The sequence below is a fragment of the Taudactylus pleione genome, unplaced genomic scaffold, assembly GCF_031769625.1.
Source record: "Taudactylus pleione unplaced genomic scaffold, aTauple2 ptg000032l, whole genome shotgun sequence".
Lineage (NCBI taxonomy): Eukaryota > Metazoa > Chordata > Amphibia > Anura > Myobatrachidae > Taudactylus > Taudactylus pleione.
The window spans coordinates 24320972-24465150 of record NW_028284434.1 but is presented as its reverse complement, the minus strand read 5'-3'; positions in this window follow the sequence as shown (position 1 = coordinate 24465150).

Below are 144179 nucleotides of genomic sequence, written 5' to 3'. Positions count from 1 at the left end.
AAGCAATATTCATTTATGAATTATTCACCCGTAATTTCACCTCAGGACAACTGTGAAGCTGTCTTTACCACAAAACATTTACTCAAGATAGGGTGAAGTAAAATATTTATGTTAGGTATGGACATTTTACTTAGGCAAAACTACCTGTATATGTGCATGTATAATGTATAGCAGGAACATATTATCACACCTCTAACTTTTTCCAGGTGGGCCTTCTCCAATGAACAAAATGTGAGGTCAACAGCCAAGCATACTACATTGCTGGACTATTAGAAGGTCACCTTCAGTCCAAACGTCTACTTGGGACAACTGTGAGGTCATCTTTACCACAAAACATATACTAAAGAAACAAGTTGAGTCACCTGCCTCTGCTGACACCACAGGAGCAAAGCTTGGACCTGGAGGAGAAGCACAAGATAAGAAAACACAGGACAGGTAATTAATTATTATTAATTACTGGTAACTCCCAGGCTGGACCCTTGTTCTAGGCCTGCAGAGGTGTGATAATATGTTCCTGCTATACATTCATACTGTTAGGGCTCACCTAGGAAACCACATGAATTCCTAGAATCAAGCTAGAGAGGTCTTCACCTATAGCAGCTGCCATTTCCATAGAGTTTTATATTCTCACAAGTACTTAGATGCCCCCCAAGACATAAGCTCAAGATAGTAGGAGCTTAAGTAAGAAACGAGGTGGCTGCAGAGAGTTAAGCTGGAGTAGCAACGGGCAGTAAAGTAACCTGAGGCAGATAATTGTACAGGTAGTTATAGACCAGAGACTGAGACAGACTGAGTAAAGGTATGCCAGGAACACATGTTAAACTATCACCTGAGTGTAGTTATGCAGCAGCAGTCTGGCTGAGGGCATCAGAATCAGAAGACAACTGGTGTATCTGTGTAACTGTATATATGTGTTTATGTAACAGTTTATATGTATCTGTAACTGTAGTTATGTGTCTGTAACAATATGTATGTCTGAGTTACTGTATATATATATATATATATAAATATGTCTGTATATATGTATCACTGTAACTATATGTGTCTGTAACTGTATACATGTGTCTGTGTAACTATATGCTCTGTGTACCTGTATATGTCTTTGTAACTGTATATGTCTGTCTGTGTATAAGTTTCCGTGTCACTATGTATATTATAAGGGCACAGTCGTGCCCTTATATTAAGGCTGAATTTAAAAAAACTGAATTCTCCCATAGAGAACTCCCGAGGAAGGGCATGGTGTTTAAGGGGCTACACCTCCAACGTTATCGGAGGTACTGTGCTGAAATTTAGCATGGGCGGGTAGAACTGTCGCTCGTGCTGCATTCCAAATTTCATGGAAAAAACATAAATAAATAGGTTTTGGAAGTAATCTGAATTTCCAAATGTCAGTTTTTTCTGACACTCTCAATTAGGACCACTTTTCAGCTGTTCTCTATATTGGATTTTTGGGAAGGCAGAACTGAGGGTAGTGGATGAATTTAGACTTGGGTTGGTTTTATTAGGTTGCTTTTGTTCCAAGATAGGTACTTTTGGGGTTTAGGTTACTGAGAAAGTTACCGTATTACCTCACATATCCGCCATTGTAGAGATAGGTAGTTCCAACTTGTTGCGCAGCATCAGTAGGAGCAGATGTATTCACTGTGGCTTCACTTGGGTGCACCAAGATGGCTGGCCAGTGCAGGCGGTAGTGGCGCTGGGCTCTTTCTAGAGGGGGCTAATGCAACAGCCAGGGGAGCCCTTTGGCAGCACAGAAGACCTGCCAAAGAAAGAAGACACCGGGAAAGTCCTGGATGGGCGGCGGCCATAAAGAAGAGCTTAAAGGCCGCCGCCCTCCAGGTGAAGACACCGGAGAAGTCCTGGGCAAGTGGCAGCCATGCAAAAGAGCTTAAAGGCTGCCAACCCCCAGGTGATGGTACAGGAAAAATAAAATTTTAAAACAATCGGTGTCTGTGTTTTTTCTATAAATTTCTTTTACAGGGATACTATAGGTATCAGCGGAGCTCTTTATGCCGTGCTTGTTGGTACTTGTGGTTCTCTAAGTACCAGCATGTGGGGAAGACTTGCTGGGGCCTGTAGTGCTTGTGTAAAAGACAATAAATTATATCTTTCTCATGCACTAAACATTACATAATCAACCCGGCACCCACCAGCCTGGGCTTGGGGTGCCCTGGAGAGGGGGAACCCTTTATTGGAGGAAGTCCCCAGACATTCCCGGCCTGGGGGCTGACTAGCGGTCATTGTTGATGCTTCGGCCGGGGGTCCCAGTAAAAGCACTTTCCTTGCTGTGGGATTAGCCCCCGCTAGAAAAAGTTTGGTGCTATCTCTGGTAAATACATATGGACCCTTCGCATATTTTTCACCTGTATTTCCAGGACCGACTCAAAGCCCATTTCTGGTTACGCTGAATACGGGGGCCCCCTACATCTTTTGTCCTCCTGTATTTTGGCAACCAGGACTGGTTCTAAAAAGCCTGGTGCTGGTTGTGCTTAATATGGAGGACCCTATGTCGTTTGTCCCATGTATTTAGCAATACCAGTACTGGGTGTCCAAAGCCCGCTGCTAGTTGTTGTTTTTTTGGGGGGGCCATACCCTGAATAATAGCTACCGAATAAAACAAACCCCAAGTCTAAATTCGCAACATAGACGGCATGTGTGTATTCCAATAAGCACACAATTTTGTGAATTAGCATTTACACCATTTTGTGAGTGACAGCAATTTCACTCTGTGAGAGTACTGAATCTGCAGTTAACCACAGGGTGTGATGGCATACCATATTTTTTTGCGCAAGGAACACTTCCATTAAGGTGATCGGAATTTCATTTTTTTTTTAGTTTAAGTGGCACAAATTCAGTAGGTTTTGTGAAATTTCAGAACATGTCTAAGAATCCTTAATGGGACATGTGAAACCGTAAGGTTTTTTGTCTAAGGAATATATATATACAGTATATATATATATATATATATATATATATATATATATCTGTGTATGTGCCTGTGTCACTGGATAAATGTTTCTGTGTACCTACAGTATATATGTGTCTGTGTAACTGTAAATATCTGTCTGTATATGTTTTTGTGTAACTGTATACTGTTTATGTGTTTGTACATGTTTTTATGTAACTGTATATGCTGTATGTCTGTACCTATATTTGTTTCAGTGTAACTGTATAAATGTGTATGTGTGTATAGGTTTCTGAAACTGTATATTTGTGTCTGTGTATATGTCTGCATAATTACATATGTGTGTAACTTTCTTTTTTAAAAAACACCATGTTTTTTCTAGTGGGCTGCAGTGATTTGCCTTTATTTTTTAGTGCCATTAGTTCCTTTCTGTCTCTTTTCTGTGCAGGATATTTATTGGGTTCACTCTACCTGTTTTTATGTAGATATTGGGCTTCGGTGTCAAAGTCCTAAACTGCATTGCACTCACATTTCCCAAACATGAGACCTGTGGGTGTTTAAAGACACTTTTGGATTGAGGTGGGAAATGTGACTATTTGTGATTTGGCGTTTTGTCCCCAATCTTATACTACAAAATCTCTTTTGCCTAATTCCAGTATCGGTGTTAAATCAACCTGCAAACAGAGAGAGGTGTAATGTGATATATATGCATTTTACTGCATCACTGGAACATTATTAAAACTCTAGGTTTGTCCAAGTGGGACCATTCCATCCAACAATATGTGAGGTCAACAGCCAAGCAATATTCATTTATGAATTATTCACCCGTAATTTCACCTCAGGACAACTGTGAAGTTGTCTTTACCACAAAACATTTACTCAAGATAGGGTGAAGTAAAATATTTATGTTAGGTATGGACATTTTACTTAGGCAAAACTACCTGTATATGTGCATGTATAATGTATAGCAGGAACATATTATCACACCTCTAACTTTTTCCAGGTGGGCCTTCTCCAATGAACAAAATGTGAGGTCAACAGCCAAGCATACTACATTGCTGGACTATTAGAAGGTCACCTTCAGTCCAAACATCTACTTGGGACAACTGTGAGGTCATCTTTACCACAAAACATATACTAAAGAAACAAGTTGAGTCACCTGCCTCTGCTGACACCACAGGAGCAAAGCTTGGACCTTGAGGAGAAGCACAAGATAAGAAAACACAGGACAGGTAATTAATTATTATTAATTACTGGTAACTCCCAGGCTGGACCCTTGTTCTAGGCCTGCAGAGGTGTGATAATATGTTCCTGCTATACATTCATACTGTTAGGGCTCACCTAGGAAACCACATGAATTCCTAGAATCAAGCTAGAGAGGTCTTCACCTATAGCAGCTGCCATTTCCATAGAGTTTTATATTCTCACAAGTACTTAGATGCCCCCCAAGACATAAGCTCAAGATAGTAGGAGCTTAAGTAAGAAACGAGGTGGCTGCAGAGAGTTAAGCTGGAGTAGCAACGGGCAGTAAAGTAACCTGAGGCAGATAATTGTACAGGTAGTTATAGACCAGAGACTGAGACAGACTGAGTAAAGGTATGCCAGGAACACATGTTAAACTATCACCTGAGTGTAGTTATGCAGCAGCAGTCTGGCTGAGGGCATCAGAATCAGAAGACAACTGGTGTATCTGTGTAACTGTATATATGTGTTTATGTAACAGTTTATATGTATCTGTAACTGTAGTTATGTGTCTGTAACAATATGTATGTCTGAGTTACTGTATATATATATATATATAAATATGTCTGTATATATGTATCACTGTAACTATATGTGTCTGTAACTGTATACATGTGTCTGTGTAACTATATGCTCTGTGTACCTGTATATGTCTTTGTAACTGTATATGTCTGTCTGTGTATAAGTTTCCGTGTCACTATGTATATTATAAGGGCACAGTCGTGCCCTTATATTAAGGCTGAATTTAAAAAAACTGAATTCTCCCATAGAGAACTCCCGAGGAAGGGCATGGTGTTTAAGGGGCTACACCTCCAACGTTATCGGAGGTACTGTGCTGAAATTTAGCATGGGCGGGTAGAACTGTCGCTCGTGCTGCATTCCAAATTTCATGGAAAAAACATAAATAAATAGGTTTTGGAAGTAATCTGAATTTCCAAATGTCAGTTTTTTCTGACACTCTCAATTAGGACCACTTTTCAGCTGTTCTCTATATTGGATTTTTGGGAAGGCAGAACTGAGGGTAGTGGATGAATTTCGACTTGGGTTTGTTTTATTAGGTTGCTTTTGTTCCTAGATAGGTACTTTTGGGGTTTAGGTTACTGAGAAAGTTACCGTATTACCTCACAAATCCGCCATTGTAGAGATAGGTAGTTCCAACTTGTTGCACAGCATCAGTAGGAGCAGATGTACTCACTGTGGCTTCACTTGGGTGCACCAAGATGGCTGGCCAGTGCAGGCGGTAGTGGCGCTGGGCTCTTTCTAGAGGGGGCTAATGCAACAGCCAGGGGAGCCCTTTGGCAGCACAGAAGACCTGCCAAAGAAAGAAGACACCGGGAAAGTCCTGGATGGGTGGCGGCCATAAAGAAGAGCTTAAAGGCCGCCGCCCTCCAGGTGAAGACACTGGAGAAGTCCTGGGGAAGTGGCAGCCATGCAAAAGAGCTTAAAGGCTGCCATCCCCCAGGTGATGGTACAGAAAAATAAAATTTTAAAACAATCGGTGTCTGTGTTTTTTCTATAAATTTCTTTTACAGGGGTACTATAGGTATCAGCGGAGCTCTTTATGCCGTGCTTGTTGGTACTTGTGGTTCTCTAAGTACCAGCATGTGGGGAAGGCTTGCTGGGGCCTGTAGTGCTTCTGTAAAAGACAATAAATTATATCTTTCTTATGCACTAAACATTACATAATCAACCCGGCACCCACCAGCCTGGGCTTGGGGTGCCCTGGAGAGGGGGAACCCTTTATTGGAGGAAGTCCCCAGGCATTCCCAGCCTGGGGGCTGACTAGCGGTCATTGTTGATGCTTCGGCCAGGGGTCCCAGTAAAAGCGCTTTCCTTGCTGTGGAATTAGCCCCCGCTAGAAAAAGTTTGGTGCTATCTCTGGTAAATACATTTGATTCCTTCGCATATTTTTCACCTGTATTTCCAGGACCGACTCAAAGCCCATTGCTGGTTACGCTGAATACGGGGGCCCCCTACATCTTTTGTCCTCCTGTATTTTGGCAACCAGGACTGGTTCTAAATAGCCTGGTGCTGGTTGTGCTTAATATGGAGGACCCTATGTCGTTTGTCCCATGTATTTAGCACAACCAGTACTGGGTGTCCAAAGCCTGCTGCTAGTTGTTGTTTTTTTGGGGGGCCATACCCTGAATAATAGCTACCGAATAAAACAAACCCCAAGTCTAAATTCGCTACATAGACTGCATGTGTGTATTCCTATAAGCACACAATTTTGTGAATTAGCATTTACACCATTTTGTGAGTGACAGCAATTTCACTCTGTGAGAGTACTGAATCTGCAGTTAACCACAGGGTGTGATGGCATACCATATTTTTTTGCGCAAGGAACACTTCCATTAAGGTGATCGGAATTTCATTTTTTTTTTAGTTTAAGTGGCACAAATTCAGTAGGTTTTGTGAAATTTCAGATCATGTCTAAGAATCCTTAATGGGACATGTGAAACTGTAAGGTTTTTTGTCTAAGGAATATATATATATTCAGTATATATATATATATATATATATATATATATATATTTATATATATATATATATATATATATATATATCTGTGTATGTGCCTGTGTCACTGGATAAATGTTTCTGTGTACCTACAGTATTTATGTGTCTGTGTAACTGTAAATATCTGTCTGTATATGTTTTTGTGTAACTGTATACTGTTTATGTGTTTGTACATGTTTTTATGTAACTGTATATGCTGTATGTCTGTACCTATATTTGTTTCAGTGTAACTGTATAAATGTGTATGTGTGTATAGGTTTCTGAAACTGTATATTTGTGTCTGTGTATATGTCTGCATAATTACATATGTGTGTAACTTTCTTTTTTAAAAAACACCATGTTTTTTCTAGTGGGCTGCAGTGATTTGCCTTTATTTTTTAGTGCCATTAGTTCCTTTCTGTCTCTTTTCTGTGCAGGATATTTATTGGGTTCACTCTCCCTGTTTTTATGTAGATATTGGGCTTCGGTGTCAAAGTCCTAAACTGCATTGCACTCACATTTCCCAAACATGAGACCTGTGGGTGTTTAAAGACACTTTTGGATTGAGGTGGGAAATGTGACTATTTGTGATTTGGCATTTTGTCCCCAATCTTATACTACAAAATCTCTTTTGCCTAATTCCAGTATCGGTGTTAAATCAACCTGCAAACAGAGAGAGGTGTAATGTGATATATATGCATTTTACTGCATCACTGGAACATTATTAAAACTCTAGGTTTGTCCAAGTGGGACCATTCCATCCAACAATATGTGAGGTCAACAGCCAAGCAATATTCATTTATGAATTATTCACCCGTAATTTCACCTCAGGACAACTGTGAAGTTGTCTTTACCACAAAACATTTACTCAAGATAGGGTGAAGTAAAATATTTATGTTAGGTATGGACATTTTACTTAGGCAAAACTACCTGTATATGTGCATGTATAATGTATAGCAGGAACATATTATCACACCTAACTTTTTCCAGGTGGGCCTTCTCCAATGAACAAAATGTGAGGTCAACAGCCAAGCATACTACATTGCTGGACTATTAGAAGGTCACCTTCAGTCCAAACGTCTACTTGGGACAACTGTGAGGTCATCTTTACCACAAAACATATACTAAAGAAACAAGTTGAGTCACCTGCCTCTGCTGACACCACAGGAGCAAAGCTTGGACCTTGAGGAGAAGCACAAGATAAGAAAACACAGGACAGGTAATTTATTATTATTAATTACTGGTAACTCCCAGGCTGGACCCTTGTTCTAGGCCTGCAGAGGTGTGATAATATGTTCCTGCTATACATTCATACTGTTAGGGCTCACCTAGGAAACCACATGAATTCCTAGAATCAAGCTAGAGAGGTCTTCACCTATAGCAGCTGCCATTTCCATAGAGTTTTATATTCTCACAAGTACTTAGATGCCCCCCAAGACATAAGCTCAAGATAGTAGGAGCTTAAGTAAGAAACGAGGTGGCTGCAGAGAGTTAAGCTGGAGTAGCAACGGGCAGTAAAGTAACCTGAGGCAGATAATTGTACAGGTAGTTATAGACCAGAGACTGAGACAGACTGAGTAAAGGTATGCCAGGAACACATGTTAAACTATCACCTGAGTGTAGTTATGCAGCAGCAGTCTGGCTGAGGGCATCAGAATCAGAAGACAACTGGTGTATCTGTGTAACTGTATATATGTGTTTATGTAACAGTTTATATGTATCTGTAACTGTAGTTATGTGTCTGTAACAATATGTATGTCTGAGTTACTGTATATATATATATATATAAATATGTCTGTATATATGTATCACTGTAACTATATGTGTCTGTAACTGTATACATGTGTCTGTGTAACTATATGCTCTGTGTACCTGTATATGTCTTTGTAACTGTATATGTCTGTCTGTGTATAAGTTTCCGTGTCACTATGTATATTATAAGGGCACAGTCGTGCCCTTATATTAAGGCTGAATTTAAAAAAACTGAATTCTCCCATAGAGAACTCCCGAGGAAGGGCATGGTGTTTAAGGGGCTACACCTCCAACGTTATCGGAGGTACTGTGCTGAAATTTAGCATGGGCGGGTAGAACTGTCGCTCGTGCTGCATTCCAAATTTCATGGAAAAAACATAAATAAATAGGTTTTGGAAGTAATCTGAATTTCCAAATGTCAGTTTTTTCTGACACTCTCAATTAGGACCACTTTTCAGCTGTTCTCTATATTGGATTTTTGGGAAGGCAGAACTGAGGGTAGTGGATGAATTTAGACTTGGGTTGGTTTTATTAGGTTGCTTTTGTTCCAAGATAGGTACTTTTGGGGTTTAGGTTACTGAGAAAGTTACCGTATTACCTCACAAATCCGCCATTGTAGAGATAGGTAGTTCCAACTTGTTGCGCAGCATCAGTAGGAGCAGATGTATTCACTGTGGCTTCACTTGGGTGCACCAAGATGGCTGGCCAGTGCAGGCGGTAGTGGCGCTGGGCTCTTTCTAGAGGGGGCTAATGCAACAGCCAGGGGAGCCCTTTGGCAGCACAGAAGACCTGCCAAAGAAAGAAGACACCGGGAAAGTCCTGGATGGGTGGCGGCCATAAAGAAGAGCTTAAAGGCCGCCGCCCTCCAGGTGAAGACACCGGAGAAGTCCTGGGCAAGTGGCAGCCATGCAAAAGAGCTTAAAGGCTGCCAACCCCCAGGTGATGGTACAGGAAAAATAAAATTTTAAAACAATCGGTGTCTGTGTTTTTTCTATAAATTTCTTTTACAGGGATACTATAGGTATCAGCGGAGCTCTTTATGCCGTGCTTGTTGGTACTTGTGGTTCTCTAAGTACCAGCATGTGGGGAAGACTTGCTGGGGCCTGTAGTGCTTGTGTAAAAGACAATAAATTATATCTTTCTCATGCACTAAACATTACATAATCAACCCGGCACCCACCAGCCTGGGCTTGGGGTGCCCTGGAGAGGGGGAACCCTTTATTGGAGGAAGTCCCCAGACATTCCCGGCCTGGGGGCTGACTAGCGGTCATTGTTGATGCTTCGGCCGGGGGTCCCAGTAAAAGCGCTTTCCTTGCTGTGGAATTAGCCCCCGCTAGAAAAAGTTTGGTGCTATCTCTGGTAAATACATATGGACCCTTCGCATATTTTTCACCTGTATTTCCAGGACCGACTCAAAGCCCATTTCTGGTTACGCTGAATACGGGGGCCCCCTACATCTTTTGTCCTCCTGTATTTTGGCAACCAGGACTGGTTCTAAAAAGCCTGGTGCTGGTTGTGCTTAATATGGAGGACCCTATGTCGTTTGTCCCATGTATTTAGCACAACCAGTACTGGATGTCCAAAGCCCGCTGCTAGTTGTTGTTTTTTTGGGGGGGCCATACCCTGAATAATAGCTACCGAATAAAACAAACCCCAAGTCTAAATTCGCAACATAGACGGCATGTGTGTATTCCAATAAGCACACAATTTTGTGAATTAGCATTTACACCATTTTGTGAGTGACAGCAATTTCACTCTGTGAGAGTACTGAATCTGCAGTTAACCACAGGGTGTGATGGCATACCATATTGTTTTGCGCAAGGAACACTTCCATTAAGGTGATCGGAATTTCATTTTTTTTTTAGTTTAAGTGGCACAAATTCAGTAGGTTTTGTGAAATTTCAGAACATGTCTAAGAATCCTTAATGGGACATGTGAAACCGTAAGGTTTTTTGTCTAAGGAATATATATATACAGTATATATATATATATATATATATATATATATATCTGTGTATGTGCCTGTGTCACTGGATAAATGTTTCTGTGTACCTACAGTATATATGTGTCTGTGTAACTGTAAATATCTGTCTGTATATGTTTTTGTGTAACTGTATACTGTTTATGTGTTTGTACATGTTTTTATGTAACTGTATATGCTGTATGTCTGTACCTATATTTGTTTCAGTGTAACTGTATAAATGTGTATGTGTGTATAGGTTTCTGAAACTGTATATTTGTGTCTGTGTATATGTCTGCATAATTACATATGTGTGTAACTTTCTTTTTTAAAAAACACCATGTTTTTTCTAGTGGGCTGCAGTGATTTGCCTTTATTTTTTAGTGCCATTAGTTCCTTTCTGTCTCTTTTCTGTGCAGGATATTTATTGGGTTCACTCTCCCTGTTTTTATGTAGATATTGGGCTTCGGTGTCAAAGTCCTAAACAGCATTGCACTCACATTTCCCAAACATGAGACCTGTGGGTGTTTAAAGACACTTTTGGATTGAGGTGGGAAATGTGACTATTTGTGATTTGGCGTTTTGTCCCCAATCTTATACTACAAAATCTCTTTTGCCTAATTCCAGTATCGGTGTTAAATCAACCTGCAAACAGAGAGAGGTGTAATGTGATATATATGCATTTTACTGCATCACTGGAACATTATTAAAACTCTAGGTTTGTCCAAGTGGGACCATTCCATCCAACAATATGTGAGGTCAACAGCCAAGCAATATTCATTTATGAATTATTCACCCGTAATTTCACCTCAGGACAACTGTGAAGTTGTCTTTACCACAAAACATTTACTCAAGATAGGGTGAAGTAAAATATTTATGTTAGGTATGGACATTTTACTTAGGCAAAACTACCTGTATATGTGCATGTATAATGTATAGCAGGAACATATTATCACACCTCTAACTTTTTCCAGGTGGGCCTTCTCCAATGAACAAAATGTGAGGTCAACAGCCAAGCATACTACATTGCTGGACTATTAGAAGGTCACCTTCAGTCCAAACGTCTACTTGGGACAACTGTGAGGTCATCTTTACCACAAAACATATACTGAAGAAACAAGTTGAGTCACCTGCCTCTGCTGACACCACAGGAGCAAAGCTTGGACCTGGAGGAGAAGCACAAGATAAGAAAACACAGGACAGGTAATTAATTATTATTAATTACTGGTAACTCCCAGGCTGGACCCTTGTTCTAGGCCTGCAGAGGTGTGATAATATGTTCCTGCTATACATTCATACTGTTAGGGCTCACCTAGGAAACCACATGAATTCCTAGAATCAAGCTAGAGAGGTCTTCACCTATAGCAGCTGCCATTTCCATAGAGTTTTATATTCTCACAAGTACTTAGATGCCCCCCAAGACATAAGCTCAAGATAGTAGGAGCTTAAGTAAGAAACGAGGTGGCTGCAGAGAGTTAAGCTGGAGTAGCAACGGGCAGTAAAGTAACCTGAGGCAGATAATTGTACAGGTAGTTATAGACCAGAGACTGAGACAGACTGAGTAAAGGTATGCCAGGAACACATGTTAAACTATCACCTGAGTGTAGTTATGCAGCAGCAGTCTGGCTGAGGGCATCAGAATCAGAAGACAACTGGTGTATCTGTGTAACTGTATATATGTGTCTATGTAACAGTTTATATGTATCTGTAACTGTAGTTATGTGTCAGTAACAATATGTATGTCTGAGTTACTGTATATATATATAAATATGTCTGTATATATGTATCACTGTAACTATATGTGTCTGTAACTGTATACATGTGTCTGTGTAACTATATGTTCTGTGTACATGTATATGTCTTTGTAACTGTATATGTCTGTCTGTGTATAAGTTTCCGTGTCACTATGTATATTATAAGGGCACAGTCGTGCCCTTATATTAAGGCTGAATTTAAAAAAACTGAATTCTCCGATAGAGAACTCCCGAGGAAGGGCATGGTGTTTAAGGGGCTACACCTCCAAAGTTATCGGAGGTACTGTGCTGAAATTTAGCATGGGCGGGTAGAACTGTCGCTCGTGCTGCATTCCAAATTTCATGGAAAAAACTTAAATAAATAGGTTTTGGAAGTAATCTGAATTTCCAAATGTCAGTTTTTTCTGACACTCTCAATTAGGACCACTTTTCAGCTGTTCTCTATATTGGATTTTTGGGAAGGCATAACTGAGGGTAGTGGATGAATTTAGACTTGGGTTGGTTTTATTAGGTTGCTTTTGTTCCTAGATAGGTACTTTTGGGGTTTAGGTTACTGAGAAAGTTACCGTATTACCTCACAAATCCGCCATTGTAGAGATAGGTAGTTCCAACTTGTTGCGCAGCATCAGTAGGAGCAGATGTACTCACTGTGGCTTCACTTGGGTGCACCAAGATGGCTGGCCAGTGCAGGCGGTAGTGGCGCTGGGCTCTTTCTAGAGGGGGCTAATGCAACAGCCAGGGGAGCCCTTTGGCAGCACAGAAGACCTGCCAAAGAAAGAAGACACCGGGAAAGTCCTGGATGGGTGGCGGCCATAAAGAAGATCTTAAAGGCCGCCGCCCTCCAGGTGAAGACACTGGAGAAGTCCTGGGGAAGTGGCAGCCATGCAAAAGAGCTTAAAGGCTGCCATCCCCCAGGTGATGGTACAGAAAAATAAAATTTTAAAACAATCGGTGTCTGTGTTTTTTCTATAAATTTCTTTTACAGGGGTACTATAGGTATCAGCGGAGCTCTTTATGCTGTGCTTGTTGGTACTTGTGGTTCTCCAAGTACCAGCATGTGGGGAAGGCTTGCTGGGGCCTGTAGTGCTTCTGTAAAAGACAATAAATTATATCTTTCTTATGCACTAAACATTACATAATCAACCCGGCACCCACCAGCCTGGGCTTGGGGTGCCCTGGAGAGGGGGAACCCTTTATTGGAGGAAGTCCCCAGACATTCCTGGCCTGGGGGCTGACTAGCGGTCATTGTTGATGCTTCGGACGGGGGTCCCAGTAAAAGCGCTTTCCTTGCTGTGGAATTAGCCCCCGCTAGAAAAAGTTTGGTGCTATCTCTGGTAAATACATATGGACCCTTCGCATATTTTTCACCTGTATTTCCAGGACCGACTCAAAGCCCATTTCTGGTTACGCTGAATACGGGGGCCCCCTACATCTTTTGTCCTCCTGTATTTTGGCAACCAGGACTGGTTCTAAAAAGCCTGGTGCTGGTTGTGCTTAATATGGAGGACCCTATGTCGTTTGTCCCATGTATTTAGCACAACCAGTACTGGGTGTCCAAAGCCCGCTGCTAGTTGTTGTTTTTTTGGGGGGGCCATACCCTGAATAATAGCTACCGAATAAAACAAACCCCAAGTCTAAATTCGCTACATAGACGGCATGTGTGTATTCCAATAAGCACACAATTTTGTGAATTAGCATTTACACCATTTTGTGAGTGACAGCAATTTCACTCTGTGAGAGTACTGAATCTGCAGTTAACCACAGGGTGTGATGGCATACCATATTTTTTTGCGCAAGGAACACTTCCATTAAGGTGATCGGAATTTCATTTTTTTTTTAGTTTAAGTGGCACAAATTCAGTAGGTTTTGTGAAATTTCAGATCATGTCTAAGAATCCTTAATGGGACATGTGAAACCGTAAGGTTTTTGTCTAAGGAATATATATATACAGTATATATATATATATATATATATATATATATATATATATATCTGTGTATGTGCCTGTGTCACTGGATAAATGTTTCTGTGTACCTACAGTATATATGTGTCTGTGTAACTGTAAATATCTGTCTGTATATGTTTTTGTGTAACTGTATACTGTTTATGTGTTTGTACATGTTTTTATGTAACTGTATATGCTGTATGTCTGTACCTATATTTGTTTCAGTGTAACTGTATAAATGTGTATGTGTATATAGGTTTCTGAAACTGTATATTTGTGTCTGTGTATATGACTGCATAATTACATATGTGTGTAACTTTCTTTTTTAAAAAACACCATTTTTTTTCTAGTGGGCTGCAGTGATTTGCCTTTATTTTTTAGTGCCATTAGTTCCTTTCTGTCTCTTTTCTGTGCAGGACATTTATTGGGTTCACTCTCCCTGTTTTTATGTAGATATTGGGCTTCGGTGTCAAAGTCCTAAACAGCATTGCACTCACATTTCCCAAACATGAGACCTGTGGGTGTTTAAAGACACTTTTGGATTGAAGTGGGAAATGTGACTATTTGTGATTTGGCGTTTTGTCCCCAATCTTATACTACAAAATCTCTTTTGCCTAATTCCAGTATCGGTGTTAAATCAACCTGCAAACAGAGAGAGGTGTAATGTGATATATATGCATTTTACTGCATCACTGGAACATTATTAAAACTCTAGGTTTGTCCAAGTGGGACCATTCCATCCAACAATATGTGAGGTCAACAGCCAAGCAATATTCATTTATGAATTATTCACCCGTAATTTCACCTCAGGACAACTGTGAAGTTGTCTTTACCACAAAACATTTACTCAAGATAGGGTGAAGTAAAATATTTATGTTAGGTATGGACATTTTACTTAGGCAAAACTACCTGTATATGTGCATGTATAATGTATAGCAGGAACATATTATCACACCTCTAACTTTTTCCAGGTGGGCCTTCTCCAATGAACAAAATGTGAGGTCAACAGCCAAGCATACTACATTGCTGGACTATTAGAAGGTCACCTTCAGTCCAAACGTCTACTTGGGACAACTGTGAGGTCATCTTTACCACAAAACATATACTAAAGAAACAAGTTGAGTCACCTGCCTCTGCTGACACCACAGGAGCAAAGCTTGGACCTGGAGGAGAAGCACAAGATAAGAAAACACAGGACAGGTAATTAATTATTATTAATTACTGGTAACTCCCAGGCTGGACCCTTGTTCTAGGCCTGCAGAGGTGTGATAATATGTTCCTGCTATACATTCATACTGTTAGGGCTCACCTAGGAAACCACATGAATTCCTAGAATCAAGCTAGAGAGGTCTTCACCTATAGCAGCTGCCATTTCCATAGAGTTTTATATTCTCACAAGTACTTAGATGCCCCCCAAGACATAAGCTCAAGATAGTAGGAGCTTAAGTAAGAAACGAGGTGGCTGCAGAGAGTTAAGCTGGAGTAGCAACGGGCAGTAAAGTAACCTGAGGCAGATAATTGTACAGGTAGTTATAGACCAGAGACTGAGACAGACTGAGTAAAGGTATGCCAGGAACACATGTTAAACTATCACCTGAGTGTAGTTATGCAGCAGCAGTCTGGCTGAGGGCATCAGAATCAGAAGACAACTGGTGTATCTGTGTAACTGTTTTTATGTGTCTATGTAACAGTTTATATGTATCTGTAACTGTAGTTATGTGTCTGTAACAATATGTATGTCTGAGTTACTGTATATATATATAAATATGTCTGTATATATGTATCACTGTAACTATATGTGTCTGTAACTGTATACATGTGTCTGTGTAACTATATGTTCTGTGTACCTGTATATGTCTTTGTAACTGTATATGTCTGTCTGTGTATAAGTTTCCGTGTCACTATGTATATTATAAGGGCACAGTCGTGCCCTTATATTAAGGCTGAATTTAAAAAAACTGAATTCTCCCATAGAGAACTCCCGAGGAAGGGCATGGTGTTTAAGGGGCTACACCTCCAAAGTTATCGGAGGTACTGTGCTGAAATTTAGCATGGGCGGGTAGAACTGTCGCTCGTGCTGCATTCCAAATTTCATGGAAAAAACTTAAATAAATAGGTTTTGGAAGTAATCTGAATTTCCAAATGTTAGTTTTTTCTGACACTCTCAATTAGGACCACTTTTCAGCTGTTCTCTATATTGGATTTTTGGGAAGGCATAACTGAGGGTAGTGGATGAATTTAGACTTGGGTTGGTTTTATTAGGTTGCTTTTGTTCCTAGATAGGTACTTTTGGGGTTTAGGTTACTGAGAAAGTTACCGTATTACCTCACAAATCCGCCATTGTAGAGATAGGTAGTTCCAACTTGTTGCGCAGCATCAGTAGGAGCAGATGTACTCACTGTGGCTTCACTTGGGTGCACCAAGATGGCTGGCCAGTGCAGGCGGTAGTGGCGCTGGGCTCTTTCTAGAGGGGGCTAATGCAACAGCCAGGGGAGCCCTTTGGCAGCACAGAAGACCTGCCAAAGAAAGAAGACACCGGGAAAGTCCTGGATGGGTGGCGGCCATAAAGAAGAGCTTAAAGGCCGCCGCCCTCCAGGTAAAGACACTGGAGAAGTCCTGGGGACGTGGCAGCCATGCAAAAGAGCTTAAAGGCTGCCTTCCCCCAGGTGATGGTACAGAAAAATAAAATTTTAAAACAATCGGTGTCTGTGTTTTTTCTATAAATTTCTTTTACAGGGGTACTATAGGTATCAGCGGAGCTCTTTATGCTGTGCTTGTTGGTTCTTGTGGTTCTCTAAGTACCAGCATGTGGGGAAGGCTTGCTGGGGCCTGTAGTGCTTCTGTAAAAGACAATAAATTATATCTTTCTTATGCACTAAACATTACATAATCAACCCGGCACCCACCAGCCTGGGCTTGGGGTGCCCTGGAGAGGGGGAACCCTTTATTGGAGGAAGTCCCCATGCATTCCCGGCCTGGGGGCTGACTAGCGGTCATTGTTGATGCTTCGGCCGGGGGTCCCAGTAAAAGCGCTTTCCTTGCTGTGGAATTAGCCCCCGCTAGAAAAAGTTTGGTGCTATCTCTGGTAAATACATATGGATCCTTCGCATATTTTTCACCTGTATTTCCAGGACCGACTCAAAGCCCATTGCTGGTTACGCTGAATACGGGGGCCCCCTACATCTTTTGTCCTCCTGTATTTTGGCAACCAGGACTGGTTCTAAAAAGCCTGGTGCTGGTTGTGCTTAATATGGAGGACCCTATGTCGTTTGTCCCATGTATTTAGCACAACCAGTACTGGGTGTCCAAAGCCCGCTGCTAGTTGTTGTTTTTTTGGGGGGCCATACCCTGAATAATAGCTACCGAATAAAACAAACCCCAAGTCTAAATTCGCTACATAGACTGCATGTGTGTATTCCAATAAGCACACAATTTTGTGAATTAGCATTTACACCATTTTGTGAGTGACAGCAATTTCACTCTGTGAGAGTACTGAATCTGCAGTTAACCACAGGGTGTGATGGCATACCATATTTTTTTGCGCAAGGAACACTTCCATTAAGGTGATCGGAATTTCATTTTTTTTTTAGTTTAAGTGGCACAAATTCAGTAGGTTTTGTGAAATTTCAGATCATGTCTAAGAATCCTTAATGGGACATGTGAAACCGTAAGGTTTTTTGTCTAAGGAATATATATATATTCAGTATATATATATATATATATATATATATATATCTCTGTGTATGTGCCTGTGTCACTGGATAAATGTTTCTGTGTACCTACAGTATTTATGTGTCTGTGTAACTGTAAATATCTGTCTGTATATGTTTTTGTTTAACTGTATACTGTTTATGTGTTTGTACATGTTTTTATGTAACTGTATATGCTGTATGTCTGTACCTATATTTGTTTCAGTGTAACTGTATAAATGTGTATGTGTATATAGGTTTCTGAAACTGTATATTTGTGTCTGTGTATATGTCTGCATAATTACATATGTGTGTAACTTTCTTTTTTAAAAAACACCATGTTTTTTCTAGTGGGCTGCAGTGATTTGCCTTTATTTTTTAGTGCCATTAGTTCCTTTCTGTCTCTTTTCTGTGCAGGATATTTATTGGGTTCACTCTCCCTGTTTTTATGTAGATATTGGGCTTCGGTGTCAAAGTCCTAAACAGCATTGCACTCACATTTCCCAAACATGAGACCTGTGGGTGTTTAAAGACACTTTTGGATTGAGGTGGGAAATGTGACTATTTGTGATTTGGCGTTTTGTCCCCAATCTTATACTACAAAATCTCTTTTGCCTAATTCCACTATCGGTGTTAAATCAACCTGCAAACAGAGAGAGGTGTAATGTGATATATATGCATTTTACTGCATCACTGGAACATTATTAAAACTCTTGGTTTGTCCAAGTGGGACCATTCCATCCAACAATATGTGAGGTCAACAGCCAAGCAATATTCATTTATGAATTATTCACCCGTAATTTCACCTCAGGACAACTGTGAAGTTGTCTTTACCACAAAACATTTACTCAAGATAGGGTGAAGTAAAATATTTATGTTAGGTATGGACATTTTACTTAGGCAAAACTACCTGTATATGTGCATGTATAATGTATAGCAGGAACATATTATCACACCTCTAACTTTTTCCAGGTGGGCCTTCTCCAATGAACAAAATGTGAGGTCAACAGCCAAGCATACTACATTGCTGGACTATTAGAAGGTCACCTTCAGTCCAAACGTCTACTTGGGACAACTGTGAGGTCATCTTTACCACAAAACATATACTAAAGAAACAAGTTGAGTCACCTGCCTCTGCTGACACCAAAGGAGCAAAGCTTGGACCTGGAGGAGAAGCACAAGATAAGAAAACACAGGACAGGTAATTAATTATTATTAATTACTGGTAACTCCCAGGCTGGACCCTTGTTCTAGGCCTGCAGAGGTGTGATAATATGTTCCTGCTATACATTCATACTGTTAGGGCTCACCTAGGAAACCACATGAATTCCTAGAATCTAGCTAGAGAGGTCTTCACCTATAGCAGCTGCCATTTCCATAGAGTTTTATATTCTCACAAGTACTTAGATGCCCCCCAAGACATAAGCTCAAGATAGTAGGAGCTTAAGTAAGAAACGAGGTGGCTGCAGAGAGTTAAGCGTGAGTAGCAACGGGCAGTAAAGTAACCTGAGGCAGATAATTGTACAGGTAGTTATAGACCAGAGACTGAGACAGACTGAGTAAAGGTATGCCAGGAACACATGTTAAACTATCAACTGAGTGTAGTTATGCAGCAGCAGTCTGGCTGAGGGCATCAGAATCAGAAGACAACTGGTGTATCTGTGTAACTGTATATATGTGTCTATGTAACAGTTTATATGTATCTGTAACTGTAGTTATGTGTCTGTAACAATATGTATGTCTGAGTTACTCTGTATATATATAAATATGTCTGTATATATGTATCACTGTAACTATATGTGTCTGTAACTGTATACTGTATATGTCTGTCTGTGTATAAGTTTCTGTGTCACTATGTATATTATAAGGGCACAGTCGTACCCTTATATTAAGGCTGAATTTAAAAAAACTGAATTCTCCCATAGAGAACTCCCGAGGAAGGGCATGGTGTTTAAGGGGCTACACCTCCAAAGTTATCGGAGGTACTGTGCTGAAATTTAGCATGGGCGGGTAGAACTGTCGCTCGTGCTGCATTCCAAATTTCATGGAAAAAACATAAATAAATAGGTTTTGGAAGTAATCTGAATTTCCAAATGTCAGTTTTTTCTGACACTCTCAATTAGGACCACTTTTCTGCTGTTCTCTATAATGGATTTTTGGGAAGGCATAACTCAGGGTAGTGGATGAATTTAGACTTGGGTTTGTTTTATTAGGTTGCTTTTGTTCCAAGATAGGTACTTTTGGGGTTTAGGTTACTGAGAAAGTTACCGTATTACCTCACAAATCCTCCATTGTAGAGATAGGTAGTTCCAACTTGTTGTGCAGCATCAGTAGGAGCAGATGTACTCACTGTGGCTTCACTTGGGTGCACCAAGATGGCTGGCCAGTGCAGGCAGTAGTGGCGCTGGGCTCTTTCTAGAGGGGGCTAATGCAACAGCCAGGGGAGCCCTTTGGCAGCACAGAAGACCTGCCAAAGAAAGAAGACACCGGGAAAGTCCTGGATGGGTGGCGGCCATAAAGAAGAGCTTAAGGGCCGCCGCCCTCCAGGTGAAGACACCGGAGAAGTCCTGGGGAAGTGGCAGCCATGCAAAAGAGCTTAAAGGCTGCCATCCCCCAGGTGATGGTACAGAAAAATAAAATTTTAAAACAATCGGTGTCTGTGTTTTTTCTATAAATTTCTTTTACAGGGATACTATAGGTATCAGCGGAGCTCTTTATGCCCTGCTTGTTGGTACTTGTGGTTCTCTAAGTACCAGCATGTGGGGAAGACTTGCTGGGGCCTGTAGTGCTTCTGTAAAAGACAATAAATTATATCTTTCTTATGCACTAAACATTACATAATCAACCCGGCACCCACCAGCCTGGGCTTGGGGTGCCCTGGAGAGGGGGAACCCTTTATTGGAGGAAGTCCCCAGGCATTCCCGGCCTGGGGGCTGACTAGCGGTCATTGTTGATGCTTCGGCCGGGGGTCCCAGTAAAAGCACTTTCCTTGCTGTTGAATTAGCCCCCGCTAGAAAAAGTTTGGTGCTATCTCTGGTAAATACATATGGACCCTTCGCATATTTTTCACCTGTATTTCCAGGACCGACTCAAAGCCCATTTCTGGTTACGCTGAATACGGGGGCCCCCTACATCTTTTGTCCTCCTGTATTTTGGCAACCAGGACTGGTTCTAAAAAGCCTGGTGCTGGTTGTGCTTAATATGGAGGACCCTATGTCGTTTGTCCCATGTATTTAGCACAACCAGTACTGGGTGTCCAAAGCCCGCTGCTAGTTGTTGTTTTTTTGGGGGGGCCATACCCTGAATAATAGCTACCGAATAAAACAAACCTCAAGTCTAAATTCGCTACATAGACTGCATGTGTGTATTCCAATAAGCACACAATTTTGTGAATTAGCATTTACACCATTTTGTGAGTGACAGCAATTTCACTCTGTGAGAGTACTGAATCTGCAGTTAACCACAGGGTGTGATGGCATACCATATTTTTTTGCGCAAGGAACACTTACATTAAGGTGATCGGAATTTCATTTTTTTTTTAGTTTAAGTGGCACAAATTCAGTAGGTTTTGTGAAATTTCAGATCATGTCTAAGAATCCTTAATGGGACATGTGAAACTGTAAGGTTTTTTGTCTAAGGAATATGTATATACAGTATATATATATATATATATATATATATATATATATCTGTGTATGTGCCTGTGTCACTGGATAAATGTTTCTGTGTACCTACAGTATATATGTGTCTGTGTAACTGTAAATATCTATCTGTATATGTTTTTTTGTAACTGTATACTGTTTATGTGTTTGTACATGTTTTTATGTAACTGTATATGCTGTATGTCTGTACCTATATTTGTTTCAGTGTAACTGTATAAATGTGTATGTGTATATAGGTTTCTGAAACTGTATATTTGTGTCTGTGTATATGTCTGCATAATTACATATGTGTGTAACTTTCTTTTTTAAAAAACACCATGTTTTTTCTAGTGGGCTGCAGTGATTTGCCTTTATTTTTTAGTGCCATTAGTTCCTTTCTGTCTCTTTTCTGTGCAGGAAATTTATTGGGTTCACTCTCCCTGTTTTTATGTAGATATTGGGCTTCGGTGTCAAAGTCCTAAACAGCATTGCACTCACATTTCCCAAACATGAGACCTGTGGGTGTTTAAAGACACTTTTGGATTGAGGTGGGAAATGTGACTATTTGTGATTTAGCGTTTTGTCCCCAATCTTATACTACAAAATCTCTTTTGCCTAATTCCAGTATCGGTGTTAAATCAACCTGCAAACAGAGAGAGGTGTAATGTGATATATATGCATTTTACTGCATCACTGGAACATTATTAAAACTCTAGGTTTGTCCAAGTGGGACCATTCCATCCAACAATATGTGAGGTCAACAGCCAAGCAATATTCATTTATGAATTATTCACCTGTAATTTCACCTCAGGACAACTGTGAAGTTGTCTTTACCACAAAACATTTACTCAAGATAGGGTGAAGTAAAATATTTATGTTAGGTATGGACATTTTACTTAGGCAAAACTACCTGTATATGTGCATGTATAATGTATAGCAGGAACATATTATCACACCTCTAACTTTTTCCAGGTGGGCCTTCTCCAATGAACAAAATGTGAGGTCAACAGCCAAGCATACTACATTGCTGGACTATTAGAAGGTCACCTTCAGTCCAAACGTCTACTTGGGACAACTGTGAGGTCATCTTTACCACAAAACATATACTGAAGAAACAAGTTGAGTCACCTGCCTCTGCAGACACCACAGGAGCAAAGCTTGGACCTGGAGGAGAAGCACAAGATAAGAAAACACAGGACAGGTAATTAATTATTATTAATTACTGGTAACTCCCAGGCTGGACCCTTGTTCTAGGCCTGCAGAGGTGTGATAATATGTTCCTGCTATACATTCATACTGTTAGGGCTCACCTAGGAAACCACATGAATTCCTAGAATCAAGCTAGAGAGGTCTTCACCTATAGCAGCTGCCATTTCCATAGAGTTTTATATTCTCACAAGTACTTAGATGCCCCCCAAGACATAAGCTCAAGATAGTAGGAGCTTAAGTAAGAAACGAGGTGGCTGCAGAGAGTTAAGCTGGAGTAGCAACGGGCAGTAAAGTAACCTGAGGCAGATAATTGTACAGGTAGTTATAGACCAGAGACTGAGACAGACTGAGTAAAGGTATGCCAGGAACACATGTTAAACTATCACCTGAGTGTAGTTATGCAGCAGCAGTCTGGCTGAGGGCATCAGAATCAGAAGACAACTGGTGTATCTGTGTAACTGTATATATGTGTCTATGTAACAGTTTATATGTATCTGTAACTGTAGTTATGTGTCTGTAACAATATGTATGTCTGAATTACTGTATATATATATAAATATGTCTGTATATATGTATCACTGTAACTGTATGTGTCTGTAACTGTATACATGTGTCTGTGTAACTATATGTTCTGTGTACCTGTATATGTCTTTGTAACTGTATATGTCTGTCTGTGTATAAGTTTCCGTGTCACTATGTATATTATAAGGGCACAGTCGTGCCGTTATATTAAGGCTGAATTAAAAAAAACTGAATTCTCCCATAGAGAACTCCCGAGGAAGGGCATGGTGTTTAAGGGGCTACACCTCCAAAGTTATCGGAGGTACTGTGCTGAAATTTAGCATGGGCGGGTAGAACTGTCGCTCGTGCTGCATTCCAAATTTCATGGAAAAAACATAAATAAATAGGTTTTGGAAGTAATCTGAATTTCCAAATGTCAGTTTTTTCTGACACTCTCAATTAGGACCACTTTTCAGCTGTTCTCTATAATGGATTTTTGGGAAGGCATAACTCAGGGTAGTGGATGAATTTAGACTTGGGTTTGTTTTATTAGGTTGCTTTTGTTCCTAGATAGGTACTTTTGGGGTTTAGGTTACTGAGAAAGTTACCGTATTACCTCACAAATCCTCCATTGTAGAGATAGGTAGTTCCAACTTGTTGCGCAGCATCAGTAGGAGCAGATGTACTCACTGTGGCTTCACTGGGGTGCACCAAGATGGCTGGCCAGTGCAGGCGGTAGTGGCGCTGGGCTCTTTCTAGAGGGGGCTAATGCAACAGCCAGGGGAGCCCTTTGGCAGCACAGAAGACCTGCCAAAGAAAGAAGACACCGGGAATGTCCTGGATGGGTGGCGGCCATAAAGAAGAGCTTAAAGGCCGCCGCCCTCCAGGTGAAGACACCGGAGAAGTCCTGGGGAAGTGGCAGCCATGCAAAAGAGCTTAAAGGCTGCCATCCCCCTGGTGATAGTACAGAAAAATCAAATTTTAAAACAATCGGTGTCTGTGTTTTTTCTATAAATTTCTTTTACAGGGATACTATAGGTATCAGCGGAGCTCTTTATGCCGTGCTTGTTGGTACTTGTGGTTCTCTAAGTACCAGCATGTGGGGAAGACTTGCTGGGGCCTGTAGTGCTTCTGTAAAAGACAATAAATTATATCTTTCTTATGCACTAAACATTACATAATCAACCCGGCACCCACCAGCCTGGGCTTGGGGTGCCCTGGAGAGGGGGAACCCGTTATTGGAGGAAGTCCCCAGGCATTCCCGGCCTGGGGGCTGACTAGCGGTCATTGTTGATGCTTCGGCCGGGGGTCCCAGTAAAAGCGCTTTCCTTGCTGTGGAATTAGCCCCCGCTAGAAAAAGTTTGGTGCTATCTCTGGTAAATACATATGGACCCTTCGCATATTTTTCACCTGTATTTCCAGGACCGACTCAAAGCCCATTTCTGGTTACGCTGAATACGGGGGCCCCCTACATCTTTTGTCCTCCTGTATTTTGGCAACCAGGACTGGTTCTAAAAAGCCTGGTGCTGGTTGTGCTTAACATGGAGGACCCTATGTCATTTGTCCCATGTATTTAGCACAACCAGTACTGGGTGTCCAAAGCCCGCTGCTAGTTGTTGTTTTTTTGGGGGGCCATACCCTGAATAATAGCTACCGAATAAAACAAACCCCAAGTCTAAATTCGCTACATAGACTGCATGTGTGTATTCCAATAAGCACACAATTTTCTGAATTAGCATTTACACCATTTTGTGAGTGACAGCAATTTCACTCTGTGAGAGTACTGAATCTGCAGTTAACCACAGGGTGTGATGGCATACCATATTTTTTTGCGCAAGGAACACTTCCATTAAGGTGATCGGAATTTCATTTTTTTTTAGTTTAAGTGGCACAAATTCAGTAGGTTTTGTGAAATTTCAGATCATGTCTAAGAATCCTTAATGGGACATGTGAAACCGTAAGGTTTTTTGTCTAAGGAATATATATATATACAGAATATATATATATATTTATACATATATATATATATATATATATATATATCTGTGTATGTGCCTGTGTCACTGGATAAATGTTTCTGTGTACCTACAGTATATATGTGTCTGTGTAACTGTAAATATCTGTCTGTATATGTTTTTGTGTAACTGTATACTGTTTATGTGTTCGTACATGTTTTTATGTAACTGTATATGCTGTATGTCTACCTATATTTGTTTCAGTGTAACTGTATAAATGTGTATGTGTATATAGGTTTCTGAAACTGTATATTTGTGTCTGTGTATATGTCTGCATAATTACATATGTGTGTAACTTTCTTTTTAAAAAAACACCATGTTTTTTCTAGTGGGCTGCAGTGATTTGCCTTTATTTTTTAGTGCCATTAGTTCCTTTCTGTCTCTTTTCTGTGCAGGATATTTATTGGGTTCACTCTCCCTGTTTTTATGTAGATATTGGGCTTCGGTGTCAAAGTCCTAAACAGCATTGCACTCACATTTCCCAAACATGAGACCTGTGGGTGTTTAAAGACACTTTTGGATTGAGGTGGGAAATGTGACTATTTGTGATTTGGCGTTTTGTCCCCAATCTTATACTACAAAATCTCTTTTGCCTAATTCCAGTATCGGTGTTAAATCAACCTGCAAACAGAGAGAGGTGTAATGTGATATATATGCATTTTACTGCATCACTGGAACATTATTAAAACTCTAGGTTTGTCCAAATGGGACCATTCCATCCAACAATATGTGAGGTCAACAGCCAAGCAATATTCATTTATGAATTATTCACCCGTAATTTCACCTCAGGACAACTGTGAAGTTGTCTTTACCACAAAACATTTACTCAAGATAGGGTGAAGTAAAATATTTATGTTAGGTATGGACATTTTACTTAGGCAAAACTACCTGTATATGTGCATGTATAATGTATAGCAGGAACATATTATCACACCTCTAACTTTTTCCAGGTGGGCCTTCTCCAATAAACAAAATGTGAGGTCAACAGCCAAGCATACTACATTGCTGGACTATTAGAAGGTCACCTTCAGTCCAAACGTCTACTTGGGACAACTGTGAGGTCATCTTTACCTCAAAACATATACTAAAGAAACAAGTTGAGTCACCTGCCTCTGCTGACACCACAGGAGCAAAGCTTGGACCTGGAGGAGAAGCACAATATAAGAAAACACAGGACAGGTAATTAATTATTATTAATTACTGGTAACTCCCAGGCTGGACCCTTGTTCTAGGCCTGCAGAGGTGTGATAATATGTTCCTGCTATACATTCATACTGTTAGGGCTCACCTAGGAAACCACATGAATTCCTAGAATCAAGCTAGAGAAGTCTTCACCTATAGCAGCTGCCATTTCCATAGAGTTTTATATTCTCACAAGTACTTAGATGCCCCCCAAGACATAAGCTCAAGATAGTAGGAGCTTAAGTAAGAAACGAGGTGGCTGCAGAGAGTTAAGCGTGAGTAGCAACGGGCAGTAAAGTAACCTGAGGCAGATGATTGTACAGGTAGTTATAGACCAGAGACTGAGACAGACTGAGTAAAGGTATGCCAGGAACACATGTTAAACTATCAACTGAGTGTAGTTATGCAGCAGCAGTCTGGCTGAGGGCATCAGAATCAGAAGACAACTGGTGTATCTGTGTAACTGTATATATGTGTCTATGTAACAGTTTATATGTATCTGTAACTGTAGTTATGTGTCTGTAACAATATGTATGTCTGAGTTACTGTATATATATATAAATATGTCTGTATATATGTATCACTGTAACTATATGTTTCTGTAACTGTATACATGTGTTTGTGTAACTATATGTTCTGTGTACCTGTATATGTCTTTGTAACTGTATATGTCTGTCTGTGTATAAGTTTCCGTGTCACTATGTATATTATAAGGGCACAGTCGTGCCCTTATATTAAGGCTGAATTTAAAAAAACTGAATTCTCCCATAGAGAACTCCCGAGGAAGGGCATGGTGTTTAAGGGGCTACACCTCCAAAGTTATCGGAGGTACTGTGCTGAAATTTAGCATGGGCGGGTAGAACTGTCGCTCATGCTGCATTCCAAATTTCATGGAAAAAACATAAATAAATAGGTTTTGGAAGTAATCTGAATTTCCAAATGTCAGTTTTTTCTGACACTCTCAATTAGGACCACTTTTCTGCTGTTCTCTATAATGGATTTTTGGGAAGGCATAACTCAGGGTAGTGGATGAATTTAGACTTGGGTTTGTTTTATTAGGTTGCTTTTGTTCCAAGATAGGTACTTTTGGGGTTTAGGTTACTGAGAAAGTTACCGTATTACCTCACAAATCCTCCATTGTAGAGATAGGTAGTTCCAACTTGTTGCGCAGCATCAGTAGGAGCAGATGTACTCACTGTGGCTTCACTGGGGTGCACCAAGATGGCTGGCCAGTGCAGGCGGTAGTGGCGCTGGGCTCTTTCTAGAGGGGGCTAATGCAACAGCCAGGGGAGCCCTTTGGCAGCACAGAAGACCTGCCAAAGAAAGAAGACACCGGGAATGTCCTGGATGGGTGGCGGCCATAAAGAAGAGCTTAAAGGCCGCCGCCCTCCAGGTGAAGACACCGGAGAAGTCCTGGGGAAGTGGCAGCCATGCAAAAGAGCTTAAAGGCTGCCATCCCCCAGGTGATGGTACAGAAAAATAAAATTTTAAAACAACCGGTGTCTGTGTTTTTTCTATAAATTTCTTTTACAGGGATACTATAGGTATCTGCGGAGCTCTTTATGCCGTGCTTGTTGGTACTTGTGGTTCTCTAAGTACCAGCATGTGGGGAAGACTTGCTGGGGCCTGTAGTGCTTCTGTAAAAGACAATAAATTATATCTTTCTTATGCACTAAACATTACATAATCAACCCGGCACCCACCAGCCTGGGCTTGGGGTGCCCTGGAGAGGGGGAACCCTTTATTGGAGGAAGTCCCCAGGCATTCCCGACCTGGGGGCTGACTAGCGGTCATTGTTGATGCTTCGGCCGGGGGTCCCAGAAAAAGCGCTTTCCTTGCTGTGGAATTAGCCCCCGCTAGAAAAAGTTTGGTGCTATCTCTGGTAAATACATATGGACCCTTCGCATATTTTTCACCTGTATTTCCAGGACCGACTCAAAGCCCATTTCTGGTTACGCTGAATACGGGGGCCCCCTACATCTTTTGTCCTCCTGTATTTTGGCAACCAGGACTGGTTCTAAAAAGCCTGGTGCTGGTTGTGCTTAACATGGAGGACCCTATGTCGTTTGTCCCATGTATTTAGCACAACCAGTACTGGGTGTCCAAAGCCCGCTGTTAGTTGTTGTTTTTTTGGGGGGGCCATACCCTGAATAATAGCTACCGAATAAAACAAACCCCAAGTCTAAATTCGCTACTTAAACTGCATGTGTGTATTCCAATAAGCACACAATTTTGTGAATTAGCATTTACACCATTTTGTGAGTGACAGCAATTTCACTCTGTGAGAGTACTGAATCTGCAGTTAACCACAGGGTGTGATGGCATACCATATTTTTTTGCGCAAGGAACACTTCCATTAAGGTGATCAGAATTTCATTTTTTTTTTAGTTTAAGTGGCAAAATTTCAGTAGGTTTTGTGAAATTTCAGATCATGTCTAAGAATCCTTAATGGGACATGTGAAACCGTAAGGTTTTTTGTCTAAGGAATATATATATATATATGTATATATATATATATATATATATATATATATATATCTGTGTATGTGCCTGTGTCACTGGATAAATGTTTCTGTGTACCTACAGTATATATGTGTCTGTGTAACTGTAAATATCTGTCTGTATATGTTTTTGTGTAACTGTATACTGTTTATGTGTTTGTACATGTTTTTATGTAACTGTATATGCTGTATGTCTGTACCTATATTTGTTTCAGTGTAACTGTATAAATGTGTATGTGTATATAGGTTTCTGAAACTGTATATTTGTGTCTGTGTATATGTCTGCATAATTACATATGTGTGTAACTTTCTTTTTTAAAAAACACCATGTTTTTTCTAGTGGGCTGCAGTGATTTGCCTTTATTTTTTAGTGCCATTAGTTCTTTTCTGTCTCTTTTCTGTGCAGGATATTTATTGGGTTCACTCTCCCTGATTTTATGTAGATATTGGGCTTCGGTGTCAAAGTCCTAAACAGCATTGCACTTACATTTCCCAAACATGAGACCTGTGGGTGTTTAAAGACACTTTTGGATTGAGGTGGGAAATGTGACTATTTGTGATTTGGCGTTTTGTCCCAATCTTATACTACAAAATCTCTTTTGCCTAATTCCAGTATTGGTGTTAAATCAACCTGCAAACAGAGAGAGGTGTAATGTGATATATATGCATTTTACTGCATCACTGGAACATTATTAAAACTCTAGGTTTGTCCAAGTGGGACCATTCCATCCAACAATATGTGAGGTCAACAGCCAAGCAATATTCATTTATGAATTATTCACCCGTAATTTCACCTCAGGACAACTGTGAAGTTGTCTTTACCACAAAACATTTACTCAAGATAGGGTGAAGTAAAATATTTATGTTAGGTATGGACATTTTACTTAGGCAAAACTACCTCTATATGTGCATGTATAATGTATAGCAGGAACATATTATCACACCTCTAACTTTTTCCAGGTGGGCCTTCTCCAATGAACAAAATGTGAGGTCAACAGCCAAGCATACTACATTGCTGGACTATTAGAAGGTCACCTTCAGTCCAAACGTCTACTTGGGACAACTGTGAGGTCATCTTTACCACAAAACATATACTAAAGAAACAAGTTGAGTCACCTGCCTCTGCTGACACCACAGGAGCAAAGCTTGGACCTGGAGGAGAAGCACAAGATAAGAAAACACAGGACAGGTAATTAATTATTATTAATTACTGGTAACTCCCAGGCTGGACCCTTGTTCTAGGCCTGCAGAGGTGTGATAATATGTTCCTGCTATACATTCATACTGTTAGGGCTCACCTAGGAAACCACATGAATTCCTAAAATCAAGCTAGAGAGGTCTTCACCTATAGCAGCTGCCAGTTCCATAGAGTTTTATATTCTCACAAGTACTTAGATGCCCCCCAAGACATAAGCTCAAGATAGTAGGAGCTTAAGTAAGAAACGAGGTGGCTGCAAAGAGTTAAGCTGGAGTAGCAACGGGCAGTAAAGTAACCTGAGGCAGATAATTGTACAGGTAGTTATAGACCAGAGACTGAGACAGACTGAGTAAAGGTATGCCAGGAACACATGTTAAACTATCACCTGAGTGTAGTTATGCAGCAGCAGTCTGGCTGAGGGCATCAAAATCAGAAGACAACTGGTGTATCTGTGTAACTGTATATATGTGTCTATGTAACAGTTTATATGTATCTGTAACTGTAGTTATGTGTCTGTAACAATATGTATGTCTGAGTTACTGTATATATATATATATATATATAAATATGTCTGTATATATGTATCACTGTAACTATATGTGTCTGTAACTGTATACATGTGTCTGTGTAACTATATGTTCTGTGTACCTGTATATGTCTTTGTAACTGTATATGTCTGTCTGTGTATAAGTTTCCGTGTCACTATGTATATTATAAGGGCACAGTCGTGCCATCATATTAAGGCTGAATTTAAAAAAACTGAATTCTCCCATAGAGAACTCCCGAGGAAGGGCATGGTGTTTAAGGGGCTACACCTCCAAAGTTATCGGTGGTACTGTGCTGAAATTTAGCATGGGCGGGTAGAACTGTCGCTCGTGCTGCATTCCAAATTTCATGGAAAAAACATAAATAAATAGGTTTTGGAAGTAATCTGAATTTCCAAATGTCAGTTTTTTCTGACACTCTCAATTAGGACCACTTTTCAGCTGTTCTCTATAATGTATTTTTCGGAAGGCATAACTGAGGGTAGTGGATGAATTTAGACTTGGGTTTGTTTTATTAGGTTGCTTTTGTTCCAAGATAGGTACTTTTGGGGTTTAGGTTACTGAGAAAGTTACCGTATCACCTCACAAATCCGCCATTGTAGAGATAGGTAGTTCCAACTTGTTGCGCAGCATCAGTAGGAGCAGATGTACTCACTGTTGCTTCACTTGGGTGCACCAAGATGGCTGGCCAGTGCAGGCGGTAGTGGCGCTGGGCTCTTTCTAGAGGGGGCTAATGCAACAGCCAGGGGAGCCCTTTGGCAGCACAGAAGACCTTCCAAAGAAAGAAGCCACCGGGAAAGTCCTGGATGGGTGGCGGCCATAAAGAAGAGCTTAATGGCCGCCACCCTCCAGGTGAAGACACCGGAGAAGTCCTGAGGAAGTGGCAGCCATGCAAAAGAGCTTAAAGGCTGCCATCCCCAGGTGATGGTACAGAAAAATAAAATTTTAAAACAATCGGTGTCTGTGTTTTTTCTATAAATTTCTTTTACAGGGATACTATAGGTATCAGCAGAGCTCTTTATGCCGTGCTTGTTGGTACTTGTGGTTCTCTAATTACCAGCATGTGGGGAAGACTTGCTGGGGCCTGTAGTGCTTCTGTAAAAGACAATAAATTATATCTTTTTTATGCACTAAACATTACATAATTAACCCGGCACCCACCAGCCTGGGCTTGGGGTGCCCTGGAGAGGGGGAACCCTTTATTGGAGGAAGTCCTCAGGCATTCCCAGCCTGGGGGCTGACTAGCGGTCATTGTTTATGCTTCGGCCGGGGGTCCCAGTAAAAGCGCTTTCCTTGCTGTGGAATTAGCCCCCGCTAGAAAAAGTTTGGTGCTATCTCTGGTAAATACATATGGACCCTTCGCATATTTTTCACCTGTATTTCCAGGACCGACTCAAAGCCCATTTCTGGTTACGCTGAAAACGGGGGCCCCCTACATCTTTTGTCCTCCTGTATTTTGGCAACCAGGACTGGTTCTAAAAAGCTTGGTGCTGGTTGTGCTTAATATGGAGGACCCTATGTCGTTTGTCCCATGTATTTAGCACAACCAGTACTGGGTGTCCAAAGCCCGCTGCTAGTTGTTGTTTTTTTGGGGGGCCATACCCTGAATAATAGCTACCGAATAAAACAAACCCCAAGTCTAAATTCGCTACATAGACTGCATGTGTGTATTCCAATAAGATCACTATTTTGTGAATTAGCATTTACACCATTTTGTGAGTGACAGCAATTTCACTCTGTGAGAGTACTGAATCTGCAGTTAACCACAGGGTGTGATGGCATACCATATTTTTTTGCGCAAGGAACACTTCCATTAAGGTGATCAGAATTTCATTTTTTTTTTAGTTTAAGTGGCAAAAATTCAGTAGGTTTTGTGAAATTTCAGATCATGTCTAAGAATCCTTAATGGGACATGTGAAACCGTAAGGTTTTTTGTCTAAGGAATATATATATACAGTATATATATATATATATATATATATATATATATATATATATCTGTGTATGTGCCTGTGTCACTGGATAAATGTTTCTGTGTACCTACAGTATATATGTGTCTGTGTAACTGTAAATATCTGTCTGTATATGTTTTTGTGTAACTGTATACTGTTTATGTGTCTGTACATGTTTTTATGTAACTGTATATGCTGTATGTCTGTACCTATATTTGTTTCAGTGTAACTGTATAAATGTGTATGTGTATATAGGTTTCTGAAACTGTATATTTGTGTCTGTGTATATGTCTGCATAATTACATATGTGTGTAACTTTCTTTTTTAAAAAACACCATGTTTTTTCTAGTGGGCTGCAGTGATTTGCCTTTATTTTTTAGTGCCATTAGTTCCTTTCTGTCTCTTTTCTGTGCAGGATATTTATTGGGTTCACTCTCCCTGTTTTTATGTAGATATTGGGCTTCGGTGTCAAAGTCCTAAACAGCATTGCACTTACATTTCCCAAAAATGAGACCTGTGGGTGTTTAAAGACACTTTTGGATTGAGGTGGGAAATGTGACTATTTGTGATTTGGCGTTTTGTCCCCAATCTTATACTACAAAATCTCTTTTGCCTAATTCCAGTATCGGTGTTAAATCAACCTGCAAACAGAGAGAGGTGTAATGTGATATATATGCATTTTACTGCATCGCAGGAACTTTATTAAAACTCTAGGTTTGTCCAAGTGGGACCATTCCATCCAACAATATGTGAGGTCAACAGCCAAGCAATATTCATTTATGAATTATTCACCCGTAATTTCACCTCAGGACAACTGTGAAGTTGTCTTTACCACAAAACATTTACTCAAGATAGGGTGAAGTAAAATATTTATGTTAGGTATGGACATTTTACTTAGGCAAAACTACCTCTATATGTGCATGTATAATGTATAGCAGGAACATATTATCACACCTCTAACTTTTTCCAGGTGGGCCTTCTCCAATGAACAAAATGTGAGGTCAACAGCCAAGCATACTACATTGCTGGACTATTAGAAGGTCACCTTCAGTCCAAACGTCTACTTGGGACAACTGTGAGGTCATCTTTACCACAAAACATATACTAAAGAAACAAGTTGAGTCACCTGCCTCTGCTGACACCACAGGAGCAAAGCTTGGACCTGGAGGAGAAGCACAAGATAAGAAAACACAGGACAGGTAATTAATTATTATTAATTACTGGTAACTCCCAGGCTGGACCCTTGTTCTAGGCCTGCAGAGGTGTGATAATATGTTCCTGCTATACATTCATACTGTTAGGGCTCACCTAGGAAACCACATGAATTCCTAAAATCAAGCTAGAGAGGTCTTCACCTATAGCAGCTGCCAGTTCCATAGAGTTTATATTCTCACAAGTACTTAGATGCCCCCCAAGACATAAGCTCAAGATAGTAGGAGCTTAAGTAAGAAACGAGGTGGCTGCAAAGAGTTAAGCTGGAGTAGCAACGGGCAGTAAAGTAACCTGAGGCAGATAATTGTACAGGTAGTTATAGACCAGAGACTGAGACAGACTGAGTAAAGGTATGCCAGGAACACATGTTAAACTATCACCTGAGTGTAGTTATGCAGCAGCAGTCTGGCTGAGGGCATCAAAATCAGAAGACAACTGGTGTATCTGTGTAACTGTATATATGTGTCTATGTAACAGTTTATATGTATCTGTAACTGTAGTTATGTGTCTGTAACAATATGTATGTCTGAGTTACTGTATATATATATATATATATATATATATATAAATATGTCTGTATATATGTATCACTGTAACTATATGTGTCTGTAACTGTATACATGTGTCTGTGTAACTATATGTTCTGTGTACCTGTATATGTCTTTGTAACTGTATATGTCTGTCTGTGTATAAGTTTCCGTGTCACTATGTATATTATAAGGGCACAGTCGTGCCATTATATTAAGGCTGAATTTAAAAAAACTGAATTCTCCCATAGAGAACTCCCGAGGAAGGGCATGGTGTTTAAGGGGCTACACCTCCAAAGTTATCGGTGGCACTGTGCTGAAATTTAGCATGGGCGGGTAGAACTGTCGCTCGTGCTGCATTCCAAATTTCATGGAAAAAACATAAATAAATAGGTTTTGGAAGTAATCTGAATTTCCAAATGTCAGTTTTTTCTGACACTCTCAATTAGGACCACTTTTCAGCTGTTCTCTATAATGTATTTTTCGGAAGGCATAACTGAGGGTAGTGGATGAATTTAGACTTGGGTTTGTTTTATTAGGTTGCTTTTGTTCCAAGATAGGTACTTTTGGGGTTTAGGTTACTGAGAAAGTTACCGTATCACCTCACAAATCCGCCATTGTAGAGATAGGTAGTTCCAACTTGTTGCGCAGCATCAGTAGGAGCAGATGTACTCACTGTTGCTTCACTTGGGTGCACCAAGATGGCTGGCCAGTGCAGGCGGTAGTGGCGCTGGGCTCTTTCTAGAGGGGGCTAATGCAACAGCCAGGGGAGCCCTTTGGCAGCACAGAAGACCTTCCAAAGAAAGAAGCCACCGGGAAAGTCCTGGATGGGTGGCGGCCATAAAGAAGAGCTTAATGGCCGCCACCCTCCAGGTGAAGACACCGGAGAAGTCCTGAGGAAGTGGCAGCCATGCAAAAGAGCTTAAAGGCTGCCATCCCCAGGTGATGGTACAGAAAAATAAAATTTTAAAACAATCGGTGTCTGTGTTTTTTCTATAAATTTCTTTTACAGGGATACTATAGGTATCAGCAGAGCTCTTTATGCCGTGCTTGTTGGTACTTGTGGTTCTCTAATTACCAGCATGTGGGGAAGACTTGCTGGGGCCTGTAGTGCTTCTGTAAAAGACAATAAATTATATCTTTTTTATGCACTAAACATTACATAATTAACCCGGCACCCACCAGCCTGGGCTTGGGGTGCCCTGGAGAGGGGGAACCCTTTATTGGAGGAAGTCCTCAGGCATTCCCGGCCTGGGGGCTGACTAGCGGTCATTGTTTATGCTTCGGCCGGGGGTCCCAGTAAAAGCGCTTTCCTTGCTGTGGAATTAGCCCCCGCTAGAAAAAGTTTGGTGCTATCTCTGGTAAATACATATGGACCCTTCGCATATTTTTCACCTGTATTTCCAGGACCGACTCAAAGCCCATTTCTGGTTACGCTGAATACGGGGGCCCCCTACATCTTTTGTCCTCCTGTATTTTGGCAACCAGGACTGGTTCTAAAAAGCTTGGTGCTGGTTGTGCTTAATATGGAGGACCCTATGTCGTTTGTCCCATGTATTTAGCACAACCAGTACTGGGTGTCCAAAGCCCGCTGCTAGTTGTTGTTTTTTTGGGGGGCCATACCCTGAATAATAGCTACCAAATAAAACAAACCCCAAGTCTAAATTCGCTACATAGACTGCATGTGTGTATTCCAATAAGCACACAATTTTGTGAATTAGCATTTACACCATTTTGTGAGTGACAGCAATTTCACTCTGTGAGAGTACTGAATCTGCAGTTAACCACAGGGTGTGATGGCATACCATATTTTTTTGCGCAAGGAACACTTCCATTAAGGTGATCAGAATTTCATTTTTTTTTTAGTTTAAGTGGCAAAAATTCAGTAGGTTTTGTGAAATTTCAGATCATGTCTAAGAATCCTTAATGGGACATGTGAAACCGTAAGGTTTTTTGTCTAAGGAATATATATATACAGTATATATATATATATATATATATATATATATCTGTGTATGTGCCTGTGTCACTGGATAAATGTTTCTGTGTACCTACAGTATATATGTGTCTGTGTAACTGTAAATATCTGTCTGTATATGTTTTTGTGTAACTGTATACTGTTTATGTGTCTGTACATGTTTTTATGTAACTGTATATGCTATATGTCTGTACCTATATTTGTTTCAGTGTAACTGTATAAATGTGTATGTGTATATAGGTTTCTGAAACTGTATATTTGTGTCTGTGTATATGTCTGCATAATTACATATGTGTGTAACTTTCTTTTTTAAAAAACACCATGTTTTTTCTAGTGGGCTGCAGTGATTTGCCTTTATTTTTTAGTGCCATTAGTTCCTTTCTGTCTCTTTTCTGTGCAGGATATTTATTGGGTTCACTCTCCCTGTTTTTATGTAGATATTGGGCTTCGGTGTCAAAGTCCTAAACAGCATTGCACTTACATTTCCCAAAAATGAGACCTGTGGGTGTTTAAAGACACTTTTGGATTGAGGTGGGAAATGTGACTATTTGTGATTTGGCGTTTTGTCCCCAATCTTATACTACAAAATCTCTTTTGCCTAATTCCAGTATCGGTGTTAAATCAACCTGCAAACAGAGAGAGGTGTAATGTGATATATATGCATTTTACTGCATCGCAGGAACATTATTAAAACTCTAGGTTTGTCCAAGTGGGACCATTCCATCCAACAATATGTGAGGTCAACAGCCAAGCAATATTCATTTATGAATTATTCACCCGTAATTTCACCTCAGGACAACTGTGAAGTTGTCTTTACCACAAAACATTTACTCAAGATAGGGTGAAGTAAAATATTTATGTTAGGTATGGACATTTTACTTAGGCAAAACTACCTGTATATGTGCATGTATAATGTATAGCAGGAACATATTATCACACCTCTAACTTTTTCCAGGTGGGCCTTCTCCAATGAACGAAATGTGAGGTCAACAGCCAAGCATACTACATTGCTGGACTATTAGAAGGTCACCTTCAGTCCAAACGTCTACTTGGGACAACTGTGAGGTCATCTTTACCACAAAACATATACTAAAGAAACAAGTTGAGTCACCTGCCTCTGCTGACACCACAGGAGCAAAGCTTGGACCTGGAGGAGAAGCACAAGATAAGAAAACACAGGACAGGTAATTAATTATTATTAATTACTGGTAACTCCCAGGCTGGACCCTTGTTCTAGGCCTGCAGAGGTGTGATAATATGTTCCTGCTATACATTCATACTGTTAGGGCTCACCTAGGAAACCACATGAATTCCTAGAATCAAACTAGAGAGGTCTTCACCTATAGCAGCTGCCAGTTCCATAGAGTTTTATATTCTCACAAGTACTTAGATGCCCCCCAAGACATAAGCTCAAGATAGTAGGAGCTTAAGTAAGAAACGAGGTGGCTGCAGAGAGTTAAGCTGGAGTAGCAACGGGCAGTAAAGTAACCTGAGGCAGATAATTGTACAGGTAGTTATAGACCAGAGACTGAGACAGACTGAGTAAAGGTATGCCAGGAACACATGTTAAACTATCACCTGAGTGTAGTTATGCAGCAGCAGTCTGGCTGAGGGCATCAGAATCAGAAGACAACTGGTGTATCTGTGTAACTGTATATATGTGTCTATGTAACAGTTTATATGTATCTGTAACTGTAGTTATGTGTCTGTAACAATATGTATGTCTGAGTTACTGTATATATATATATATATATAAATATGTCTGTATATATGTATCACTGTAACTAAATGTGTCTGTAACTGTATACATGTGTCTGTGTAACTATATGTTCTGTGTACCTGTATATGTCTTTGTAACTGTATATGTCTGTCTGTGTATAAGTTTCCGTGTCACTATGTATATTATAAGGGCACAGTCGTGCCCTTATATTAAGGCTGAATTTAAAAAAACTGAATTCTCCCATAGAGAACTCCCGAGGAAGGGCATGGTGTTTAAGGGGCTACACCTCCAAAGTTATCGGAGATACTGTGCTGAAATTTAGCATCGGCGGGTAGAACTGTCGCTCGTGCTGCATTCCAAATTTCATGGAAAAAACATAAATAAATAGGTTTTGGAAGTAATCTGAATTTCCAAATGTCAGTTTTTTCTGACACTCTCAATTAGGACCACTTTTCAGCTGTTCTCTATATTGGATTTTTGGGAAGGCATAACTGAGGGTAGTGGATGAATTTAGACTTGGGTTTGTTTTATTAGGTTGCTTTTGTTCCAAGATAGGTACTTTTGGGGTTTAGGTTACTGGGAAAGTTACCGTATTACCTCACAAATCCGCCATTGTAGAGATAGGTAGTTCCAACTTGTTGCGCAGCATCAGTAGGAGCAGATGTACTCACTGTGGCTTCACTTGGGTGCACCAAGATGGCTGGCCAGTGCAGGCGGTAGTGGCACTGGTCTCTTTCTAGAGGGGGTAATGCACCAGCCAGGGGAGCCCTTTGGCAGCACAGAAGACCTGCCAAAGAAAGAATACACCGGGAAAGTCCTGGATGGGTGGCGGCCATAAAGAAGAGCTTAAAGTCCGCCGCCCTCCAGGTGAAGACACCGGAGAAGTCCTGGGGAAGTGGCAGCCATGCAAAAGAGCTTAAAGGCTGCAATCCCCCAGGTGATGGTACAGAAAAATAAAATTTTAAAACAATCGGTGTCTGTGTTTTTTCTATAAACTTCTTTTACAAGGGTACTATAGGTATCAGCGGAGCTCTTTATGCCGTGCTTGTTGGTACTTGTGGTTCTCTAAATACCAGCATGTGGGGAAGGCTTGCTGGGGCCTGTAGTGCTTCTGTAAAAGACAATAAATTATATCTTTCTTATGCACTAAACATTACATAATCAACCCGGCACCCACCAGCCTGGGCTTGGGGTGCCCTGGAGAGGGGGAACCCTTTATTGGAGGAAGTCCCCTGGCATTCCCGGCCTGGGGGCTGACTAGTGGTCATTGTTGATGCTTCGGCCGGGGGTCCCTGTAAAAGCGCTTTCCATGCTGTGGAATTAGCCCCCGCTAGAAAAAGTTTGGTGCTATCTCTGGTAAATACATATGGATCCTTCACATATTTTTCACCTGTATTTCCAGGACCGACTCAAAGCCCATTGCTGGTTACGCTGAATACGGGGGCCCCCTACATCTTTTGTCCTCCTGTATTTTGGCAACCAGGACTGGTTCTAAAAAGCCTGGTGCTGGTTGTGCTTAATATGGAGGACCCTATGTCGTTTGTCCCATGTATTTAGCACAACCAGTACTGGGTGTCCAAAGCCCACTGGTAGTTGTTGTTTTTTTGGGGGGACCATATCCTGAATAATAGCTACCGAATAAAACAAACCCCAAGTCTAAATTCGCTACATAGACTGCATGTGTGTATTCCAATAAGCACACAATTTTGTGAATTAGCATTTCCACCATTTTGTGAGTGACAGCAATTTCACTCTGTGAGAGTACTGAATCTGCAGTTAACCACAGGGTGTGATGGCATACCATATTTTTTTGCGCAAGGAACACTTCCATTAATGTGCTCGGTATTTCATTTTTTTTTTAGTTTAAGTGGCAAAAATTCAGTAGGTTTTGTGAAATTTCAGATCATGTCTAAGAATCCTTAATGGGACATGTGAAACCGTAAGGTTTTTTGTCTAAGGAATATATATATACAGTATATATATATATATATATATATATATATATATATATCTGTGTATGTGCCTGTGTCACTGGATAAATGTTTCTGTGTACCTACAGTATATATGTGTCTGTGTAACTGTAAATATCTGTTTGTATATGTTTTTGTGTAACTGTATACTGTTTATGTGTTTGTACATGTTTTTATGTAACTGTATATGCTGTATGTCTGTACCTATATTTGTTTCAGTTTAACTGTATAAATGTGTATGTGTATATAGGTTTCTGAAACTGTATATTTGTGTCTGTGTATATGTCTGCATAATTACATATGTGTGTAACTTTCTTTTTTAAAAAACACCATGTTTTTTCTAGTGGGCTGCAGTGATTTGCCTTTATTTTTTAGTGCCATTAGTTCCTTTCTGTCTCTTTTCTGTGCAGGATATTTATTGGGTTCACTCTCCCTGTTTTTATGTAGATATTGGGCTTCGGTGTCAAAGTCCTAAACAGCATTGCACTCACATTTCCCAAACATGAGACCTGTGGGTGTTTAAAGACACTTTTGGATTGAGGTGGGAATTGTGACTATTTGTGATTTGGCGTTTTGTCCCCAATCTTATACTACAAAATCTCTTTTGCCTAATTCCAGTATCGGTGTTAAATCAACCTGCAAACAGAGAGAGGTGTAATGTGATATATATGCATTTTACTGCATCGCAGGAACATTATTAAAACTCTACGTTTGTCCAAGTGGGACCATTCCATCCAACAATATGTGAGGTCAACAGCCAAGCAATATTCATTTTTGAATTATTCACCCGTAATTTCACCTCAGGACAACTGTGAAGTTGTCTTTACCACAAAACATTTACTCAAGATAGGGTGAAGTAAAATATTTATGTTAGGTATGGACATTTTACTTAGGCAAAACTACCTGTATATGTGCATGTATAATGTATAGCAGGAACATATTATCACACCTCTAACTTTTTCCAGGTGGGCCTTCTCCAATGAACAAAATGTGAGGTCAACAGCCAAGCATACTACATTGCTGGACTATTAGAAGGTCACCTTCAGTCCAAACGTCTACTTGGGACAACTGTGAGGTCATCTTTACCACAAAACATATACTAAAGAAACAAGTTGAGTCACCTGCCTCTGCTGACACCACAGGAGCAAAGCTTGGACCTGGAGGAGAAGCACAAGATAAGAAAACACAGGACAGGTAATTAATTATTATTAATTACTGGTAACTCCCAGGCTGGACCCTTGTTCTAGGCCTGCAGAGGTGTGATAATATGTTCCTGCTATACATTCATACTGTTAGGGCTCACCTAGGAAACCACATGAATTCCTAGAATCAAACTAGAGAGGTCTTCACCTATAGCAGCTGCCATTTCCATAGAGTTTTATATTCTCACAAGTACTTAGATGCCCCCCAAGACATAAGCTCAAGATAGTAGGTGCTTAAGTAAGAAACGAGGTGGCTGCAGAGAGTTAAGCGTGAGTAGCAACGGGCAGTAAAGTAACCTGAGGCAGATAATTGTACAGGTAGTTATAGACCAGAGACTGAAACAGACTGAGTAAAGGTATGCCAGGAACACATGTTAAACTATCAACTGAGTGTAGTTATGCAGCAGCAGTCTGGCTGAGGGCATCAGAATCAGAAGACAACTGGTGTATCTGTGTAACTGTATATATGTGTCTATGTAACAGTTTATATGTATCTGTAACTGTAGTTATGTGTCTGTAACAATATGTATGTCCGAGTTACTGTATATATATATAAATATGTCTGTATATATGTATCACTGTAACTATATGTGTCTGTAACTGTATACATGTGTTTGTGTAACTATATGTTCGGTGTACCTGTATATGTCTTTGTAACTGTATATGTCTGTCAGTGTATAAGTTTCCGTGTCACTATGTATATTATAAGGGCACAGTCGTGCCCTTATATTAAGGCTGAATTTAAAAAAACTGAATTCTCCCATAGAGAACTCCCGAGGAAGGGCATGGTGTTTAAGGGGCTACACCTCCAAAGTTATCGGAGGTACTGTGCTGAAATTTAGCATGGGCGGGTAGAACTGTCGCTCATGCTGCATTCCAAATTTCATGGAAAAAACATAAATAAATAGGTTTTGGAAGTAATCTGAATTTCCAAATGTCAGTTTTTTCTGACACTCTCAATTAGGACCACTTTTCAGCTGTTCTCTATAATGGATTTTTGGGAAGGCATAACTGAGGGTAGTGGATGAATTTAGACTTGGGTTTGTTTTATTAGGTTGCTTTTGTTCCAAGATAGGTACCTTTGGGGTTTAGGTTACTGAGAAAGTTACCGTATTACCTCACAAATCCTCCATTGTAGAGATAGGTAGTTCCAACTTGTTGCACAACATCAGTAGGAGCAGATGTACTCACTGTGGCTTCACTTGGGTGCACCAAGATGGCTGGCCAGTGCAGGCGGTTGTGGCGATGGGCTCTTTCTAGAGGGGGCTAATGCAACAGCCAGGGGAGCCCTTTGGCAGCACAGAAGACCTGCCAAAGAAGGAAGACACCGGGAAAGTCCTGGATGGGTGGCGGCCATAAAGAAGAGCTTAAAGGCCGCTGCCCTCCAGGTGAAGACACCGGAGAAGTCCTGGGGAAGTGGCAGCCATGCAAAAGAGCTTAAAGGCTGCCATCCCCCAGGTGATGGTACAGAAAAATAAAATTTTAAAACAATCGGTGTCTGTGTTTTTTCTATAAATTTCTTTTACAGGGATACTATAGGTATCAGCGGAGCTCTTTATGCCGTGCTTGTTGGTACTTGTGGTTCTCTAATTACCAGCATGTGGGGAAGACTTGCTGGGGCCTGTAGTGCTTCTGTAAAAGACAATAAATTATATCTTTCTTATGCACTAAACATTACATAATCAACCCGGCACCCACCAGCCTGGGCTTGGGGTGCCCTGGAGAGGGGGAACCCTTTATTGGAGGAAGTCCCCAGGTATTCCCAGCCTGGGGGCTGACTAGCGGTCATTGTTGATGCTTCGGCCGGGGGTCCCAGTAAAAGCGCTTTCCTTGCTGTGGAATTAGCCCCCGCTAGAAAAGTTTGGTGCTATCTCTGGTAAATACATATGGACCCTTCGCATATTTTTCACCTGTACTTCCAGGACCAACTCAAAGCCCATTTCTGGTTACGCTGAATACGGGGGCCCCCTACATCTTTTGTCCTCCTGTATTTTGGCAACCAGGACTGGTTCTTAAAAGCCTGGTGCTGGTTGTGCTTAACATGGAGGACCCTATGTCATTTGTCCCATGTATTTAGCACAACCAGTACTGGGTGTCCAAAGCCCGCTGGTAGTTGTTGTTTTTTTGGGGGGCCATACCCTGAATAATAGCTACCGAATAAAACAAACCCCAAGTCTAAATTCGCTACATAGACTGCATGTGTGTATTCCAATAAGCACACAATTTTCTGAATTAGCATTTACACCATATTGTGAGTGACAGCAATTTCACTCTGTGAGAGTACTGAATCTGCAGTTAACCACAGGGTGTGATGGCATACCATATTTTTTTGCGCAAGGAACACTTCCATTAAGGTGATCGGAATTTCATTTTTTTTTTAGTTTAAGTGGCACAAATTCAGTAGGTTTTGTGAAATTTCAGATCATGTCTAAGAATCCTTAATGGGACATGTGAAACCGTAAGGTTTTTTGTCTAAGGAATATATATATACAGAATATATATATATATATATATATATATATATATCTGTGTATGTGCCTGTGTCACTGGATAAATGTTTCTGTGTACCTACAGTATATATGTGTCTGTGTAACTGTAAATATCTGTCTGTATATGTTTTTGTGTAACTGTATACTGTTTATGTGTTTGTACATGTTTTTATGTAACTGTATATGCTGTATGTCTGTACCTATATTTGTTTCAGTGTAACTGTATAAATGTGTATGTGTATATAGATTTCTGAAACTGTATATTTGTGTCTGTGTATATGTCTGCATAATTACATATGTGTGTAACTTTCTTTTTTAAAAAACACCATGTTTTTTCTAGTGGGCTGCAGTGATTTGCCTTTATTTTTTAGTGCCATTAGTTCCTTTCTGTCTCTTTTCTGTGCAGGATATTTATTGGGTTCACTCTCCCTGTTTTTATGTAGATATTGGGCTTCGGTGTCAAAGTCCTAAACAGCATTGCACTTACATTTCCCAAACATGAGACCTGTGGGTGTTTAAAGACACTTTTGGATTGAGGTGGGAAATGTGACTATTTGTGATTTGGCGTTTTGTCCCCAATCTTATACTACAAAATCTCTTTTGCCTAATTCCAGTATCGGTGTTAAATCAACCTGCAAACAGAGAGAGGTGTAATGTGATATATATGCATTTTACTGCATCGCAGGAACATTATTAAAACTCTAGGTTTGTCCAAGTGGGACCATTCCATCCAACAATATGTGAGGTCAACAGCCAAGCAATATTCATTTATGAATTATTCACCCGTAATTTCACCTCAGGACAACTGTGAAGTTGTCTTTACCACAAAACATTTACTCAAGATAGGGTGAAGTAAAATATTTATGTTAGGTATGGACATTTTACTTAGGCAAAACTACCTGTATATGTGCATGTATAATGTATAGCAGGAACATATTATCACACCTCTAACTTTTTCCAGGTGGGCCTTCTCCAATGAACAAAATGTGAGGTCAACAGCCAAGCATACTACATTGCTGGACTATTAGACCTTCAGTCCTAACGTCTACTTGGGACAACTGTGAGGTCATCTTTACAACAACACATATACCTAAGAAACAAGTTGAGTCACCTGCCTCTGCTGACACCACAGGAGCAAAGCTTGGACCTGGAGGAGAAGCACAAGATAAGAAAACACAGGACAGGTAATTAATTATTATTAATTACTGGTAACTCCCAGGCTGGACCCTTATTCTAGGCCTGCAGAGGTGTGATTATATGTTCCTGCTATACATTCATACTGTTAGGGCTCACCTAGGAAACCACATGAATTCCTAGAATCAAACTAGAGAGGTCTTCACCTATAGCAGCTGCCATTTCCATAGAGTTTTATATTCTCACAAGTACTTAGATGCCCCCAAAGACATAAGCTCAAGATAGTAGGAGCTTAAGTAAGAAACGAGGTGGCTGCAGAGAGTTAAGCTGGAGTAGCAACGGGCAGTAAAGTAACCTGAGGCAGATAATTGTACAGGTAGTTATAGACCAGAGACTGAGACAGACTGAGTAAAGGTATGCCAGGAACACATGTTAAACTATCACCTGAGTGCAGTTATGCAGCAGCAGTCTGGCTGAGGGCATCAGAATCAGAAGACAACTGGTGTATCTGTGTAACTGTATATATGTGTCTATGTAACAGTTTATATGTATCTGTAACTGTAGTTATGTGTCTGTAACAATATGTATGTCTGAGTTACTGTATATATATATATATATATATAAATATGTCTGTGTATATGTATCACTGTAACTATATGTGTCTGTAACTGTATACATGTGTCTGTGTAACTATATGTTCTGTGTACCTGTATATGTCTTTGTAACTGTATATGTCTGTTTGTGTATAAGTTTACGTGTCACTATGTATATTATAAGGGCACAGTCGTGCCCTTATATTAAGGCTGAATTTAAAAAAACTGAATTCTCCCATAGAGAACTCCCGAGGAAGGGCATGGTGTTTAAGGGGCTACACCTCCAAAGTTATCGGAGGTACTGTGCTGAAATTTAGCATGGGCGGGTAGAACTGTCGCTCATGCTGCATTCCAAATTTCATGGAAAAAACATAAATAAATAGGTTTTGGAAGTAATCTGAATTTCCAAATGTCAGTTTTTTCTGACACTCTCAATTAGGACCACTTTTCTGCTGTTCTCTATAATGGATTTTTGGGAAGGCATAACTGAGGGTAGTGGATGAATTTAGACTTGGGTTTGTTTATTAGGTTGCTTTTGTTCCAAGATAGGTACTTTTGGGGTTTAGGTTACTGAGAAAGTTACCGTATTACCTCACAAATCCGCCATTGTAGAGATAGGTAGTTCCAACTTGTTGCGCAGCATCAGTAGGAGCAGATGTACTCACTGTGGCTTCACTTGGGTGCACCAAGATGGCTGGCCAGTGCAGGCGGTAGTGGCGCTGGGCTCTTTCTAGAGGGGGCTAATGCAACAGCCAGGGGAGCCCTTTGGCAGCACAGAAGACCTGCCAAGAAAGAAGACACCGGGAAAGTCCTGGATGGGTGGCGGCCATAAAGAAGAGCTTAAAGGCCGCCGCCCTCCAGGTGAAGACACCGGAGAAGTCCTGGGGAAGTGGCAGCCATGCAAAAGAGCTTAAAGGCTGCCATCCCCCAGGTGATGGTACAGAAAAATAAAATTTTAAAACAATCGGTGTCTGTGTTTTTTCTATAAATTTCTTTTACAGGGATACTATAGGTATCAGCGGAGCTCTTTATGTCGTGCTTGTTGGTACTTGTGGTTCTCTAAGTACCAGCATGTGGGGAAGACTTGCTGGGGCCTGTAGTGCTTCTGTAAAAGACAATAAATTATATCTTTCTTATGCACTAAACATTACATAATCAACCCGGCACCCATCAGCCTGGGCTTGGGGTGCCCTGGAGAGGGGGAACCCTTTATTGGAGGAAGTCATCAGGCATTCCCGGCCTTGGGGCTGACTAGCGATCATTGTTGATGCTTCGGCCGGGGGTCCCAGTAAAAGCGCTTTCCTTGCTGTGGAATTAGCCCCCGCTAGAAAAAGTTTGGTGCTATCTCTGGTAAATACATATGGACCCTTCGCATATTTTTCACCTGTATTTCCAGGACCGACTCAAAGCCCATTTCTGGTTACGCTGAATACGGGGGCCCCCTACATCTTTTGTCCTCCTGTATTTTGGCAACCAGGACTGGTTCTAAAAAGCCTGGTGCTGGTTGTGCTTAATATGGAGGACCCTATGTCGTTTGTCCCATGTATTTAGCACAACCAGTACTGGGTGTCCAAAGCCCGCTGCTAGTTGTTTTTTTGGGGGGCCATACCCTGAATAATAGCTACCGAATAAAACAAACCCCAAGTCTAAATTCGCTACATAGACTGCATGTGTGTATTCCAATAAGCACACAATTTTGTGAATTAGCATTTACACCATTTTGTGAGTGACAGCAATTTCACTCTGTGAGAGTACTGAATCTGCAGTTAACCACAGGGTGTGATGGCATACCATATTTTTTTGCGCAAGGAACACTTCCATTAAGGTGATCAGAATTTCATTTTTTTTTAGTTTAAGTGGCAAAAATTCAGTAGGTTTTGTGAAATTTCAGATCATGTCTAAGAATCCTTAATGGGACATGTGAAACCGTAAGGTTTTTTGTCTAAGGAATATATATATAATATATATATATATATATATATATATATATATATATATATCTGTGTATGTGCCTGTGTCACTGGATAAATGTTTCTGTGTACCTACAGTATATATGTGTCTGTGTAACTGTAAATATCTGTCTGTATATGTTTTTGTGTAACTGTATACTGTTTATGTGTTTGTACATGTTTTTATGTAACTGTATATGCTGTATGTCTGTACCTATATTTGTTTCAGTGTAACTGTATAAATGTGTATGTGTATATAGGTTTCTGAAACTGTATATTTGTGTCTGTGTATATGTCTGCATAATTACATATGTGTGTAACTTTCTTTTTTAAAAAACACCATGTTTTTTCTAGTGGGCTGCAGTGATTTGCCTTCATTTTTTAGTGCCATTAGTTCCTTTCTGTCTCTTTTCTGTGCAGGATATTTATTGGGTTCACTCTCCCTGTTTTTATGTAGATATTGGGCTTCGGTGTCAAAGTCCTAAACAGCATTGCACTTACATTTCCCAAACATGAGACCTGTGGGTGTTTAAAGACACTTTTGGATTGAGGTGGGAAATGTGACTATTTGTGATTTGGCGTTTTGTCCCCAATCTTATACTACAAAATCTCTTTTGCCTAATTCCAGTATCGGTGTTAAATCAACCAGCAAACAGAGAGAGGTGTAATGTGATATATATGCATTTTACTGCATCGCAGGAACATTATTAAAACTCTAGGTTTGTCCAAGTGGGACCATTCCATCCAACAATATGTGAGGTCAACAGCCAAGCAATATTCATTTATGAATTATTCACCCGTAATTTCACCTCAGGACAACTGTGAAGTTGTCTTTACCACAAAACATTTACTCAAGATAGGGTGAAGTAAAATATTTATGTTAGGTATGGACATTTTACTTAGGCAAAACTACCTGTATATGTGCATGTATAATGTATAGCAGGAACATATTATCACACCTCTAACTTTTTCCAGGTGGGCCTTCTCCAATGAACAAAATGTGAGGTCAACAGCCAAGCATACTACATTGCTGGACTATTAGAAGGTCACCTTCAGTCCAAACGTCTACTTGGGACAACTGTGAGGTCATCTTTACCACAAAACATATACTAAAGAAACAAGTTGAGTCACCTGCCTCTGCTGACACCACAGGAGCAAAGCTTTGACCTGGAGGAGAAGCACAAGATAAGAAAACACAGGACAGGTAATTAATTATTATTAATTACTGGTAACTCCCAGGCTGGACCCTTGTTCTAGGCCTGCAGAGGTGTGATAATATGTTCCTGCTATACATTCATACTGTTAGGGCTCACCTAGGAAACCACATGAATTCCTAGAATCAAGCTAGAGAGGTCTTCACCTATAGCAGCTGCCAGTTCCATAGAGTTTTATATTCTCACAAGTACTTAGATGCCCCCCAAGACATAAGCTCAAGATAGTAGGAGCTTAAGTAAGAAACGAGGTGGCTGCAGAGAGTTAAGCTGGAGAAGCAATGGGCAGTAAAGTAACCTGAGGCAGATAATTGTACAGGTAGTTATAGACCAGAGACTGAGACAGACTGGGTAAAGGTATGCCAGGAACACATGTTAAACTATCACCTGAGTGTAGTTATGCAGCAGCAGTCTGGCTGAGGGCATCAAAATCAGAAGACAACTGGTGTATCTGTGTAACTGTATATATGTGTCTATGTAACAGTTTATATGTATCTGTAACTGTAGTTATGTGTCTGTAACAATATGTATGTCTGAGTTACTGTATATATATATATATATATATATAAATATGTCTGTATATATGTATCACTGTAACTATATGTGTCTGTAACTGTATACATGTGTCTGTGTAACTATATGTTCTGTGTACCTGTATATGTCTTTGTAACTGTATATGTCTGTCTGTGTATAAGTTTCCGTGTCACTATGTATATTATAAGGGCACAGTCGTGCCATTATATTAAGGCTGAATTTAAAAAAACTGAATTCTCCCATAGAGAACTCCCGAGGAAGGGCATGGTGTTTAAGGGGCTACACCTCCAAAGTTATCGGTGGTACTGTGCTGAAATTTAGCATGGACGGGTAGAACTGTCGCTCGTGCTGCATTCCAAATTTCATGGAAAAAACATAAATAAATAGGTTTTGGAAGTAATCTGAATTTCCAAATGTCAGTTTTTTCTGACACTCTCAATTAGGACCACTTTTCAGCTGTTCTCTATAATGTATTTTTCGGAAGGCATAACTGAGGGTAGTGGATGAATTTAGACTTGGGTTTGTTTTATTAGGTTGCTTTTGTTCCAAGATAGGTACTTTTGGGGTTTAGGTTACTGAGAAAGTTACCGTATCACCTCACAAATCCGCCATTGTAGAGATAGGTAGTTCCAACTTGTTGCGCAGCATCAGTAGGAGCAGATGTACTCACTGTTGCTTCACTTGGGTGCACCAAGATGGCTTGCCAGTGCAGGCGGTAGTGGCGCTGGGCTCTTTCTAGAGGGGGCTAATGCAACAGCCAGGGGAGCCCTTTGGCAGCACAGAAGACCTTCCAAAGAAAGAAGCCACCGGGAAAGTCCTGGATGGGTGGCGGCCATAAAGAAGAGCTTAAAGGCCGCCGCCCTCCAGGTGAAGACACCGGAGAAGTCCTGAGGAAGTGGCAGCCATGCAAAAGAGCTTAAAGGCTGCCATCCCCAGGTCATGGTACAGAAAAATAAAATTTTAAAACAATCGGTGTCTGTGTTTTTTCTATAAATTTCTTTTACAGGGATACTATAGGTATCAGCAGAGCTCTTTATGCCATGCTTGTTGGTACTTGTGGTTCTCTAATTACCAGCATGTGGGGAAGACTTGCTGGGGCCTGTAGTGCTTCTGTAAAAGACAATAAATTATATCTTTCTTATGCACTAAACATTACATAATTAACCCGGCACCCACCAGCCTGGGCTTGGGGTGCCCTGGAGAGGGGGAACCCTTTATTGGAGGAAGTCCTCAGGCATTCCCAGCCTGGGGGCTGACTAGCGGTCGTTGTTGATGCTTCGGCCGGGGGTCCCAGTAAAAGCGCTTTCCTTGCTGTGGAATTAGCCCCCGCTAGAAAAAGTTTGGTGCTATCTCTGGTAAATACATATGGACCCTTCGCATATTTTTCACCTGTATTTCCAGGACCGACTCAAAGCCCATTTCTGGTTACGCTGAATACGGGGGCCCCCTACATCTTTTGTCCTCCTGTATTTTGGCAACCAGGACTGGTTCTAAAAAGCCTGGTGCTGGTTGTGCTTAATATGGAGGACCCTATGTCGTTTGTCCCATGTATTTAGCACAACCAGTACTGGGTGTCCAAGGCCCGCTGCTAGTTGTTGTTTTTTTGGGGGGCCATACCCTGAATAATAGCTACCGAATAAAACAAACCCCAAGTCTAAATTCGCTACATAGACTGCATGTGTGTATTCCAATAAGCACACAATTTTGTGAATTAGCATTTACACCATTTTGTGAGTGACAGCAATTTCACTCTGTGAGAGTACTGAATCTGCAGTTAACCACAGGGTGTGATGGCATACCATATTTTTTTGCGCAAGGAACACTTCCATTAAGGTGATCAGAATTTCATTTTTTTTTTAGTTTAAGTGGCAAAAATTCAGTAGGTTTTGTGAAATTTCAGATCATGTCTAAGAATCCTTAATGGGACATGTGAAACCGTAAGGTTTTTTGTCTAAGGAATATATATATACAGTATATATATATATATATATATATATATCTGTGTATGTGCCTGTGTCACTGGATAAATGTTTCTGTGTACCTACAGTATATATGTGTCTGTGTAACTGTAAATATCTGTCTGTATATGTTTTTGTGTAACTGTATACTGTTTATGTGTCTGTACATGTTTTTATGTAACTGTATATGCTGTATGTCTGTACCTATATTTGTTTCAGTGTAACTGTATAAATGTGTATGTGTATATAGGTTTCTGAAACTGTATATTTGTGTCTGTGTATATGTCTGCATAATTACATAAGTGTGTAACTTTCTTTTTTAAAAAACACCATGTTTTTTCTAGTGGGCTGCAGTGATTTGCCTTTATTTTTTAGTGCCATTAGTTCCTTTCTGTCTCTTTTCTGTGCAGGATATTTATTGGGTTCACTCTCCCTGTTTTTATGTAGATATTGGGCTTCGGTGTCAAAGTCCTAAACAGCATTGCACTTACATTTCCCAAAAATGAGACCTGTGGGTGTTTAAAGACACTTTTGGATTGAGGTGGGAAATGTGACTATTTGTGATTTGGCGTTTTGTCCCCAATCTTATACTACAAAATCTCTTTTGCCTAATTCCAGTATCGGTGTTAAATCAACCTGCAAACAGAGAGAGGTGTAATGTGATATATATGCATTTTACTGCATCGCAGGAACATTATTAAAACTCTAGGTTTGTCCAAGTGGGACCATTCCATCCAACAATATGTGAGGTCAACAGCCAAGCAATATTCATTTATGAATTATTCACCCGTAATTTCACCTCAGGACAACTGTGAAGTTGTCTTTACCACAAAACATTTACTCAAGATAGGGTGAAGTAAAATATTTATGTTAGGTATGGACATTTTACTTAGGCAAAACTACCTGTATATGTGCATGAATAATGTATAGCAGGAACATATTATCACACCTCTAACTTTTTCCAGGTGGGCCTTCTCCAATGAACAAAATGTGAGGTCAACAGCCAAGCATACTACATTGCTGGACTATTAGAAGGTCACCTTCAGTCCAAACATCTACTTGGGACAACTGTGAGGTCATCTTTACCACAAAACATATACTAAAGAAACAAGTTGAGTCACCTGCCTCTGCTGACACCACAGGAGCAAAGCTTGGACCTGGAGGAGAAGCACAAGATAAGAAAACACAGGACAGGTAATTAATTATTATTAATTACTGGTAACTCCCAGGCTGGACCCTTGTTCTAGGCCTGCAGAGGTGTGATAATATGTTCCTGCTATACATTCATACTGTTAGGGCTCACCTAGGAAACCACATGAATTCCTAGAATCAAACTAGAGAGGTCTTCACCTATAGCAGCTGCCATTTCCATAGAGTTTTATATTCTCACAAGTACTTAGATGCCCCCCAAGACATAAGCTCAAGATAGTAGGAGCTTAAGTAAGAAATGAGGTGGCTGCAGAGAGTTAAGCTGGAGTAGCAACGGGCAGTAAAGTAACCTGAGGCAGATAATTGTACAGGTAGTTATAGACCAGAGACTGAGACCGACTGAGTAAAGGTATGCCAGGAACACATGTTAAACTATCACCTGAGTGTAGTTATGCAGCAGCAGTCTGGCTGAGGGCATCAGAATCAGAAGACAACTGGTGTATCTGTGTAACTGTATATATGTGTCTATGTAACAGTTTATATGTATCTGTAACTGTAGTTATGTGTCTGTAACAATATGTATGTCTGAGTTACTGTATATATATATATATATATATATATATAAAAATATGTCTGTATATATGTATCACTGTAACTATATGTATCTGTAACTGTATACATGTGTCTGTGTAACTATATGTTCTGTGTACCTGTATATGTCTTTGTAACTGTATATGTCTGTCTGTGTATAAGTTTCCGTGTCACTATGTATATTATAAGGGCACAGTCGTGCCCTTATATTAAGGCTGAATTTAAAAAAACTGAATTCTCCCATAAAGAACTCCCGAGGAAGGGCATGGTGTTTAAGGGGCTACACCTCCAAAGTTATCGGAGGTACTGTGCTGAAATTTAGCATGGGCGGGTAGAACTGTCGCTCGTGCTGCATTCCAAATTTCATGGAAAAAACATAAATAAATAGGTTTTGGAAGTAATCTGAATTTCCAAATGTCAGTTTTTTCTGACACTCTCAATTAGGACCACTTTTCAGCTGTTCTCTATAATGGATTTTTGGGAAGGCATAACTGAGGGTAGTGGATGAATTTAGACTTGGGTTTGTTTAATTAGGTTGCTTTTGTTCCAAGATAGGTACTTTTGGGGTTTAGGTTACTGGGAAAGTTACCGTATTACCTCACAAATCCGCCATTGTAGAGATAGGTAGTTCCAACTTGTTTCGCAGCATCAGTAGGAGCAGATGTACTCACTGTGGCTTCACTTGGGTGCACCAAGATGGCTGGCCAGTGCAGGCGGTAGTGGCGCTGGGCTCTTTCTAGAGGGGGCTAATGCACCAGCCAGGGGAGCCCTTTGGCAGCACAGAAGACCTGCCAAAGAAAGAAGACACCGGGAAAGTCCTGGATGGGTGGCGGCCATAAAGAAGAGCTTAAAGGCCGCCGCCCTCCAGGTGAAGACACCGGAGAAGTCCTGGGGAAGTGGCAGCCATGCAAAAGAGCTTAAAGGCTGCAATCCCCCAGGTGATGGTACAGAAAAATAAAATTTTAAAACAATCGGTGTCTGTGTTTTTTCTATAAATTTCTTTTACAAGGGTACTATAGGTATCAGCGGAGCTCTTTATGCCGTGCTTGTTGGTACTTGTGGTTCTCTAAGTACCAGCATGTGTGGAAGGCTTGCTGGGGCCTGTAGTGCTTCTGTAAAAGACATTAAATTATATCTTTCTTATGCACTAAACATTACATAATCAACCCGGCACCCACCAGCTTGGGCTTGGGGTGCCCTGGAGAGGGGGAACCCTTTATTGGAGGAAGTCCCCTGGCATTCCCGGCCTGGGGGCTGACTAGCGGTCATTGTTGATGCTTCGGCCGGGGGTCCCAGTAAAAGCGCTTTCCTTGCTGTGGAATTAGCCCCCGCTAGAAAAAGTTTGGTGCTATCTCTGGTAAATACATATGGACCCTTCGCATATTTTTCACCTGTATTTCCAGGACCGACTCAAAGCCCATTTCTGGTTACGCTGAATATGGGGGCCCCCTACATCTTTTGTCCTCCTGTATTTTGGCAACCAGGACTGGTTCTAAAAAGCCTGGTGCTGGTTGTGCTTAATATGGAGGACCCTATGTCGTTTGTCCCATGTATTTAGCACAACCAGTACTGGGTGTCCAAAGCCCGCTACTAGTTGTTGTTTTTTGGGGGGCCATACCCTGAATAATAGCTACCAAATAAAACAAACCCCAAGTCTAAATTCGCTACATAGACTGCATGTGTGTATTCCAATAAGCACACAATTTTGTGAATTAGCATTTACACCATTTTGTGAGTGACAGCAATTTCACTCTGTGAGAGTACTGAATCTGCAGTTAACCACAGGGTGTGATGGCATACCATATTTTTTTGCGCAAGGAACACTTCCATTAAGGTGATCAGAATTTCATTTTTTTTTTAGTTTAAGTGGCAAAAATTCAGTAGGTTTTGTGAAATTTCAGATCATGTCTAAGAATCCTTAATGGGACATGTGAAACCGTAAGGTTTTTTGTCTAAGGAATATATATATACAGTATATATATATATATATATATATATATATATATATCTGTGTATGTGCCTGTGTCACTGGGTAAATGTTTCTGTGTACCTACAGTATATATGTGTCTGTGTAACTGTAAATATCTGTCTGTATATGTTTTTGTGTAACTGTATACTGTTTATGTGTTTATACATGTTTTTATGTAACTGTATATGCTGTATGTCTGTACTTATATTTGTTTCAGTGTAACTGTATAAATGTGTATGTGTATATAGGTTTCTGAAACTGTATATTTGTGTCTCTGTATATGTCTGCATAATTACATATGTGTGTAACTTTCTTTTTTAAAAAACACCATGTTTTTTCTAGTTGGCTGCAGTGATTTGCCTTTATTTTTTAGTGCCATTAGTTCCTTTCTGTCTCTTTTCTGTGCAGGATATTTATTGGGTTCACTCTCCCTGTTTTTATGTAGATATTGGGCTTCGGTGTCAAAGTCCTAAACAGCATTGCACTTACATTTCCCAAACATGAGAGCTGTGGGTGTTTAAAGACACTTTTGGATTGAGGTGGAAAATGTGACTATTTGTGATTTGGCGTTTTGTCCCCAATCTTATACTACAAAATCTCTTTTGCCTAATTCCAGTATCGGTGTTAAATCAACCTGCAAACAGAGAGAGGTGTAATGTTATATATATGCATTTTACTGCATCACAGGAACATTATTAAAACTCTAGGTTTGTCCAAGTGGGACCATTCCATCCAACAATATGTGAGGTCAACAGCCAAGCAATATTCATTTATGAATTATTCACCCGTAATTTCACCTCAGGACAACTGTGAAGTTGTCTTTACCACAAAACATTTACCCAAGATAGGGTGATGTAAAATATTTATGTTAGGTGTGGACATTTTACTTAGGCAAAACTACCTGTATATGTGCATGTATAATGTATAGCAGGAACATATTATCACACCTCTAACTTTTTCCAGGTGGGCCTTCTCCAATGAACAAAATGTGAGGTCAACAGCCAAGCATACTACATTGCTGGACTATTAGAAGGTCACCTTCAGTCCAAACATCTACTTGGGACAACTGTGAAGTCATCTTTACCACAAAACATATACTAAAGAAACAAGTTGAGTCACCTGCCTCTGCTGACACCACAGGAGCAAAGCTTGGACCTGGAGGAGAAGCACAAGATAAGAAAACACAGGACAGGTAATTAATTATTATTAATTACTGGTAACTCCCAGGCTGGACCCTTGTTCTAGGCCTGCAGAGGTGTGATAATATGTTCCTGCTATACATTCATACTGTTAGGGCTCACCTAGGAAACCACATGAATTCCTAGAATCAAGCTAGAGAGGTCTTCACCTATAGCAGCTGCCATTTCCATAGAGTTTTATATTCTCACAAGTACTTAGATGCCCCCCAAGACATAAGCTCAAGATAGTAGGAGCTTAAGTAAGAAATGAGGTGGCTGCAGAGAGTTAAGCTGGAGTAGCAACGGGCAGTAAAGTAACCTGAGGCAGATAATTGTACAGGTAGTTATAGACCAGAGACTGAGATAGACTGAGTAAAGGTATGCCAGGAACACATGTTAAACTATCACCTGAGTGTAGTTATGCAGCAGCAGTCTGGCTGAGGGCATCAGAATCAGAAGACAACTGGTGTATCTGTGTAACTGTATATATGTGTCTATGTAACAGTTTATATGTATCTGTAACTGTAGTTATGTGTCTGTAACAATATGTATGTCTGAGTTACTGTATATATATATAAATATGTGTATATATGTATCACTGTAACTATATGTGTCTGTAACTGTATACATGTGTCTGTGTAACTATATGTTCTGTGTACCTGTATATGTCTTTGTAACTGTATATGTCTGTCTGTGTTTAAGTTTCCGTGTCACTATGTATATTATAAGTGCACAGTCGTGCCCTTATATTAAGGCTGAATTTTAAAAAACTGAATTCTCCCATAGAGAACTCCCGAGGAAGGGCATGGTGTTTAAGGGGCTACACCTCCAAAGTTATCGGAGGTACTGTGCTGAAATTTAGCATGGGCGGGTAGAACTGTCGCTCGTGCTGCATTCCAAATTTCATGGAAAAAACATAAATAAATAGGTTTTGGAAGTAATCTGAATTTCCAAATGTCAGTTTTTTCTGACACTCTCAATTAGGACCACTTTTCTGCTGTTCTCTATAATGGATTTTTGGGAAGGCATAACTGAGGGTAGTGGATGAATTTAGACTTGGGTTTGTTTTATTAGGTTGCTTTTGTTCCAAGATAGGTACTTTTGGGGTTTAGGTTACTGAGAAAGTTACCGTATTACCTCACAAATCCGCCATTGTAGAGATAGGTAGTTCCAACTTGTTGCGCAGCATCAGTAGGAGCAGATGTACTCACTGTGGCTTCACTTGGGTGCACCAAGATGGCTGGCCAGTGCAGGCGGTAGTGGCGCTGGGCTCTTTCTAGAGGGGGCTAATGCAACAGCCAGGGGAGCCCTTTGGCAGCACAGAAGACCTGCCAAAGAAAGAAGACACCGGGAAAGTCCTGGATGGGTGGCGGCCATAAAGAAGAGCTTAAAGGCCACCGCCCTCCAAGTGAAGACACCGGAGAAGTCCTGGGGAAGTGGCAGCCATGCAAAAGAGCTTAAAGGCTGCCATCCCCCAGGTGATGGTACAGAAAAATAAAATTTTAAAACAATCGGTGTCTGTGTTTTTTCTATAAATTTCTTTTACAGGGATACTATAGGTATCAGCGGAGCTCTTTATGCCGTGCTTGTTGGTACTTGTGGTTCTCTAATTACCAGCATGTGGGGAAGACTTGCTGGGGCCTGTAGTGCTTCTGTAAAAGACAATAAATTATATCTTTCTTATGCACTAAACATTACATAATTAACCCGGCACCCACCAGCCTGGGCTTGGGGTGCCCTGGAGAGGGGGAACCCTTTATTGGAGGAAGTCCTCAGGCATTCCCGGCCTGGGGGCTGACTAGCGGTCATTGTTGATGCTTCGGCCGGGGGTCCCAGTAAAAGCGCTTTCCTTGCTGTGGAATTAGCCCCGCTAGAAAAAGTTTGGTGCTATCTCTGGTAAATACATATGGACCCTTCGCATATTTTTCACCTGTATTTCCAGGACCGACTCAAAGCCCATTTCTGGTTACGCTGAATACGGGGGCCCCCTACATCTTTTGTCCTCCTGTATTTTGGCAACCAGGACTGGTTCTAAAAAGCCTGGTGCTGGTTGTGCTTAATATGGAGGACCCTATGTCATTTGTCCCATGTATTTAGCACAACCAGTACTGGGTGTCCAAAGCCCGCTGCTAGTTGTTGTTTTTTTGGGGGGCCATACCCTGAATAATAGCTACCGAATAAAACAAACCCCAAGTCTAAATTCGCTACATAGACTGCATGTGTGTATTCCAATAAGCACACAATTTTGTGAATTAGCATTTACACCATTTTGTGAGTGACAGCAATTTCACTCTGTGAGAGTACTGAATCTGCAGTTAACCACAGGGTGTGATGGCATACCATATTTTTTTGCGCAAGGAACACTTCCATTAAGGTGATCAGAATTTCATTTTTTTTTTAGTTTAAGTGGCAAAAATTCAGTAGGTTTTGTGAAATTTCAGATCATGTCTAAGAATCCTTAATGGGACATGTGAAACCGTAAGGTTTTTTGTCTAAGGAATATATATATACAGTATATATATATATATATATATATATATCTGTGTATGTGCCTGAGTCACTGGATAAATGTTTCTGTGTACCTACAGTATATATGTGTCTGTGTAACTAAATATCTGTCTGTATATGTTTTTGTGTAACTGTATACTGTTTATGTGTCTGTACATGTTTTTATGTAACTGTATATGCTGTATGTCTGTACCTATATTTGTTTCAGTGTAACTGTATAAATGTGTATGTGTATATAGGTTTCTGAAACTGTATATTTGTGTCTGTGTATATGTCTGCATAATTACATAAGTGTGTAACTTTCTTTTTTAAAAAACACCATGTTTTTTCTAGTGGGCTGCAGTGATTTGCCTTTATTTTTTAGTGCCATTAGTTCCTTTCTGTCTCTTTTCTGTGCAGGATATTTATTGGGTTCACTCTCCCTGTTTTTATGTAGATATTGGGCTTCGGTGTCAAAGTCCTAAACAGCATTGCACTTACATTTCCCAAAAATGAGACCTGTGGGTGTTTAAAGACACTTTTGGATTGAGGTGGGAAATGTGACTATTTGTGATTTGGCGTTTTGTCCCCAATCTTATACTACAAAATCTCTTTTGCCTAATTCCAGTATCGGTGTTAAATCAACCTGCAAACAGAGAGAGGTGTAATGTGATATATATGCATTTTACTGCATCGCAGGAACATTATTAAAACTCTAGGTTTGTCCAAGTCGGACCATTCCATCCAACAATATGTGAGGTCAACAGCCAAGCAATATTCATTTATGAATTATTCACCCGTAATTTCACCTCAGGACAACTGTGAAGTTGTCTTTACCACAAAACATTTACTCAAGATAGGGTGAAGTAAAATATTTATGTTAGGTATGGACATTTTACTTAGGCAAAACTACCTGTATATGTGCATGCATAATGTATAGCAGGAACATATTATCACACCTCTAACTTTTTCCAGGTGGGCCTTCTCCAATGAACAAAATGTGAGGTCAACAGCCAAGCATACTACATTGCTGGACTATTAGAAGGTCACCTTCAGTCCAAACATCTACTTGGGACAACTGTGAGGTCATCTTTACCACAAAACATATACTAAAGAAACAAGTTGAGTCACCTGCCTCTGCTGACACCACAGGAGCAAAGCTTGGACCTGGAGGAGAAGCACAAGATAAGAAAACACAGGACAGGTAATTAATTATTATTAATTACTGGTAACTCCCAGGCTGGACCCTTGTTCTAGGCCTGCAGAGGTGTGATAATATGTTCCTGCTATACATTCATACTGTTAGGGCTCACCTAGGAAACCACATGAATTCCTAGAATCAAACTAGAGAGGTCTTCACCTATAGCAGCTGCCATTTCCATAGAGTTTTATATTCTCACAAGTACTTAGATGCCCCCCAAGACATAAGCTCAAGATAGTAGGAGCTTAAGTAAGAAACGAGGTGGCTGCAGAGAGTTAAGCTGGAGTAGCAATGGGCAGTAAAGTAACCTGAGGCAGATAATTGTACAGGTAGTTATAGACCAGAGACTGAGACAGACTGAGTAAAGGTATGCCAGGAACACATGTTAAACTATCACCTGAGTGTAGTTATGCAGCAGCAGTCTGGCTGAGGGCATCAAAATCAGAAGACAACTGGTGTATCTGTGTAACTGTATATATGTGTCTATGTAACAGTTTATATGTATCTGTAACTGTAGTTATGTGTCTGTAACAATATGTATGTCTGAGTTACTGTATATATATATATATATAAATATGTCTGTATATATGTATCACTGTAACTATATGTGTCTGTAACTGTATACATGTGTCTGTGTAACTATATGTTCTGTGTACCTGTATATGTCTTTGTAACTGTATATGTCTGTCTGTGTATAAGTTTCCGTGTCACTATGTATATTATAAGGGCACAGTCGTGCCATTATATTAAGGCTGAATTTAAAAAAACTGAATTCTCCCATAGAGAACTCCCGAGGAAGGGCATGGTGTTTAAGGGGCTACACCTCCAAAGTTATCGGTGGTACTGTGCTGAAATTTAGCATGGACGGGTAGAACTGTCGCTCGTGCTGCATTCCAAATTTCATGGAAAAAACATAAATAAATAGGTTTTGGAAGTAATCTGAATTTCCAAATGTCAGTTTTTTCTGACACTCTCAATTAGGACCACTTTTCAGCTGTTCTCTATAATGTATTTTTCGGAAGGCATAACTGAGGGTAGTGGATGAATTTAGACTTGGGTTTGTTTTATTAGGTTGCTTTTGTTCCAAGATAGGTACTTTTGGGGTTTAGGTTACTGAGAAAGTTACCGTATCACCTCACAAATCCGCCATTGTAGAGATAGGTAGTTCCAACTTGTTGCGCAGCATCAGTAGGAGCAGATGTACTCACTGTTGCTTCACTTGGGTGCACCAAGATGGCTTGCCAGTGCAGGCGGTAGTGGCGCTGGGCTCTTTCTAGAGGGGGCTAATGCAACAGCCAGGGGAGCCCTTTGGCAGCACAGAAGACCTTCCAAAGAAAGAAGCCACCGGGAAAGTCCTGGATGGGTGGCGGCCATAAAGAAGAGCTTAAAGGCCGCCGCCCTCCAGGTGAAGACACCGGAGAAGTCCTGAGGAAGTGGCAGCCATGCAAAAGAGCTTAAAGGCTGCCATCCCCAGGTCATGGTACAGAAAAATAAAATTTTAAAACAATCGGTGTCTGTGTTTTTTCTATAAATTTCTTTTACAGGGATACTATAGGTATCAGCAGAGCTCTTTATGCCATGCTTGTTGGTACTTGTGGTTCTCTAATTACCAGCATGTGGGGAAGACTTGCTGGGGCCTGTAGTGCTTCTGTAAAAGACAATAAATTATATCTTTCTTATGCACTAAACATTACATAATTAACCCGGCACCCACCAGCCTGGGCTTGGGGTGCCCTGGAGAGGGGGAACCCTTTATTGGAGGAAGTCCTCAGGCATTCCCGGCCTGGGGGCTGACTAGCGGTCGTTGTTGATGCTTCGGCCGGGGGTCCCAGTAAAAGCGCTTTCCTTGCTATGGAATTAGCCCCCGCTAGAAAAAGTTTGGTGCTATCTCTGGTAAATACATATGGACCCTTCGCATATTTTTCACCTGTATTTCCAGGACCGACTCAAAGCCCATTTCTGGTTACGCTGAATACGGGGGCCCCCTACATCTTTTGTCCTCCTGTATTTTGGCAACCAGGACTGGTTCTAAAAAGCCTGGTGCTGGTTGTGCTTAATATGGAGGACCCTATGTCGTTTGTCCCATGTATTTAGCACAACCAGTACTGGGTGTCCAAAGCCCGCTGCTAGTTGTTTTTTTGGGGGGCCATACCCTGAATAATAGCTACCGAATAAAACAAACCCCAAGTCTAAATTCGCTACATAGACTGCATGTGTGTATTCCAATAAGCACACAATTTTGTGAATTAGCATTTACACCATTTTGTGAGTGACAGCAATTTCACTCTGTGAGAGTACTGAATCTGCAGTTAACCACAGGGTGTGATGGCATACCATATTTTTTTGCGCAAGGAACACTTCCATTAAGGTGATCAGAATTTCATTTTTTTTTTAGTTTAAGTGGCAAAAATTCAGTAGGTTTTGTGAAATTTCAGATCATGTCTAAGAATCCTTAATGGTACATGTGAAACCGTAAGGTTTTTTGTCTAAGGAATATATATATACAGTATATATATATATATATATATATATATATATCTGTGTATGTGCCTGTGTCACTGGATAAATGTTTCTGTGTACCTACAGTATATATGTGTCTGTGTAACTGTAAATATCTGTCTGTATATGTTTTTGTGTAACTGTATACTGTTTATGTGTCTGTACATGTTTTTATGTAACTGTATATGCTGTATGTCTGTACCTATATTTGTTTCAGTGTAACTGTATAAATGTGTATGTGTATATAGGTTTCTGAAACTGTATATTTGTGTCTGTGTATATGTCTGCATAATTACATAAGTGTGTAACTTTCTTTTTTAAAAAACACCATGTTTTTTCTAGTGGGCTGCAGTGATTTGCCTTTATTTTTTAGTGCCATTAGTTCCTTTCTGTCTCTTTTCTGTGCAGGATATTTATTGGGTTCACTCTCCCTGTTTTTATGTAGATATTGGGCTTCGGTGTCAAAGTCCTAAACAGCATTGCACTTACATTTCCCAAAAATGAGACCTGTGGGTGTTTAAAGACACTTTTGGATTGAGGTGGGAAATGTGACTATTTGTGATTTGGCGTTTTGTCCCCAATCTTATACTACAAAATCTCTTTTGCCTAATTCCAGTATCGGTGTTAAATCAACCTGCAAACAGAGAGAGGTGTAATGTGATATATATGCATTTTACTGCATCGCAGGAACATTATTAAAACTCTAGGTTTGTCCAAGTGGGACCATTCCATCCAACAATATGTGAGGTCAACAGCCAAGCAATATTCATTTATGAATTATTCACCCGTAATTTCACCTCAGGACAACTGTGAAGTTGTCTTTACCACAAAACATTTACTCAAGATAGGGTGAAGTAAAATATTTATGTTAGGTATGGACATTTTACTTAGGCAAAACTACCTGTATATGTGCATGAATAATGTATAGCAGGAACATATTATCACACCTCTAACTTTTTCCAGGTGGGCCTTCTCCAATGAACAAAATGTGAGGTCAACAGCCAAGCATACTACATTGCTGGACTATTAGAAGGTCACCTTCAGTCCAAACATCTACTTGGGACAACTGTGAGGTCATCTTTACCACAAAACATATACTAAAGAAACAAGTTGAGTCACCTGCCTCTGCTGACACCACAGGAGCAAAGCTTGGACCTGGAGGAGAAGCACAAGATAAGAAAACACAGGACAGGTAATTAATTATTATTAATTACTGGTAACTCCCAGGCTGGACCCTTGTTCTAGGCCTGCAGAGGTGTGATAATATGTTCCTGCTATACATTCATACTGTTAGGGCTCACCTAGGAAACCACATGAATTCCTAGAATCAAACTAGAGAGGTCTTCACCTATAGCAGCTGCCATTTCCATAGAGTTTTATATTCTCACAAGTACTTAGATGCCCCCCAAGACATAAGCTCAAGATAGTAGGAGCTTAAGTAAGAAATGAGGTGGCTGCAGAGAGTTAAGCTGGAGTAGCAACGGGCAGTAAAGTAACCTGAGGCAGATAATTGTACAGGTAGTTATAGACCAGAGACTGAGACCGACTGAGTAAAGGTATGCCAGGAACACATGTTAAACTATCACCTGAGTGTAGTTATGCAGCAGCAGTCTGGCTGAGGGCATCAGAATCAGAAGACAACTGGTGTATCTGTGTAACTGTATATATGTGTCTATGTAACAGTTTATATGTATCTGTAACTGTAGTTATGTGTCTGTAACAATATGTATGTCTGAGTTACTGTATATATATATATATATATATATATAAAAATATGTCTGTATATATGTATCACTGTAACTATATGTATCTGTAACTGTATACATGTGTCTGTGTAACTATATGTTCTGTGTACCTGTATATGTCTTTGTAACTGTATATGTCTGTCTGTGTATAAGTTTCCGTGTCACTATGTATATTATAAGGGCACAGTCGTGCCCTTATATTAAGGCTGAATTTAAAAAAACTGAATTCTCCCATAAAGAACTCCCGAGGAAGGGCATGGTGTTTAAGGGGCTACACCTCCAAAGTTATCGGAGGTACTGTGCTGAAATTTAGCATGGGCGGGTAGAACTGTCGCTCGTGCTGCATTCCAAATTTCATGGAAAAAACATAAATAAATAGGTTTTGGAAGTAATCTGAATTTCCAAATGTCAGTTTTTTCTGACACTCTCAATTAGGACCACTTTTCAGCTGTTCTCTATAATGGATTTTTGGGAAGGCATAACTGAGGGTAGTGGATGAATTTAGACTTGGGTTTGTTTAATTAGGTTGCTTTTGTTCCAAGATAGGTACTTTTGGGGTTTAGGTTACTTGGAAAGTTACCGTATTACCTCACAAATCCGCCATTGTAGAGATAGGTAGTTCCAACTTGTTTCGCAGCATCAGTAGGAGCAGATGTACTCACTGTGGCTTCACTTGGGTGCACCAAGATGGCTGGCCAGTGCAGGCGGTAGTGGCGCTGGGCTCTTTCTAGAGGGGGCTAATGCACCAGCCAGGGGAGCCCTTTGGCAGCACAGAAGACCTGCCAAAGAAAGAAGACACCGGGAAAGTCCTGGATGGGTGGCGGCCATAAAGAAGAGCTTAAAGGCCGCCGCCCTCCAGGTGAAGACACCGGAGAAGTCCTGGGGAAGTGGCAGCCATGCAAAAGAGCTTAAAGGCTGCAATCCCCCAGGTGATGGTACAGAAAAATAAAATTTTAAAACAATCGGTGTCTGTGTTTTTTCTATAAATTTCTTTACAAGGGTACTATAGGTATCAGCGGAGCTCTTTATGCCGTGCTTGTTGGTACTTGTGGTTCTCTAAGTACCAGCATGTGTGGAAGGCTTGCTGGGGCCTGTAGTGCTTCTGTAAAAGACATTAAATTATATCTTTCTTATGCACTAAACATTACATAATCAACCCAGCACCCACCAGCTTGGGCTTGGGGTGCCCTGGAGAGGGGGAACCCTTTATTGGAGGAAGTCCCCTGGCATTCCCGGCCTGGGGGCTGACTAGCGGTCATTGTTGATGCTTCGGCCGGGGGTCCCAGTAAAAGCGCTTTCCTTGCTGTGGAATTAGCCCCCGCTAGAAAAAGTTTGGTGCTATCTCTGGTAAATACATATGGACCCTTCGCATATTTTTCACCTGTATTTCCAGGACCGACTCAAAGCCCATTTCTGGTTACGCTGAATATGGGGGCCCCCTACATCTTTTGTCCTCCTGTATTTTGGCAACCAGGACTGGTTCTAAAAAGCCTGGTGCTGGTTGTGCTTAATATGGAGGACCCTATGTCGTTTGTCCCATGTATTTAGCACAACCAGTACTGGGTGTCCAAAGCCCGCTACTAGTTGTTGTTTTTTGGGGGGCCATACCCTGAATAATAGCTACCAAATAAAACAAACCCCAAGTCTAAATTCGCTACATAGACTGCATGTGTGTATTCCAATAAGCACACAATTTTGTGAATTAGCATTTACACCATTTTGTGAGTGACAGCAATTTCACTCTGTGAGAGTACTGAATCTGCAGTTAACCACAGGGTGTGATGGCATACCATATTTTTTTGCGCAAGGAACACTTCCATTAAGGTGATCAGAATTTCATTTTTTTTTTAGTTTAAGTGGCAAAAATTCAGTAGGTTTTGTGAAATTTCAGATCATGTCTAAGAATCCTTAATGGGACATGTGAAACCGTAAGGTTTTTTGTCTAAGGAATATATATATACAGTATATATATATATATATATATATATATCTGTGTATGTGCCTGTGTCACTGGGTAAATGTTTCTGTGTACCTACAGTATATATGTGTCTGTGTAACTGTAAATATCTGTCTGTATATGTTTTTGTGTAACTGTATACTGTTTATGTGTTTATACATGTTTTTATGTAACTGTATATGCTGTATGTCTGTACCTATATTTGTTTCAGTGTAACTGTATAAATGTGTATGTGTATATAGGTTTCTGAAACTGTATATTTGTGTCTCTGTATATGTCTGCATAATTACATATGTGTGTAACTTTCTTTTTTAAAAAACACCATGTTTTTTCTAGTTGGCTGCAGTGATTTGCCTTTATTTTTTAGTGCCATTAGTTCCTTTCTGTCTCTTTTCTGTGCAGGATATTTATTGGGTTCACTCTCCCTGTTTTTATGTAGATATTGGGCTTCGGTGTCAAAGTCCTAAACAGCATTGCACTTACATTTCCCAAACATGAGAGCTGTGGGTGTTTAAAGACACTTTTGGATTGAGGTGGAAAATGTGACTATTTGTGATTTGGCGTTTTGTCCCCAATCTTATACTACAAAATCTCTTTTGCCTAATTCCAGTATCGGTGTTAAATCAACCTGCAAACAGAGAGAGGTGTAATGTTATATATATGCATTTTACTGCATCGCAGGAACATTATTAAAACTCTAGGTTTGTCCAAGTGGGACCATTCCATCCAACAATATGTGAGGTCAACAGCCAAGCAATATTCATTTATGAATTATTCACCCGTAATTTCACCTCAGGACAACTGTGAAGTTGTCTTTACCACAAAACATTTACCCAAGATAGGGTGATGTAAAATATTTATGTTAGGTGTGGACATTTTACTTAGGCAAAACTACCTGTATATGTGCATGTATAATGTATAGCAGGAACATATTATCACACCTCTAACTTTTTCCAGGTGGGCCTTCTCCAATGAACAAAATGTGAGGTCAACAGCCAAGCATACTACATTGCTGGACTATTAGAAGGTCACCTTCAGTCCAAACATCTACTTGGGACAACTGTGAAGTCATCTTTACCACAAAACATATACTAAAGAAACAAGTTGAGTCACCTGCCTCTGCTGACACCACAGGAGCAAAGCTTGGACCTGGAGGAGAAGCACAAGATAAGAAAACACAGGACAGGTAATTAATTATTATTAATTACTGGTAACTCCCAGGCTGGACCCTTGTTCTAGGCCTGCAGAGGTGTGATAATATGTTCCTGCTATACATTCATACTGTTAGGGCTCACCTAGGAAACCACATGAATTCCTAGAATCAAGCTAGAGAGGTCTTCACCTATAGCAGCTGCCATTTCCATAGAGTTTTATATTCTCACAAGTACTTAGATGCCCCCCAAGACATAAGCTCAAGATAGTAGGAGCTTAAGTAAGAAATGAGGTGGCTGCAGAGAGTTAAGCTGGAGTAGCAACGGGCAGTAAAGTAACCTGAGGCAGATAATTGTACAGGTAGTTATAGACCAGAGACTGAGATAGACTGAGTAAAGGTATGCCAGGAACACATGTTAAACTATCACCTGAGTGTAGTTATGCAGCAGCAGTCTGGCTGAGGGCATCAGAATCAGAAGACAACTGGTGTATCTGTGTAACTGTATATATGTGTCTATGTAACAGTTTATATGTATCTGTAACTGTAGTTATGTGTCTGTAACAATATGTATGTCTGAGTTACTGTATATATATATAAATATGTGTATATATGTATCACTGTAACTATATGTGTCTGTAACTGTATACATGTGTCTGTGTAACTATATGTTCTGTGTACCTGTATATGTCTTTGTAACTGTATATGTCTGTCTGTGTTTAAGTTTCCGTGTCACTATGTATATTATAAGTGCACAGTCGTGCCCTTCTATTAAGGCTGAATTTTAAAAAACTGAATTCTCCCATAGAGAACTCCCGAGGAAGGGCATGGTGTTTAAGGGGCTACACCTCCAAAGTTATCGGAGGTACTGTGCTGAAATTTAGCATGGGCGGGTAGAACTGTCGCTCGTGCTGCATTCCAAATTTCATGGAAAAAACCTAAATAAATAGGTTTTGGAAGTAATCTGAATTTCCAAATGTCAGTTTTTTCTGACACTCTCAATTAGGACCACTTTTCTGCTGTTCTCTATAATGGATTTTTGGGAAGGCATAACTGAGGGTAGTGGATGAATTTAGACTTGGGTTTGTTTTATTAGGTTGCTTTTGTTCCAAGATAGGTACTTTTGGGGTTTAGGTTACTGAGAAAGTTACCGTATTACCTCACAAATCCGCCATTGTAGAGATAGGTAGTTCCAACTTGTTGCGCAGCATCAGTAGGAGCAGATGTACTCACTGTGGCTTCACTTGGGTGCACCAAGATGGCTGGCCAGTGCAGGCGGTAGTGGCGCTGGGCTCTTTCTAGAGGGGGCTAATGCAACAGCCAGGGGAGCCCTTTGGCAGCACAGAAGACCTGCCAAAGAAAGAAGACACCGGGAAAGTCCTGGATGGGTGGCGGCCATAAAGAAGAGCTTAAAGGCCACCGCCCTCCAAATGAAGACACCGGAGAAGTCCTGGGGAAGTGGCAGCCATGCAAAAGAGCTTAAAGGCTGCAATCCCCCAGGTGATGGTACAGAAAAATAAAATTTTAAAACAATCGGTGTCTGTGTTTTTTCTATAAATTTCTTTTACAAGGGTACTATAGGTATCAGCGGAGCTCTTTATGCCGTGCTTGTTGGTACTTGTGGTTCTCTAAGTACCAGCATGTGGGGAAGGCTTGCTGGGGCCTGTAGTGCTTCTGTAAAAGACATTAAATTATATCTTTCTTATGCACTAAACATTACATAATCAACCCGGCACCCACCAGCCTGAGCTTGGGGTGCCCTGGAGAGGGGGAACCCTTTATTGGAGGAAGTCCCCTGGCATTCCCGGCCTGGGGGCTGACTAGCGGTCATTGTTGATGCTTCGGCCGGGGGTCCCAGTAAAAGCGCTTTCCTTGCTGTGGAATTAGCCCCCGCTAGAAAAAGTTTGGTGCTATCTCTGGTAAATACATATGGACCCTTCGCATATTTTTCACCTGTATTTCCAGGACCGACTCAAAGCCCATTTCTGGTTACGCTGAATACGGGGGCCCCCTACATCTTTTGTCCTCCTGTATTTTGGCAACCAGGACTGGTTCTAAAAAGCCTGGTGCTGGTTGTGCTTAATATGGAGGACCCTATGTCGTTTGTCCCATGTATTTAGCACAACCAGTACTGGGTGTCCAAAGCCCGCTACTAGTTGTTGTTTTTTTGGGGGGGCCATACCCTGAATAATAGCTACCAAATAAAACAAACCCCAAGTCTAAATTCGCTACATAGACTGCATGTGTGTATTCCAATAAGCACACAATTTTGTGAATTAGCATTTACACCATTTTGTGAGTGACAGCAATTTCACTCTGTGAGAGTACTGAATCTGCAGTTAACCACAGGGTGTGATGGCATACCATATTTTTTTGCGCAAGGAACACTTCCATTAAGGTGATCAGAATTTCATTTTTTTTTTAGTTTAAGTGGCAAAAATTCAGTAGGTTTTGTGAAATTTCAGATCATGTCTAAGAATCCTTAATGGGACATGTGAAACCGTAAGGTTTTTTGTCTAAGGAATATATATATACAGTATATATATATATATATATATATATATATATATATATATATATATATATCTGTGTATGTGCCTGTGTCACTGGATAAATGTTTCTGTGTACCTACAGTATATATGTGTCTGTGTAACTGTAAATATCTGTCTGTATATGTTTTTGTGTAACTGTATACTGTTTATGTGTTTATACATGTTTTTATGTAACTGTATATGCTGTATGTCTGTACCTATATTTGTTTCAGTGTAACTGTATAAATGTGTATGTGTATATAGGTTTCTGAAACTGTATATTTGTGTCTCTGTATATGTCTGCATAATTACATATGTGTGTAACTTTCTTTTTTAAAAAACACCATGTTTTTTCTAGTTGGCTGCAGTGATTTGCCTTTATTTTTTAGTGCCATTAGTTCCTTTCTGTCTCTTTTCTGTGCAGGATATTTATTGGGTTCACTCTCCCTGTTTTTATGTAGATATTGGGCTTCGGTGTCAAAGTCCTAAACAGCATTGCACTTACATTTCCCAAACATGAGAGCTGTGGGTGTTTAAAGACACTTTTGGATTGAGGTGGGAAATGTGACTATTTGTGATTTGGCGTTTTGTCCCCAATCTTATACTACAAAATCTCTTTTGCCTAATTCCAGTATCGGTGTTAAATCAACCTGCAAACAGAGAGAGGTGTAATGTGATATGTATGCATTTTACTGCATCGCAGGAACATTATTAAAACTCTAGGTTTGTCCAAGTGGGACCATTCCATCCAACAATATGTGAGGTCAACAGCCAAGCAATATTCATTTATGAATTATTCACCCGTAATTTCACCTCAGGACAACTGTGAAGTTGTCTTTACCACAAAACATTTACTCAAGATAGGGTGATGTAAAATATTTATGTTAGGTGTGGACATTTTACTTAGGCAAAACTACCTGTATATGTGCATGTATAATGTATAGCAGGAACATATTATCACACCTCTAACTTTTTCCAGGTGGGCCTTCTCCAATGAACAAAATGTGAGGTTAACAGCCAAGCATACTACATTGCTGGACTATTAGAAGGTCACCTTCAGTCCAAACATCTACTTGGGACAACTGTGAAGTCATCTTTACCACAAAACATATACTAAAGAAACAAGTTGAGTCACCTGCCTCTGCTGACACCACAGGAGCAAAGCTTGGACCTGGAGGAGAAGCACAAGATAAGAAAACACAGGACAGGTAATTAATTATTATTAATTACTGGTAACTCCCAGGCTGGACCCTTGTTCTAGGCCTGCAGAGGTGTGATAATATGTTCCTGCTATACATTCATACTGTTAGGGCTCACCTAGGAAACCACATGAATTCCTAGAATCAAGCTAGAGAGGTCTTCACCTATAGCAGCTGCCATTTCCATAGAGTTTTATATTCTCACAAGTACTTAGATGCCCCCCAAGACATAAGCTCAAGATAGTAGGAGCTTAAGTAAGAAATGAGGTGGCTGCAGAGAGTTAAGCTGGAGTAGCAACGGGCAGTAAAGTAACCTGAGGCAGATAATTGTACAGGTAGTTATAGACCAGAGACTGAGATAGACTGAGTAAAGGTATGCCAGGAACACATGTTAAACTATCACCTGAGTGTAGTTATGCAGCAGCAGTCTGGCTGAGGGCATCAGAATCAGAAGACAACTGGTGTATCTGTGTAACTGTATATATGTGTCTATGTAACAGTTTATATGTATCTGTAACTGTAGTTATGTGTCTGTAACAATATGTATGTCTGAGTTACTGTATATATATATATAAATATGTGTATATATGTATCACTGTAACTATATGTGTCTGTAACTGTATACATGTGTCTGTGTAACTATATGTTCTGTGTACCTGTATATGTCTTTGTAACTGTATATGTATGTCTGTGTTTAAGTTTCCGTGTCACTATGTATATTATAAGTGCACAGTTGTGCCCTTATATTAAGGCTGAATTTTAAAAAACTGAATTCTCCCATAGAGAACTCCCGAGGAAGGGCATGGTGTTTAAGGGGCTACACCTCCAAAGTTATCGGAGGTACTGTGCTGAAATTTAGCATGGGCGGGTAGAACTGTCGCTCGTGCTGCATTCCAAATTTCATGGAAAAAACCTAAATAATTAGGTTTTGGAAGTAATCTGAATTTCCAAATGTCAGTTTTTTCTGACACTCTCAATTAGGACCACTTTTCTGCTGTTCTCTATAATGGATTTTTGGGAAGGCATAACTGAGGGTAGTGGATGAATTTAGACTTGGGTTTGTTTTATTAGGTTGCTTTTGTTCCAAGATAGGTACTTTTGGGGTTTAGGTTACTGAGAAAGTTACCGTATTACCTCACAAATCCGCCATTGTAGAGATAGGTAGTTCCAACTTGTTGCGCAGCATCAGTAGGAGCAGATGTACTCACTGTGGCTTCACTTGGGTGCACCAAGATGGCTGGCCAGTGCAGGCGGTAGTGGCGCTGGGCTCTTTCTAGAGGGGGCTAATGCAACAGCCAGGGGAGCCCTTTGGCAGCACAGAAGACCTGCCAAAGAAAGAAGACACCGGGAAAGTCCTGGATGGGTGGCGGCCATAAAGAAGAGCTTAAAGGCCACCGCCCTCCAAGTGAAGACACCGGAGAAGTCCTGGGGAAGTGGCAGCCATGCAAAAGAGCTTAAAGGCTGCCATCCCCCAGGTGATGGTACAGAAAAATAAAATTTTAAAACAATCGGTGTCTGTGTTTTTTCTATAAATTTCTTTTACAGGGATACTATAGGTATCAGCGGAGCTCTTTATGCCGTGCTTGTTGGTACTTGTGGTTCTCTAATTACCAGCATGTGGGGAAGACTTGCTGGGGCCTGTAGTGCTTCTGTAAAAGACAATAAATTATATCTTTCTTATGCACTAAACATTACATAATCAACCCGGCACCCACCAGCCTGGGCTTGGGGTGCCCTGGAGAGGGGGAACCCTTTATTGGAGGAAGTCCCCTGGCATTCCCGGCCTGGGGGCTGACTAGCGGTCATTGTTGATGCTTCGGCCAGGGGTCCCAGTAAAAGCGCTTTCCTTGCTGTGGAATTAGCCCCCGCTAGAAAAAGTTTGGTGCTATCTCTGGTAAATACATATGGACCCTTCGCATATTTTTCACCTGTATTTCCAGGACCGACTCAAAGCCCATTTCTGGTTACGCTGAATACGGGGGCCCCCTACATCTTTTGTCCTCCTGTATTTTGGCAACCAGGACTGGTTCTAAAAAGCCTGGTGCTGGTTGTGCTTAATATGGAGGACCCTATGTCGTTTGTCCCATGTATTTAGCACAACCAGTACTGGGTGTCCAAAGCCCGCTACTAGTTGTTGTTTTTTTGGGGGGGCCATACCCTGAATAATAGCTACCAAATAAAACAAACCCCAAGTCTAAATTCGCTACATAGACTGCATGTGTGTATTCCAATAAGCACACAATTTTGTGAATTAGCATTTACACCATTTTGTGAGTGACAGCAATTTCACTCTGTGAGAGTACTGAATCTGCAGTTAACCACAGGGTGTGATGGCATACCATATTTTTTTGCGCAAGGAACACTTCCATTAAGGTGATCAGAATTTCATTTTTTTTTTAGTTTAAGTGGCAAAAATTCAGTAGGTTTTGTGAAATTTCAGATCATGTCTAAGAATCCTTAATGGGACATGTGAAACCGTAAGGTTTTTTGTCTAAGGAATATATATATACAGTATATATATATATATATATCTGTGTATGTGCCTGTGTCACTGGATAAATGTTTCTGTGTACCTACAGTATATATGTGTCTGTGTAACTGTAAATATCTGTCTGTATATGTTTTTGTGTAACTGTATACTGTTTATGTGTTTGTACATGTTTTTATGTAACTGTATATGCTGTATGTCTGTACCTATATTTGTTTCAGTGTAACTGTATAAATGTGTATGTGTATATAGGTTTCTGAAACTGTATATTTGTGTCTCTGTATATGTCTGCATAATTACATATGTGTGTAACTTTCTTTTTTAAAAAACACCATGTTTTTTCTAGTTGGCTGCAGTGATTTGCCTTTATTTTTTAGTGCCATTAGTTCCTTTCTGTCTCTTTTCTGTGCAGGATATTTATTGGGTTCACTCTCCCTGTTTTTATGTAGATATTGGGCTTCGGTGTCAAAGTCCTAAACAGCATTGCACTTACATTTCCCAAACATGAGAGCTGTGGGTGTTTAAAGACACTTTTGGATTGAGGTGGGAAATGTGACTATTTGTGATTTGGCGTTTTGTCCCCAATCTTATACTACAAAATCTCTTTTGCCTAATTCCAGTATCGGTGTTAAATCAACCTGCAAACAGAGAGAGGTGTAATGTGATATATATGCATTTTACTGCATCGCAGGAACATTATTAAAACTCTAGGTTTGTCCAAGTGGGACCATTCCATCCAACAATATGTGAGGTCAACAGCCAAGCAATATTCATTTATGAATTATTCACCCGTAATTTCAACTCAGGACAACTGTGAAGTTGTCTTTACCACAAAACATTTACTCAAGATAGGGTGATGTAAAATATTTATGTTAGGTGTGGACATTTTACTTAGGCAAAACTACCTGTATATGTGCATGTATAATGTATAGCAGGAACATATTATCACACCTCTAACTTTTTCCAGGTGGGCCTTCTCCAATGAACAAAATGTGAGGTTAACAGCCAAGCATACTACATTGCTGGACTATTAGAAGGTCACCTTCAGTCCAAACATCTACTTGGGACAACTGTGAAGTCATCTTTACCACAAAACATATACTAAAGAAACAAGTTGAGTCACCTGCCTCTGCTGACACCACAGGAGCAAAGCTTGGACCTGGAGGAGAAGCACAAGATAAGAAAACACAGGACAGGTAATTAATTATTATTAATTACTGGTAACTCCCAGGCTGGACCCTTGTTCTAGGCCTGCAGAGGTGTGATAATATGTTCCTGCTATACATTCATACTGTTAGGGCTCACTTAGGAAACCACATGAATTCCTAGAATCAAGCTAGAGAGGTCTTCACCTATAGCAGCTGCCATTTCCATAGAGTTTTATATTCTCACAAGTACTTAGATGCCCCCCAAGAAATAAGCTCAAGATAGTAGGAGCTTAAGTAAGAAATGAGGTGGCTGCAGAGAGTTAAGCTGGAGTAGCAACGGGCAGTAAAGTAACCTGAGGCAGATAATTGTACAGGTAGTTATAGACCAGAGACTGAGATAGACTGAGTAAAGGTATGCCAGGAACACATGTTAAACTATCACCTGAGTGTAGTTATGCAGCAGCAGTCTGGCTGAGGGCATCAGAATCAGAAGACAACTGGTGTATCTGTGTAACTGTATATATGTGTCTATGTAACAGTTTATATGTATCTGTAACTGTAGTTATGTGTCTGTAACAATATGTATGTCTGAGTTACTGTATATATATATAAATATGTGTATATATGTATCACTGTAACTATATGTGTCTGTAACTGTATACATGTGTCTGTGTAACTATATGTTCTGTGTACCTGTATATGTCTTTGTAACTGTATATGTCTGTCTGTGTTTAAGTTTCCGTGTCACTATGTATATTATAAGTGCACAGTCGTGCCCTTATATTAAGGCTGAATTTTAAAAAACTGAATTCTCCCATAGAGAACTCCCGAGGAAGGGCATGGTGTTTAAGGGGCTACACCTCCAAAGTTATCGGAGGTACTGTGCTGAAATTTAGCATGGGCGGGTAGAACTGTCGCTCGTGCTGCATTCCAAATTTCATGGAAAAAACCTAAATAAATAGGTTTTGGAAGTAATCTGAATTTCCAAATGTCAGTTTTTTCTGACACTCTCAATTAGGACCACTTTTCTGCTGTTCTCTATAATGGATTTTTGGGAAGGCATAACTGAGGGTAGTGGATGAATTTAGACTTGGGTTTGTTTTATTAGGTTGCTTTTGTTCCAAGATAGGTACTGTTGGGGTTTAGGTTACTGAGAAAGTTACCGTATTACCTCACAAATCCGCCATTGTAGAGATAGGTAGTTCCAACTTGTTGCGCAGCATCAGTAGGAGCAGATGTACTCACTGTGGCTTCACTTGGGTGCACCAAGATGGCTGGCCAGTGCAGGCGGTAGTGGTGCTGGGCTCTTTCTAGAGGGGGCTAATGCAACAGCCAGGGGAGCCCTTTGGCAGCACAGAAGACCTGCCAAAGAAAGAAGACACCGGGAAAGTCCTGGATGGGTGGCGGCCATAAAGAAGAGCTTAAAGGCCACCGCCCTCCAAGTGAAGACACCGGAGAAGTCCTGGGGAAGTGGCAGCCATGCAAAAGAGCTTAAAGGCTGCCATCCCCCAGGTGATGGTACAGAAAAATAAAATTTTAAAACAATCGGTGTCTGTGTTTTTTCTATACATTTCTTTTACACGGATACTATAGGTATCAGCGGAGCTCTTTATGCCGTGCTTGTTGGTACTTGTGGTTCTCTAAGTACCAGCATGTGGGGAAGACTTTGCTGGGGCCTGTAGTGCTTCTGTAAAAGACAATAAATTATATCTTTCTTATGCACTAAACATTACATAATCAACCCGGCACCCACCAGGCTGGGCTTGGGGTGCCCTGGAGAGGGGGAACCCTTTATTGGAGGAAGTCCCCTGGCATTCCCGGCCTGGGGGCTGACTAGCGGTCATTGTTGATGCTTCGGCCGGGGGTCCCAGTAAAAGCGCTTTCCTTGCTGTGGAATTAGCCCCCGCTAGAAAAAGTTTGGTGCTATCTCTGGTAAATACATATGGACCCTTCGCATATTTTTCACCTGTATTTCCAGGACCGACTCAAAGCCCATTTCTGGTTACGCTGAATACGGGGGCCCCCTACATCTTTTGTCCTCCTGTATTTTGGCAACCAGGACTGGTTCTAAAAAGCCTGGTGCTGGTTGTGCTTAATATGGAGGACCCTATGTCGTTTGTCCCATGTATTTAGCACAACCAGTACTGGGTGTCCAAAGCCCGCTACTAGTTGTTGTTTTTTTGGGGGGGCCATACCCTGAATAATAGCTACCAAATAAAACAAACCCCAAGTCTAAATTCGCTACATAGACTGCATGTGTGTATTCCAATAAGCACACAATTTTGTGAATTAGCATTTACACCATTTTGTGAGTGACAGCAATTTCACTCTGTGAGAGTACTGAATCTGCAGTTAACCACAGGGTGTGATGGCATACCATATTTTTTTGCGCAAGGAACACTTCCATTAAGGTGATCAGAATTTCATTTTTTTTTTAGTTTAAGTGGCACAAATTCAGTAGGTTTTGTGAAATTTCAGATCATGTCTAAGAATCCTTAATGGGACATGTGAAACCGTAAGGTTTTTTGTCTAAGGAATATATATATACAGTATATATATATATATATATATATATATATATCTGTGTATGTGCCTGTGTCACTGGATAAATGTTTCTGTGTACCTACAGTATATATGTGTCTGTGTAACTGTAAATATCTGTCTGTATATGTTTTTGTGTAACTGTATACTGTTTATGTGTTTGTACATGTTTTTATGTAACTGTATATGCTGTATGTCTGTACCTATATTTGTTTCAGTGTAACTGTATAAATGTGTATGTGTATATAGGTTTCTGAAACTGTATATTTGTGTCTCTGTATATGTCTGCATAATTACATATGTGTGTAACTTTCTTTTTTAAAAAACACCATGTTTTTTCTAGTTGGCTGCAGTGATTTGCCTTTATTTTTTAGTGCCATTAGTTCCTTTCTGTCTCTTTTCTGTGCAGGATATTTATTGGGTTCACTCTCCCTGTTTTTATGTAGATATTGGGCTTCGGTGTCAAAGTCCTAAACAGCATTGCACTTACATTTCCCAAACATGAGAGCTGTGGGTGTTTAAAGACACTTTTGGATTGAGGTGGGAAATGTGACTATTTGTGATTTGGCGTTTTGTCCCCAATCTTATACTACAAAATCTCTTTTGCCTAATTCCAGTATCGGTGTTAAATCAACCTGCAAACAGAGAGAGGTGTAATGTGATATATATGCATTTTACTGCATCGCAGGAACATTATTAAAACTCTAGGTTTGTCCAAGTGGGACCATTCCATCCAACAATATGTGAGGTCAACAGCCAAGCAATATTCATTTATGAATTATTCACCCGTAATTTCACCTCAGGACAACTGTGAAGTTGTCTTTACCACAAAACATTTACTCAAGATAGGGTGATGTAAAATATTTATGTTAGGTGTGGACATTTTACTTAGGCAAAACTACCTGTATATGTGCATGTATAATGTATAGCAGGAACATATTATCACACCTCTAACTTTTTCCAGGTGGGCCTTCTCCAATGAACAAAATGTGAGGTTAACAGCCAAGCATACTACATTGCTGGACTATTAGAAGGTCACCTTCAGTCCAAACATCTACTTGGGACAACTGTGAAGTCATCTTTACCACAAAACATATACTAAAGAAACAAGTTGAGTCACCTGCCTCTGCTGACACCACAGGAGCAAAGCTTGGACCTGGAGGAGAAGCACAAGATAAGAAAACACAGGACAGGTAATTAATTATTATTAATTACTGGTAACTCCCAGGCTGGACCCTTGTTCTAGGCCTGCAGAGGTGTGATAATATGTTCCTGCTATACATTCATACTGTTAGGGCTCACCTAGGAAACCACATGAATTCCTAGAATCAAGCTAGAGAGGTCTTCACCTATAGCAGCTGCCATTTCCATAGAGTTTTATATTCTCACAAGTACTTAGATGCCCCCCAAGAAATAAGCTCAAGATAGTAGGAGCTTAAGTAAGAAATGAGGTGGCTGCAGAGAGTTAAGCTGGAGTAGCAACGGGCAGTAAAGTAACCTGAGGCAGATAATTGTACAGGTAGTTATAGACCAGAGACTGAGATAGACTGAGTAAAGGTATGCCAGGAACACATGTTAAACTATCACCTGAGTGTAGTTATGCAGCAGCAGTCTGGCTGAGGGCATCAGAATCAGAAGACAACTGGTGTATCTGTGTAACTGTATATATGTGTCTATGTAACAGTTTATATGTATCTGTAACTGTAGTTATGTGTCTGTAACAATATGTATGTCTGAGTTACTGTATATATATATAAATATGTGTATATATGTATCACTGTAACTATATGTGTCTGTAACTGTATACATGTGTCTGTGTAACTATATGTTCTGTGTACCTGTATATGTCTTTGTAACTGTATATGTCTGTCTGTGTTTAAGTTTCCGTGTCACTATGTATATTATAAGTGCACAGTCGTGCCCTTATATTAAGGCTGAATTTTAAAAAACTGAATTCTCCCATAGAGAACTCCCGAGGAAGGGCATGGTGTTTAAGGGGCTACACCTCCAAAGTTATCGGAGGTACTGTGCTGAAATTTAGCATGGGCGGGTAGAACTGTCGCTCGTGCTGCATTCCAAATTTCATGGAAAAAACCTAAATAAATAGGTTTTGGAAGTAATCTGAATTTCCAAATGTCAGTTTTTTCTGACACTCTCAATTAGGACCACTTTTCTGCTGTTCTCTATAATGGATTTTTGGGAAGGCATAACTGAGGGTAGTGGATGAATTTAGACTTGGGTTTGTTTTATTAGGTTGCTTTTGTTCCAAGATAGGTACTTTTGGGGTTTAGGTTACTGAGAAAGTTACCGTATTACCTCACAAATCCGCCATTGTAGAGATAGGTAGTTCCAACTTGTTGCGCAGCATCAGTAGGAGCAGATGTACTCACTGTGGCTTCACTTGGGTGCACCAAGATGGCTGGCCAGTGCAGGCGGTAGTGGCGCTGGGCTCTTTCTAGAGGGGGCTAATGCAACAGCCAGGGGAGCCCTTTGGCAGCACAGAAGACCTGCCAAAGAAAGAAGACACCGGGAAAGTCCTGGATGGGTGGCGGCCATAAAGAAGAGCTTAAAGGCCACCGCCCTCCAAGTGAAGACACCGGAGAAGTCCTGGGGAAGTGGCAGCCATGCAAAAGAGCTTAAAGGCTGCCATCCCCCAGGTGATGGTACAGAAAAATAAAATTTTAAAACAATCGGTGTCTGTGTTTTTTCTATACATTTCTTTTACAGGGATACTATAGGTATCAGCGGAGCTCTTTATGCCGTGCTTGTTGGTACTTGTGGTTCTCTAAGTACCAGCATGTGGGGAAGACTTTGCTGGGGCCTGTAGTGCTTCTGTAAAAGACAATAAATTATATCTTTCTTATGCACTAAACATTACATAATCAACCCGGCACCCACCAGGCTGGGCTTGGGGTGCCCTGGAGAGGGGGAACCCTTTATTGGAGGAAGTCCCCTGGCATTCCCGGCCTGGGGGCTGACTAGCGGTCATTGTTGATGCTTCGGCCGGGGGTCCCAGTAAAAGCGCTTTCCTTGCTGTGGAATTAGCCCCCGCTAGAAAAAGTTTGGTGCTATCTCTGGTAAATACATATGGACCCTTCGCATATTTTTCACCTGTATTTCCAGGACCGACTCAAAGCCCATTTCTGGTTACGCTGAATACGAGGGCCCCCTACATCTTTTGTCCTCCTGTATTTTGGCAACCAGGACTGGTTCTAAAAAGCCTGGTGCTGGTTGTGCTTAATATGGAGGACCCTATGTCGTTTGTCCCATGTATTTAGCACAACCAGTACTGGGTGTCCAAAGCCCGCTACTAGTTGTTGTTTTTTTGGGGGGGCCATACCCTGAATAATAGCTACCAAATAAAACAAACCCCAAGTCTAAATTCGCTACATAGACTGCATGTGTGTATTCCAATAAGCACACAATTTTGTGAATTAGCATTTACACCATTTTGTGAGTGACAGCAATTTCACTCTGTGAGAGTACTGAATCTGCAGTTAACCACAGGGTGTGATGGCATACCATATTTTTTTGCGCAAGGAACACTTCCATTAAGGTGATCAGAATTTCATTTTTTTTTTAGTTTAAGTGGCAAAAATTCAGTAGGTTTTGTGAAATTTCAGATCATGTCTAAGAATCCTTAATGGGACATGTGAAACCGTAAGGTTTTTTGTCTAAGGAATATATATATACAGTATATATATATATATATATATATGTATATATCTGTGTATGTGCCTGTGTCACTGGATAAATGTTTCTGTGTACCTACAGTATATATGTGTCTGTGTAACTGTAAATATCTGTCTGTATATGTTTTTGTGTAACTGTATACTGTTTATGTGTTTGTACATGTTTTTATGTAACTGTATATGCTGTATGTCTGTACCTATATTTGTTTCAGTGTAACTGTATAAATGTGTATGTGTATATAGGTTTCTGAAACTGTATATTTGTGTCTCTGTATATGTCTGCATAATTACATATGTGTGTAACTTTCTTTTTTAAAAAACACCATGTTTTTTCTAGTTGGCTGCAGTGATTTGCCTTTATTTTTTAGTGCCATTAGTTCCTTTCTGTCTCTTTTCTGTGCAGGATATTTATTGGGTTCACTCTCCCTGTTTTTATGTAGATATTGGGCTTCGGTGTCAAAGTCCTAAACAGCATTGCACTTACATTTCCCAAACATGAGAGCTGTGGGTGTTTAAAGACACTTTTGGATTGAGGTGGGAAATGTGACTATTTGTGATTTGGCGTTTTGTCCCCAATCTTATACTACAAAATCTCTTTTGCCTAATTCCAGTATCGGTGTTAAATCAACCTGCAAACAGAGAGAGGTGTAATGTGATATATATGCATTTTACTGCATCGCAGGAACATTATTAAAACTCTAGGTTTGTCCAAGTGGGACCATTCCATCCAACAATATGTGAGGTCAACAGCCAAGCAATATTCATTTATGAATTATTCACCCGTAATTTCACCTCAGGACAACTGTGAAGTTGTCTTTACCACAAAACATTTACTCAAGATAGGGTGATGTAAAATATTTATGTTAGGTGTGGACATTTTACTTAGGCAAAACTACCTGTATATGTGCATGTATAATGTATAGCAGGAACATATTATCACACCTCTAACTTTTTCCAGGTGGGCCTTCTCCAATGAACAAAATGTGAGGTTAACAGCCAAGCATACTACATTGCTGGACTATTAGAAGGTCACCTTCAGTCCAAACATCTACTTGGGACAACTGTGAAGTCATCTTTACCACAAAACATATACTAAAGAAACAAGTTGAGTCACCTGCCTCTGCTGACACCACAGGAGCAAAGCTTGGACCTGGAGGAGAAGCACAAGATAAGAAAACACAGGACAGGTAATTAATTATTATTAATTACTGGTAACTCCCAGGCTGGACCCTTGTTCTAGGCCTGCAGAGGTGTGATAATATGTTCCTGCTATACATTCATACTGTTAGGGCTCACCTAGGAAACCACATGAATTCCTAGAATCAAGCTAGAGAGGTCTTCACCTATAGCAGCTGCCATTTCCATAGAGTTTTATATTCTCACAAGTACTTAGATGCCCCCCAAGAAATAAGCTCAAGATAGTAGGAGCTTAAGTAAGAAATGAGGTGGCTTCAGAGAGTTAAGCTGGAGTAGCAACGGGCAGTAAAGTAACCTGAGGCAGATAATTGTACAGGTAGTTATAGACCAGAGACTGAGATAGACTGAGTAAAGGTATGCCAGGAACACATGTTAAACTATCACCTGAGTGTAGTTATGCAGCAGCAGTCTGGCTGAGGGCATCAGAATCAGAAGACAACTGGTGTATCTGTGTAACTGTATATATGTGTCTATGTAACAGTTTATATGTATCTGTAACTGTAGTTATGTGTCTGTAACAATATGTATGTCTGAGTTACTGTATATATATATAAATATGTGTATATATGTATCACTGTAACTATATGTGTCTGTAACTGTATACATGTGTCTGTGTAACTATATGTTCTGTGTACCTGTATATGTCTTTGTAACTGTATATGTCTGTCTGTGTTTAAGTTTCCGTGTCACTATGTATATTATAAGTGCACAGTCGTGCCCTTATATTAAGGCTGAATTTTAAAAAACTGAATTCTCCCATAGAGAACTCCCGAGGAAGGGCATGGTGTTTAAGGGGCTACACCTCCAAAGTTATCGGAGGTACTGTGCTGAAATTTAGCATGGGCGGGTAGAACTGTCGCTCGTGCTGCATTCCAAATTTCATGGAAAAAACCTAAATAAATAGGTTTTGGAAGTAATCTGAATTTCCAAATGTCAGTTTTTTCTGACACTCTCAATTAGGACCACTTTTCTGCTGTTCTCTATAATGGATTTTTGGGAAGGCATAACTGAGGGTAGTGGATGAATTTAGACTTGGGTTTGTTTTATTAGGTTGCTTTTGTTCCAAGATAGGTACTTTTGGGGTTTAGGTTACTGAGAAAGTTACCGTATTACCTCACAAATCCGCCATTGTAGAGATAGGTAGTTCCAACTTGTTGCGCAGCATCAGTAGGAGCAGATGTACTCACTGTGGCTTCACTTGGGTGCACCAAGATGGCTGGCCAGTGCAGGCGGTAGTGGCGCTGGGCTCTTTCTAGAGGGGGCTAATGCAACAGCCAGGGGAGCCCTTTGGCAGCACAGAAGACCTGCCAAAGAAAGAAGACACCGGGAAAGTCCTGGATGGGTGGCGGCCATAAAGAAGAGCTTAAAGGCCACCGCCCTCCAAGTGAAGACACCGGAGAAGTCCTGGGGAAGTGGCAGCCATGCAAAAGAGCTTAAAGGCTGCCATCCCCCAGGTGATGGTACAGAAAAATAAAATTTTAAAACAATCGGTGTCTGTGTTTTTTCTATACATTTCTTTTACAGGGATACTATAGGTATCAGCGGAGCTCTTTATGCCGTGCTTGTTGGTACTTGTGGTTCTCTAAGTACCAGCATGTGGGGAAGACTTTGCTGGGGCCTGTAGTGCTTCTGTAAAAGACAATAAATTATATCTTTCTTATGCACTAAACATTACATAATCAACCCGGCACCCACCAGGCTGGGCTTGGGGTGCCCTGGAGAGGGGGAACCCTTTATTGGAGGAAGTCCCCAGGCATTCCCGGCCTGGGGGCTGTCTAGCAGTCATTGTTGATGCTTCAGCCGGGGGTCCCAGTAAAAGGGCTTTCCTTGCTGTGGAATTATCCCCCACAAGAAAAAGTTTGGTGCTATCTCTGGTAAGTACATATGGACCCTTCACATATTTTTCACCTGTATTTCCAGGACCGACTCAAAGTCCATTTCTGGTTACGCTGAATATGGGGGCCCCCTACATCTTTTGTCCTCCTGTATTTTGGCAACCAGGACTGGTTCTAAAAAGCCTGGTGCTGGTTGAGCTTAATATGGAGGACCCTATGTCGTTTGTCCCATGTATTTAGCACAACCAGTACTGGGTGTCCAAAGCCCGCTGCTAGTTGTTGTTTTTTGGGGGGGGCCATACCCTGAATAATAGCTACCTAATAAAACAAACCCCAAGTCTAAATTCGCTACATAGACTGCATGTGTGTATTCCAATAAGCACACAATTTTGTGAATTAGCATTTACACCATTTTGTGAGTGACAGCAATTTCACTCTGTGAGAGTACTGAATCTGCAGTTAACCACAGGGTGTGATGGCATACCATATTTTTTTGCGCAAGGAACACTTCCATTAAGGTGATCAGAATTTCATTTTTTTTTTAGTTTAAGTGGCAAAAATTCAGTAGGTTTTGTGAAATTTCAGATCATGTCTAAGAATCCTTAATGGGACATGTGAAACCGTAAGGTTTTTTGTCTAAGGAATATATATATACAGTATATATATATATATATATATCTGTGTATGTGCCTGTGTCACTGGATAAATGTTTCTGTGTACCTACAGTATATATGTGTCTGTGTAACTGTAAATATCTGTCTGTATATGTTTTTGTGTAACTGTATACTGTTTATGTGTTTGTACATGTTATTATGTAACTGTATATGCTGTATGTCTGTACCTATATTTGTTTCAGTGTAACTGTATAAATGTGTATGTGTATATAGGTTTCTGAAACTGTATATTTGTGTCTGTGTATATGTCTGCATAATTACATATGTGTGTAACTTTCTTTTTTAAAAAACACCATGTTTTTTCTAGTGGGCTGCAGTGATTTGCCTTTATTTTTTAGTGCCATTAGTTCCTTTCTGTCTCTTTTCTGTGCAGGATATTTATTGGGTTCACTCTCCCTGTTTTTATGTAGATATTGGGCTTCGGTGTCAAAGTCCTAAACAGCATTGCACTTACATTTCCCAAACATGAGACCTGTGGGTGTTTAAAGACACTTGTGGATTGAGGTGGGAAATGTGACTATTTGTGATTTGGCGTTTTGTCCCCAATCTTATACTACAAAATCTCTTTTGCCTAATTCCAGTATCGGTGTTAAATCAACCTGCAAACAGAGAGTGGTGTAATGTGATATATATGCATTTTACTGCATCGCAGGAACATTATTAAAACTCTAGGTTTGTCCAAGTGGGACCATTCCATCCAACAATATGTGAGGTCAAAAGACAAGCAATATTCATTTATGAATTATTCACCCGTAATTTCACCTCAGGACAACTGTGAAGTTGTCTTTACCACAAAACATTTACTCAAGATAGGGTGAAGTAAAATATTTATGTTAGGTATGGACATTAGTACTTAGGCAAAACTACCTGTATATGTGCATGTATAATGTATAGCAGGAACATATTATCACACCTCTAACTTTTTCCAGGTGGGCCTTCTCCAATGAACAAAATGTGAGGTCAACAGCCAAGCATACTACATTGCTGGACTATTAGAAGGTCACCTTCAGTCCAAACTTCTACTTGGGACAACTGTGAGGTCATCTTTACCACAAAACATATACTAAAGAAACAAGTTGAGTCACCTGCCTCTGCTGACACCACAGGAGCAAAGCTTGGACCTGGAGGAGAAGCACAAGATAAGAAAACACTGGACAGGTAATTAATTATTATTAATTACTGGTAACTCCCAGACTGGACCCTTGTTCTATGCCTGCAGAGGTGTGATAATATGTTCCTGCTATACATTCATACTGTTAGGGCTCACCTAGGAAACCACATGAATTCCTAGAATCAAGCTAGAGAGGTCTTCACCTATAGCAGCTGCCATTTCCATAGAGTTTTATATTCTCACAAGTACTTAGATGCCCCCCAAGACATAAGCTCAAGATAGTAGGAGCTTAAGTAAGAAACGAGGTGGCTGCAGAGAGTTAAGCTGGAGTAGCAACGGGCAGTAAAGTAACCTGAGGCAGATAATTGTACAGGTAGTTATAGACCAGAGACTGAGACAGACTGAGTAAAGGTATGCCAGGAACACATGTTAAACTATCACCTGAGTGTAGTTATGCAGCAGCAGTCTGGCTGAGGGCATCAGAATCAGAAGACAACTGGTGTATCTGTGTAACTGTATATATGTGTCTATGTAACAGTTTATATGTATCTGTAACTGTAGTTATGTGTCTGTAACAATATGTATGTCTGAGTTACTGTATATATATATAAATATGTCTGTATATATGTATCACTGTAACTATATGTGTCTGTAACTGTATACATGTGTCTGTGTAACTATATGTTCTGTGTACCTGTATATGTCTTTGTAACTGTATATGTCTGTCTGTGTATAAGTTTCCGTGTCACTATGTATATTATAAGGGCACAGTCGTGCCCTTATATTAAGGCTGAATTTAAAAAAACTGAATTCTCCCATAGAGAACTCCTGAGGAAGGGCATGGTGTTTAAGGGGCTACACCTCCAAAGTTATCGGAGGTACTGTGCTGAAATTTAGCATGGGCGGGTAGAACTGTCGCTCGTGCTGCATTCCAAATTTCATGGAAAAAACCTAAATAAATAGGTTTTGGAAGTAATCTGAATTTCCAAATGTCAGTTTTTTCTGACACTCTCAATTAGGACCACTTTTCTGCTGTTCTCTATAATGGATTTTTGGGAAGGCATAACTGAGGGTAGTGGATGAATTTAGACTTGGGTTTGTTTTATTAGGTTGCTTTTGTTCCAAGATAGGTACTTTTGGGGTTTAGGTTACTGAGAAAGTTACCGTATTACCTCACAAATCCGCCATTGTAGAGATAGGTAGTTCCAACTTGTTGCGCAGCATCAGTAGGAGCAGATGTACTCACTGTGGCTTCACTTGGGTGCACCAAGATGGCTGGCCAGTGCAGGCGGTAGTGGCGCTGGGCTCTTTCTAGAGGGGGCTAATGCAACAGCCAGGGGAGCCCTTTGGCAGCACAGAAGACCTGCCAAAGAAAGAAGACACCGGGAAAGTCCTGGATGGGTGGCGGCCATAAAGAAGAGCTTAAAGGCCACCGCCCTCCAAATGAAGACACCGGAGAAGTCCTGGGGAAGTGGCAGCCATGCAAAAGAGCTTAAAAGCTGCCATCCCCCAGGTGATGGTACAGAAAAATAAAATTTAAAAAAAATCGGTGTCTGTTTTTTCTATAAATTTCTTTTACAGGGATACTATAGGTATCAGCGGAGCTCTTTATGCCGTGCTTGTTGGTACTTGTGGTTCTCTAAGTACCAGCATGTGGGGAAGACTTGCTGGGGCCTGTAGTGCTTCTGTAAAAGACAATAAATTATATCTTTCTTATGCACTAAACATTACATAATCAACCCGGCACCCACCAGCCTGGGCTTGGGGTGCCCTGGAGAGGGGGAACCCTTTATTGGAGGAAGTCCCCAGGCATTCCCGGCCTGGGGGCTGACTAGCGGTCATTGTTGATGCTTCGGCCGGGGGTCCCAGTAAAAGGGCTTTCCTTGCTGTGGAATTATCCCCCACAAGAAAAAGTTTGGTGCTATCTCTGGTAAGTACATATGGACCCTTCGCATATTTTTCACCTGTATTTCCAGGACCGACTCAAAGCCCATTTCTGGTTACGCTGAATACGGGGGCCCCCTACATCTTTTGTCCTCCTGTATTTTGGCAACCAGGACTGGTTCTAAAAAGCCTGGTGCTGGTTGTGCTTAATATGGAGGACCCTATGTCGTTTGTCCCATGTATTTAGCACAACCAGTACTGGGTGTCCAAAGCCCGCTACTAGTTGTTGTTTTTTTGGGGGGGCCATACCCTGAATAATAGCTACCTAATAAAACAAACCCCAAGTCTAAATTCGCTACATAGACTGAATGTGTGTATTCCAATGAGCTCACAATTTTGTGAATTAGCATTTCCATCATTTTGTGAGTGACAGCAATTTCACTCTGTGAGTGTACTGAATCTGCAGTTAACCACAGGGTGTGATGGCATACCATATTTTTTTGCGCAAGGAACACTTCCATTAAGGTGATCGGAATTTCATTGCTTTTTTTAGTTTAAGTGGCACAAATTCAGTAGGTTTTGTGAAATTTCAGATCATGTCTCAGAATCCTTAATGGGACATGTGAAACCGTAAGGTTTTTTGTCTAAGGAATATATATATACAGTATATATATATATATATATATATATATATAAATATCTGTGTGTGTGCCTGTGTCACTGGATAAATGTTTCTGTGTACCTACAGTATATATGTGTCTGTGTAACTGTAAATATCTGTCTGTATATGTTTTTGTGTAACTGTATACTGTTTATGTGTTTGTACATGTTTTATGTAACTGTATATGCTGTATGTCTGTACCTATATTTGTTTCAGTGTAACTGTATAAATGTGTATGTGTATATAGGTTTCTGAAACTGTATATTTGTGTCTGTGTATATGTCTGCATAATTACGTATGTGTGTAACTTTCTTTTTTTAAAAACACCATGTTGTTTCTAGTGGGCTGCAGTGATTTGCTTTAATTTTTTAGTCCCATTAGTTCCTTTCTGTCTCTTTTCTGTGCAGGATATTTATTGGGTTCACTCTCCCTGTTTTTATGTAGATATTGGGCTTTGGTGTCAAAGTCCTAAACAGCATTGCACTCACATTTCCCAAACATGAGACCTGTGGGTGTTTAAAGACACTTGTGGATTGAGGTGGGAAATGTGACTATTTGTGATTTGGCGTTTTGTCCCCAATCTTATACTACAAAATCTCTTTTGCCTAATTCTAGTATCGGTTTTAAATCAACCTGCAAACAGAGAGAGGTGTAATGTGATATATATGCATTTTACTGCATCGCAGGAACATTATTAAAACTCTAGGTTTGTCCAAGTGGGACCATTCCATCCAACAATATGTGAGGTCAACAGCCAAGCAATATTCATTTATGAATTATTCACCCGTAATTTCACCTCAGGACAACTGTGAAGTTGTCTTTACCACAAAACATTTACTCAAGATAGGGTGAAGTAAAATATTTATGTTAGGTATGGACATTTTACTTAGGCAAAACTACCTGTATATGTGCATGTATAATGTATAGCAGGAACATATTATCACACCTCTAACTTTTTCCAGGTGGGCCTTCTCCAATGAACAAAATGTGATTTCAACAGCCAAGCATACTACATTGCTGGACGATTAGAAGCTCACCTTCAGTCCAAACGTCTACTTGGGACAACTGTGAGGTCATCTTTACCACAAAACATATACTAAAGAAACAAGTTGAGTCACCTGCCTCTGCTGACACCACAGGAGCAAAGCTTGGACCTGGAGGAGAAGCACAAGATAATAAAACACAGGACAGGTAATTAATTATTATTAATTACTGGTAACTCCCAGGCTGGACCCTTGTTCTAGACCTGCAGAGGTGTGATAATATGTTCCTGCTATACATTCATACTGTTAGGGCTCACCTAGGAAACCACATGAATTCCTAGAATCAAGCTAGAGAGGTCTTCACCTATAGCAGCTGCCATTTCCATAGAGTTTTATATTCTCACAAGTACTTAGATGCCCCCCAAGACATAAGCTCAAAATAGTAGGAGCTTAAGTAAGAAATGAGGTGGCTGCAGAGAGTTAAGCTGGAGTAGCAACGGGCAGTAAAGTAACCTGAGGCAGATAATTGTACAGGTAGTTATAGACCAGAGACTGAGACAGACTGAGTAAAGGTATGCCAGGAACACATGTTAAATCATCACCTGAGTGTAGTTATGCAGCAGCAGTCTGGCTGAGGGCATCACAATCAGAAGAGAACTGGTGTATCTGTGTAACTGTATATATGTGTCTATGTAACTGTTTATATGTATCTGTAACTGTAGTTATGTGTCTGTAACAATATGTATGTCTGAGTTACTGTATATATATAAATATGTCAGTACATATGTATCACTGTAACTATATGTGTCTGTAACTGTATACATGTGTCTGTGTAACTATATGTTCTATTTACCTGTATATGTCTTTGTAACTGTATATATGTGTCTGTGTATAAGTTTCCGTGTCACTATGTATATTATAAGGGCACAGTCGTGCCCTTATATTAAGGCAGAATTTAAAAAAACTGAATTCTCCCATAGAGAACTCCCGAGGAAGGGCATGGTGTTTAAGGGGCTACACCTCCAAAGTTATCGGAGGTACTGTGCTGAAATTTAGCATGGGCGGGTAGAACTGTCGCTCGTGCTGCCTTCCAAATTTCATGGAAAAAACATAAATAAATAGGTTTTGGAAGTAATCTGAATTTCCAAATGTCAGTTTTTTCTGACACTCTCAATTAGGACCACTTTTCTGCTGTTCTCTATAATGGATTTTTGGGAAGGCATAACTCAGGGTAGTGGATGAATTTAGACTTGGGTTTGTTTTATTAGGTTGCTTTTGTTCCAAGATAGGTAATTTTGGGGTTTAGGTTTCTGAGAAAGTTACCGTATTACCTCACAAATACGCCATTGTAGAGATAGGTAGTTCCAACTTGTTGCGCAGCATCAGTAGGAGCAGATGTACTCACAGTGGCTTCACTTGGGTGCACCAAGATGGCTGGCCAGTGCAGGCGGTAGTAGCGCTGGGCTCTTTCTAGAGGGGGCTAATGCAACAGCCATGGGAACCCTTTGGCAGGACAGAAGACCTGCCAAAGAAAGAAGACACTGGGAAAGTCCTGGATGGGTGGCGGCCATAAAGAAGAGCTTAAAGGCCGCCGCCCTCCAGGTGAAGACACTGGAGAAGTCCTGGGGAAGTGGCAGCCATGCAAAAGAGCTTAAAGGCTGCCGTCCCCCAGGTGATGGAACAGAAAAATAAAATTTTAAAACAATCGGTGTCTGTGTTTTTCTATAAATTTCTTTTACAGGGGTACTATAGGTTTCAGCGGAGCTCTTTATGCCGTGCTTGTTGGTACTTGTGGTTCTCTAAGTACCAGCATGTGGGGAAGGCTTGCTGGGGCCTGTAGTGCTTCTGTAAAAGACAATAAATTATATCTTTCTTATGCACTAAACATTACATAATCAACCCGGCACCCACCAGCCTGGGCTTGGGGTGCCCTGGAGAGGGGGAACCCTTTATTGGAGGAAGTCCCCAGGCATTCCCGGCCTGGGGGCTGACTAGCGGTCATTGTTGATGCTTCGGCCGGGGGTCCCAGTAAAAAGGCTTTCCTTGCTGTGGAATTATCCCCCACAAGAAAAAGTTTGGTGCTATCTCTGGTAAGTACATATGGACCCTTCGCATATTTTTCACCTGTATTTCCAGGACCGACTCAAAGCTCAGTGCTGGTTACGCTGAATACGGGGGCCCCCTACATCTTTTGTCCTCCTGTATTTTGGCAACAAGGACTGGTTCTATAAAGTCATTTGCTGGTTGTGCTTAATATTGGGGACCCTATGTCGTTTGTCCCATGTATTTAGCACAACCAGTACTGGGTGTCCAAAGCCTGCTGCTAGTTGTTGTTTTTTTGGGGGGGGGCCATACCCTGAATAATAGCTACCTAATAAAACAAACCCCAAGTCTAAATTCACTACATAGACTGCATGTGTGTATTCCAATGAGCTCACAATTTTGTGAATTAGCATTTACACCATTTTGTGAGTGACAGCAATTTCACTCTGTGAGTGTACTGAATCTGCAGTTAACCACAGGGTGTGATGGCATACCATATTTTTTTGTGCAAGGAACACTTCCATTAAGGTGATCAGAATTTCATTGCTTTTTTTAGTTTAAGTGGCACAAATTCAGTAGGTTTTGTGAAATTTCAGATCATGTCTCAGAATCCTTAATGGGACATGTGAAACCGTAAGGTTTTTTGTCTAAGGAATATATATATACAGTATATATATATATATATATATATATATATATATATAAATATCTGTGTGTGTGCCTGTGTCACTGGATAAATGTTTCTGTGTACCTACAGTATATATGTGTCTGTGTAACTGTAAATATCTGTCTGTATATGTTTTTGTGTAACTGTATACTGTTTATGTGTTTGTACATGTTTTTATGTAACTGTATATGCTGTATGTCTGTACCTATATTTGTTTCAGTGTAACTGTATAAATGTGTATGTGTATATAGGTTTCTGAAACTGTATATTTGTGTCTGTGTATATGTCTGCATAATTACGTATGTGTGTAACTTTCTTTTTTTAAAAACACCATGTTGTTTCTAGTGGGCTGCAGTGATTTGCTTTAATTTTTTAGTCCCTTTAGTTCCTTTCTGTCTCTTTTCTGTGCAGGATATTTATTGGGTTCACTCTCCCTGTTTTTATGTAGATATTGGGCTTTGGTGTCAAAGTCCTAAACAGCATTGCACTCACATTTCCCAAACATGAGACCTGTTGGTGTTTAAAGACACTTGTGGATTGAGGTGGGAAATGTGACTATTTGTGATTTGGCGTTTTGTCCCCAATCTTATACTACAAAATCTCTTTTGCCTAATTCCAGTATCGGTTTTAAATCAACCTGCAAACAGAGAGAGGTGTAATGTGATATATATGCATTTTACTGCATCGCAGGAACATTATTAAAACTCTAGGTTTGTCCAAGTGGGACCATTCCATCCAACAATATGTGAGGTCAACAGCCAAGCAATATTCATTTATGAATTATTCACCCGTAATTTCACCTCAGGACAACTGTGAAGTTGTCTTTACCACAAAACATTTACTCAAGATAGGGTGAAGTAAAATATTTATGTTAGGTATGGACATTAGTACTTAGGCAAAACTACCTGTATATGTGCATGTATAATGTATAGCAGGAACATATTATCACACCTCTAACTTTTTCCAGGTGGGCCTTCTCCAATGAACAAAATGTGAGTTCAACAGCCAAGCATACTACATTGCTGGACGATTAGAAGCTCACCTTCAGTCCAAACGTCTACTTGGGACAACTGTGAGGTCATCTTTACCACAAAACATATACTAAAGAAACAAGTTGAGTCACCTGCCTCTGCTGACACCACAGGAGCAAAGCTTGGACCTGGAGGAGAAGAACAAGATAATAAAACACAGGACAGGTAATTAATTATTATTAATTACTGGTAACTCCCAGGCTGGACTCTTGTTCTAGACCTGCAGAGGTGTGATAATATGTTCCTGCTATACATTCATACTGTTAGGGCTCACCTAGGAAACCACATGAATTCCTAGAATCAAGCTAGAGAGGTCTTCACCTATAGCAGCTGCCATTTCCATAGAGTTTTATATTCTCACAAGTACTTAGATGCCCCCCAAGACTTAAGCTCAAGATAGTAGGAGCTTAAGTAAGAAATGAGGTGGCTGCAGAGAGTTAAGCTGGAGTAGCAACGGGCAGTAAAGTAACATGAGGCAGATAATTGTACAGGTAGTTATAGACCAGAGACTGAGACAGACTGAGTAAAGGTATGCCAGGAACACATGTTAAACCATCACCTGAGTGTAGTTATGCAGCAGCAGTCTGGCTGAGGGCATCAGAATCAGAAGAGAACTGGTGTATCTGTGTAACTGTATATATGTGTCTATGTAACTGTTTATATGTATCTGTAACTGTAGTTATGTGTCTGTAACAATATGTATGTCTGAGTTACTGTATATATATAAATATGTCAGTACATATGTTTCACTGTAACTATATGTGTCTGTAACTGTATACATGTGTCTGTGTAACTATATGTTCTATTTACCTGTATATGTCTTTGTAACTGTATATATGTGTCTGTGTATAAGTTTCCGTGTCACTATGTATATTATAAGGGCACAGTCGTGCCCTTATATTAAGGCAGAATTTAAAAAAACTGAATTCTCCCATAGAGAACTCCCGAGGAAGGGCATGGTGTTTAAGGGGCTACACCTCCAAAGTTATCGGAGGTACTGTGCTGAAATTTAGCATGGGCGGGTAGAACTGTCGCTCGTGCTGCCTTCCAAATTTCATGGAAAAAACATAAATAAATAGGTTTTGGAAGTAATCTGAATTTCCAAATGTCAGTTTTTTCTGACACTCTCAATTAGGACCACTTTTCTGCTATTCTCTATAATGGATTTTTGGGAAGGCATAACTCAGGGTAGTGGATAAATTTAGACTTGGGTTTGTTTTATTAGGTTGCTTTTGTTCCAAGATAGGTACTTTTGGGGTTTAGGTTTCTGAGAAAGTTACCGTATTACCTCACAAATACGCCATTGTAGAGATAGGTAGTTCCAACTTGTTGCGCAGCATCAGTAGGAGCAGATGTACTCACAGTGGCTTCACTTGGGTGCACCAAGATGGCTGGCCAGTGCAGGCGGTAGTAGCGCTGGGCTCTTTCTAGAGGGGGCTAATGCAACAGCCATGGGAACCCTTTGGCAGGACAGAAGGCCTGCCAAAGAAAGAAGACACTGGGAAAGTCCTGGATTGGTGGCGGCCATAAAGAAGAGCTTAAAGGCAGCCGCCCTCAGGTGAAGACACCGGAGAAGTCCTGGGGAAGTGGCAGCCATGCAAAAGAGCTTAAAGGCTGCCATCCCCCAGGTGATGGTACATAAAAATAAAATTTTAAAACAATCGGTGTCTGTGTTTTTTCTATAAATTTCTTTTACAGGGGTACTATAGCTATCAGCGGAGCTCTTTATGCCGTGCTTGTTGGTATTTGTGGTTCTCTAAGTACCAGCATGTGGGGAAGGCTTGCTGGGGCCTGTAGTGCTTCTGTAAAAGACAATAAATTATATCTTTCTTATGCACTAAACATTACATAATCAACCCGGCACCCACCAGCCTGGGCTTGGGGTGCCCTGGAGAGGGGGAACCCTTTATTGGAGGAAGTCCCCAGGCATTCCCGGCCTGGGGGCTGACTAGCGGTCATTGTTGATGCTTCGGCCGGGGGTCCCAGTAAAAAGGCTTTCCTTGCTGTGGAATTATCCCCCACAAGAAAAAGTTTGGTGCTATCTCTGGTAAGTACATATGGACCCTTCGCATATTTTTCACCTGTATTTCCAGGACCGACTCAAAGCTCAGTGCTGGTTACGCTGAATACGGGGGCCCCCTACATCTTTTGTCCTCCTGTATTTTGGCAACAAGGACTGGTTCTATAAAGTCATTTGCTGGTTGTGCTTAATATTGGGGACCCTATGTCGTTTGTCCCATGTATTTAGCACAACCAGTACTGGGTGTCCAAAGCCTGCTGCTAGTTGTTGTTTTTTTTGGGGGGGGCCATACCCTGAATAATAGCTACCTAATAAAACAAACCCCAAGTCTAAATTCACTACATAGACTGCATGTGTGTATTCCAATGAGCTCACAATTTTGTGAATTAGCATTTCCACCATTTTGTGAGTGACAGCAATTTCACTCTGTGAGTGTACTGAATCTGCAGTTAACCACAGGGTGTGATGGCATACCATATTTTTTTGTGCAAGGAACACTTCCATTAAGGTGATCAGAATTTCATTGCTTTTTTTAGTTTAAGTGGCACAAATTCAGTAGGTTTTGTGAAATTTCAGATCATGTCTCAGAATCCTTAATGGGACATGTGAAACCGTAAGGTTTTTTGTCTAAGGAATATATATATACAGTATATATATATATATATATATATATAAATATCTGTGTGTGTGCCTGTGTCACTGGATAAATGTTTCTGTGTACCTACAGTATATATGTGTCTGTGTAACTGTAAATATCTGTCTGTATATGTTTTTGTGTAACTGTATACTGTTTATGTGTTTGTACATGTTTTTATGTAACTGTATATGCTGTATGTCTGTACCTATATTTGTTTCAGTGTAACTGTATAAATGTGTATGTGTATATAGGTTTCTGAAACTGTATATTTGTGTCTGTGTATATGTCTGCATAATTACGTATGTGTGTAACTTTCTTTTTTTAAAAACACCATGTTGTTTCTAGTGGGCTGCAGTGATTTGCTTTAATTTTTTAGTCCCTTTAGTTCCTTTCTGTCTCTTTTCTGTGCAGGATATTTATTGGGTTCACTCTCCCTGTTTTTATGTAGATATTGGGCTTTGGTGTCAAAGTCCTAAACAGCATTGCACTCACATTTCCCAAACATGAGACCTGTTGGTGTTTAAAGACACTTGTGGATTGAGGTGGGAAATGTGACTATTTGTGATTTGGCGTTTTGTCCCCAATCTTATACTACAAAATCTCTTTTGCCTAATTCCAGTATCGGTTTTAAATCAACCTGCAAACAGAGAGAGGTGTAATGTGATATATATGCATTTTACTGCATCGCAGGAACATTATTAAAACTCTAGGTTTGTCCAAGTGGGACCATTCCATCCAACAATATGTGAGGTCAACAGCCAAGCAATATTCATTTATGAATTATTCACCCGTAATTTCACCTCAGGACAACTGTGAAGTTGTCTTTACCACAAAACATTTACTCAAGATAGGGTGAAGTAAAATATTTATGTTAGGTATGGACATTAGTACTTAGGCAAAACTACCTGTATATGTGCATGTATAATGTATAGCAGGAACATATTATCACACCTCTAACTTTTTCCAGGTGGGCCTTCTCCAATGAACAAAATGTGATTTCAACAGCCAAGCATACTACATTGCTGGACGATTAGAAGCTCACCTTCAGTCCAAACGTCTACTTGGGACAACTGTGAGGTCATCTTTACCACAAAACATATACTAAAGAAACAAGTTGAGTCACCTGCCTCTGCTGACACCACAGGAGCAAAGCTTGGACCTGGAGGAGAAGCACAAGATAATAAAACACAGGACAGGTAATTAATTATTATTAATTACTGGTAACTCCCAGGCTGGACCCTTGTTCTAGACCTGCAGAGGTGTGATAATATGTTCCTGCTATACATTCATACTGTTAGGGCTCACCTAGGAAACCACATGAATTCCTAGAATCAAGCTAGAGAGGTCTTCACCTATAGCAGCTGCCATTTCCATAGAGTTTTATATTCTCACAAGTACTTAGATGCCCCCCAAGACATAAGCTCAAAATAGTAGGAGCTTAAGTAAGAAATGAGGTGGCTGCAGAGAGTTAAGCTGGAGTAGCAACGGGCAGTAAAGTAACCTGAGGCAGATAATTGTACAGGTAGTTATAGACCAGAGACTGAGACAGACTGAGTAAAGGTATGCCAGGAACACATGTTAAATCATCACCTGAGTGTAGTTATGCAGCAGCAGTCTGGCTGAGGGCATCACAATCAGAAGAGAACTGGTGTATCTGTGTAACTGTATATATGTGTCTATGTAACTGTTTATATGTATCTGTAACTGTAGTTATGTGTCTGTAACAATATGTATGTCTGAGTTACTGTATATATATAAATATGTCAGTACATATGTATCACTGTAACTATATGTGTCTGTAACTGTATACATGTGTCTGTGTAACTATATGTTCTATTTACCTGTATATGTCTTTGTAACTGTATATATGTGTCTGTGTATAAGTTTCCGTGTCACTATGTATATTATAAGGGCACAGTCGTGCCCTTATATTAAGGCAGATTTTAAAAAAACTGAATTCTCCCATAGAGAACTCCCGAGGAAGGGCATGGTGTTTAAGGGGCTACACCTCCAAAGTTATCGGAGGTACTGTGCTGAAATTTAGCATGGGCGGGTAGAACTGTCGCTCGTGCTGCCTTCCAAATTTCATGGAAAAAACATAAATAAATAGGTTTTGGAAGTAATCTGAATTTCCAAATGTCAGTTTTTTCTGACACTCTCAATTAGGACCACTTTTCTGCTGTTCTCTATAATGGATTTTTGGGAAGGCATAACTCAGGGTAGTGGATGAATTTAGACTTGGGTTTGTTTTATTAGGTTGCTTTTGTTCCAAGATAGGTACTTTTGGGGTTTAGGTTTCTGAGAAAGTTACCGTATTACCTCACAAATACGCCATTGTAGAGATAGGTAGTTCCAACTTGTTGCGCAGCATCAGTAGGAGCAGATGTACTCACAGTGGCTTCACTTGGGTGCACCAAGATGGCTGGCCAGTGCAGGCGGTAGTAGCGCTGGGCTCTTTCTAGAGGGGGCTAATGCAACAGCCATGGGAACCCTTTGGTAGGACAGAAGACCTGCCAAAGAAAGAAGACACTGGGAAAGTCCTGGATGGGTGGCGGCCATAAAGAAGAGCTTAAAGGCCGCCGCCCTCCAGGTGAAGACACCGGAGAAGTCCTGGGGAAGTGGCAGCCATGCAAAAGAGCTTAAAGGCTGCCGTCCCCCAGGTGATGGAACAGAAAAATAAAATTTTAAAACAATCGGTGTCTGTGTTTTTTCTATAAATTTCTTTTACAGGGGTACTATAGGTTTCAGCGGAGCTCTTTATGCCGTGCTTGTTGGTACTTGTGGTTCTCTAAGTACCAGCATGTGGGGAAGGCTTGCTGGGGCCTGTAGTGCTTCTGTAAAAGACAATAAATTATATCTTTCTTATGCACTAAACATTACATAATCAACCCGGCACCCACCAGCCTGGGCTTGGGGTGCCCTGGAGAGGGGGAACCCTTTATTGGAGGAAGTCCCCAGGCATTCCCGGCCTGGGGGCTGACTAGCGGTCATTGTTGATGCTTCGGCCGGGGGTCCCAGTAAAAAGGCTTTCCTTGCTGTGGAATTATCCCCCACAAGAAAAAGTTTGGTGCTATCTCTGGTAAGTACATATGGACCCTTCGCATATTTTTCACCTGTATTTCCAGGACCGACTCAAAGCTCAGTGCTGGTTACGCTGAATACGGGGGCCCCCTACATCTTTTGTCCTCCTGTATTTTGGCAACAAGGACTGGTTCTAAAAAGTCATTTGCTGGTTGTGCTTAATATTGGGGACCCTATGTCGTTTGTCCCATGTATTTAGCACAACCAGTACTGGGTGTCCAAAGCCTGCTGCTAGTTGTTGTTTTTTTTGGGGGGGGCCATACCCTGAATAATAGCTACCTAATAAAACAAACCCCAAGTCTAAATTCACTACATAGACTGCATGTGTGTATTCCAATGAGCTCACAATTTTGTGAATTAGCATTTCCACCATTTTGTGAGTGACAGCAATTTCACTCTGTGAGTGTACTGAATCTGCAGTTAACCACAGGGTGTGATGGCATACCATATTTTTTTGTGCAAGGAACACTTCCATTAAGGTGATCAGAATTTCATTGCTTTTTTTAGTTTAAGTGGCACAAATTCAGTAGGTTTTGTGAAATTTCAGATCATGTCTCAGAATCCTTAATGGGACATGTGAAACCGTAAGGTTTTTTGTCTAAGGAATATATATATACAGTATATATATATATATATATATATATATATATAAATATCTGTGTGTGTGCCTGTGTCACTGGATAAATGTTTCTGTGTACCTACAGTATATATGTGTCTGTGTAACTGTAAATATCTGTCTGTATATGTTTTTGTGTAACTGTATACTGTTTATGTGTTTGTACATGTTTTTATGTAACTGTATATGCTGTATGTCTGTACCTATATTTGTTTCAGTGTAACTGTATAAATGTGTATGTGTATATAGGTTTCTGAAACTGTATATTTGTGTCTGTGTATATGTCTGCATAATTACGTATGTGTGTAACTTTCTTTTTTTAAAAACACCATGTTGTTTCTAGTGGGCTGCAGTGATTTGCTTTAATTTTTTAGTCCCTTTAGTTCCTTTCTGTCTCTTTTCTGTGCAGGATATTTATTGGGTTCACTCTCCCTGTTTTTTATGTAGATATTGGGCTTTGGTGTCAAAGTCCTAAACAGCATTGCACTCACATTTCCCAAACATGAGACCTGTTGGTGTTTAAAGACACTTGTGGATTGAGGTGGGAAATGTGACTATTTGTGATTTGGCGTTTTGTCCCCAATCTTATACTACAAAATCTCTTTTGCCTAATTCCAGTATCGGTTTTAAATCAACCTGCAAACAGAGAGAGGTGTAATGTGATATATATGCATTTTACTGCATCGCAGGAACATTATTAAAACTCTAGGTTTGTCCAAGTGGGACCATTCCATCCAACAATATGTGAGGTCAACAGCCAAGCAATATTAATTTATGAATTATTCACCCGTAATTTCACCTCAGGACAACTGTGAAGTTGTCTTTACCACAAAACATTTACTCAAGATAGGGTGAAGTAAAATATTTATGTTAGGTATGGACATTAGTACTTAGGCAAAACTACCTGTATATGTGCATGTATAATGTATAGCAGGAACATATTATCACACCTCTAACTTTTTCCAGGTGGGCCTTCTCCAATGAACAAAATGTGATTTCAACAGCCAAGCATACTACATTGCTGGACGATTAGAAGCTCACCTTCAGTCCAAACGTCTACTTGGGACAACTGTGAGGTCATCTTTACCACAAAACATATACTAAAGAAACAAGTTGAGTCACCTGCCTCTGCTGACACCACAGGAGCAAAGCTTGGACCTGGAGGAGAAGCACAAGATAATAAAACACAGGACAGGTAATTAATTATTATTAATTACTGGTAACTCCCAGGCTGGACCCTTGTTCTAGACCTGCAGAGGTGTGATAATATGTTCCTGCTATACATTCATACTGTTAGGGCTCACCTAGGAAACCACATGAATTCCTAGAATCAAGCTAGAGAGGTCTTCACCTATAGCAGCTGCCATTTCCATAGAGTTTTATATTCTCACAAGTACTTAGATGCCCCCCAAGACATAAGCTCAAAATAGTAGGAGCTTAAGTAAGAAATGAGGTGGCTGCAGAGAGTTAAGCTGGAGTAGCAACGGGCAGTAAAGTAACCTGAGGCAGATAATTGTACAGGTAGTTATAGACCAGAGACTGAGACAGACTGAGTAAAGGTATGCCAGGAACACATGTTAAATCATCACCTGAGTGTAGTTATGCAGCAGCAGTCTGGCTGAGGGCATCACAATCAGAAGAGAACTGGTGTATCTGTGTAACTGTATATATGTGTCTATGTAACTGTTTATATGTATCTGTAACTGTAGTTATGTGTCTGTAACAATATGTATGTCTGAGTTACTGTATATATATAAATATGTCAGTACATATGTATCACTGTAACTATATGTGTCTGTAACTGTATACATGTGTCTGTGTAACTATATGTTCTATTTACCTGTATATGTCTTTGTAACTGTATATATGTGTCTGTGTATAAGTTTCCGTGTCACTATGTATATTATAAGGGCACAGTCGTGCCCTTATATTAAGGCAGAATTTAAAAAAACTGAATTCTCCCATAGAGAACTCCCGAGGAAGGGCATGGTGTTTAAGGGGCTACACCTCCAAAGTTATCGGAGGTACTGTGCTGAAATTTAGCATGGGCGGGTAGAACTGTCGCTCGTGCTGCCTTCCAAATTTCATGGAAAAAACATAAATAAATAGGTTTTGGAAGTAATCTGAATTTCCAAATGTCAGTTTTTTCTGACACTCTCAATTAGGACCACTTTTCTGCTGTTCTCTATAATGGATTTTTGGGAAGGCATAACTCAGGGTAGTGGATGAATTTAGACTTGGGTTTGTTTTATTAGGTTGCTTTTGTTCCAAGATAGGTACTTTTGGGGTTTAGGTTTCTGAGAAAGTTACCGTATTACCTCACAAATACGCCATTGTAGAGATAGGTAGTTCCAACTTGTTGTGCAGCATCAGTAGGAGCAGATGTACTCACAGTGGCTTCACTTGGGTGCACCAAGATGGCTGGCCAGTGCAGGCGGTAGTAGCGCTGGGCTCTTTCTAGAGGGGGCTAATGCAACAGCCATGGGAACCCTTTGGCAGGACAGAAGACCTGCCAAAGAAAGAAGACACTGGGAAAGTCCTGGATGGGTGGCGGCCATAAAGAAGAGCTTAAAGGCCGCCGCCCTCCAGGTGAAGACACCGGAGAAGTCCTGGGGAAGTGGCAGCCATGCAAAAGAGCTTAAAGGCTGCCGTCCCCCAGGTGATGGAACAGAAAAATAAAATTTTAAAACAATCGGTGTCTGTGTTTTTTCTATAAATTTCTTTTACAGGGGTACTATAGGTTTCAGCGGAGCTCTTTATGCCGTGCTTGTTGGTACTTGTGGTTCTCTAAGTACCAGCATGTGGGGAAGGCTTGCTGGGGCCTGTAGTGCTTCTGTAAAAGACAATAAATTATATCTTTCTTATGCACTAAACATTACATAATCAACCCGGCACCCACCAGCCTGGGCTTGGGGTGCCCTGGAGAGGGGGAACCCTTTATTGGAGGAAGTCCCCAGGCATTCCCGGCCTGGGGGCTGACTAGCGGTCATTGTTGATGCTTCGGCCGGGGGTCCCAGTAAAAAGGCTTTCCTTGCTGTGGAATTATCCCCCACAAGAAAAAGTTTGGTGCTATCTCTGGTAAGTACATATGGACCCTTCGCATATTTTTCACCTGTATTTCCAGGACCGACTCAAAGCTCAGTGCTGGTTACGCTGAATACGGGGGCCCCCTACATCTTTTGTCCTCCTGTATTTTGGCAACAAGGACTGGTTCTAAAAAGTCATTTGCTGGTTGTGCTTAATATTGGGGACCCTATGTCGTTTGTCCCATGTATTTAGCACAACCAGTACTGGGTGTCCAAAGCCTGCTGCTAGTTGTTGTTTTTTTTGGGGGGGGGCATACCCTGAATAATAGCTACCTAATAAAACAAACCCCAAGTCTAAATTCACTACATAGACTGCATGTGTGTATTCCAATGAGCTCACAATTTTGTGAATTAGCATTTCCACCATTTTGTGAGTGACAGCAATTTCACTCTGTGAGTGTACTGAATCTGCAGTTAACCACAGGGTGTGATGGCATACCATATTTTTTTGTGCAAGGAACACTTCCATTAAGGTGATCAGAATTTCATTGCTTTTTTTAGTTTAAGTGGCACAAATTCAGTAGGTTTTGTGAAATTTCAGATCATGTCTAAGAATCCTAAATGGGACATGTGAAACCGTAAGGTTTTTTGTCTAAGGAATATATATATACAGTATATATATATATATATATATATATATCTGTGTATGTGTCTGTGTCACTGGATAAATGTTTCTGTGTACCTACAGTATATATGTGTCTGTGTAACTGTAAATATCTGTCTGTATATGTTTTTGTGTAACTGTATACTGTTTATGTGTTTGTACATGTTTTTATGTAACTGTATAAGCTGTATGTCTGTACCTATATTTGTTTCAATGTAACTGTATAAATGTGTATGTGTATATAGGTTTCTGAAACTGTATATTTGTGTCTGTGTATATGTCTGCATAATTACGTATGTGTGTAACTTTCTTTTTTTAAAAACACCATGTTGTTTCTAGTGGGCTGCAGTGATTTGCTTTAATTTTTTAGTCCCTTTAGTTCCTTTCTGTCTCTTTTCTGTGCAGGATATTTATTGGGTTCACTCTCCCTGTTTTTATGTAGATATTGGGCTTTGGTGTCAAAGTCCTAAACAGCATTGCACTCACATTTCCCAAACATGAGACCTGTTGGTGTTTAAAGACACTTGTGGATTGAGGTGGGAAATGTGACTATTTGTGATTTGGCGTTTTGTCCCCAATCTTATACTACAAAATCTCTTTTGCCTAATTCCAGTATCGGTTTTAAATCAACCTGCAAACAGAGAGAGGTGTAATGTGATATATATGCATTTTACTGCATCGCAGGAACATTATTAAAACTCTAGGTTTGTCCAAGTGGGACCATTCCATCCAACAATATGTGAGGTCAACAGCCAAGCAATATTCATTTATGAATTATTCACCCGTAATTTCACCTCAGGACAACTGTGAAGTTGTCTTTACCACAAAACATTTACTCAAGATAGGGTGAAGTAAAATATTTATGTTAGGTATGGACATTAGTACTTAGGCAAAACTACCTGTATATGTGCATGTATAATGTATAGCAGGAACATATTATCACACCTCTAACTTTTTCCAGGTGGGCCTTCTCCAATGAACAAAATGTGAGTTCAACAGCCAAGCATACTACATTGCTGGACGATTAGAAGCTCACCTTCAGTCCAAACGTCTACTTGGGACAACTGTGAGGTCATCTTTACCACAAAACATATACTAAAGAAACAAGTTGAGTCACCTGCCTCTGCTGACACCACAGGAGCAAAGCTTGGACCTGGAGGAGAAGAACAAGATAATAAAACACAGGACAGGTAATTAATTATTATTAATTACTGGTAACTCCCAGGCTGGACTCTTGTTCTAGACCTGCAGAGGTGTGATAATATGTTCCTGCTATACATTCATACTGTTAGGGCTCACCTAGGAAACCACATGAATTCCTAGAATCAAGCTAGAGAGGTCTTCACCTATAGCAGCTGCCATTTCCATAGAGTTTTATATTCTCACAAGTACTTAGATGCCCCCCAAGACATAAGCTCAAGATAGTAGGAGCTTAAGTAAGAAATGAGGTGGCTGCAGAGAGTTAAGCTGGAGTAGCAACGGGCAGTAAAGTAACATGAGGCAGATAATTGTACAGGTAGTTATAGACCAGAGACTGAGACAGACTGAGTAAAGGTATGCCAGGAACACATGTTAAACCATCACCTGAGTGTAGTTATGCAGCAGCAGTCTGGCTGAGGGCATCAGAATCAGAAGAGAACTGGTGTATCTGTGTAACTGTATATATGTGTCTATGTAACTGTTTATATGTATCTGTAACTGTAGTTATGTGTCTGTAACAATATGTATGTCTGAGTTACTGTATATATATAAATATGTCAGTACATATGTTTCACTGTAACTATATGTGTCTGTAACTGTATACATGTGTCTGTGTAACTATATGTTCTATTTACCTGTATATGTCTTTGTAACTGTATATATGTGTCTGTGTATAAGTTTCCGTGTCACTATGTATATTATAAGGGCACAGTCGTGCCCTTATATTAAGGCAGAATTTAAAAAAACTGAATTCTCCCATAGAGAACTCCCGAGGAAGGGCATGGTGTTTAAGGGGCTACACCTCCAAAGTTATCGGAGGTACTGTGCTGAAATTTAGCATGGGCGGGTAGAACTGTCGCTCGTGCTGCCTTCCAAATTTCATGGAAAAAACATAAATAAATAGGTTTTGGAAGTAATCTGAATTTCCAAATGTCAGTTTTTTCTGACACTCTCAATTAGGACCACTTTTCTGCTATTCTCTATAATGGATTTTTGGGAAGGCATAACTCAGGGTAGTGGATAAATTTAGACTTGGGTTTGTTTTATTAGGTTGCTTTTGTTCCAAGATAGGTACTTTTGGAGTTTAGGTTTCTGAGAAAGTTACCGTATTACCTCACAAATACGCCATTGTAGAGATAGGTAGTTCCAACTTGTTGCGCAGCATCAGTAGGAGCAGATGTACTCACAGTGGCTTCACTTGGGTGCACCAAGATGGCTGGCCAGTGCAGGCGGTAGTAGCGCTGGGCTCTTTCTAGAGGGGGCTAATGCAACAGCCATGGGAACCCTTTGGCAGGACAGAAGACCTGCCAAAGAAAGAAGACACTGGGAAAGTCCTGGATGGGTGGCGGCCATAAAGAAGAGCTTAAAGGCCGCCGCCCTCCAGGTGAAGACACCGGAGAAGTCCTGGGGAAGTGGCAGCCATGCAAAAGAGCTTAAAGGCTGCCGTCCCACAGGTGATGGAACAGAAAAATAAAATTTTAAAACAATCGGTGTCTGTGTTTTTTCTATAAATTTCTTTTACAGGGGTACTATAGGTTTCAGCGGAGCTCTTTATGCCGTGCTTGTTGGTACTTGTGGTTCTCTAAGTACCAGCATGTGGGGAAGGCTTGCTGGGGCCTGTAGTGCTTCTGTAAAAGACAATAAATTATATCTTTCTTATGCACTAAACATTACATAATCAACCCGGCACCCACCAGCCTGGGCTTGGGGTGCCCTGGAGAGGGGGAACCCTTTATTGGAGGAAGTCCCCAGGCATTCCCGGCCTGGGGGCTGACTAGCGGTCATTGTTGATGCTTCGGCCGGGGGTCCCAGTAAAAAGGCTTTCCTTGCTGTGGAATTATCCCCCACAAGAAAAAGTTTGGTGCTATCTCTGGTAAGTACATATGGACCCTTCGCATATTTTTCACCTGTATTTCCAGGACCGACTCAAAGCTCAGTGCTGGTTACGCTGAATACGGGGGCCCCCTACATCTTTTGTCCTCCTGTATTTTGGCAACAAGGACTGGTTCTAAAAAGTCATTTGCTGGTTGTGCTTAATATTGGGGACCCTATGTCGTTTGTCCCATGTATTTAGCACAACCAGTACTGGGTGTCCAAAGCCTGCTGCTAGTTGTTGTTTTTTTTGGGGGGGGCCATACCCTGAATAATAGCTACCTAATAAAACAAACCCCAAGTCTAAATTCACTACATAGACTGCATGTGTGTATTCCAATGAGCTCACAATTTTGTGAATTAGCATTTCCACCATTTTGTGAGTGACAGCAATTTCACTCTGTGAGTGTACTGAATCTGCAGTTAACCACAGGGTGTGATGGCATACCATATTTTTTTGTGCAAGGAACACTTCCATTAAGGTGATCAGAATTTCATTGCTTTTTTTAGTTTAAGTGGCACAAATTCAGTAGGTTTTGTGAAATTTCAGATCATGTCTCAGAATCCTTAATGGGACATGTGAAACCGTAAGGTTTTTTGTCTAAGGAATATATATATACAGTATATATATATATATATATATATATATATATATATATATATAAATATCTGTGTGTGTGCCTGTGTCACTGGATAAATGTTTCTGTGTACCTACAGTATATATGTGTCTGTGTAACTGTAAATATCTGTCTGTATATGTTTTTGTGTAACTGTATACTGTTTATGTGTTTGTACATGTTTTTATGTAACTGTATATGCTGTATGTCTGTACCTATATTTGTTTCAGTGTAACTGTATAAATGTGTATGTGTATATAGGTTTCTGAAACTGTATATTTGTGTCTGTGTATATGTCTGCATAATTACGTATGTGTGTAACTTTCTTTTTTTAAAAACACCATGTTGTTTCTAGTGGGCTGCAGTGATTTGCTTTAATTTTTTAGTCCCTTTAGTTCCTTTCTGTCTCTTTTCTGTGCAGGATATTTATTGGGTTCACTCTCCCTGTTTTTTATGTAGATATTGGGCTTTGGTGTCAAAGTCCTAAACAGCATTGCACTCACATTTCCCAAACATGAGACCTGTTGGTGTTTAAAGACACTTGTGGATTGAGGTGGGAAATGTGACTATTTGTGATTTGGCGTTTTGTCCCCAATCTTATACTACAAAATCTCTTTTGCCTAATTCCAGTATCGGTTTTAAATCAACCTGCAAACAGAGAGAGGTGTAATGTGATATATATGCATTTTACTGCATCGCAGGAACATTATTAAAACTCTAGGTTTGTCCAAGTGGGACCATTCCATCCAACAATATGTGAGGTCAACAGCCAAGCAATATTAATTTATGAATTATTCACCCGTAATTTCACCTCAGGACAACTGTGAAGTTGTCTTTACCACAAAACATTTACTCAAGATAGGGTGAAGTAAAATATTTATGTTAGGTATGGACATTAGTACTTAGGCAAAACTACCTGTATATGTGCATGTATAATGTATAGCAGGAACATATTATCACACCTCTAACTTTTTCCAGGTGGGCCTTCTCCAATGAACAAAATGTGATTTCAACAGCCAAGCATACTACATTGCTGGACGATTAGAAGCTCACCTTCAGTCCAAACGTCTACTTGGGACAACTGTGAGGTCATCTTTACCACAAAACATATACTAAAGAAACAAGTTGAGTCACCTGCCTCTGCTGACACCACAGGAGCAAAGCTTGGACCTGGAGGAGAAGCACAAGATAATAAAACACAGGACAGGTAATTAATTATTATTAATTACTGGTAACTCCCAGGCTGGACCCTTGTTCTAGACCTGCAGAGGTGTGATAATATGTTCCTGCTATACATTCATACTGTTAGGGCTCACCTAGGAAACCACATGAATTCCTAGAATCAAGCTAGAGAGGTCTTCACCTATAGCAGCTGCCATTTCCATAGAGTTTTATATTCTCACAAGTACTTAGATGCCCCCCAAGACATAAGCTCAAAATAGTAGGAGCTTAAGTAAGAAATGAGGTGGCTGCAGAGAGTTAAGCTGGAGTAGCAACGGGCAGTAAAGTAACCTGAGGCAGATAATTGTACAGGTAGTTATAGACCAGAGACTGAGACAGACTGAGTAAAGGTATGCCAGGAACACATGTTAAATCATCACCTGAGTGTAGTTATGCAGCAGCAGTCTGGCTGAGGGCATCACAATCAGAAGAGAACTGGTGTATCTGTGTAACTGTATATATGTGTCTATGTAACTGTTTATATGTATCTGTAACTGTAGTTATGTGTCTGTAACAATATGTATGTCTGAGTTACTGTATATATATAAATATGTCAGTACATATGTATCACTGTAACTATATGTGTCTGTAACTGTATACATGTGTCTGTGTAACTATATGTTCTATTTACCTGTATATGTCTTTGTAACTGTATATATGTGTCTGTGTATAAGTTTCCGTGTCACTATGTATATTATAAGGGCACAGTCGTGCCCTTATATTAAGGCAGAATTTAAAAAAACTGAATTCTCCCATAGAGAACTCCCGAGGAAGGGCATGGTGTTTAAGGGGCTACACCTCCAAAGTTATCGGAGGTACTGTGCTGAAATTTAGCATGGGCGGGTAGAACTGTCGCTCGTGCTGCCTTCCAAATTTCATGGAAAAAACATAAATAAATAGGTTTTGGAAGTAATCTGAATTTCCAAATGTCAGTTTTTTCTGACACTCTCAATTAGGACCACTTTTCTGCTGTTCTCTATAATGGATTTTTGGGAAGGCATAACTCAGGGTAGTGGATGAATTTAGACTTGGGTTTGTTTTATTAGGTTGCTTTTGTTCCAAGATAGGTACTTTTGGGGTTTAGGTTTCTGAGAAAGTTACCGTATTACCTCACAAATACGCCATTGTAGAGATAGGTAGTTCCAACTTGTTGTGCAGCATCAGTAGGAGCAGATGTACTCACAGTGGCTTCACTTGGGTGCACCAAGATGGCTGGCCAGTGCAGGCGGTAGTAGCGCTGGGCTCTTTCTAGAGGGGGCTAATGCAACAGCCATGGGAACCCTTTGGCAGGACAGAAGACCTGCCAAAGAAAGAAGACACTGGGAAAGTCCTGGATGGGTGGCGGCCATAAAGAAGAGCTTAAAGGCCGCCGCCCTCCAGGTGAAGACACCGGAGAAGTCCTGGGGAAGTGGCAGCCATGCAAAAGAGCTTAAAGGCTGCCGTCCCCCAGGTGATGGAACAGAAAAATAAAATTTTAAAACAATCGGTGTCTGTGTTTTTTCTATAAATTTCTTTTACAGGGGTACTATAGGTTTCAGCGGAGCTCTTTATGCCGTGCTTGTTGGTACTTGTGGTTCTCTAAGTACCAGCATGTGGGGAAGGCTTGCTGGGGCCTGTAGTGCTTCTGTAAAAGACAATAAATTATATCTTTCTTATGCACTAAACATTACATAATCAACCCGGCACCCACCAGCCTGGGCTTGGGGTGCCCTGGAGAGGGGGAACCCTTTATTGGAGGAAGTCCCCAGGCATTCCCGGCCTGGGGGCTGACTAGCGGTCATTGTTGATGCTTCGGCCGGGGGTCCCAGTAAAAAGGCTTTCCTTGCTGTGGAATTATCCCCCACAAGAAAAAGTTTGGTGCTATCTCTGGTAAGTACATATGGACCCTTCGCATATTTTTCACCTGTATTTCCAGGACCGACTCAAAGCTCAGTGCTGGTTACGCTGAATACGGGGGCCCCCTACATCTTTTGTCCTCCTGTATTTTGGCAACAAGGACTGGTTCTAAAAAGTCATTTGCTGGTTGTGCTTAATATTGGGGACCCTATGTCGTTTGTCCCATGTATTTAGCACAACCAGTACTGGGTGTCCAAAGCCTGCTGCTAGTTGTTGTTTTTTTTGGGGGGGGGCATACCCTGAATAATAGCTACCTAATAAAACAAACCCCAAGTCTAAATTCACTACATAGACTGCATGTGTGTATTCCAATGAGCTCACAATTTTGTGAATTAGCATTTCCACCATTTTGTGAGTGACAGCAATTTCACTCTGTGAGTGTACTGAATCTGCAGTTAACCACAGGGTGTGATGGCATACCATATTTTTTTGTGCAAGGAACACTTCCATTAAGGTGATCAGAATTTCATTGCTTTTTTTAGTTTAAGTGGCACAAATTCAGTAGGTTTTGTGAAATTTCAGATCATGTCTAAGAATCCTAAATGGGACATGTGAAACCGTAAGGTTTTTTGTCTAAGGAATATATATATACAGTATATATATATATATATATATATATATATATCTGTGTATGTGTCTGTGTCACTGGATAAATGTTTCTGTGTACCTACAGTATATATGTGTCTGTGTAACTGTAAATATCTGTCTGTATATGTTTTTGTGTAACTGTATACTGTTTATGTGTTTGTACATGTTTTTATGTAACTGTATAAGCTGTATGTCTGTACCTATATTTGTTTCAATGTAACTGTATAAATGTGTATGTGTATATAGGTTTCTGAAACTGTATATTTGTGTCTGTGTATATGTCTGCATAATTACGTATGTGTGTAACTTTCTTTTTTTAAAAACACCATGTTGTTTCTAGTGGGCTGCAGTGATTTGCTTTAATTTTTTAGTCCCTTTAGTTCCTTTCTGTCTCTTTTCTGTGCAGGATATTTATTGGGTTCACTCTCCCTGTTTTTATGTAGATATTGGGCTTTGGTGTCAAAGTCCTAAACAGCATTGCACTCACATTTCCCAAACATGAGACCTGTTGGTGTTTAAAGACACTTGTGGATTGAGGTGGGAAATGTGACTATTTGTGATTTGGCGTTTTGTCCCCAATCTTATACTACAAAATCTCTTTTGCCTAATTCCAGTATCGGTTTTAAATCAACCTGCAAACAGAGAGAGGTGTAATGTGATATATATGCATTTTACTGCATCGCAGGAACATTATTAAAACTCTAGGTTTGTCCAAGTGGGACCATTCCATCCAACAATATGTGAGGTCAACAGCCAAGCAATATTCATTTATGAATTATTCACCCGTAATTTCACCTCAGGACAACTGTGAAGTTGTCTTTACCACAAAACATTTACTCAAGATAGGGTGAAGTAAAATATTTATGTTAGGTATGGACATTAGTACTTAGGCAAAACTACCTGTATATGTGCATGTATAATGTATAGCAGGAACATATTATCACACCTCTAACTTTTTCCAGGTGGGCCTTCTCCAATGAACAAAATGTGAGTTCAACAGCCAAGCATACTACATTGCTGGACGATTAGAAGCTCACCTTCAGTCCAAACGTCTACTTGGGACAACTGTGAGGTCATCTTTACCACAAAACATATACTAAAGAAACAAGTTGAGTCACCTGCCTCTGCTGACACCACAGGAGCAAAGCTTGGACCTGGAGGAGAAGAACAAGATAATAAAACACAGGACAGGTAATTAATTATTATTAATTACTGGTAACTCCCAGGCTGGACTCTTGTTCTAGACCTGCAGAGGTGTGATAATATGTTCCTGCTATACATTCATACTGTTAGGGCTCACCTAGGAAACCACATGAATTCCTAGAATCAAGCTAGAGAGGTCTTCACCTATAGCAGCTGCCATTTCCATAGAGTTTTATATTCTCACAAGTACTTAGATGCCCCCCAAGACATAAGCTCAAGATAGTAGGAGCTTAAGTAAGAAATGAGGTGGCTGCAGAGAGTTAAGCTGGAGTAGCAACGGGCAGTAAAGTAACATGAGGCAGATAATTGTACAGGTAGTTATAGACCAGAGACTGAGACAGACTGAGTAAAGGTATGCCAGGAACACATGTTAAACCATCACCTGAGTGTAGTTATGCAGCAGCAGTCTGGCTGAGGGCATCAGAATCAGAAGAGAACTGGTGTATCTGTGTAACTGTATATATGTGTCTATGTAACTGTTTATATGTATCTGTAACTGTAGTTATGTGTCTGTAACAATATGTATGTCTGAGTTACTGTATATATATAAATATGTCAGTACATATGTTTCACTGTAACTATATGTGTCTGTAACTGTATACATGTGTCTGTGTAACTATATGTTCTATTTACCTGTATATGTCTTTGTAACTGTATATATGTGTCTGTGTATAAGTTTCCGTGTCACTATGTATATTATAAGGGCACAGTCGTGCCCTTATATTAAGGCAGAATTTAAAAAAACTGAATTCTCCCATAGAGAACTCCCGAGGAAGGGCATGGTGTTTAAGGGGCTACACCTCCAAAGTTATCGGAGGTACTGTGCTGAAATTTAGCATGGGCGGGTAGAACTGTCGCTCGTGCTGCCTTCCAAATTTCATGGAAAAAACATAAATAAATAGGTTTTGGAAGTAATCTGAATTTCCAAATGTCAGTTTTTTCTGACACTCTCAATTAGGACCACTTTTCTGCTATTCTCTATAATGGATTTTTGGGAAGGCATAACTCAGGGTAGTGGATAAATTTAGACTTGGGTTTGTTTTATTAGGTTGCTTTTGTTCCAAGATAGGTACTTTTGGAGTTTAGGTTTCTGAGAAAGTTACCGTATTACCTCACAAATACGCCATTGTAGAGATAGGTAGTTCCAACTTGTTGCGCAGCATCAGTAGGAGCAGATGTACTCACAGTGGCTTCACTTGGGTGCACCAAGATGGCTGGCCAGTGCAGGCGGTAGTAGCGCTGGGCTCTTTCTAGAGGGGGCTAATGCAACAGCCATGGGAACCCTTTGGCAGGACAGAAGACCTGCCAAAGAAAGAAGACACTGGGAAAGTCCTGGATTGGTGGCGGCCATAAAGAAGAGCTTAAAGGCAGCCGCCCTCAGGTGAAGACACCGGAGAAGTCCTGGGGAAGTGGCAGCCATGCAAAAGAGCTTAAAGGCTGCCATCCCCCAGGTGATGGTACATAAAAATAAAATTTTAAAACAATCGGTGTCTGTGTTTTTTCTATAAATTTCTTTTACAGGGGTACTATAGCTATCAGCGGAGCTCTTTATGCCATGCTTGTTGGTACTTGTGGTTCTCTATGTACCAGCATGAGGGGAAGGCTTGCTGGGGCCTGTAGTGCTTCTGTAAAAGACAATAAATTATATCTTTCTTATATACTAAACATTACATAATCAACCCGGCACCCACCAGCCTGGGCTTGGGGTGCCCTGGAGAGGGGGAACCCTTTATTGGAGGAAGTCCCCAGGCATTCCCAGCCTGGGGGCTAACTAGCGGTCATTGTTGATGCTTCGGCCGGGGGTCCCAGTAAAAGCGCTTTCCTTGCTGTTGAATTAGCCCCCGCTAGAAAAAGTATGGTGCTATCTCTGGTAAATACATATGGACCATTTGCATATTTTTCACCTGTATTTCCAGGACCTACTCAAAGCCAATTTCTGGTTACGCTGAATATGGGGGCCCCCTACATCTTTTGTCCTCCTGTATTTTGGCAACCAGGACTGGTTCTAAAAAGCCTGGTGCTGGTTGTGCTTAATATGGAGGTCCCTATGTCATTTGTCCCATGTATTTAGCACAACCAGTACTGGGTGTCCAAAGCCCGCTGCTAGTTGTTGTTTTTTATTTGGGGGGCCATACCCTGAATAATAGCTACCAAATAAAACAAACCCCAAGTCTAAATTCGCTACATAGACTGCATATGTGTATTCCAATGAGCACACAATTTTGTGAATTAGCATTTCCACCATTTTGTGAGGGACTGCAATTTCACTCTGTGAGAGTACTGAATCTGCAGATAACCACAGGGTGTGAAGGCATACCATATTTTTTTGCGCAAGAAACACTTCCATTAAGGTGATCGGAATTTCATTGCTTTTTTTAGTTTAAGTGGCACAAATTCAGTAGGTTTTGTGAAATTTCAGATCATGTCTAAGAATCCTAAATGGGACATGTGAAACCGTAAGGTTTTTTGTCTAAGGAATATATATATACAGTATATATATATATATATATATATATATATATATCTGTGTATGTGTCTGTGTCACTGGATAAATGTTTCTGTGTACCTACAGTATATATGTGTCTGTGTAACTGTAAATATCTGTCTGTATATGTTTTTGTGTAACTGTATACTGTTTATGTGTTTGTACATGTTTTTATGTAACTGTATAAGCTGTATGTCTGTACCTATATTTGTTTCAATGTAACTGTATAAATGTGTATGTGTACATAGGTTTCTGAAACTGTATATTTGTGTCTGTGTATATGTCTGCATAATTACATATGTGTGTAACTTTCTTTTTTTTAAAAACAACATGTTGTTTCTAGTGGGCTGCAGTGATTTGCCTTTATTTTTTAGTGCCATTAGTTCCTTTCTGTCTCTTTTCTGTGCAGGATATTTATTGGGTTCACTCTCCCTGTTTTTTTGTAGATATTGGGCTTCGGTGTCAAAGTCCTAAACAGCATTGCACTCACATTTCCCATACATGAGACCGGTGGGTGTTTAAAGACACTTGTGGATTGAGGTGGGAAATGTGACTATTTGTGATTTGGCGTTTTGTCCCCAATCTTATACTACAAAATCTCTTTTGCCTAATTCCAGTATCGGTGTTAAATCAACCTGCAAACAGAGAGAGGTGTAATGTGATATATATGCATTTTACTGCATCGCAGGAACATTATTAAAACTCTAGGTTTGTCCAAGTGGGACCAATCCATCCAACAATATGTGAGGTCAACAGCCAAGTAATATTCAATTATGAATTATCCACCCGTAATTTCACCTTAGGACATCTGTGAAGTTCTCTTACCACAAAACATTTACTCAAGATAGGGTGAAGTAAAATATTTATGTTAGGTATGGACATTTTACTTAGGCAAAACTACCTGTATATGTGCATGTATAATGTATAGCAGGAACATATTATCACACCTCTAACTTTTTCCAGGTGGGCCTTCTCCAATGAACAAAATGTGAGGTCAACAGCCAAGCATACTACATTACTGGACTATTAGAAGGTCACCTTCAGTCCAAACGTCTACTTGGGACAACTGTGAGGTCATCTTTACCACAAAACATATACTAAAAAAACAAGTTGAGTCACTTGCCTCTGCTGACACCACAGGAGCAAATCTTGGACCTGGAGGAGAAGCACAAGATAAGAAAACACAGGATAGGTAATTAATTATTATTAATTACTGGTAACTCCCAGGCTGGACCCTTGTTCTAGACCTGTAGAGGTGTGATAATATGTTCCTGCTATACATTCATACTGTTAGGGCTCACCTAGGAAACCACATGAATTCCTAGAATCAAGCTAGAGAGGTCTTCACCTATAGCAGCTGCCATTTCCATTGAGATTTATATTCTCACAAATACTTAGATACCCCACAAGACTTAAACTCAAGATAGTAGGAGCTTAAGTAAGAAACAAGGTGGCTGCAGAGAGTTAAGCTGGAGTAGCAATGGGCAGTAAAATAACCTGAGGCAGGTAATTGTACAGGTAGTTATAGACCAGAGACTGAGACAGACTGAGAAATGGTATTCATGGAACACATGTTAAACCATCACCTGAGTGTAGTTATGCAGCAGCAGTCTGGCTGAGGGCATCAGAATCAGAAGAGAACAGGTGTATCTGTGTAACTGTATATATGTGTCTATGTAACTGTTTATGTGTATCTGTGTAAATGTAGTTATGTGTCTGTAACAATATGTATGTCTGAGTTACTGTATATATATAAATATGTCTGTATATATGTATCACTGTAACTATATGTGTCTGTAACTGTATACATGTGTCTGTGTAACTATATGTTCTATGTACCTATATATGTCTTTGTAACTGTATATATGTGTCTGTGTATAAGTTTCCGTGTCACTATGTATATTATAAGGGCACAGTCGTGCCCTTATATTAAGGCTGAATTTAAAAAAACTGAATTCTCCCATAGAGAACTCCAGAGGAAGGGCATGGTGTTTAAGGGGCTACACCTCCTAGGTTATTGGAGGTACTGTGCTGAAATTTAGCATGGGCGGGTAGAACTGTCACTCGTGTTGCATTCCAAATTTCATGGAAAAAACATAAATAAATAGGTTTTGGAAGTAATCTGAATTTCCAAATGTCAGTTTTTTCTGACACTCTCAATTAGGACCACTTTTCTGCTGTTCTCTATAATGGATTTTTGGGAAGGCATAACTCAGGGTAGTGGATGAATTTAGACTTGGGTTTGTTTTATTAGGTAGCTTTTGTTCCAAGATAGGTACTTTTGGGGTTTAGGTTTCTGAGAAAGTTACCGTATTACCTCACGAATCCGCCATTGTAGAGATAGGTAGTTCCAACTTGTTGCGCTGCATCAGTAGGAGCAGATGTACTCACTGTGGCTTCACTTGGGTCCACCAAGAAGGCTGGCCAGTGCGGGCGGTAGTGGCGCTGGGCTCTTTCTAGAGGGGGCTAATGCAACAGCCAGGGGAGCCCTTTGGCAGCACAGAAGACCTGCCAAAGAAAGAAGACGAACACCTGGACATCGGCCCTGAATGTATGAGAAAGAGTATGGGAACATACAGTATCAATCAGTTGTTTCTCATATAGTATATACAGTAAGACAGCAAAGGGATAAGAAAACACTTCTTCCTCATCAAATCTGAGAAACAATGAAGGCAAGGGGGACACGCCCCAGATAGGCATATAATGTAAGGTTACAGATTTATTTTAAAAAACGTAACATTCCTTAGTGAAGACAAAGTTGAAGTGTATGTGTTAACTTTCTATAAATTAAAAACATTTAAACAAAATAAATAGAGGTAATGGTACCTTGTGCTAACACCTGCTCCATTCACACAAGAATCAGCACTATTGTGCTCCTGTTTATGTGATAATGTGATACTTGAACTGTCTGTTGTGTTGCTTTGACCATCCTCCCACTTTCTAGTCTTAGCTAATTCAATGCAGATTGTTTGTATATTATTGAGATCTTGTCACAACCGGGCACTAGAAACACCTCTGTTGAGGTTGAGAACCAGGGGGTTAAGGTAGAGAATAAATAAGTGATGGGGTGACAGTAACTAGGTCTCCTAGTTGCAGCCAAACCCAGGTTTGGCTAGACCTGCCCAGAGGCAGGTCTAACTCACTTGGTGGTTTTCTCCTGTGACCCCTCCAATTGGGATTTGGTTTTCACTGCACCAAGTGATCAGGTCATGGCCCTCTGGACAGGTACCTGGGAATGACAGAAAACCGTAAATAATACTGATATCACTAAACCTGGGAACACTTGAAATAACACAAGGATACTGGGAATGAAATAACACTGGAATGGAACTGAAAGAGAATGACTCTCGAAACACTAGGAAGATGATCCAGAGATATACTTGCACAGGAAGGCACAGGGAATATAACCATGAAGGTGCACTTGGGGCACACAGAAGTTCTTGACACAGACTAGGATCCAGGTAGTGAGTACGCAGAAGAATTCTAAAATGTAGGAATGTGTACTGAGTGCACTGTGAATCCAGATGCAATTTAGTGTACTGAGTGTACTGTGAATCCATACGCAACTTAGTGTACTGAGTGCAATGTGAATCCAGACGTAATTTTAGTGTACTGAGTGCACTGTGAATCCAGACGCACGGAAAGCATGGGGCAAAGACACTGGAAACCTATACTGGATGAAGCACTGAGGGTGGATATTGCTCCTGTTACCTGGAGAACACAAGGGAAGGTAACTGGTAGTAAAACTAAAACAAACTCAAGAAAAGATAGTAGCACACATGCGTAACTTGACTTGGAGCACATTAGGACAGAGCCGAAATTAAGATATCTGTCACCCAGTGCAAGGCAGCAGTTTTGCACCCTCTCCCTTCCCGTACCTGGACTTTGTCCTTGTTCCTCCATAAGGCAGTGCACTAGTCAAACTTCCCTGGAATAGTGACTTACATTATTGCACACACCATAATGCCCATTACACATTATACCACACACTGTAATGCCTGTTACCAAAGTGCCACTTACTTACTTGCCCATCACCATTTTAAGGCACACAGTAAGGCTTCGAATCACTTTAAAATGACCTGCTCATCAGGGGTTTTATGCTCATTACCAGGGGTTCCATGCTCGTTGCCATGGGGTTTCATGCTCGTTTCCATGGAATTTTATGCTCATTGCTATGTGGTTTATGCTCATTGCCAGGGGTTACATGCTCATTACCATGGTGTTTATGCTCTTTGCCAGGCAGGGGTTACATGTTTGTTGCCAGGGGGTTTCATGCTCGTTGCCTGGGCTTTCATGCTCCTTGCCAGGGGGTTTCATGTTCATTGCTATGGGGTTTATGCTCATTGCTAGGGGTTACATGCTCATTGCCATGGGGTTTATGCTCATTGCCAGGGGACTTCATGCTCATTTCCAGGGGATTTCATGTTCGTTGCTATGGGGTTTATGCTCATTGCCAGGGGTTTCATGGGAGAAGATGCAGCTTTCAGCATCTTCTCCCAGCACTTCCGGGAATGCTGTGTGCATTTTGCTGGCCTAACAGACACTAGAGGTCCAGTAGGACCTCTAGTGTCTGTCTACTCCTTGGCGGCGGACATTTTTGGATGGCCGTTTTCAGCAGAGTCCATGCGGACATCTAGTCCGCATGGAATCTGCTGAAAACGGGCATCCAAAAATGGCCGCTGCCAAGGAGGAGACAGACACTAGAGGCCCAGTAAGGACCTCTAGCATCTGTCTCCTCCTTGGTGGCAGCCATTTTTGGATGCCCGTTTTATGAATCTGCATACCTCAAGCCACCGTGAGTCAGTCAGTCAGCCCTTTTTCACCCCTGCATTCCGGCACCCAGTGCATGTGCACATCTAGCTCCCCCCTAGTTGCGGCCCTGTCTAGGAGATGAAACTTGGAACTCTGGCAATCAGCTACAGCTGAAACATGTATTACAGGGACTTCAGCTTGAGGTCTGAACAGCACATTTAGAATTTGGCATGAAGTTGAGACTCGAAACTCTGGCAATCAGCTTCACAGCTGAAAACAGGTAGCACAGGGAGTTGAGCTTCAGGTCTGAACAACACACTGAAAAGAGTATTGCTGGAAGTCACTGGAACACTGGAGACATGAAGAAATTAAGGATTTCATGAAGGAACAGCAGCACTCTATAATACAGAGAAGTTGAACAGGCAACTTCCTGTTGCAGGAGTCAGACCTAAATACCCCTAGGCAGTTTATCATTGGATCATGAGATAAGCTGAGAGACCGCCGACTGCCACTGGAGGAGACTGATCAGATGAGATGAACTAACATGGCTCCGCCAATGCCCACCACCACGGGAACCAGGATGCATGCATGGAAGTCCTAGCGGACCCCGGGGACAATCCTCAACCATAGCTTACCACTTACACCTGGTGTCAGAACGCCTCAGAGCCCAAGGACACCAGTTCAGTGCCGATCCCAGGCCGCATCCTGACAGATCTACTCATAGGGGTACTTTTAATAAAGAGCTGATTTTTAGAAGTAGAGCTGTAGTCAATAGCAACCAATCACACTCTAGGTATTATCTTCTAGAAGGTGCTAAATAAATAAGTAGAATTTGATTGGTTGCTATGGGCAACAACTCCACTTCTAAAAACCTGCACTTTAGTAATATACCCCATAGTCTGTAGACATAAGAGTGGTGCAAATAGACACTGGCACAAATAGGACAGCTGCCTGGGGTATTGTGAATCTGGGTCACCCTAGAGACCATGAACAGTGTATGATAATAATGTGGTAGGTGCACAGAGCCTCAGGCACTAGTTTACAAGATGAAGAGAAAAATGTAAAGTATACTTCCCTTTTACTTCAGTTTTTTCTCTCAACAAAGGAGAAATCAATATAAAAAGAGAAAATTCAATTAAAAATACAGCATAATCATGTTTAATCCCCAAAAGAGTGTTTATTCATAAGAAAAATATATAAATAAATATCCAGATAAATAAATACAAGCAGCACAATTGGCTCTGGTATAGAGCAATGTAAAACAACATAAGCAGCACAAAAAATAGTAGTTCCAGTGTGGAATAATTGAATTAAATATGCAAACAGATAAGCTCAACATAGAAGCAGATATCCTCATTCAATATAATGCAAAATGGTCTCACATGGTAGGTATAATGTATTGTTAAAGATGCAATGCCAGCAGGCTAAAGATAGGAAAATATTGCCTCCATACCAGATGTCAGGAAATGATCAGCATGGAGTGCACTCGGGGTGAGTCCAGAAAAGATACTCTCAAAGGTAAAGTGAGCATGCAGCAGTGCCACCACATTTAGAGTTGAAACTCTTCCTCGGGGCTGTGCATGCTGTTCACTGGTAAGGTTACCCGCCGATACCGGATGTGATGTCAGCGCAGGTGGTTGGTGTCACATGTACTTGGTGCACAGTCTAAATGAAACCTCCATGTTTCTTAATGTAGTTCCTAGTGGAGACCCAGAAATGCCACCAAAAAGGCAAGCAGGAAGTGATGATTTCTCAGACCCACATGTAAATTACATCTGCACTACTGAAAACAAAAATTATATATATATATATATATATATATATATATATATATATATGCACTACTGAAAAATATATGTACCAACACATTTAAAATTATTTATATATATTTGTTTTCAGTAGTGCTGATTGTTATTTTATTTTTTTTTCACATTTTTTTCTTACTTATTTACATGTGGCTCTGAGAAATCATCACTTCCTGTTTGCCTTTTTAGTGGCTTTTCTGGTTGGGTCTCCACTGGGAACTACATTAATGGTGCATACACACGGGACAATCGACAACAAAAGCGATATTGTTGTACGATCTCCCAGGTGTGCTGGATGTTCAATATCAAACATCCAGCACACCATGAACCCACCAACGATGGCCAATGACCCACGATGGCCAATGACCCGCGATGATCGCTGTTCCCTATAGTAACCTATTAAAGAATGAAGGTGTATCTGCGCTATCTCCTTAGTTGTAATAGGAAACAGAGAGGGGGAAGAAAAGTAAAGAACGGTGGGAGAAGAACAATAATAGGTTAAATGTAACTCTATGGTTGCCACAGACCTTTGTGATTCCTTTCTAGATCACTAGGATATAAACATAATATGTGGATTGGGTCTTATAGGGCGCACAGATGGTGTTCCTAACAAACTAGGTATATATTACTTTAAATTGAAAATAGAAGAAGTAGCATTAGTTGTAGGATTGTACGTGTTTAATATGTTATGAATTGGATAAAATTTAAAAAGGTACAGTTAATTGGGTAAATAATCATTCAGACATACAATATAAAATGGAAATGAAAATAGCAGCAGTTTATCAATTTGATGTTCCGGTTGGGTTCAAAGGTAACTCATATTGATGTATACCAGACGACAATAAAAATAATGATCCACGGAGTATAGCACAATTTAAAATGAGAAAAAATTAAAAACCCTTGTGATTGGTTAGCAAAAATATAGTTCAATTGATAAAAGAAAATGTTATGCAGTTTCAATAGAATAAAAAGGGGTTTCCCTAAGAATAAACCTAAAATGCTATGAAAAAAGACAGAGGGGGGCGGATACGGATCTGCCCCCCATGTCCCCCCGGGATGACACTTTGGGATCCCAACTTCGGATTCTGACAACTCAAAAGGTCATGTGACACTATAATTGTCGAAACCGAATAATTGGGTAAGACAGAATCTGTTTGGCAATCAGGAAAACCTGCACAACGCCATCTTGTGAATGGCAGCAAGACTCCATTTTAGAAAAGAAAGCTTACACAAGCACCATTTTGTCAAAAATACATAGTACACAATCCACAGTGCAAAATTTATAATAGTAGCAATTTTGCTACTCACAATGCAAAGTTGCTAAAAAGTAGCACGAACAGCTTTTTAACAATCTTCCCTAACACCTACCGACGGTGTTTAGCAGACATAAAATAAATTTGCAACACATTAAAATCACCACAGACTTATATTTGAGCAATAGCAAAGTAGCAGTAAAACAGAATATTGATAATCTGAGCGCTTCACGAATATGAGGAAAATGCAGCAAAAGTGCAAGGTGTGCACCACCAAGAACACACCAAATAAACAGAAAAATGAGGATTGATGCACCTTGTGCAAACAACTCAATAGGGAAATGGATTTAAAAATATGTTCAAATTGATTTGTAAATAATAAATATCATCAAAAAGTTCCTGAATCAATATCTTCCAAATAAATAAGAATAAATTAATAAATAAAAAATAAGTCCAATGTCACCATCAGTAATCCGTTAATTCAGTTAGAAAAGTTCTTCTGTTACAAATGGTACAAGTGAACGTCTTCTTTGTATAATGCACTGGTCTGCCCAAAGTCACAAAAAGCCACTCTTTTTCCTCTACAAACACACTAGGGTACCTCTTGTTCCTCAAACATAAAAACAAGAAAAATCGCAATAGTGTGATAAGGTAATTTTATATTGAGTGACAATTAAAAAGTAATTATGAGGCTGCGTATCAGATAAAAGGGTGTATAAAAACACCATCAAGCATATGTAGAAATAACTGGGTACATCCTGGGTTCAAGAATCCTCCCACTTTGCTTTTTGATCTGGATCAGCTCCTCAAAACATCCACCAACGCGTTTCAGCTTAAAGAAAGCCTTTGTCAAGGTGTACTGGGCTAGACCAAATGCTCCTATTTTTATCCCACCTCCTATAATTCCATTGGTTAATACTGTGCCATGTGTAGTTAATGGAGATGTATCCAAATCCTTACAGCAATATAGTTATACACAGTATTTTGTATATAGTGATTCCCAAATGACCTTTGTGTGCCGCCACTTGTTAATATACATGGATAATATATGCCCGTTTTTATTTTTACTATCGCGTGCGTTCCACCCCATTGTGCTTGTGGAACGCATGGACTTCCGGATGCTTCCACCGGAAGTAGCGTTGATAGGCTGCCAGCCGCGCGTCATCGGAGGTAATGCGTTCCACCACACTGACTGTGTGGAACGCATCCCTCCATGTAGAACACTGTCAAAACAGTGTTCCAGCGTGTCCTCCGGCTGGGCTGTCAGTGTCTCCTGCTCTCCCCGCCGGAAACTTTAATATCCGCCGGGGTTTACATAGAAGCACCGCACTCCCCTGCGGTGGTCACGTGGGGTCCATATGCTTCCGGGAATTGTTACCGGAAGTAAATACTCCCGTGGATTGGATATTTCTGCGTTCCACAGACATAATCGTCATGGAACGCATGTGTCACAAATATACGCATGTATAATTAATATATATTTGATGTCCCATGTTTCTCACATCTTAGCAGATTAATATAATAAATAGTTTGTGTTTTTTAAGGGGTTTTAAAAACATCCGGTTTAGTAACAACCTGGGGGACACACTTACAAGTTATTTAAAATCCATAAAAATAAATAATACATAGATGATTAATACATATATAAAATGCATGTGGAAGAGTAATAAAAGCCACACATAAAATATAGACGCTAAAATAACCAATAAAAAAGAACATGAGTTGGAATGATATAAATGACTTATAAAAGCAATTTATAAAAACAATCATAAAAACCACTTAAGCTCGAAGTCCATATTCATTCCTTTGGGGTGAAGGGTCCCCATTTCATAAATTGTTTTCATTTCGGCTTGTGCTAAATTATTGTCTATGTTATTTTTTCTCCAATGTTTCTCAACCAATTTTATGCCTAACACTTTGTGGACCCCGTTAATGGAACTATTGTGGTGTTCCTTAAAGTGCTGAGATAATGAGTGTTTTTCAAACCCCTTTTTTATATTTCTTACGTGTTCGGACCATCTTTCTTTTAAGGACCGGCTGGTTCGCCCTATGTACTGTAGTCCACATTTACTTTCGATTAAATAAATACAATTAGTGCTGTTACATGTGATGAATTGTGTAATTTCATAATTAACTCCTGTGTGACTGGAGTTATATTGTACTGATTTATTTGGTTGTGTCAGGTGATTTTTGCACATCTGGCACAATCCACATCGATAAAAACCTTTTGATTTGATCCTATTGATCCTTTTTAAAGGGACTGCACTTTTCACCAACTTGTTTTTCAAATTTTCCGCTCGTCTATATATAAAACAGGGTTTATCAGGAATCAAAGGCTTTAAAATTGGGTCTTTTTGTAAAAGATGCCAATACTTCTTTATTAATTTTTCCACTCATTTATATTGCCCATTGTAAGTAGTAATAAAGGGTAATATTAATTTCTTTTCATCCATTTTCTTTTTTTTTTTTACCAATAATAAAGTTTCTCTGTTAATTTCTTCCATTTCCTTCACTGGTATTTCCAATTCTTTTTTAGAATAACCTTTAGCCACAAATTTCTTTTGTAGAGTCTCTACTTGTTCAAAGAAAACTTCTCTTTCGGTACAGTTTTGTCTGACTCTCCTAATTTGGCCTTTTGGTATATTTCTTAGCCAAACTGGGTGGTGATTACTCTTCATGTTGATATATGCATTACTGTCTGTCGGTTTAGTATAATTTTTGGTGTGTATTTGATTCCCCTTAATATATATAATAAGATCTAAAAAAATTATTTCTGATTTGCTGTAATTGAATAAAAGCTGAATATTAAAATCGTTTTGATTGAGTTTGTCACAAAAGGTATTTAACTCTTCTTCTCCCCCTTTCCAAATAAAGATGATATCGTCTATAAATCTGTACCACAATACGATATTCCCTCTAAATTCATTGTTTGTCCATATGCGGTTTTCTTCACATAAGCCCATGAATAGGTTAGCATATGAAGGGGCAAAACGGGTCCCCATTGCGGTCCCTCATTTTTGTTCATAAAAAGTGCCTTTGTGCCAGAAAAAGTTGTTATTTAAAATAAAATGAATACTATCCAGAATAAAATCAATTTTACGTTTACACATCTCACTTTGATCTAGAAAGAATTTGGTAGCTTCTATACCTTTAGTGTGTTCTATTATGGTATAAAGGCTGCTGACGTCCGCCGTCACTAAGATATAGTTGTCTTGCCATTCTATAACTTTGATTTTAGTGAGGATGTCTGTGGTGTCCTTGATATACGATTTTAATTTTATTACTTCTGGTTGTAAATGGTGATCTGTAAAATGTGACAGGTTAGAGGTTACTGACTCCGTGCCGGCCACTATGGGTCTTCCTGGGGGATCATCTAGACTTTTATGGATTTTAGGTAGTATGTAAAAAACTGGGAAGGAAGGGTTATCTCTGATAATATATTTGGTTTCATTTTCCGTGATTGTGTTATCTTCTTTATATCTATTTAACAGTTTCACCAACTCTTTCTCAATCCTTTCACTCGGATTAGTCTTCAGGGGTTTGTATGTACTTCTGTCACTTAGTTGACGGGAAATTACTTTTTCATATTTATTAGTATCCATAATTACAATACCTCCTCCTTTATCTGCTGGTTTAATAGTGATCATTTAATTGCTTTCAAGATTCTTAATTGCTTCCCTTTCTTTTCAGTTTATATTACTCTTGATTTTTTGCCATGTGGGTTTAATCTCGTCTAATTCTTCGGAAACAGCTTTTTGGAAGCTCTCAATGAAACACCCCCGATTATATATAGGGTTAAAATTAGATTTAGGTTTAAATATTTCTATTTTGTTATTTTCAGTACCCATCTGGTTATGGAAATATTTCTTTAAAGATATTTTTCTTACAAATTTTTGAAGGTCAACGTAAGTTTGAAATTTATTTAATTTAGAGGCCGGGGCAAATTTTAATCCCTTCTGTAATGTTGAGTTTTCCTCCTTGGAGAGATTGTATGTACTCAGATTATAAATTTTAGTTTCAACTGGATCCTTGTTTTCAGGTGTAATTTCACAAGTTTCTGGGTTGGTATTTTTATTTTTATTTTTGGCCCCTTTTACCCTGGATCCCCTTTTGCGATTATTTTTCTTTTTCTTTTTCGTTATACCTATTCTCAGAAGTCTCTGTTCCTTTTCTGACTCCTGTCTAAAAAAGTCCGATCGTTAAAAATCTTAAATCTATTTGTGGAATTTCCTTTATCTGGGCGATAATTATCGGAATACCATTCATCTTTGATGATATATCGATCACTGACCCGCGGTGTTCTATAACGTTTCTCATAATTTCTTAATTCAAAAGGTCTTTTATCTCTATTGTCATTATTGTATCTTCTATTTTCATTCCATCTTGTTTCCCTATGTGGAATTGGTCTTTCCCTGCATTCACATTAACACATACGTGATGTAGAAAAAAGTAGCAAATTAGTGGTGTTTTCCCTGCACTTCATGTTAAACATAGGACAACGCAAAATAGCTATTTAGACCCACAGCCAGCTTTTTAGTGACCTTTCCCAAACCCATACTGGCATGCTAACACACATACACAGAAGCCTTTCCAACTTAGTGCTGGTCACTAAGGGCCCCACAGACCCTCAAACACACAACACAATTTAGTGTCATTTCTCCACGCATACACATTTAAAAGCAATGGTCCCACAGCACAAAAGGAATGATTATTACTTGGTTTAATCGCAATGTCAGCATATAAAGAAATGAATGTTTTCTGTAACTTTGGCTTAGTAAATGACAATTGGACCATGTTTGGTGCCGTACTGATCTACTCTGTTCACACAGCATTCCGGTGGCATCGGTGAGGAGATCAGAACATGCAGCTATGAAATATGAATGTTAGAGAGAATAACTTCTTGAAATGTTGTATGCCATAGTTAGATTAGATTTATTATGCAGCGGGAAGGTGAACACAATCAGGCTGTTAGAGGCTGGGTTGTGTCTTTGCACTGACCTATGAATTGTACCATAACGGAAGAAGCAAGAAGAGGAACCAATGAGAACCTGCCAATGTATTCTATTGTATTGCTTATCCCAGTACGGGTATATATGTGAGTGCTCTGAAACAAGATGCCAGTCTGCGGTGTTCCTGTTATGCTGTTCGACGGAGGTCTCATTATTGATGCCGGTATCTGGTCCCAGAGCGCACTCATATGTATTGACTGTACCAAATGACCTAATGTTTGTACAAATTATTTTGCTCTCATTGTTAGATCATAGCGTGGTAACATCTGTACTTTTACCTGAATAATAATCTTTAGCGCGTTGGTCCACTATTCAACTGTCTTAGAGTTTTATTAATGGTATAATCAAACACACCGCTAATTAGTGACATCTTGTGGTTTTAGAAGGTATAGGCAGGTTTTGTCTTAGAGGTTATATTCAGGTGAATCTTAGAGGTTTTTAGGCAGGAATGTACTAAAGGTTTAATTATGATTCAACAGTTGGGGGCTCATAGGTTCATCACGTTATCTGATACACGGTAACACTCTGTCAGTTCTCTCTCAGCAAAAGGGTGGAGGCGCCTTTTGAGAGATGCATTAGTCTTTCATTACCACAGTGTTGCTGAGAGCGTACTGCAGGTTATTGTGTAGAGGAAGCGCTGACCAGAATCCAGGGACAAGGAGAGAAAAGTCGTTTTCTCTCGTTGATAAAAGTTTAGAGGGAGTAGCATAATAGCATTAAGGTAATAACACGTGGGCCTGGTTGCATCACTGTGTATGCAACTAGTCACACAATTGCATACACGTACTTCCGGTTGTGCTGCCACGTGTTTGAGCAAAGCCATTGAGGTTTACATTTTTTTTTCTATTACCAATATCTGGGTTAACGTGTATTTTTCTGTGCAGGAAAAAAGTGTGAAACAGTGAATACTTGTTGAACAAAGTTAAGGGTATCGTATGATCCTTAAGGGCTAGGTGCAATGGTTAGCCTAGCCGCTCGGTAAGCAGCTTTACCATTCTATACACAGTTGCAGGTGTACATGTTGTCTTTGTTGTAGAGAGGTGCGTGAGAGTAGCCGACATACAAACTCTCATAGTTGTGGAAGTTGCCTTGCTAAATCTTATCCGGGTGTGGAACTTGCCTTTTTCAAATCTTATCCAGGTGTTGAAGTTGCCTTACTAAATCTTATCCAGGTGTGTGGGCGCCGCCGACTTAAATCGTCCACAGGTAAGTGAAAGTGTCTTGATTGTCTTTCACCAGCTTAAATCTTTATTGAAAAGTGTAGGAGTTGTCTCAGAATGGGAGCCATGCAAACAGTAGAGATGTTAGGCAATGATGTGCTGCTAAAGGAGGTGCCGATCGGATTGGCCCATCGTATCATGCATACCAAGTACGGTACTTATGCAATAAGGTATTGTGATTTATGGTTTAATATGATGAGGAAGAGTGTTAGACCATTTCCCAGATTTGGTAGTTTTGATAAAAATGTGTTAGACAATGTCCGGGATCACATCAGTTTGTTGCGCTCCCTAGAGAAAAAGGTTAAATATTTTGAATGTTTAAAACTATGGCAGCACAAGGGGGAAATGTGGCTGAAGGAGGTACCCACGGCACAAACAGGCGTCGCGGGCACAGTCTCGGGCAATGCGCCGGTGACGCTAAATAGCGCCACGGACGCATCGCTTGATAGCGTGCACGCACTGCAAGGTAGCATCGCAGAAGGTAGTACAGATGGTTCACGTGCACCACCGCCACTCTATGCGGATGGGGGTGTAGGTGCAGTCAATGTAAAAAAAACCCATAAAAATGTAACCCATAAAATGTAAATGTAAAGCAATTTGTACCCTCTCTTATGCAATTATAAAGAAAATGTTTATGATATGGATGATGAGCCTATTGTAATGTCTGCCATTTCCCATGCTGTGCAAATGATAGATGCTGCATCACCACAATCACGTGTGGTGCCGCCATCTCCATCGGTAACAGCAAGGGAAGTGTTAACCCACTCTGCACCCATAGAGGAAGTTGTTAATACCATACGTAGCAGCAGATTAAACCCCCAGCCAGGTAACCAGGTCAAAGGTAGCAGCGCTACCGGTCTGCATCCCATTTGGACAATATCTGTTCCAAATGGAAATGCAGATGCAAACGGTATAGTACCCACGAGGGCAGTAATAATGCATTGTCCTTGGACAAGAGCAGAACTAAATTCCATCATAAATGATTTCCCCGATCCCAAAAAGGAATTAGCCAAATGTGAAAGATTTTTGAGAAATTTGGGTAGTTCACATGAACCCACTAATAAAGATTGGCGTGTGGTGTTAGGGGCCTGTCTGCCATGCAATACCGACATGACAAAATTTATCATGGATTGTGTATTGGATGGTGACGTCCCCTTAACAGATCAAGTAAACCAAGGTTACATTTCCCGCATTGTAACTCAATTAGGTATATATTTTCCAGTAGTAGTTAACTGGAACAAAATTTTCACCATTAAACAAAAAGAGAGTGAGACTGCAGAAGATTACTGCAATCGGGCTCTGCAGGCTATCACCCAGTACACTGGGATAGAGGATATTAAAGATAGCACTCACCACAGGGGGATGATAGTTACGGAACTTGTGGACGGTTTGAAAGAGACTTTAAAAACTCAGGTTCAGACCTCACAGCCAGGCTGGCGGGGACTTACAATAGATACCCTCATAGAAACCGCCATTGAACATGATAAGAACATCTCCAAAAAGAGAGAAGCCCAGAGCGAGAAACTAATGGCTGTCAGTATACAAGCTCTGGAGGGACTGACGGTAACATCACAGCCAACAGACACACTTGCACTTGCACACACACTCACTCTCACTAATGCCACTCAACAACAAACGCAACTCAATCCTACTAACCCGATGCAACCACAGGTCCCAGGCTATCCACCAACTTCTTATCCCCCACAATACCCTTACCCTCCCTATCCTTACCCACCTTTACCCTCTGCGCAAACCTCACAACACCACATGTCTCCACCCAAAACACGAAGCTGTTTTAACTGTAAACAAACAGGACAATTAAGTAGAAACTGTACAGTAAAAGGAGTAGGGATCCCACATCAGGGAAAACCTAGATATCCCCATAAGGGATATGCTCAGAGGCCAGCAAATGTTCAGCAGGCACCAGCTCCAATTGTAGCTGTAAATGCTTTATTAGAGAATGGAAGCCAACGCTAGGGGTCAGGTCATATCTGTAGTCTACAGATGGTCAGGTTAACGGGAAGTACTAGGGAAGAACCGGTCATGATGGTTGATGTAGCTGGTGCTGAATATCCTTTTCTTGTAGACACAGGGGCGACCAGTTCAGTGATAAAATCTCCCGTTAATTTGCAGGTGACCAACGAGACAGTACCAACAATGGGTGTAACAGGTAAAGTGGAACGTTATCCTTTAACAAATTCCGCAGAGGTTACTATTGGGCTGTTGCATACCAGGCATTCTTTTCTCCTGGCTGCTGCAGCTCCTACTAACCTACTGGACAGAGACTTGTTATGTAAGATGGGATGTGTTATATATTGCACCCCTGATGGTGTATTTTTAGATATCCCAGAGAGAATGGTATACGAGGTGCGGGATATGTTAGACACTCCTCAAAGTATAATGTATCACTCTACAGTTTTAAATGAAATTCCATCACAGGTAGATGAAATGTTGTCCCTAATTCCAGATTCCCTTTGGACTAAAGATGGACAGGACACTGGATTAATGGCAAACGTAAGCCCTGTCAAGGTAAATTTAAAAAGTGGAAGGCAAGTCCCAAAAATTCCCCAATACCCACTAAAACAGGAGGTAGAGTTAGGGGTGTATCCCATAATTGAATGGTTATTGCAGCAGGGAATTTTAGTCTGTACAGCAAGTGTAACCAACAGTCCCATTTTTCCAGTGAGGAAGGCTGGTGGGAGGGGTTATAGGCTGGTACAAGACCTTAGAGGGGTTAATAATGTGGTAGAGAGCCAATTTCCCATAGTGCCGAATCCAGCTGTCATCCTTATGCAAATTCCACCAAATGCAACCCATTTCACTGTCATTGATCTTTGTTCTGCTTTCTTCTCTGTACCTCTTCATCCTGACTGTCAGAACCTATTTGCATTCACATACAGGGGTGTACAATACACAAGGACACGATTACCCCAGGGTTTCATAGACAGCCCAAGTATCTTTTCCCAGGCATTACACGATTGTTTACAGTCTTTTCAACCCACCAATGGATCTGTTCTAATTCAATATGTAGACAATTTATTGCTATGTTCTGACTCGTTTGTGTCATGTTTGAATGATACTAAACTTTTGTTGCTTCATCTCTTGCAAACAGGACACAAGGTTGCTAAGGACAAACTACAGCCGTGCCAATCCAGAGTAAAATACTTGGGACACTGCCTAACCCAGGGGTTACGACACCTTACAACAGATAGAATCCAGGCCATACAAAACATGACACTGCCACGTAACCAACAGCAAATCCGTACCTTCTTGGGAATGTGTGGATATTATAGAATGTGGATCCCAGGTTTTTCTATTTTGGCCTTACCTTTACTGGAATTGGTCTCTTCCTCAAAACCTGATCGTGTCATACACACAGAGGAATCAGAACAGGCTTTCCTCAATCTTAAGGATAGTCTGACAAGAGCTCCTGCATTGGGAATACCCGATTATGAAAAACCTTTTGATTTGTATTGTACAGAAGCTGATGGTTGTGCTGCAGGTGTCCTTACACAAAATCATGGTGATGCCAGTAGGCCCGTAGCATACTACAGTCCCAATTGGACACGGTAGCAAGATCACTCCCCACCTGTTTGAGAAGTGTAGCAGCTACTGCTTTATTGGTGAGTAAAAGTGAGGACTTAGTATTGGGCCATGATATGATTGTCTACACTCCCCATGCTGTATCTGCTCTGTTGAACTTAGCTCAAACCAGACACGTCTCCTCGGCTAGGTTCACCAAATGGGAACTAGCTCTAATTGCTCCTGCAAATATTACAGTTAAACATTGCAGTACGCTGAATCCAGCAACATACCTACCATATGTACAACATGATGTACAAAGGGTGGAAGGAGAGGAGTTGCTGATGGGAGGTGAGTTCGGCAGACATAATGATACGCACGATTGTATGACATATCTGAATCAGACCTTTACTGCTAGACCTGACATACATGACACACCTTTAGAGAATGTGGATGTAACTTTTTATATGGATGGGAGTTGTCATAGACAAAACAGACACAGGTGAATTATGTACAGGTTATGCTGTTGTAAATGACACAGACACCATAGAAGCTAAACCTCTTGGTCCTCCTCTCTCAGCTCATGTAGCAGAGTTAGTAGCACTGACTAGAGCATGTGAACTGGCAGCAGGCAAATCTGCTAACATTTACACTGACTCAAGGTACGCGTTCGGGGTGGTGCACGACTTTGGGGCTCTGTGGCATCTGAGAAATTTTGTGACAGCAGCAGGCACACCAGTTGCACATTCCGGACACATAAAACATCTTCTAGAAGCAATCCAACTGCCCAAAGCAGTGGCAATAATTAAATGCAAAGTCCACACTTGTGAGGATGACCCGGTGTCAATGGGCAACAACAGAGCTGACGAAGCTGCAAAATGGGCAGCAGGGTTAAAAATGTTTCCTCCAACTGAAACAATTATGTAATTTCAAACTATTGACATGCTGAAGTTAATTGAGATGCAAAATTTGTGTTCAATTCAGGAAAAATCCATTTAGAAGTCCAAGGGGTGTGGGCAAGAGTCCTCTGGGCTCTGGAGGGATGGACATGGTAAGCCAGTAGCCCCCAAGGCATATTACCCCAGCCTGGCTGAGGCAGCACACAGTCTGACTCATCTGGGTAAACAGGGTATGTGCAAGTTGGTGAAGGCATACTGGTGCGCACCAGGTTTTTCTTCACATGCAGAGAAGATAGCAATGTCCTGTCTGACCTGTTTGAGAAAGAACATAGGGAAAGCGATCCCTACCGAACCGTCCCACATTCCTCCGACTGAGGAATTGATTTCATCCAATTACCACCCTGCAGGAACCTTAAGTATGTATTGGTGTGCACAGATGTATTTTCTAACTGGGTTGAGGCTTACCCAGTGGCCACTAATACTGCTGCATTTACTGCTAAGAAAATAGTTCAGGAATTTGTATGCAGGTATAGTATCCCTAGAATCATCGAGAGTGATAGGGGTACCCATTTCACAGGTGATGTTTTTCAAAATATGTGTAAGCTGATGGGTATTAATAGCCGACTTTACACCCCCTACCGACCGCAAGCCAGTGCCAAGGTAGAGAGGATGAACGGGACTATTAAAAATAAGCTAAGTAAAATCATGGCAGAGACTGGACTAGGATGGCCAGAAGTGTTACCCTTGGTCCTACATAGCATAAGGACCACTCCTGAACCTCCTCTGAATCTGTCCTCTTTTGAAATATTGTTCGATAGACAACGTCATTTGATTATAAGTCCACAGGAAGATCTAAAGGTTAACAACGAGGTAACTGAAGTATCTTATATCAATGAGTAAGCAGTCAAAGCAACAGCAGCAGAAACAGAAATTGTTGTCTAATGATATGCCTGAAATGAACTGTCATGATGTTGAACCAGGAGAATATGTAATGATCAGAAATTTCTTGCGTTCAGGTTGTTTGACTGATCGGTGGGTAGGATCCGTACCAGGTGCTGCTGACGAGTACTACTTCTTTGAAGGTGGCTGAGAGAGATACCTGGGTCCATTCCACTCACTGCAAAAAGGTCAATCAACCAGTGGAGAAACAAGTCGGAGACAAAGCTGATAGCGTGGATCTGTCGCTCGCAAGCTTGTTCCGGGAGGATTGAAAAGGTCTTAGTAAGATACCTGAACTGAGAGAAATTTGCAGGTCTTGTTGTGACAATCGATGGGCCTGCTGTGTTCATTTTCATATTCTCTTTTAGAGTGTTCACCATCCTGCTCTGTCTGGGGATATCCAGTGTCTGTGATGGGGGACCGACTGAGGAAATGGGAGCTGATGGCAGTGCTGATGGAGTGGAATCAGGAGGAGTGCAATGCCAATCAGGGGAATGTCTTTCCAATCTTAGTACTGTTATTGTTAAAAGAGCTGTCATTCCGGATACTCGGGGAAGGTGTGGAGGGTTATCGTCTGAAGATTCCTGTATTTGTGAGCTTTGTGGTTCCCTAGTTGATGAGAACTGTATCCAATGGTGCCAACCTAAATATAATCCGTACTGGGGTAGGTATCCTCTAGAGGATTATCATAGCATGGTAGGCAAAGTGTTAAATCAAACTGATTGCTGGGTGTGTTCACATGTACCCCAGGGCCAGCATAACGTAGGGTTGGTGCCAATTCCACTGAAAATCACGGAAATTTTAGAATTACAAAAAGGGAAAACATTGGATGGAAAATTCCTCTCATCCAAACCACCTCATTTCAAACTCTATCAATTGCAAGTAGATAGATCACTTTTGTGTTTAAATATAACCAACCCCAATAAACCCGGGAGTTGGGAAGTGACGGGGAATAATCAGATGATGACCTTCTCACAAAGAGCTGATAATGAGTCCATAAACCATGATTTATTTTGCTCCATTAAGTCTGGTGGGAAACATTTTAGGTATCGGTATACATTGAGTTCCACCAAAGAAATTATTGGTAAGATGCCAAATGGTTATTGTGCTAAAATAATACAGCCAGAAACTTGCATGTATCAGATGGAAGAACCAGAAATAGGATTGTTTGCAAGGGAAATGTGCTTAATGATGATGATGCATACCATTCCTTATGTTCTCCCTGATAATGTATATTTCATCTGTGGAACAAAAGCGTCTTAATGGCTCTCCCCGAGTTCCAAAGGTTTGTGTTACCTGGGAAGAGTAGTCCCAGAAGTTATGACCCTCACACAAGTTGAAATGCTGGGTATACATAAAAACACACCATCACCATATCTTCACACACAATATGAACACAGAGGCAAAAGAAATATGGTACCTGGTGATATACATAAAGCCACTCAGTTAATCAGTGAGACAACAGGCTTTCAAGTTCTGGACGCATTGGACCCCACCTGGATAGCTCAGGGTACATTAAATTTTAGATATATCCAGGAAATTGCTAAATTAATAGATAATATCACTGAGATGTACGATGACACATTTAGGTATACAGGGAAAGAATTGCAAGCGTACAAGAAAAAACTGGTGCAACACAGGCTAGTGTTGAATTATTTAACTGCTGTTACTGGAGGGTATTGCGTAACATTGCCCCCCCAATTTGGAGTAAAATGTTGCACCTATATCACCAATGATACCAGCAACCCTAAGGAGGTGCTAGACCGAAAGAAGGATGAAATTCAGCAGCTAAAGTGGGAATTTCGCAAAAACCATAATGCTTCAGTGGCTGAAGTAGGGGAAAAGATAGAAGGATGGGTGTCATGGCTGAACCAAGTAAAATGGTTCTCAGGTCTAGGAGAATGGGTCCAGGAAGTGATCGCCAGCATAGGCAAATTCTTAATCCTTATACTGATTGTCATCATAATAATTGGCATATGCGTCCGGTGTGTTCCTATTGTGTTGAAGTGTGGAAAATGTAGAAACAGAGTGAAACGAAAGAACGAAACTATGATGGTGGTCAGTAATGACAATATGTATACTGAGGTAAATATAGAACATCATTATAACCCTGAACTAGGAAATACAATCGTTTGATGTATTATATTTAGACATGCATAGAATGTGTTATTGAAGTGTTATTCATAGAACACCTCAGATAATGTAAAGTCTCAATTCCCCTTCAAGACTCTCCTTATAGGATAGGTGCATCCCCACATCTTTCCCATGATCCCTTAAGGATCCGCTGTGTGCATATAAGGGTAGTTTTATGTCCCTCCCGCAGACACATTATCTGAATGGTTCAAATAACCATACTGTGTCATTCCATAATAACATTGAACGGTATTTTCTCATGCATGGCTAAACAGATTCAGAATAGGTTTTGATAGCGCTTGATTGGCTATCAAAGGGTGGACTGTCTAAACCGAATAATAGGGTAAGACAGAATCTGTTTGGCAATCATGAAAACCTGCACGATGCCATCTTGTGAATGGCAGCAAGACTCCATTTTAGACAAGAAAGCTTACACAAGCGCCATTTTGTCAAAAATACATAGTACACAATCCACAGTGCAAAATTGATAAAAGTAGCAATTTTGCTACTCACAATGCAAAGTTGCTAAAAAGTAGCACTAACAGCTTTTTAACAATCTTCCCCTAACACCACCGACGGTGTTTAGCAGACATAAAATAACTTTGCAACACATTAAAATCACCACTGACTTATATTTGAGCAGTAGCAAAGTAGTGGTGTGTTCCCTGCATTCACATTAACACATACGCGATGTAGAAAAAAGTAGCAAATTAGTGGTGTTTTCCCTGCACTTCATGTTAAACATAGGACAACGCAAAATAGCTATTTAGACACACAGCCAGCTTTTTAGTGACCTTTCCCAAACCCATGCTGACATGCTCACACACATACACAGAAACCTTTCCAACTTAGTGCTGGTCGCTAAGTGCCCCACAGACCCTCAAACATACAACACAATTTAGTGTCATTTCTCCCCACATATACATTTAAAAGCAATGGTCCCGCAGCACAAAATTATTACTTGGTTTAATCGCAATGTCAGCATATAAAGAAATGAATGTTTTCTGTAACTATGGCTTAGTAAATGACAATTTGACCGTGTTTGGTGCCGTACTGATCTACTCTGTTCCCACAGCATTCTGGTGGCATCGGTGAGGAGATCAGAACATGCGGCTATGAAATATGAATGTTAGAGAGAATAACTTCTTGAAATGTTGTATGCCATAGTTAGATTAGATTTATTATCCTGTGGGAAGGTGAACACAATCAGGCTGTTAGAGGCTGGGTTGTGTCTTTGCACTGACCTATGAATTGTACCGTAACAGAAGAAGCAAGAAGAGGAACCAATGTGAACCTGCCAACGTATTCTATTGTATTGCTTATCCCAGTACGGGTATAAATGTGAGTGCTCTGAAACAAGATGCCAGTCTACAGTGTTCCTGTTATGCTGTTCGACGGAGGTCTCATTATTGATGCTGGTATCTGGTCCCAGAGTGCACGCGTATGTATTGACTGTACCTTATGACCTAATGTTTGTACATATTATTTTGCTCTCATTGTTAGATCATAGCGTGGTAACATCTGTACTTTTACCTGAATAATAATCTTTAGCGCATTGGACCGCAATTCAACTGTCTTAAGCTGGCCACACACTAGACCAACTTGCATTCAACCAGCCAACTAGTTGATTGGTTCTAATGAAAATCTGGTAAGGTATGGGAGTAACTGATGATCAGCAATTTGCTCCTAAATGCCAGAAAACAGATGAAAATGGTCGTCAGACAAGTTTGTTCTAACAATTTGTTCAAACAACAGTTTTTGTCCATTTTCCGGCGTTTGGGAGCAAATTGCTGATTGTCATTTGCTTTCATTCCTTACCAGATTTTCTTTCCAACCAATCAACAAGTTGGCTGGTTGGACAGATAATCTGTAGATGTGTGGCCAGCTTTAGAGTTTTATTAATGGTATAATCAAACACAACACTAATTAGCGAAAGCTTGTGGTTTTAGAAGGTATAGGCAAGTTTTGTCTTAGAGGTTCTAGGCAGGTGAATCTTAGAGGTTTATAGGCAGGAATGTACTAAAGGTTTATTTACGATTCAACAATAATATAATGAGAAACAAATTTTGCGATCAAATAAGAGCCCTCCCTATAAACTACAGACCTATATCAAGGAAGCTGCCAATTACCTATCAGAATTTATCATTTTAGATCTAAATTAAGGTACCTGCCCAATATCTATTAATATTTATAATTTCGCATCATAACATCCACTTATCCAATTTAGAACATGTTTATTACATCTGTAAGGGATCTCTGTTTTTTTTCTTGTAAATGACATGGAGATATAAGAACTCTAGCAGTGTTCAATTCTCTCTTCTTTCCTTTTTTATCTCCCTAACACAACCTTTTCCTCATCTCTCACCTTTCTAGACTAAGAATAATGTATATCTATAAAGTTGCTATTAGCCAAACATATATACTTTCCTTGACCCATTCCGCTTTTTAGTGTCCTCACTCTAGTAAGTAATTTACTAAGAACACTCACTCTTGAATAGTTTAATATCAGCCCCCTCTAATGAGGAGCCTAAAATCACTAGCTGGAATCAAGTTCCTTTACCAAATATTTATTTTCAGGAACTGCAGCAATACAAAGCTCAGCCTCTCCTAATTAGGAGTCAACAATTACCAGCTGGATGCAAACTAAAGTAACTATTTAAATGAACAACAGGACACCCACAGCATTGATCACTGTCCCTGATGAAGCCCGACTGGGAGAAACGCGTTGGCGACACCCACCTCACATCTATTCAGCTTTTGCTCTCACCTCATCACTGAACTAAAGACCACACAGGAACTGCATGAGTAGAAAGGACAACCGCGAAGCAAGAGCTCTGCCAGATGGGACCACTCTGATGGTTATGCCGCCGATACCATCACCCCGCTGATTTAAGTTGCCTGCATGTTCATTAGCAACTGAACGCAGGAATTGACCAGTATGGAAGACACAGTGTGAAGCTATACTGCAGCAGTGTTATGACGATCAGTTCCTAACCTACCCTTGATAACATTACCCTCACCAGCTGGATTATCAATACAGAGTAAGGTAGGAGGTGCGCTCACCCCAGGACAATTTTTTAATTTATTTATCTCTACGTCTTTTTTCATGGCATTTTAGGTTTATTCTTAGGGAAACCCGCTTTTTATTCTATGGGAACTGCATAACATTTTCTTTTATCAATTGAACTATATTTTTGGTAACCAATCACAAGGGTTTTTAATGTTTTCTCATTTTAAATTGTGGATCATTATTTTTATTGTCATCTGTTATACATCAATATGAGTTACCTTTGAACGCAAATGGAACATCCAATTGATAAACTGCTGCTATTTTCATTTCCATTTTATATTTATGTATGTCTGAATGATTATTTACCCAATTATGTGTACCATTTTAAATTTTATCCAATTCATAACATATTAAACACGTACAATCCTACAACTAATGCTACTTCTTGTATTTTCAAATTAAAGTAATTGATAAGGGTTGTTTTTTTTCCTTCTTTCTATTTGTACACACAGGCCATTGCCAGCTCGTTTAATCCCAATATATCTGAAGCAAATATTCTATTTTTCATATAATAACTATCAGGTTATAAGTAACAAATATATGAAATTCGCAAAGTGTTAACCAGAATTATATACCTTATAAATCATTTGGATAATTTCCTTTCATAAAGATAACGATGCACACAAAGTGTTATAAGTAAAATGTTTTTATATATCAAATCAATCTTCATAAAATCAATGCTTATTAAAATACAATATAGATGATACAAAGATGAGAGAGAGAGAGAGAGAGAGAAAGAGAGGAAATGGTTGCTGAGTGAGAATGTGTGTGGGGGGGGTTTTGTTAAGGCTCATATCCTATTGTTCAAACCGCATGGTCTCTGAACACAAACTCCATTTTGAATGTCACAAAAACCCTCACTGAAATCTCCCATAATGCCATAGTTAATTAAATATGCAAGCTGAATATCATATGCCAACACATCAGGCAAACACTGCACCATTTAATATTCCAAAATGTACAACACAAGCTGATTCCAATATATAACAATACCATCCTACAACAGACCTCATCCAGTACCCACTAGACTGTGGGGATGGGGAAGGGCCAAAGCACATGTTTTTCCTTTGTTTGCAAGCCTCATGATCCCTAGGCAAACTCCATTATGAAAGTATGAAAACTTGCATAATGTTGTAACTTCTGTAAATCATATATCCATTAATGATCATAATTATAATATCTATAACAACCTATTTGTACTATGCAACACCAAAACTGGGTAGAATTATAACTATGATCACAAGACTAGTAATTCACAACTTCCATTGAATAAAGCATATGATTCAATGGGGAAACATGGAGCACATGGAATTTCCTTTGTTCATACCGCATGGAGGTAGCCATCTTTAAATCCCCAAACTATGATAATATATAACTTCACAATACTATCACAATATGGCTAGCAATCCACAACTCCCATGGAACCACAACCAGTAGCCGAATTCAACCTGAAATATTCACATTCCATACTAATAGTATAAACTACTAAACAATGTACATTACTTATAAACTTAGTACAATGTAATTGACCACTACCGAATTATGGGTTCCTTCATCACCAGTTGATATCAAACAATTATATATCTACAGATTGCAATATTTTACCCAATTTCCATCTTAATCTTAACTACACAATGATACAGTCAGACCACAAGAATACAACACATGGGAAGGAAGGGGGAAATAAGAAACTTAATTTATATATATGTCACAGCCAGCCATATATATAAAACTGAACCCAATTCACTGCAAACTTTTACATATTGTCTACTACAGATTGACACAAACTAAGGCATAACCAAAGCATTACAGCATGATAACCTGGCCGTTAACAAAGATTCCACTATAAACCACAATACTAATCACTACAAACTATAATAACTACTTAATACATAATCCATATCCCTAAAATACACATGATTTCTACATCTTGCCTGTATGCCATGTGTGGTAGGAGAGACAGTAAACTTAGCCTCCAGGTAGATAAACAGCCAGTTTCTCCATGTCTCCAAGAGATGGAGGTTGCATCTTCCTCCTCTGGTTGCCACAGTCAGAGTGACCATGTCCTTCAGTTAGTATAATTGATGTCTGGAATCTCTTTGAGAACCCAACTCTGCCTTGAACACACCTGATAGGTATGTTCAAAAAAGGGGGTGTTTCAATCCTGTCCCAACAGTGAGTCAGCTGTGTATTTTGATTTTCCCAGCCTCCCTCACCTGTGGGATCTTGCCCATAAAAGGACATTCAAACCTTATTGTGTAGGGTCTCAGGCAGGAAGCTGTATCACTTAGCTAGGGTAAACAAATGCTAATTAGCTTGTATTGTGGGGTCTCTTCCCATCTATGGCTATGTTAAACCATCTGGTCAGACTAGTTCTGGCATCTAACTCTCTCTGCAATATATGAATTACACACACACACATATATATATATATATATATATATATATATATATATATATATATATATTTTATTCTTATTGTGTAAGGAATTATTATTATTATTGATTTTAATATACACACTGTAACATTTGCCCCTTTTGTGAGTTCAATGACATCTGACAGTTGAATTGACATAAGCTTGTGTATTATCACTATTTTAGTGTATGTGTTATGTGTTCGTTGATCGTACAGGTGGTGAGAAGCAAGAGAATTCAGTTTGGAGAGAATCATAACAATGTAATTTTCACAGTTCAAAATAAAAGGTAATGAAAGGGCGGAGAAGTAACGATCCTCTCCTGCTTCGCATATGTAGATGGAAAAAACCTTGTTTGAGTGTATGTATTGATAAAAAATCTTTCATATTTGAACCAAACCCTTTCCTAATTTTTATTAACATTTGGGATCAAAAGAATATAGTTGTCATCTTCGCCACATCGGATGAGGGTGCACTTCTGGCGTGTTGTCATCTTGGACATCTGCTTTGGATGATGAGTATCCTGGTCCTTCCGATCTGTTCCATCTGATCATCTTCCGATCTGTGTTCCATCTGTTCATCTTCCGTTCAATCATCTTCAGATTTGTGCAGTCATCTGTCAGGAATATCGTCTGTCTGCAGCTGGGCCTTGTCAGCATCTAAATAAGAAATTGAGAGATATCAGTACTTTTGAATGTCTCCATCTTTCCTACCAAATCTGATGTCTTGTCGTCCATCCGATCTGTCTGCAGTCTTCAGATATCCTGTTGTTTGCCTACATGGATGAAAAACAGATTCTCTGTGTGTTAGCGATCCCTCCCACCCACTGTGTTAGTTTAGAATTTTGTCTGCTCCATATTGGAGTTTCCAAAAATCACATATCATTAACATTGATGAGTGTTACAGACTCAACTTTACATAGTTTTCTCCACTAGGTGGCATTCAAGATCCTACAATGCCTTTGTTTTCTAATTTTCTATGAAAATCTCCAAAAAAATATCCCTAACCTGGGAAATTCTAAATTTCCAACCTTCAAATACCCATATAACACCCCCCCTTTTCTCCTGACAATAATCTGTGTATTAATTGTTGTGGAGAATCAGGGAAGTCTTGGGCCATTTGATCTACTTTAACCTGCATTCCGATGAAATAGAAAGAGATGTTAGATTACATAATACAGACATGTCAATATGTAAATAATTCCTATCTATTCTAAACATATAAACTGTTAATAGATATACCCAATTATTTATTAGTAACAGAAAATCATCCTGCGGAACCTGTTTAAATAATAGACCATTTAAAAACAACCTTAAATGTAATTTTTTTCATTAAAAACCCTTAGTAATTCCAGGCATTACCACCTCTGCTGGGAAATGGATGTGTATTTCCCCTTCTACTATTTCTCCTCCTAGGACCTGTAAGTGTCTCTACTGGTCACAAGAGGTAAAACATCAAAATTACAACAGGTGTTTTGGAAAACAACACTTACATTCTGCTGAGTTATTGTCACTGCAACAATTTAAAACAGTATGATCATATGCATATTTTTATGATCTATGTCAATCCCCCTGTTCTGGTGAGTGAAACCTCCACCATTGGGTTATCCATAATACCTACACCACAATTTAACTACATTTTACAGGGATTTATAAACACAAAAAAATCACGTTTGTGCCTGTTACTATCAATCACTTGAGATCTCTAAGAACTATTCCTTATGAATTGTTACCAATTACAACAGTTCCAATGTCATTTACCACATACGTCACTTCATGAGAAATACACAGTATTTTCAGCTATTTAATATTTCCAAGATCCTACAAAAAAGACCTTGTCCACCCCTCTTCCAATTCCTATGAATTTGGTCAGGGCTTGCAATACTTACTTATTAACACTAGGGGATTTTTGAATCCTTTAATCCGATATACATCTTTATACCATTATACTTTAACTGTATACATCTGGGATTTAAAATGAGCAGGATTTTATAGCACCTGTCTATTTTTAACCCATATTATACCATATACAGTCTTAAGAACAATTACATATACCATAAACATTGCTATAAGCATAAAAGTTAAATCCATTATCACCTGTCATCAGTATCATAAGGACGTCTACTTATTAACTGCAGTAACGACAAATCTAGATTTCCTTATTTCTGCTTTTCATATGATATCCCTACTTCTAAGGAACATCCCATGTCTAACGTTCTGAGTATTACGGTTATCACATTGTTCTTAATATTTATAATGTAATGTATATCGCTGTCTAAAAATCATGTTTCCTGCAGTCATATACCTAAAGGAAAACAATTATTCAGACATCCTAACATCTGTGGCATCTTAAATTAAATTATCCATTTTTACCTTTATTAAAGACTTTGCCGACCTGCGATTCAGACTTTTTACACCATATTCTGCTTACCAATATGTATAGAACAATTATTACTGGATTCATTGTAAACCTGCTATATGATCCAATTAATCATACCCTGCTTAGCAATACATCACCTGATTCTAAGCTTCACGCTGGTGTTACCTATATAACTGTTACAGACTTGAATAAATCGGTTAAACACATATACCTTCCTTTGCAAGTTCCTTAATCTATTTACAGAAATCCATATCTATCTGAGTTATGACTAGTATACAGGGTCAGACTGGACCATAGGGGTACAGAAAACCTCCGTTGATCCCCATTGTTCCAGTCTGACACTGCTGGTGTATTACTTTTTCCTGTCTGTATTGGTGGAAATGAAGTCCTCAATCCTTACTAGATTGGAGAATTTATCTTACAGATCTGAGATCAGCCAGCGAGAGTAGCTAATTCACGCCATTCACAGATTCTCAGTGCGCACTTCTCTGCTCAAAATTCTTACCGCGTCACCAAAATGCAGTACCCGCTCAGACAACTATTAAAGACATGCTTCTGTAGGAACTAATGGTTAGAATTAAAACAACAGAATGCCATACATCATAGGCAATAATTGCTTTACCGTTATTATGGGACACGTCAAAAATATCTGACATCTCAGATATTCATATCTCTCTGAACCTTGCTAACCTTTCCATACAGTTTTCTTATGTATCCTGTCCTATGCCACCAGACCCCAGACAGCGGGTCGTCATCGCTTATGCTCTATGCATGTATAGCGACCAAAGCTTCATGTGAGCTAAACATTCAAGCTTTCACAGGGCCCATAACCGCCCTAATATTCCTTGACAAAACACATCAAGTCCCTGATTATCTTAAACAATGTATTATGCATATTATGCAAACCTTCAAATCATAACTGTAAGATTATATGTGGTTTACATGCGATCTAATACACAGATAATACAGTATAGCACACCACATGTTATAACTTACTCAGAAGTTAATTTCTTAACCGAAAATAATTCTATCAACTGTTGTATTGCAAGGATTTTTCAGAAGTACATACAAACTGCACAC